Genomic DNA, 126838 nt, shown 5'->3' on the forward strand with positions numbered 1-126838 from the left:
CCGGATGTTTGTATGATCAAATAACATGTTTGTGTACCAATTTTCTCAAAATTTTTTGATTTGTTTATTTTTCTAATATGTTGTAGTTCACAGCTGATGAAGTTTATTGTACTGTAGGTCAAGATGTAGCTCTAAAAGACAAAAAAGTTACAGTCTTTTAAAATAAAGTTGAAATGTTTTTTTATTCAACTTTAAGAAAGTACACCAAAGTTTCAGTGAAAAAGTCTGTTTCAGTGTTAATGAGATTTGAGATTCACAACACATTTTGACTTCTTCTGTCGACTACGGATGTTTCTATGATCTAATAACATGTTTTTTTTTGTTAAATAATTTTTATATGTTCTAATACGATTTTGGAAAGTTGTCATAGATTTCTTTTTATTTCATAATACTTGTAATTTTATTTACTGTCATCAATGGTCGATACTTCTATTGCATCTCGAGGAACAGGAATCGATGAATGATACATTAATTTTTTTAAATTAATTAACGAAATGAGTGGAAAGAAAGTTCTCAAGCCAAGGGTATTTCTTTGTTCCTTGCATCAACTCTCAATGATGTGATAATTGTAAAATCTTCCTATCTCGACAATTTTTAACAGGTTTTCCTAAATATAACACGGTCCACAATTAAATGCTATTTTGTTGGCGATTAACGTTCAATTTAAAATGCTATAAAATGTAGAGCAAGACAAGGAATCAATATTATATATAAAGTAAGGTTCAAGATATTTTCACTATAATGCACTGTATGCAGTATACATTTGAACCTATGACGTCATTATTGATTATAGCACACTACAGAGTTCTCAGCAAAACAACGCATACCGTTCGTTTATTCATTGGCGTACTCTCAGCCACTAGTATTTGTTCAACAATTCGTTCTGTTTAACCCAGCCTCCTGCTATGACGTCATGAAACTGTGGCCAGCATCATTCTGCTTAAACCAAAACAATGAAAAAGAATGGCTAACAAAAAATTGGATATTACAAACTACTTGTTTATTCAGTACCCTTTACCGCACTTCCCCGCAAATTATCGATCAGAATATCATCACTACGATAAGAAAAATTAAGATTTTACTCGATTTGAAACGCCCGAATGTTTGTTTACCATACTCTGAGCGCTCTGATTGCCCACCAAATGCCCCAGATGTTGGCTACGATAGCACTTGCTGGAGTGTCCTATCATTGCCACCGGGCTGGTTTAACCTGATTGCTGATAGGAAGGAAAATATCGTTAAAGTGTGTGAGTCATATTTCACGAATACTATTTGAGGTTTTTGGTGCTGTCAAAACATTTGACAATTTGAGAACTTAAGTGGATTTTGATACTCTATCAGTAATATTTTCATCCTACACAAGTTTGACCTTAGATCGATTGCAGACAATTCAATCAAGTTAGAAATTGGCGTATAAACGTTCTATCGTTGTAATTGTTCCGGCAGAAGGTACAATAAGAGGTTTCGGAACAGAAAAGTGAATTCAGTTTTTTCTTCTGTTCGCTCGAGTTTATGTTCTAGCTAGTGTATCAGAATTAGTTGAATAGTAAACCGGAAACGGAGAATGGCTGCTGAAATTAAGCCAGCGCCGCGTAGTGCGAATGACCGCTTTAGTACCACTAAAAAACCGGAACTGCTGAACAAACTAGAAGGTTGTAATGATGACGTGAACGCAGCGTTGCTAATTCCCGGAGAGGAAGGTGTTATCAGTGTCTGTGATGACAAGTATGTTAATTGAATTTTAGCTCGTTTTTGTTTTATGTTTGTTTTTATTTTTGTGTGCTGTTTTCTACCGTCAGAAAAATTCTATAATCAAAATCGATTTAATCCCACAAATCTTTTGCGATGTAGATTCACGCAACACATCTAGTGTGTAGAGCGAATGATTCATCAATTATGCGTACATATTTTTATTTTGATTTTCTGCATACGTGTACTCTGTTTCAGAACGATTCGAGTATGGTTGAGACGTGACTCGGGTCAGTACTGGCCATCGATCTGTCAATACATGCCATCAGGATGTACCTCTTTGTTTTACACCCCGGAAACGAGGACGTTATTCATTGGTCAGGAAAATGGAACGATTTCGCAATTTACATTGTCTGACGATTGCAACAGATTGACACCAATTAGAGAGTACCTTGCGCACCAAGCCCGTATTACGAATGTCATTTTTGCTAAACATACGGGATGGATTATGTCTGCTGGCAGGGACAAATTTTTCGCTTATCACAGTACCGAAACCGGAGAGCGTATTGGATGCTTCACATTCGAGGCAATGTGTACTGCGATGCAGTATCCTTTTGTTAAACTATAGATTTGGTTCCTGAAAACCTTTAATGAATTCCGCAAAGCAATTTCCTTAACTTTTCTTTAGATACGATGCTCTTTCTAAGTACGTATTCGTAGGCGACTACAGTGGCCAAATTACGATGCTTAAGCTAAGTTCTACCGGTGCCACAGTAGTGACCACCATGAAAGGACACGCAGGGTCAGTGCGTGCGTTGTATTGGGCTGAAGGACCGCAGTTGTTGTTCAGTGGTTCATATGACCAAACTGTTATTGTATGGGATGTCGGTGGTAAACGAGGAACCACCTACGAGCTGCACGGTCACAAGTGAGTTTGATTGGGTACGTGTTTTTTACGTAATAAAACTTAACATTGTTACATTTCAGCAATAAAGTGTCCTCGTTGACGTATGCGTGTAACACACAGCAGTTGATTTCGGCTGGGGAAGATTCAGTGATCGTGTTCTGGGAGATGAATGCCATGCGGAAAGTTGCTCCAGAATGGGTCGAGTCTGACACATGCCAACTGTGCACCAGAGCTTTCTTCTGGAACCTGCGGGCGATGATCGATCAGAAGCAGATCGGTATCCGACAGCATCACTGTCGCTACTGCGGCAAAGCGGTGTGCGACAAGTGTTCGACCAATCGCATCAACATTCCTATCATGGGGTTCGAGTTTGATGTGCGTGTGTGCGAAGGATGTTTCCAGCGGTTGAAGAGCGAAGAGTGAGTTGGATTTTTTTATTGTCTCGGTCATACATATGCCGGTATAGATTCTGGTTTGAAGCTTCGAACAGACTTGTAATTAATTTCATTTCTTTAAAACGACCACACTTTATTGTGGACTCTGAAATCAAAACCGAAATCTGCCAACAAGTTCTAATACAAATGCTTCTCATGTGATTGATCGAAATTAAATTTTCACCTACTTCTATTTGTTTCAATTTTAGGAGACCATCGCTAGCAACCTTTCACGACTCCAAGCACAGCATCGTGGCCATGGATTTGGACGAGCCTCGTAAAAGATTACTGACGGTGGGCCAGGATCGTATTATTAAAATATGGGACTTATCTTCGATTTGGCCCTAAATCATAATTCGTTATCTTCCAGGCATGTGATGTGAGTTTTACAGAAAAATTTTTATCACTGTTCAATTTTTCTTAAAGACATAAATCACTGTACTATTTACACTCTTATCAGCCGTTCTCGAAACGCATGGTTGCGTTGTGCTATACTCGGTAAATAACAATAGTCGCATTTCGAGTAAGGCATACAAAGTTGTGTACGAATATTCGAGTGTAGCATAAACTAGTTACAAACTTTTTACAAACCGAGCCGGCGGGGATGATTTGATTGATGTTACGAATAACAAAATAACGTACCAGATTTACTACAACATATGGAAATAAATACAACAGCAAAAACTCTCATACTATGCGCGGTCGATGGGAGAAACTTCTTTGTTAAGTGTAAACATAAACAATAAACTCTGATGATAGTAAATGATAAGGCGCCGTAACTAGTGGATATTTATATGTTTAGCTTCTACAATCTTATTCTATTCGCGGACTTAACGCGGTTAAGTTTATTATTGGAATTGTATTCAACGTTATATTTTGAAAAATTTATAAGACATCAGGTATTTGCGTTTAAATTTCAAATTAATATATATCAAGGTCTTGCATCAAAACATTCGTAAACGAATCGAGCGGCAGTTTTTCGTTTCGTTATCGCGATTGTCAACAATCTTGACAAGTTTGGTGCTTTTGATGTTCATTACTAAAAGGAGATTATGGGAAACATCTTGAAATGAATACTTAGTGAAATATAAAATAAACGTGGAACGATTATAAAACAAACAAAATTATGATACAAACGGACCTAGAAAGGTGTATGGAAACTCCGTATCCATACACAGAAGACGCATGTATAATAACGAAATGTATGTATATTGATAGCTTAAAGAAAAATAAAAACAAAAATATATCATCATAATTTCGTTTTTTAAATAATTCTTATGGGTTTTTTCACATTCTGCAAACAATAAAAATTACAACAGCGGTTTGGTTTTTTAGTTTATTTTCGAAGTTGTATACATTCTTCATTGAAGATCAATACCATCTTCTGATATTTTTGACTTTTTCGAAATCTTAACAACTTTGGTCTTTCCATTCAGTAGTGATGCTTCTTCTGCAGCAAGGAACGATTTGATCTTGATCAGCTCTTCCTCCAGCAACAGAATAGCTCGCTCCATTCTTCCAATCTGTACTTCGCATTCACAATGGCTGCTCGGAATGATGTAAGACGGTGCTGGATCTGACTTGGGACTTGGTGCCAAAATATGGCTCAATACACCTTTAACGCCACTCAGAGGTCGGTCGCGAACTACATAGCCTAGCGATGGCAGATGTGGTTTGTGGACTTCCTGAACAATGACACTGCTGCCATAATTTTGTCCGTACGATGCTGAACTATCTGGGACAACGTAGCTACTACCGTAACTCTGCTCATATGCAACTGGTTTGTGATCTTCCTCCACAATGACGCTGCCACCGTAACTTTGCTCGTATGTTGCTGGAGCTATCGTGGGATGTCCTTTGATACTCGGGAAGCGAATAATTTTCTTCAGATCTAGCAAAGGATGTTGCTTTACCAAGTACGGTTTCTTTGTAATTTTCTCGTATTTCGGAGTTGTGGTAGTTGTCGTAGAGGTGGTTGTGGTCGTAGTTGATGGTTTGTGTTCGCATGGTGGTTTGTGGTGGTATGGTGGCTGGTAAGGTTCATATTGCTGTGGGTAGTGGCCATACTCGTACTCAGGCATCGGCAATGGTTCGTAGTAATCCGTAAACCGCTTCTGCTTGCTGTGGCCGTTCTTACTCTTAGTTCCGTGTTGATGCCCGTGGTCTTTCTCTTTGTTTTGTTTCTGCTCTTTAGCATGAATGTGGTCATCCTTGTGGTCGTGTTTTTCTTTAACTTGTGACCCTGAAAGAAAATAATGCTTATTAATTAAATGAATACAAAGAGTTTCTAGATTTAGACTATAACATTATTCATGGAAATGTTTAACAATTCCAAGGATAATTAATGAAAAACTGCTAATTTGTAAGTTTTTATCATTGGAATCTTATTTTCGATCTGATATTAACTTTCACTATCATCTAACTAAAGTTAATCAAACATGCATCTGTTTTCATCACGAAAATTTCTTTTTTGTTTCGTTAAAGACAATTAAGACAAAATATCAAAAAAATTATATTAACCTTTCTTAGCATTCATGCTTGCAGTACATAACACTAGAATGACACATGATATCACTATTAGCCTGTTACACATCCTGAATATCTGATTCCTTGAGCCGATCCTTGACAACCGTTCGTTTCAAACACTGTTCTGTAAGTGAGTAGCTGACCGATGGTTTCTCTTATGTAGTTTGAGCCAGGTAACACAGGAAAGTTTATCGTCTACCAATAGTAATTTAGACAAATGCACAGGTAGTTCAAAGTGGACTGTAATGTGAAAAATCTATAATTTTCACTACCTATCATGTACTTCTGGGGTCTACCGTTTGAGGCTGAACCACTACAACGGTCATTTATTTTATTTGTCTACCACTGTGTGTCTGCTTTGAGCAGGTAAGCTTTTAGTGTTCATGAATTAATTGTAAAAGGATTGTTTTCAGAGACAAACCACAAAGTTTAAAAAAAATTTTTTTTAAGACCAACGTTTGTCACCCCATTGATTCTGAAATTCCGGATTTAAATTATTTTCGACTACTATTTCCAGTACTTCCAAAATTAGAAACCGTGAAAACCGATACAGCCGAATTCGGCCCGTATGGCTTAACATAAACATGATTTACGAATTAGATTAGTTTTGGGCCCAATGTTGATTTTTGTTTTTCGTTTGTTGTCGTCAACACTCAAACGCTCGGGTTGAGAATTTCATGGATTTTTTTTTTTCAAAATTTTATAACTTCTGTAAACATTGTGTTGATATGGTCAAAAAATACCGAAGTTATTCCAGATTGCGTTAGGGTAAGTCGGTTTTATCATTTGGGATATTCGATCTAAAAAACTATAAATATATATGGGAACAGTTATGAAATAATCTGAAATGTGCAAAATTTACTAAATCACTTCAATATGAATAAAATAATCATTTGGCCAACCTCCCCCGAGAGTACTGGAATTGGTTACAAGACTCCCGAAAAGACATTTTTGAAAAGGTATAAAAATGTGTTCAGGAATAAAAAATTATATGTTGGGGAACGTCGTCAGGGTTGGGCCATTGCTTTTTCTTTTATATGAAACGTGCTGTCATCGGTGTTATATCATGGAAGTATTATTCTCAATGATATCAAACTTTTCAGCAGAGATTCAGATCTGCAGATTTGTCTGTAAATTTGCAGCTTTTGTGTGTAGTGCTGCAGACATTTTTTGTTGTGCAGACTTTTGCAGACTTTTGAAAATCGACAGTTTTGCAGACTTTGGGCAAAATTTTCAGACTTTTAAAATTTCCGCGACCTTTTTTTTGTTCGCCAAGTCAGTTTTGCGTAACTGCTGTCAGCAAGACAAACTTGCTGACTGAAGATTATTTTTCGGATTTACAGACTTTTTCCACCAAATCTGCAGATATTCGAAATTTTTACCTGGCATCTCTGCTTTTCAGTGCATTGTTTGCCACGAAGAATGTTTTGCTTTTCAGTGCATTGTTTGCCACGAAGAATGTTTTGTGAAAGTTTTGTGCATTTGTCTTGTTTTTGGCAGTCATAAAAGTTTAGGAATAACCGTGAAAAACAGCTCAAAGCTTGGACAAAAAAGATGACACCTCCAAAGTAAGTATATATTTCCTTTATGTGGTTAACCATTAACAAGTTTTTCAAGAGAAAATAATATGTTTTTTAACCTGTTCGCAAGTTGTGTTTCGCGATTCGGTTGGGTCACATAACTTTTTTTCGTTTAGTGCCTTGAGACCGTTTCCGTAATGCGCAGCAATTCACCCTAATTAGAAGTTTCTTATGGTGGACCAAACTTTTATATAAGACATCAATATTGTGAATATTCCAATATAAACAAAAGATTCAGGGCAAATTCAAAAAGTGGTCCAACCTAGACGACATTCCCCTAAGTATAAACAAAATACAATGTGAAACTGTATTGAGACCGCAGAACCACCCAAAATTGTTTACCGGTGAATCCGAATTCCCGATTAAAGTCTAACATCAAAATGAGAACAAATTAAAATCTGACTATGATAACAATCTCAGATTGAAATCCTAATATGATATCCACTCATCAAATTTTAAATTAATATCACATTATGTTATCATTTTGTTGTTTAAAGGCAAAAGTTTTGTGAAACTCAAAAAATGAAAATATTAAAATCAACAATTTAGTGAATCCATTGAAATTAAGCAAATTTCAAATGGCAACACAAAAATACAAAGTTAAGTTTCAATGGAAGAATTATTCCTTCAATCCTATGTTGCCTTTTACAAAAATGCTTTGACATCCTGCCAAGATCCTGCAGTTAACCGCAACCATAACCGAGAAGAAACGATTTTTTCAACATTTTTTCAACTTTTACGCAAATAATGCTCCTTTTTTTTAACCACAATTATATTGGTGTCAAACCACACCACGGTACCATCGGTACCACGTTCTCATTCCTAGTTATAAATGCTTAGAACTTCATATACTCACTAACGCTAGATACTATGAGAAGTATTTTATCAATCATATAATAGATCTTGGAACTTTAATACACTTTTCCAAAGAAACCGTCTACTTAATTCTTCATAATTTTGAGTCACAGGACTAATTCTGCATCAAATGGTCGTAAATTATAAGTCTACACAAGAACTAAAAATTTACTGAAGAGATTCTGGTTCTATCTGTGGTCAGAAGCGAGATAATCGTTCATTGTCCCAATTAAAGCTTGCTTCATTTAGAATTGGAACAAACTTTTGCTCATATTGTGGCGCTTCTGGTGGACGGATTTGGAAGTTCTTGGCACCCAAGTGTCGGGAATTTTGTCAGCTTCACGTATGATTTTTGACATTCCGCAAATCGACTGTACTTTGTAAACAATCAACATGGAAGTCGAAAGAAGGGAAAAAATTGTGCACAGTAATTCGGAAAATCCATTGTGGTCTGCGTCTAGGCTAGCTAAACAGCTGAAATTGCCCAGAAATACCGTATGGCGCGTTATCAAACGGTATAAGGAAACATTGACGACGATTCGGAAGCCTCAAGCCAATCGTCGGAGTGGAACTGTCGACCGGAAACTGCGTGGTAATATTTTGAAGACGATTAAGAGGAATCCCAATCTATCGGACCGTGATTTGGCCGAAAATTCGGTGCTGCCCATAGTACTGTGAGAAGAACTCGACTCCGAGAAGGAATCAAGTCGTATCGAGCTAGCAATCGGACCATAAAACAGAATAGTGTCGTCAAAATTCGTGCTCGGAAACTATATGACCAGGTGCTGACCAAGTTCTAGAGGTGTCTTCTGATGGACGATGAAACCTATGTCAAGGCTGACTTCGGGCAAATCCCAGATCAAAAATTTTACTTGGCAACAACTCGGGGGATGTTCCAGCCAAATTTAAATTAATTTTTGCCAACAAATTTGCAAGAAAATTTATGATTTGGTAGGGCATATGCAGTTGTGGCAAAAACGACAGTTTTCGTTACAAATAAGACAATGACATCGGAACTATACCAAAAAGAGTGTCTCCAAAAACGAACTTTGCCGTTCATTCGATCCCACGACCATCCCGTAATGTTTTGGCCAGATTTGGCAAGCTGTCATTACAGCAAAGTCGTTCAAGAATGGCAAGCAGCGAAAGGGGTCCAGTTTGTTCCGAAAAACCTTAACCCCAGTCCCGCCATATTGAGAAATACTGGGCAATCATGAAGAGGAGACTCAAGGCAAAGGGAAAGGTTGTCAAAGACATCAATCAGATGACGACCTGGTGGAATAAGATAGCTAAAACGATGGACGAAGAAGGTGTACGCCGCCTAATGAGCCGTGTTACAGGAAAAATTCGAGAATTCCTTGAAAACGGTGATGAAAAATTTTATCCGTATTTTTTCTTAAAAGTATGAAGAAAACGCTACATTTGTATAAAAAAATATCTTGAATTCAATAATAAATAACTGAAATACAGGCAACTGTCTTTGTTCCAATTCTATCTGAAGCAAGCTTTAGTCGAAAAAACAAATGATCTGGGATACCTTTTTGCCGGATTTCTAATTCACGTTCCCTGTGTTGTAGAAGACTTCACTGTAAAACGCTCGGTCTTCAGAGCCAATAAATTCATATATCAAAGTGATTACATGCACAGCAAAAAGGAATGAAATTTCCCGGTGACGTAAATCCGCATATGACACAAATCATAAGAACGTAATTCGGAAAATGACTGAATTTTACAAGAATGATTCACATATGTGTCGAACATACACTACTTCTACAGCAGACGAATAAATTTACGTGCTTCAACACTTAAAAGTATGTCAAAATGCATTAAATATGTGTCAGGTCCACTGTAAAAATGAGTAATTTCTGACGCTCGTATATGTCGGTCTTAGAAGACGCAAATTTACACGATATTTTCTAGGTGTGTGTGTGCGAGTTGTATGAGATCAAGTAGATAACCAAATTTAAAGTTTATAATGTTCGAATGCTACAGCTTTGGATATGAGAAGGACAAAGAGAACATTTTAATACTGTGCTCAAATAGCCACACTGCTATTTACGGTGGATGCGGGATGGAAGCGACGCAACGAGTGTGCATTGACATAACTACCTGCATACAACTTTGTGAAACAACACTGCTTGTCATATAACCGAACATTTTCCGTCTCCTTATAGCTAGCACATACAGTCCATAGCAATCGCAAAAAGTTCGCATTCCAATTCACCTAAGTTCGAAACCGGATTCTCTCTGCGGTAGTGTTGTGGAGATTGCATAAAATCTTTTTTCTTGCTTGCGAGTAATATCGCGTAAATGTATACTATCCCAGACCTTTTATGGCTGTTCTATTTTTAGCTTATGCTCGTCACGTGTCATTTCGAGAAAATCTACATCATATTAAATAAAAAGGAAAAATAAAGCAATGCCAACTAGATTACAGCCGCTATAAAATTTAAAAAATTACACCATAAACTATAACATTAGTTCGATACGATTAATTTAGCAACGCAATGAAAATACACCACCAGACCTACCTTTATGGACCGATAGGTCTGAGCCAAAAGAGTGAAAAAAAATGCATCATATTAAGTTTTCAATGTGCTTTCACTGAGAGCAAAACTAGTTTGCAGTTTGATGTCAAACAGCATTTTTTCTGCTTTCGATTTTGATCTTTTAACCGTTAAAACGACCAAAACGATAGGAAATTAGGTATTCGATATATACGAACAGCACAACATCGAATTGAGTTTTCTTTTTGATCTCACACTCTACTCGGGTTATGGTCCCGGATAACTGCACTTTAATTGTGAAAAAGCGTTGGAAGTTGGATCCGGAAAAAACTCAATTGCAGATTAAATTAATATAGGACAAGTAGACCTTTCATTTGAGCCTGAGTAGTTGAAAATTGGTCGAACCGTATATGAGAAAAGTGAGTAATTTTTACACAAGCATACAGACTCGATGAACTAAGCCGATTGGTATATGACATTTTTGGATGATTGAATTTTGACTAGTCCAACTTTCAAGTGGTTGCATTACTTTTCTATATGAGAAAGGCAAAAATCGGTAGTCTCACACCAAAGGGGCTTACTGCAAATGACAGTTTCTCTTTGTTTACCTTATCTTTCGCGATTTACAGGGTTGATTTTATATTTTACGCCTTACTCTTCGCAAAACTCGCCTTATTCTTCGCAAGATAAAACTCATTTGTAGTTGGGCTATTTTGACGTGGGACTATCGAAATATTCGGGATGCAATAAAAAAAAATTCCAACAACCCAGAAATCGCTCAGTTTCTGCTGTTAAGATTGTTTGATTTCGATAATATGAAATTGAATGATTTTTTTATGAAGCACTTTATGAAATTTATTATTGAAATATATACAATTCAATTGAAAACGATTGACTCAATTGAACAGTGATGCAAGAATATTTCAATGCGAAATTATAGAAAAGAAATCATCCCTCTGCTAAATTGATTAAGTGACTTTTTATTTTAAAATTTTGCGAACTTTCATGAAATCAAGAATAAAATTAAGAAAATATTTCCACAACTTTATAGTCGTCTTAAACTTGGTTTAATTTTTGCCTTTTAAATGTCTTGAGTTCAGAGTTCTAGTTCCGGAATTACAGGGTTAAACATTTTTCTCATTCAAAATGACAATGTAGAAAAACGTTAAATATCTGCGTTTCTGTTAGTTTGTGACCATAGAAACTTACCTGTTCCAAGCTTCATTATTGAACAAACCGGAAGAAGTGGTAAAAATTCTAAAAGGAACATGCTTCAATTTCGCACATCAACGAGCTTATTGTCGTTCAATTTTCGGAACCTTATCTGCACAAACTTTAAAACCATGTTATTATTTATTCAAACAACAATATTTTACACTAAACTTTACGATATTTGAGAACCTTATCAATATCCACCGGGTCTGCGTTTCTCCATCTCTTTAGACGGAAAACTTTTTTCACTGGCTTCTTTCATCGCTAACCAGATCTTCATTTGCGCTAACTCTTCTTCCAGCTGAGTTAATGCGTGTTTCAGATACACGTCATTACTTCCGGAAATGTCGGTTGCGTAGCTATAGCTTGGATGAGGGTTTTCCGGTTTATTCATAGCCTGATGCATCCTATCAAATGCACTCTTCACTGCGCTAGTGGACTTATCTTGATAGCTGTCTAATGTTTCGGAAATGTAGTGATACTTTTTCTGATGATCGTTCAGTAAGAGATGCCAATATTTATCAGTAGTAGTGTTGGGTGGTTGCGACGTTGTTGAGGTCGTGTCTAGTCCATACCCAGGCGAGGAGTAGTACTTGATAAATGATGGTATCTCTTCTTCGCTGCTATTTCCGCTGTCATACAGGTCTAGTTGATTGGTTGGCGCTTTGGGCTGATCCACGTGTGAATGATTTTTATTTTGAATACTTTCGAAATCTGAAATTCAAAACTATGTGGTTAGCAGAAGGAGTCATATACTATCTCTGTGGGAATATTAGTTTACCAGCTTTCGTTATTATTGGCACTGCGCATGCAGTAATCAACATACACGATGAAACGATAAGTAATTTGGTGATCATTGTAACTTGCACGTATTCAATCCTCTGGTTGAATAACACTGAAGCCGACAGTATGCTTCATTTTATATAGAAGAGTTTGGGTTTGTTTAATTTGGTTTTCCACTGTACCGGATATTCCTGACTGACAACTTTGTCGTATGAAAGCAACCCAAACATATATGCACCTTTCGATGACGTAAAAGTCGGAACCAGACTTAGCTAAATTACAAAAACCAGGCTAAATATTACAGAAAATCTAAAAACAAACGGGAGTATGGAATTCGAAGAGTAAAAACGTTAATGTAATATATTGAATATGTGCCAATCAAAGAACGTTAGGAAATTGAGGTTGGGGTTTTCAAACAGATTTCTGAATTGCTATAACTAGTGACTACCTCACAAAACAAAGTTATTACAGAAAAAAATAATCTTGATTGCTTGTGATAAAGTGATTTTTAAAGAATCAATTAATCATTTGAAATGATGGTTCAATATTTATTAAAGTCTTTATAAATAATACTATCTCTAAATAGTATCGAATGAGTATTCTAAATGAGTCTCTTTTTTAGAATGTAGTGTTATTCTAAAGAAAATAAATAGCTTCAGTAATTCACTATCATTTAGCGGTTTTTACGCTGCCTGATCAATCTACCATTCAATCATTTGACGTGAAAACCGTCATTACGTACACAAAACGAGTTTTGTCCGGCAGACAAATCCCATGGCAACGTTGGCACGGATGAGACTTTTAAGTTCCATGTGTCGCCCTTTACACCCATTCAGATGTATAAATGCAAGTAGAATAAATAAATAAACCTAGAAACTAGTCCTGGAACGCCCACCAAACATTCGTTGCTAATTGACGGTATTCGCATGCTGCCGCATTGGATCGGGTTCAGGTATGAAACTTCCAGGTAGTTAGTTCCATCAACTACACACGACCGTCGCATCGCAGTACTTTGGACACCGATACGTATCTCGGGAAACGCACAGTTCGCCATTGAAAACGTAATTGTTCGAGCATGACAAATTTGTCGGTTTGCCATCGATGCAGAAGAAATATTTCGAGCAGTTGCTATCATAATCAATTTTGAAGCCATTTTTCGAACATATCGGTTCACATGTGCGAGGTATACAGTTCAGCAGCGGATCAGCTGCAGCTTCTCCGTGTGGACATACATAGGAGTCCTGCGAAACACAGCTATTTCCGTTAAACATCTTGCTTCCCCGACAGGTAAGAGTTTGTAGCTTCTCACCACGCTGACAGTAGAAATAGTTTCGACAGAACGATTGAAGATCGTGGTAGTATCCATCCGATTTTCCAAAGCACACGAGATCTTCCGGACAGAATGTGTCTTCGAGACGATCAATGCACTGTCCGTGGCTGAAGATTTGTCCTGGATTACACAAATATGAGGTTTTGCTCCCCTCATAGCAGTAGAAATAGGAGCGACAACCGCTCGTTGAATCACGGTAATATCCATTTGGTTTATTTGCGCAAGAGTCGGAATTTGTACTAGGACAAGAGTATGTAGAGGAGCTCACACAATTTTCCCCATCAAAAACAAATCCAACAGGACAGCGAAACGTCGTTTTATTACCATTAAAGCAGTAGAAGTACTGGACGCAGTTTGAGGCATCGGAAAAATCCTGATAGAAACCGGCAGACCGCTGAACGCAATCACTTGAATAACCTGATTCATGACAATTACCGTCTTGGTAAAGTTCAATGCACAAGTTTTTCATTGGGTTGTACTGAAATCCTGCCGGACATGAATGCTGTTCGACCGTTTGCTGTTTTGAACAGCGGACAAAATAGGAGCAGCCTTTTCTTGGATCGATGTAGTAACCGTCTATCTTTTTCTCACAAATGTCACCCGTGAGAGCTAATCTAGGACAGTGGTACAGAAAATCAGGAACACACTGAAACCCATTGAATGTAGTAGATCCTGGACAGTCATGCCTAGAGACAATTTTTCCATCTAAACATTTGATGTAATTTTTACAGGTTCTAGACGTAGGATCCAAATGCATCCCATCTGGGAGCCAAGAACAAACATCATTCGTTTCCTCCATGTAATTACTCATGCAGCCCAAGATTTTGACATCATCGTTGAAGGTGCATCTTCGACTCATCTCATCATACGCATATCCTACGGGGCATTCCAGTATATCGACTACGTTGTTATCCTGACAAATCATAAACTTTCTGCACTGATCATCATCGATCACATGATAGCCGTTTTGTAATCCATAGCATCGATCATCTCCGTTAAATGAGATCATGACGGCCGAAATCGTTGGCCTTTCACAGGTGACCTCATGTTGCGGTACACATTTGCTACCATCAAACAGATGGCCCTGAGGACAGTTGTCCATCCTGATCAGCATACCACCCTTGCACTGGTATGATCTTCTGCAGGCCTGCGTAGTATCGGCGTAAATACCGTCGGATTTTCCCGTACAGATAGGCTCGTAACAAGTTCCTACAATGGAAAAATGGTGATAATTTATTGGTTCTAAAGAATTATCTCGGTAGGAAAGTACCCTGTGAGTGAACACATTTCTGCTGGTAGAAGTCAAAAAAAGATTTGTCATTGCATTTATATCGGACTGCTTGCCGTTGGAAGCAACGATAATATGATGAACAGCTGGTGCTCGGATGTGCGTAGAAGAACTCATCGTGATGAGTGCATTTAATGTCCACTGAAGCGATCTTTGAGAGTCCTGTAATAGTAAAGTATGGGGGTTTGAAAGAAAAACAATTATTTTAAAAATAATTTCAAAGTGCAAGGGAAAGGAAATATTACCGAATTCATGAGACATACACGGTTTTGTAGTAATTTGAACTTTAAGAAAGGGTTTTCTGCCAAGGTAGCTTAAACAAGATTCGAGTCAGTTAAAATCTTGCACGTTATTTTCACAGCTGATGACAAGTTTTCACGTTTAGTTATAATTGTTTGTAGGGGTAGTGCACATTTAAAACATTGTTTGTTACTTTTAGCAATACACTCACCAAACAAGATGGCTTCATTACGATAAAATCTGAATACTACACGGCCAGTTGCTTGAAGCTTACGCTCTGTAAAACGGGAACAAACTAATATTAATGTGTGAGCACGTTTGGTGCAGCAAAACCAATTCGAACTCAAGGTAACTCAACGGCTTACTGGAAAGGAAATTAATCTCACTTAATAGGCATATCTCACAATAATGCAAAATTAGTTAAGTTGTATGTTTAACAATCATAGCAATAAGGGGCCTGCGAGACATTCTTGATTATGTACGAATCTTGAAAAACTAACTAATACTGACACATTGACTATAGCCCTGCATACAGTTTGCTTTATTATTTATGGTAATATAACGTACTATTCATGTGAATTTGGAAGATTAGATAACAACTAAATCTTGACTAATTTGTAGCCATGCATACAATTTGCTTTATTATTATCAGTATGTTCATACAGCAGTCATGCAATTGTTCTGTATATTCATGAACCGGCTACGAAGTCGGTTTGTACTAAAGACCAAGATACGCATAGGAATTGACTTCGATTCCTGGTTAAAAGGTTACCATAACTATTCTGATCTAAGTTGCACAACGTGTGCAGGGTTGAATTCCTTAAATTTAATTCCACAACTGTAGATGCCTTCCTAATACGTCAACTTATTTGGACGGATCAATTCGAACCCACTTACATTCAAGATATTTTTGGACAAACACAAACAAGACACGCACGCACAATGTGCGCTAAGATATGAAAATTAGTGCTACAAACCTAAATATAAACGAAAAATTGACTAACTAAAACGGCTGCTATTGAAGTTTTACTGAACTAGACTTTCTGTTCTGGAGTCCTGAAATTATTAAAACGCGAAACAAAATATTGTATCTCTTCCAATGTTGGGTCATGCTGGATTCAAGCTGCAACTCTTAGATGGCGTTCAACAATTTAGAGTCTAAGCGAACAGAAGAAATTCGTGCGCCATTGGAGAATATTTGTAGTCTTTACCGTTAGTTAAATATGAATAACATAAGTAAGCATTTCTACATTTTCTACAATTTTCTACAATTTTTACACATTTTGCTATTTCACATCCTGAAACCACGAAACACGACGCTGGTTAGGAACATGGTGTTTGCGGTGATGACGTGATTAGAGAACGCCAGTGTCAAAGTTGGATAAGAAATTTCGTGTTGGCGACTGAAACGTAAAAAAAACTGACCATTTATAAAGCCAATTATAACAGACGATGTGAAATGGGATGTTTACAATACCGTTAAGAGAAAAAGACTAATGATCAAGAGAGATGAACAACCACAAACCATATCAAAGGCCCTTGTTTATCAAAGGAATGCAATGCTTATGTTAGTTGGAATTTCGATAGAACGGTTCGTTTTGATCTGCTAAGGAATCAAACCATCGACTCGGAAGTGCACTATCGCCACCTTAAAATTATTAAATTATCACCCTCATTCTTGTTTACGGCCGTATGCGATACGTTCGAAAGTATAGCAAATTCGTATTCCCGTTTACGTTCGAATCAATCACACTTTTAAACATCGTACATGCATAAAAAAACGCCCATCCAACTTTAAACTATCAGTTCTGGTACAGATTTGAGTTGTAAATAAAAATCTTTGATATCATTTGTTATTTGACTTGTTTTTTTCACTGATTTTGTATCATCATGTTTGCTTACGTCCGTATCGACCATACGACGAACACATGCTTTCGAACGAATGCGAACAAGCCATTCTTGTTTTCACTCGAACGTGTACGTACGCGATTCCTGTGCAAAAGAAGGATCGGTAGCGCAGGTAGTTTTTTAAGGAAGATTGCAAGCATCAAGGAAGTGACGAATGCTACATAATAAATAAATATCGTACTCAGGACCAATTTTGTTCAAGTCGGTAAATAAAATTTTCAAATTAAACTTCGTGCAAAGTAAAAAAAAGCATTTGAAATAGCAGTCCGATCAGTAGTATCTGCGAAAAATATGTTGAATTTTTCTTGCAATTTTGTCATGTTTTCGATAGCCTACATATTTATTTCATTGGTAAAATCATGCATTTAATATAAAATAAAGCATGTTTACCCATGGCGTATTTTCCATAAAGTACTTAATAGATGCAAAATTGATGCGTAAAAACTTTGAACCTCGCATATATTCAAAGGCTCCCCAGAAAAAAACAGTATTTTGCTATACTGCTTTGCTTTCTAAATGATTTATGCAAAACACAAATTTATGATTTGATTAAAAATCACATTTAGATTCGAAAATAATTTTGTTAGAGATCGGTTAAACTTTTTTCAATGTGTTCGAACGGTTGATTCGCAACATTAAACTGACGAATCGAAACCACGGCATTTCGTCTATTCGTCCGTAAACGGGAATGGGACATTTCGTTCGTACGAATGATGTTCGAATACACGTTTCGTTTGAAACTAAAATGGCATACATTCTAGCGTTTCGCATATGGTTAATCACATGAATTGGACTGATTACATCAAGGCTTAGCATTTATTTTAAGAAGTTTACTGATATTTGAATATTTTGTGGCAAACGAGTCGCGTTCGAATTCATTCGAGTGAAAACAAGAATGGCTTACTCGTATTCGTTCGAAAGTATCCATTCGTCGTATTGCGGATACGGACGTAAACAAGAATGAGGGTGTATATAAAAAATTGGTAGGACTGGCCACTGAATTTGCTAGTTATACCACGTCCACAGTATTGCCCTGATCATGCACTAGCAGGTTATCGTTTTTTCGTTTTTTCCAGAACTTGTTGAACTAAAACATTTGATTCAGATGAGATATTTTGGCCCGGCGTTCTTATTTTTGGTTGTAATAGAAATGAAGTAACTTTATTTAGTTTTTGGCTGATTAATAAGCAAAGTCTTGGCATTAAATTCCTTTTGTGGAATAAGGCCTTCTGTTTCGAGAGACTTCGCAGCAGATTCAGAGCGTACAAAATCATTGCATGGCTGGTACTACGATCCTACTGACATACCAAGAATCCTTCCAGGTCGGTCCAGGTAGCTATAATAATTAATGTTTATTATTAATGTCATTTATTTACACATTGCTTTAACCTTTTTGGTCGTTCACCGGGTGTTCCAAAAGCTTTTTGGGCGTGGAATTTCACAGCTTCCCGAAAGATCGAACAAAACGAATGTTTTATTGGGGGTGACAATCGATTAAGCATTCCATGAGATGTAGAAGTAAAGTCCTCTTTAAAGTATCTGTTACTATTTACAATACTTCCAGAAACGGTTATCAGAGACCAGTATAACGAACTATTTAGTCGTATGTGCACTACTAATGACGAATATATTGAAATAGTTTTGAGCCCAACTTTGAAAATTTTAGTATCATCGTCTTCTATGGCGGTTCAAATTTCAAAATTAGAATTCGGAATTGGATAAAACTCACCAATTTTGTATGGGACCATAAGTACATTTTAGTTTTAATTTTTGTTTATTAAATTTGTTTTGTTCTTCTTTTAGCTCCTCTATTTTCGATACTTTGAAACGGAGTTCGGAAATCGGTGTAGTAGAAGTCAGTTAAATTCGTCAAATTGATTGTGCGTTCAACATAAATTTTTTTGTACCTTCCGGGATTGAAAACCGAATACCGGTAAAACTGAAATAAGTTTATTTGTTCATCGCCTCTCAAAATCTGTGAACCCGATAAACCCGATAAACTTATGTACAATTTTTACACTAATCACTCTGTACCTCATGAGCCGGAAGTCGGATCTGAATAAAAAAAAGGTAAAACGAATAGTTTTTATGAGATCTTAAGGTCTTTTATTTGAATGTTAGAATGACGAAATCGGTTCAGCCATCTACGAGAAAAATGAGTGACATTATTTCAATTTCATTACACATATCATCCTGTAGTTCTGGAACCAGAAGTCGGATCCAAATGAAATTCAGGAACCTTATAGGACCTTTGTTCATATGAGTCAAAGTTTGTAGAAATCAGTTAAGCCATCTCCGAGAAAAATAATGAAATAATTTTTCACACATAAATTTGCTTAACTCGACGAACTTTTTCGAATGGTATACGTGGGTAAGAAGTTGTGTTCTTCCAGCAATTATTGTTGCAAGCAGTATAATTTAATATAAATATGAAATTGTTTTGAATTTGAAAATACATTTGTCATGTTCGAACGATTGTGTTGCCAAAAACGAACCGTGCAAAAATCGAAACGTCATTAAAAAGGATGCTGTTTATAGTCTTTTAAGTGCTGAGAAACAATTTCATAAAACAGTATTGAAAATCGTGATTCACTTGCTCCGAAGCATCGTTTTATCATCAAACGCATAAAACTCCTACAACTGGAATAAGGGAAAAGACGCTTACACACAAAATATCGATATCTCCGTTTAAAATGAATGGATTGTAACAATCTAAAGCTTGTTGGATAGCTATTACCGTGCGGTATCTAAGTCTAAAAACATATTCTGTTTTCAAGGTTTAATTGTGACAGATATTGTCAAAAAACAGAAAATTTTGCTATAAAACTTCGTATAACTTAAAAAGTAAACATTCGATCTCGAAAACATTTAATAGCGTTCCGGGCGACGGGGAGACATTTTATTCTACAGTTTGAGCAGACTCTGTACCTATTTTTTATATTTATAAAAAAGATAAAACAACTGTTCATTGAATAGACACAGGAATGTTAGTTCGGACGTAAACCTGAATAACCTACAAGAACATTCAAAAGTTGTAGAAATCGGTCAAAACATCTCTGAGAAAAGCGAGTGAGTACCATTTTGAACGGGAACCAGTATAACCGGAACTGTTTTTTTGGCCATCTACTGACAATGACTACCGAATAGTTTTAAGCCCAGTTAAGAAATTTTATTTTTTGCTTCGCCGCTTGATGTTACGGTCTAATTTAATATAACATTATTCACGTTTTATTTCTGAAGCCGTGGTGAACGGATCTGGATAAAGCTCAGGAAATCCGTATTTGATCCAAATTTTGTGCAAATCAGTTAGTTAGTTAGATTATTTCGGTATTTGACACTTGGCCCCCAGGGAAAAATTTTACTAGTTCAGTTTCAAAGCTATATATGAGAAAGGCAAAAATACTTTTATATTAACATTTTTAAATCAATCACCGTGTATCTCCGGAAGCGTATTCAAATGAAATTCAGACAATTTGTATGGAATCATAATACCTTTCATTTGAATCTAAGTTTGTGAAAATCGGTTCAACCATCTTTGAGAAAAATTATTTTAATGTTTTTGGTGCACCCTATAATTCCAGAACCGGAAATTGGATTCAGATGAAACTCAGGAGCTTTTTATCGGACCAAAAGATTTTATATTTGAATCTAAGTTTGTAAAAATTGACTCAGCCATCTCAGAGAAAATTGACTGACATTATTTGTCACAAACACGAACCCGACACAACGGGACTCAATTCAAAAGTCGGTTTTTACATTCGAAGCATAACCTTTCTTTATGATAAAGGCAACAAGAAGAAAATTCCGAATAAATGAATATCGAACTATCACACGGAAAAGCCGGAAATCGCAAAACAACTAAAATATTAGTTGTTTTTCTGTATTTGATTGGTTAAAATTTGGTACAACTAATCGAATGTTGTTTTAACTAAACTGTCATTTTTTATTTATCGTTCTGGAAATTTAGCAATGACACCTACTAAAGACATGCACCACAAACGAGTAATGAAACGTTACAGTTGAGCAATGACATACACCCTAAACGGAAAATGAAAAGTTTCAATGAGATCTCACTTGTGCAAAATGAGTAATGACACACTCCCAACAAAGTTACCTGTATGCATGAAAGCAAAAAATTTCTCAATTGTTTCAACCAGTTATTTAGTTATTTAAACTTAAGACGCCTATTACAATAAATACTTTTTTACCGTTAGTCTCGTCGGAGGGCTGCTAATCGTTCACCGCTTGAACAACGAAAATTAGCCTTAGTACCTGTTTAAAGCTTTACCACTAAACTCACAGATAATATAAAAATGCAATAAATATTGTAATTCACAAGAGGAAATTCACCAGCAAAATGTTCACAGGACATTGAGAAATTTTTCCTCCATTTGCAGAATGGTTCGATGGAAAAGCAGTTTTATTACCGTTTTCAAGAATATTGCTGAAAAGCTTAATGCTACAGATGCATTTTTTGATTTCAAGAAAATACAAATATTATCACTTCACGTTAGCAGCAATTTTTAAGCGGTAAGCGGTAATTACATTGACATGAATTGTTCGAAAATACATTACTAGCAGATGACAATAAAAAAAATTATATTGTAAGAATATATATTCTGTACATGGATAACTTCGTTTACAATTAACTCTTATATTCTCCTGCATACTTTCACTTACATAAAACGGCCACTACGTAACTGACATAAAGGAACGAAAACAGGCAACATCGCGAATCTATTCGTCTAATCAAGATCAGTTTCAATCACAGAATAAAAAACTTTTCTAATTTTAATCTTATTTATTACAATTGAACACTTGTTTGTGAAAACTAAATACCCGGAACCACTATGTAGTAGCTCTGCAACGAAATTCGGATCCAAATCTAAATATTAATCCGTGGTACTTAATTCCATGAGCAAATACAGACACATGTGAAAGAGGTTTTGGTTGTTACCTTTACTACCACATTATTGATTGAAAAAGTTGCACCTTATTACAATCAGAGATGCGTATAACCTCATTTATGAAATTATTTTTTTCAGTAAGCGTTTGGCCAAGTATGTAACCAATTAACTCCAATCAGTTGATCGCATTTTTTTGGTCCGTGTTGTTATCCTGTTTTTTTTCTAATTTAACTATTGATGAGTTGTTTACAAAAAATCAGTTAGTATATTATATAATATATAGGTCGATTCGGAATGATCACGACTTGTGAAAAATTAAAGTAGAATCACCGTACAGAAATAAGGTCTTATCCACGTCTAAAACTACTCACGGGCACTCACCTGTCGCAAGAACGGTGATAGCAGCGGTGACAAGGATGAATACACTACCGCCTAGCCGGACGGTTCCGGCTGCCATTGGGCGTGTTTGACTGAAATATGATCGCCTCCCAGACGGTATGTCTGTACTCTTTCGTGGTCGCCCTAGTTTTCCGATTGCATTGCGTTTCCGTTGTTCATTACTTTGAATGTTTGTTCCTGCCATGATCATTGAAGAATGCTATTTTTTGCTTCAATAAGCTAATCGCTTTATAATTAAAATTCTTACGGCTCTTCAAATTGTAAGCCTTTGCTTACATTTAGGACCGCAAATCATGCAAACCGATAAAAATTCAGAGATAATGAACCTTCGCACGTTGTTGTTTACAATTCAAAGTTTAATTATAGTATTTTTTCACTGTATTGAAACGAGACAGCTGTACTTGTTTGTACTTGCGTGAATTGATTTGTGTTTGTGTTCTGGCATGTGCGGGATTGTTGTTGTTGTTCAGGTAACCTGTAATTAAAACCCATGATGAGAACGCTTCGGATCTTATTAGTGAGGTCAGACTTTTTCGGCGCGTGCCACGATGAAGGAAAATGTATAGAAAATTCGCTAAATGTGATTATGTTTTAGCGATAGTTTCAACTTTTTTACCATATATTTAGCTAGTCATTATGAAATACTACATCGATTATGTCAAAACACTTCACGGAACTACTCATTTTAATGAGTCAAGGTCGTCGTCGTCGACTGCAAGGCACCTCGATTGATTGAAACAGTGTCTAATTGTTGCTGGGCTCAGACGATCAAAGAATTTATGTGGTAGAAAGACGGAGAGCGAAAATGTGTACCGTTAGCATTGTGACGTCACGTTGTACAGCGTTTATCGATATGGTTTTGTCAGCTGTTCTGTACATATCTGCCTACATGTGCGTGTGTTTAGACGTATTGAAGATCACGTGCGAAGATCATCAAAGCGCAACGGAACTGAGCGTCAGAAAAACGTTTTTTGTGGACCATTGGAATATTAAGCTTTTTATTGTTACAGAGTAACTTGGTTCAACATAAAGCATTAGGTCCATAGAAAAAGTTTTAGTAAACTGCCAAGGATGGCACCGAGTACATTTGAGACGTCACGATAAAAAACCCTAATACAAGATCTTGCTACACACGTCATTGGAAACGAGATCCTACAGAAGATTTAGTGTTCTTTCGTGTAGAACCGTGGATGGTTGTTTACGTCATTTAATTGATCAGATTGAATCTCAAAAACGTGCTTAATCTACCTACCAGTGAGATGATACCTTTTTTACCAATCCACATGTATTTTTTTGCGTGAATATTTTTGAGTGTTTCTAATTTTCATGAAATTATTTTAATTACCGTTGTTTGAAAATTCAATCACTCATTACCCTTTAATTTCAATCAATCAATCAATCAATAACAAAAATTGTATAAAACAATAAAATTATTCTTTTGAATCTAATCGTGTGACAATCGATTAAGCATTCTATGAGATGTCGAAGTCACTTCCACTTCAGAGTTTTTGGTAATTATTTAAGATAAAATTCCCTAAAATTCAAGAATCGGAAGTCGAAATAGGATAAAATTCACAATTTTTGTATGGAACCATGATACTTTTTATTTAAATTTTTGCTTATAAAATTCATTGTAGTCTTCTTTGAGAAAATGATTGAGCTCCTCTATTCCCAGTACTTTCGGAACCGGAATTCGGAAATCGGTGTAGCCGAATCTAAGGCATTGTGAACCATTTCATTTGATTCAAAAGTTTTGAAAATTGGTGTAGCCATCTTTGAGAAATCGTAGTGCGTAGTGACTTGTTGGATAGCTATTATCGTGTGAAATCTAAGTCTCAAGACATATTTCGATTCCAAGGACTATTATGAACTGAAAGTTTCAACACAAAACTTTGCATAGCTCGAAAAGTAAACATGCAAAGTCTTGGCATTACATTCCTCTTGTGGAATTTGACCGTTCTATTTCAACAGACTTCGCAGCCGATTCATAGCGTTCAGAATCATTGCATGGCTGGTACTACGATCCTATTGACACTAAACGAAAAGTAAACATCCTAGCTCAAAAGCTTCCAATAGCGTCCAGGCCACTGTAGATACATTTGCGACAGATTTGATCAAAATCGGTCCAGCCATCTCTGAGAACTCGACCTGTTTGTTAAGAGTTTACTTTAAAACATTGTTTGTCCATTTTACTCCTTTACTCCAGAACCGAAAGTCGAATCCGGATAAAATTGAATAGCAAGATATGGAACTTTCATTTGGTTAAGCGGTCTCTGAGGAAATTGAGAAGTATGATGCAGGTGAAATTTAATAGCAGACTATAGGACCAAGAGATCATTCAGTTGAACCAAAGTTTGTGAAAATTCATCCAACCAACACCGAGAAAAGGGACTACATAATTTTGTAACATACACACATTCACACACACACACACACATCTAAAAACTGACATGTGCTAGTCTCGTAGAACTGATTCGAATGGTGATTCAGTGATTGCATAATCTTTATATATAAGTAAGGTGTAAAGGTTTCATCTCACTGCACAAAATGTCATGAAGAAGGATGCTATACACAGTTTTCAAGCGCGTATTCAAAATCTTGTTTCACTTTGCTTCCAAACATCGCTATATCATGAAACGCTCAAACCCAGAGTTCCGGCAAAAGTCTGGCAACAATACAACAACCGTTTCTGGCAGAGAATTTCGCCTAGCGGTTATTAACGGTTCTGTTTCTGTCGGATTTTTGCCATACAAGATTCGCAGAACCGGTTTGAATCGGTTTTACATTATTAGCGTCTTGGTTTTATTTTTTCAATAAAAAGTACATATGAAAGGCAATAAGTTATTGCTTTTCATATATACTAATTATGGAAAATGTTAACATTACTTTCTCACTACCAAACATACATATTTTAATCTCATTTACCTCGTCTCAAGATTTGTTTTTTGTATGTACATGCGGGATTGTCGGATTTCAAATGAAGTCGAATAAAAAGAAAAAAAGGAAGAGAGAAATAAACAAGACATATACGGCGAGATAATGACGCAATTTCGCCTGGACAATTTTGAGAGCAGCCGGAATGCAGCCAGCCTTCTGACGGTTGCCAGAATTCCTCTCATGCGGAAAGCTCCTTTTACTGAGGTAGAGAGGAAAAATCACTTTCACAAAAATGTCATATTTAATTTTCGGAATTTATTTAGTTTTTAAGGTCAAATTAGGCAAATATTGTAGAAAGCTGAAAATTTCAACAAAAAACTAATCAAAAACCACAAATCGATTAATTTGAACTGTTGAGGTGTTGTTCCTAATTAATATAACTAGTTCGTTAACGAAGGAATTTTATTTTGTTACGGAATGTTGTATCTCTCTGCACGGAAAACTTAACTCTCACTACAATACAATATTTCGCATTTTTTTTTCGCAGTGTTAAACTATGCAAAAATATAGAAAAGTGTTGCCCTAATCTAAATTTTTTTTTAAATTTTTTTTCCGATGCGAAATACTACGACAAAAATTTAGCCAGATAACCATTGCAGTGGTTTTTTGATGATTATATTTTTTTATTGAAAATATTTCATATATCATACGAACATTTCATATCAAAGCATACGAAGACCCTGAACCGTTAGGATAAGGTTTGGCTAGCTAACAGAATAGCCAATATAGATATGTTAGTGGTACCACAGTACTTTTATCGAACATTTTAGAAGAAAAAGCATCCGAATTTCTTGCAATTTCGTTATAGAATGCTTTTATCATAGAGTGCTATTTTTTCAATCATGTATTTAATAATGCACACTGCGTTAGCTCTAAGATACCGAGGGCAGAAAAGTGCAATGTAGTTGCTATTTATCTTAGTTTTCCTGATTGACTAATACGAATGAGTAATTTTCCGTACAAAAATTTTTTGATAGGAACAATTCATTTGTAACCTAGGGTAACGATTCTAGTCTACTCTTCTTTCTTGTACATATAAGACTCCCAACAAATTATATATTTCAGTAAAGCTTGATAACTGCAAAACTTCAATTGCGTACCATTCACACAACTGGCGAAAAAATCTACAAGAAATGATATGATTTCGATCCCCAAGGTAGAAGCCCGCCATAAATCCGAAAAATCAAGAGTTCGTCTCTTAATTGTGCATTGATGTTCCTCATGGTCGAACTATTTAGCTATGTTCTAGTATTTCAAACACACAAGTTGTTTCATAACAGTACATGCTTATGTTAATTCCGAATTTGTTCAACATATATTGACAAAAAGAAATTGAACATTTTCAAAACTATAGATTAGGTAAAAGCGTTAACAGTATTTATTAAAAGAGTGTTAATTAGGTTTATATGAACACGAATAAATGTTTATATTGTTTTTAATATTAATTTAATGTTTTTAACACATTAGCCAATTTATTGTACTACACGAGAATCTAGTGATTGAATAAAAACACAAAAAACATAAAATCGAAATATGTTTAAATAAGCATTAAAATATTTTGATGATTTTAACTCACTGACGACTAACAATAATAAAAATTTCTTCACTTCTTATATACACTAAAAATAGAATATTCAGTATTTGTAGTGCTATCAAAATCGCAGTAAGTATTCAGTACGACCTGTTGGAATATAATGGACAAATTCGACAGAAGGAATGTCATGCCTTTGTTTATAAAATATTCAGATACATTACACTTTCACTGTTGAGACGGATAAAAGGCTCGAGAAAGATTTAACAACACTAGTTCTTCTGACGGCTTCTCAAAGAACAGGTGTTTATATTTTATTATTGTACTATTAATTGTACTTTAATAATATCAAAACGAATCTGAATAACGAGTAGGCAGCCGGAATTGCGTGATATGCGAGACCGCCTCTCAAGCAGCTAACCTGGGTTCGATTTCCAACACCGCCCTTTAAGAAGCCAAAGCTTTAAAAAAAAATCTACATTACATAATTAATACCAATGAATTTATCAGCTGATCGTTCTTGGTTTTCAAAGTTCGAATCGATGTACCGCTTAAAATTATTGTCTACCGTTTTGCATTTCCGTGGTCATAAACGATGGAAGCCAAAACAGTTCCCCCTATCGAACCAGCGTCTAGTGCATCGACTCGTCTCAGTCATTGCTCGTGAATCAAAACATTTTAATACGATTTCATTCTCTCCACTAGTGATGCAAAATACCGATAAAAACTGTTATTAATTGCTACATCCGCATTGACTAGCATTCTATTTTCTATGAGAAAACTTTGCACTTTTGTCTGCAATGCTGCATTCACCACATTCTACTCTCTGTCTATTTAGCATGCACTGCACGATTTTCAGAAGCTTCTTCTTTCAACCTCAATCGTCGGCAACAGTCTCTCGTGGGAGTGGAATATTGAACCAAACCGATTGCTATCGCCACAATAAACACTTATTTCCAATTCAGGCTGATGTTCGCGAACTATTATTGCAAAATCATCTTACACAGTTTAGCTGATCCGATCCGATCCGCTCATAGGTGAGTGATAAAAAAAAACTCTTCAAGCACGCTTAACACCAATTAGAAGCTAATGCACATTTGTTTTTGGGCTGCGTTAAATCTCACCACCATTGGCACTGACTGTTGATGAGAGAGACGGTTTAATCCTGTCGACCGACGTGATTCGAATGGAGCGGCACCTGCGAAAACGCTATCAATATATACTCTACAACAAAACGGGTGAATGATTGCGTGAGATGCTGCGGTTGCGGATGGGTCACCGATTCACCGAGAAACTCAGTCGGGTGTTCGAGCAGCAAATGTTGTTAATGGAGGCGCGTTGTGTTTCATTTTTGCGTAGAATAAAGGGTATGCCAGATTAAACTAAATTTGCTACTGCTACTGAATAAGCTTTTAAAAGGTTAGATGTGATACTTTTGTTTATGTATTGAAATGAAAGGTTTTTGACTGCACATAAATATTTCTTAAAAACAAAGTTGAAAAAAGTAAGAAATTTGGAATATTAAAAATTTCTTTAAACTTTGTTAAAACATATAGAAAACACCCTATTTTTTATGAAAGTACGTACAATTTCAAAAAAGTTTACTGCACTCTAGGTCAAGATGGAAAAATGATGGACCGAAAAATTTAGACTTTTAAAATTAGATGAATTTTTGAAAATTTTTGAAAGGATTTTTGTTACCCAATGTTTATGAAAGTACACATATGCTTAAATGAAAAATGTGTTAATCACAATTTTACTACGAAGCACGTCCAGAAAGTAAGTCTATTTAATTAGTGTAGGGCTCAAAATTATTAAAACCAAAACATACTTGGTTGCATTTGTACGTATGCAAGTTATATTTCGAAATATTCTCGATGCAATTGATGAGTCACGGAAACAATTTTTTTATGCCAGCCTGAAAGAAATCTCGGAACGGGTGTTGCGTGATGTGTAAGTCAATGCCTATCAAGCAGCCCACCTGGGATCGATTCCCAAATCCGCACCTATGATCAGAAAGTTTTCCTGGCCCGAAAAGGCGAGTGAAAAGGTTAAAAGGTTAAAATCTCTATAATCAACACAAAAAGAAAGAAATCTTCCGCCAACTCTTTAGCCCACTTCTTCACTTCCTCCTTCACCTCCTCGTCCCTTGGGAACTTGAACAATCCCATGTGGGAAAGAAATGGAAATCTGAAGGGGCTAGATCAGGTGAATATGGGGGGTGGCCCAAATCGACCTTTTCAATTTTTTTAGCATCTCACAGGAGCTTTTCCCTTTGCAACATGGTAGCGAATGACGGCACGAATTTCGCACACTAACTTTGGATTGGTCTCGCTTCGAAGGGGAGGTGGAAGTGTTGCCGTGTAGTATGTGGAAACTTTTAGATTGTTACACTATTTTGATGTACGCCAGTTTCTTCTGTATCGATTGCTTGCATTTGAAACGTTTGTCGAATAACACCAATGAAAACAATCGATAAACATGTGGATTTTACGGTTGATGGATTTTTTTTGCGAGAATTCATTCGCACCGAGCGCAACGTTTTTTTTTTTGGCGGAAAATCAATTGTTTCCTTCACCACCTCCAGAGATAAAGTCGATAAAACTTTAGAAATCTCAAGTTAAGAAAACTTTTTGCTAATTAAACAAACGATGGGAGCGGCGAAACGAGTTTTGCCTCGGGCGCAAATTTTCCTAGGTACGCCACTGGCCGTAAATTCTATTGTTTTCCACATACCACGATACAATTTGAATCAATAGCAGCAGCTCGGAGCATGTAAAATTATGTGCGAATGGAATATTGCGTCATTTTAAAAAATGAGTAGCTGTGAATTGTATCGTTTGTAGAATTCTGTCATCTGTAAAATTCATTATTTTATTCTGTGTACGTACCGCATTGAAAAATCGCATAACAAAACGTCTAACTTTGAAAATTTGTATAAGAAAAACCGCATAACTTCGAAAAATCGTATAACTTCGAAAATTCATACACGCACAGTACAATTTTGAAAATTTATAAAAAAAAACCTCATAGTTGATATTTTGCATAAAAAACGTAAAACTTTGAAAAATCCGTATAAGAAACAACGCATTGAACTTTGAAAATTTTTCAAAAAAATCGAATAACTTAAAAATTTGCACAAAAAATCAAATAAAACGAGAATTGAGTGCATACAATTTCTTGAGAATCGAACACAAACAACAGGAGAGAGGAGGCATCTATAAATGGTGGCTCGACAGCAGTAGCTGGTGGAGGCTCTGTAAAGCGCAATAATTGATAAGCAATCGGTATGATATTTTTACAGATGTTTATTGAAGAAACATTAAACCTTACAATTATGGAAGAACATTCTGGCGAAAATCAATAATTACAAGTTTCATCGCTTGTAGCTCTGTCATTTTTCATGTTTTTCTCACCATTCAGTCATTGGGTGATTACTATTTAAGGTACACAACAAACATTTTTCAAACTGTGATGATAGGATAGTAAAAAACCTTTCCACCTAGAGGTGTGATAATGCCTTTTTCTTGTCATTCAAACAGTACAATTAATAATTTTGAAAGGATTTGCAATCACTTGAAAAATCGACTAGTAAAAATTGTCCTGTACCATTTGACACTCGACGAGGTGAGCAATGTCTGTGTGTGAGTGTGTAAGCGAGTATGTGTCAAAATTATGTCACTTATTTTTCTCAGAGATGACTTGACCGTTTTTTCCGAACTAAGGCTCAAATAAAAAAATTTTTAGTCCCATAGGTTGCTACTGAATTTGGTCTGGATCCGACTTCCGGTTCCGGAGCTATAGGGTAAAGTGTGTCTAAAGCGACGATGCGAAAAAGAGAAGAATTCTTCTTAGTTTAACATAACTGTTTAAAAATTGAAAAGGTTATGTTATTTTATACACAAAGAAGCTTTCTAATTTTATATTAGTTTGAAACTAATTTCTTTACAGAATTTTCTAGTGCTGTTTAAAAAAAATATAAGTAATATGAGACAGGCATCATTATACCACTAATGATTTTTGATACGACTTTGGACTAATTTTCGACACATTCAGATTCAGATTTATTCAGATTGATTCGGATAGTTTACAAAAGCTTGTATTCGTGCTTACGTCATATATTCGGCAACATTCCAAGAATCGTCAGTATTAGCAATCACACATTTGAATATTTCATTGGCAATTTCTGGAAAAATTAGATTTTTCGATAACGTCACTTATACGATAATTTCTTCGAAACAGGCGTGTCAGCCATTTGATTCGAACTTGATTAATGACCGAACAGTAGCGACTCTAAGCTGGTTGAAACCGGTTCAGCCTTCTCCGTGAAAATTGTGCGATAAGAAAAATCTTTGAAAGGTGCACACACATACACATACACACATATATTCTCCGATGTCGTCGTGCTAAGTTGAATAGTATATAACACCAGAGGTAGTAATTGTACAGCCTTTCTATAGAGAAAGGTAAAAAGTGCGGTTTAGCAGTTACGTGTTTTGTGTGACCATATCTATGGAGTCGGAACTTGGCCCCCTCAACTTTTATTGTTATTTCTGAGAGTACATTGAAGATAGGTTTCATTCCTCAAGCTAACTCAAAATTGGCGAAAATCGTCTGGGACTGATATGCGAGTATGAGCAGTCTAAGACTGTTAGAATCGGTTCAGCCATCTCCGAGAGAATTGAGCTTGTAGAAAAAAGTGCGGTTTGTCGGTTACTCCGAGAAAATATATAAAACGTGAAAAGGAACACATACAATGACACACACACGCCGAAATACACACACAGATATTAACTGATCTCGTTGAGCTGAGTCGAATTGTATATAACACTAGGGGTCTCTGGAGCCCCGATCAAAAGTCGGTTTTCCAGCAATTCTATATCCTTTTTATAGAGAAAGGAAAAACACACTTATTTCATTATTTTTTTCCATAAATACGTTTATTTCACAGGCAACATACATAAGTTTTTCTTCGTCGTGGCATCCACAATCCATAGTACATTGAACCTAATACATTTCGAATATCGTATTAGTATGTTGATACTCATCCGTTAATCTAAACACTGATTTTATCAATCGGTATTATTTCACTATTGATTAAAATTAATTGAGTTTCCAAATTGTTCTTCTGAAGTAACATACTTGGACAAAAAACGTTGCTTCACATCGTGCAAACTGCCGGCCATGCCCGAATGCAGATAGTATGTATTCCAATAGTATTATTATGTGTTCATTGCTGAATGTACACACTTAAAAAAAACCTGTGATTTTACATCTTATTGGATGCACATAAATGGAGCGTCGCAGCTCACGCAAATTTACGTGGAAGAACATTTAATATTGTGTCTAAAACTCCATACATGAAATTCATTGAAATAAAAAAAAGAATACTGAGGAGCAACCGTCGCGACTTGAACCGAGAAACATTGGATCGCAAGTATGTCTGTTAATCGACCGAGCCACAGACGCATACATCTGCTTGACTGGTAAAAGGTGCATTTAAATTCATACAGTCGCACCTGCTAGCAGAACGCAAGTTACAGTCGAAGCCAGTAAAATTCAAGCTCATCTAACATTGAGTCATAACAAATGAGATTTTTCGTCATTTGACAAATTAGGTCTTTATGAATTACAACGTATGAGGGATTAAGTCATCTGCAAAATTCAAATTTTTTTGGAGTGTAGCTGGCTATCGAGAATACTTTAAAGTTATATCATGTTATATGTTAATGGGTACTTCTGGGTGAAAACTCGGTGCACGAAACGATTACGAAATTTGTAAAACTCGGGCCAGCCAGCTGTCACTTTGTCATATGTTTAAGGTGCTATGTCCGAGGTGGAACTGAATGTGGTATAATACTAGGTTGTCGGCATGTTTATATGCACAAGTAAAAATATTTTGTAAAGTTACATCTATTTTCATGCAAAAAATGTATGTAATCCAATTCAGTTTTATATCGATGATGGTTTTCAACCACGTTTTCGTTTCAATTAAAGTCTATTTCAAAGTATTACTGATTTGCATGTCGTGTAAATTTTATTATTTATTTTCAGTGTTAGATTGTTACATACTATATACAACTCATTTTGTATAATTTTTTTCTTCTTGACCTTGATCTCGTTATAACATAAAATCACAAGTTTTTATCACAATACGTAATGAGCCTATTATGCATTAAAACTAAAATGAACTCACTTGGGCTCCACAAGATGCAATACGAGAACATGATTTTTGAGTTCCAAGCAAGTATGCATTGCTCAATCTATTTTCAAACTCTATGCTATCGCCAAGCTGTCTCGAAAAGCAGTGACTCATAGCATCACAAGAAGAAAAGGATGAAAACAAAATAAACATTTATCCAGGTGAATTCGAAACCGTTGGCGGTATATGTGCAAACAGGAGTGGAGAATCCTCGCCATTATTTTAAAGTTGATTCAATCTCGCGTTCTATTTTATGGCCACACTTTCGATGGTCATCATTGATCTCCCCGCTTAGGATGAAACCGGGAGCAGGCGTGCGAAGAAATCAATCGAAAAATTTGTCAATTTGTTCGATAGCTTTGGCCGTATCGATTTCATCATTCATGCTCGAGAATTCGTTGGCTTCTGATGTAGTATTTGCGACCACGAATATATATTTAAATGGCAACTGTTAGAGCGCGCGACAAGCATAAAACGATCGTTACGTTTCGTAGATGCGGCACGGTAGCCCGCTGGGTGGTCATTCATTTCTATGATCCTACCGGTAGCAGTTCGATTCGATGTTTCATTGCTTTCGTATTAGCTAGATTTTCCCGGGCAGGTTTTTGGAGAACGATGTTCATCAACGATGACACCTGAAGACACCGTATCATTATTGAAGGTAAATAACTAGAATACCAACCTTTTCGGTGTAGTAATATCCGTTATGAAAAATGAAATTCGTTTTTAGATTTGATTAACGTTAACGAGGCCCATTGCAGAACATGACAAAACAAGTCGTGTTAGAAATTCGGAAGTTTTAACATGCATCGAATCCCAATAGAAATTCAAAGTTATCGTTGAGTAATGTGATACATCGAATGGAGATTTGATGTTAGCTACCTCCAGTAGTGCTGACTCACCAACAGACAATTCGAAGAGACTTGCTGGCTGCGTTTAACATTTTCACAAATTTACAGAAGGAAATTTATTACGTTTCAAATTGCTCAAAGAGATATACCGACAATGCTTTAAAAACCAAATAAAACAATCCCAGAGGTTTTTGAACTATCGGATGAACGAAAAAACAAGCCCATGATGGATGCGAATGTCAGTTTATACTGAATATTGCACTGAATGGATATTTTATTTACGGACTCTAACGCAAATGAATTCTAATTCGGTACAATTACATAAGTATAGTATACACAATAACAAAGAAAAACAGTAATAGTAGAAAAAACAAGTAAAATTTAACTATATGTCAAGCATACCCAACTAAGCAAGCTTGTGAACTTAAAAATGTGTAAGAATGTATCCAATATGTGTTAGATCAACTGTAAAAATCAATCATTTTTTACGCTCGAATATGACGTAAAATTAAAAGATTTTTTTTCTAGTCGTGTAGATTTACAAGTGACGCAAATCCACATATAGCACAATTCATAAGAACGTACATCGAGGAATGACTGAATTGTACAATGATGATTGAAATATGTGCCAAACACACCCCGCCTTACGTGCAGGTATGTGAACTTACATGTTTCAGCATTTTAAAATATGTCAGAATCTGTTGAGTACGTGTTCGATCAATTGTAAATTGTGTCATTTTTGACGTTCGAATATGTCGGTTTCAAAAGACTTAAATTCACTAGATTTTTTTTCTAGGTGTGTAAACATACGTTCACACTTAAGGTACGATTACATTAGCCAGTTTATATGCACAAACTTGTGCAGTTTGACTGTATCATAGTGTAATCGGTTTGCAGTTGTCTTCAAGCAGTAAAAATCGGCTTGACTGTCCATCTGTATGCAGTCAAAGTGTTCAGATTATCTGTAACAATGTAATCACAGTGTGATCACAGTCGACAGACAAACAGTTGATGACTGTACAGACAAATTTGACTGTTTCTGAAACTGTTGTGCAGAAGTAGTCTGCCACAGATTCTATGACAACCAAAAACTTGTTTATTTCATCCAAACACAAAGCAAAACATTCCAGCACCAATGTGAGAAGTGAGTACACGTGGTTTTCCCCAAGAGGGTTGATTTCGTGATAAATTATTTTCTAATGAGTAGAAACCAGATAGTAATAAAAAACCTGTTTTAATCCACCTAGTGGTGTATTGAAGGCTTTCTCGTATTACTCATATTCTCACATTCTCATATATGTGGTATTCTTCGAAATAATTTTTATTGCTTCTTGAAAGAAAAAAAAATCGATTAGCACAACCAACAACCAACAAAATTAAACAGTTTTGCTACTGCAGATACTTTTGCAACCAGTGTAAATGAAGTCGGTTCGAATGGTCATCTGTTAACATGACTTACAAACTGTATTGATTTTAGTAAATTTTATAAGATTTTATATGATTCGGCCATCGTTTAAAGTACGACGAAAAATTTTAAACACTTGCATCCGCGCAAAGTTCAGAAGCTCAGGAGTGTTGGCCTTTAATTTGAACCTAAATTTGTGAATATCGGTCAAGCGACCTCTACGAAATGTGAGTGAGTTCCATTTTTGAGTATATGACCACTATTTCAGGAACAGGAAGCCGGGAATAGCCCAAGGCTCTTTGTATATGATGCTGTGGCTCTTTTGTTTTATACACAAATATTGTTTATTTTACAAAAAAGTACTTAAAATCGATCGAAATCGATTAACGAGTATTGGACCCCAATTCTATCGCTTAACCATGTGTACTAACTTCTCACCGAACCGCGTTGTCAATGTCGTCATTTCCGGTCGAAATAATGAAGCTTATCGCATATTTCGTAGAATTCTTAATAGAAATTACTACTGAATTTTCCGAGCTCCTCCTTCACGATAAAGTGCAATTGATCTCCAGAAGCATAGTACTGGAACGTTTTGCTTTGTACTTGGATGAAATAATTATGAAAAATTAAATAATGAATTAATGAAAAAAGTATTAACTACTCCAAATTAAAAAATTCTGAACGGTAACAGAAAATGAACTTATTTGAAATTTTTTCTAGATTTTGTAAATATTTACCGAATTTCCAATAGCTTATCGTTCGTTCATTAGTTCGATAATTGAATTGATTACAAAGCGTTTGGTAATAAAATTGTGGATCTGTCAAAATCTGAACTCTTACCCAAAGCGAATTCATACCGTTATACCATATTTGAAAGAGCTTGGACTGGAGACAACCTTCCCAAAATTTCAACTCTTTAATTATCATATTTACGGAGGTAGGGTGATTTTATGGATTTTTATTGCTTGCATTTGAAGAAAAATACTGCAGAGTCAAATCAAAATCAGTTTCAAAGTTCAGGAAGGATACAATCAAAGCACTTGACTGGGAGCTTCTCCCTCACCGTCGTATTCATTTATTTCCGAATACTATTTGTATCAAATGACACTAAATTAGTGAACACCAAGATACAGATAGAAAATAAGAAACAGAACAACCAAAGTACTGTAACAAAGATGAAATATTTTGAAATGAAATATGAATTTAAAGGAAATGACTACCATTTGTTTTTATCGAATAGCCACGCATTGACTTTGCACCATTTCAATTCCTACGAAGAAGTCGAAAATGGGATGTCTGATTCTCAAGGTATCCACAATGACCGTAAAGTGAAGTTGATCGAGATAGCTGACACCCTAAAGATATCAAAGGAACGTGTTGGACATATTATTCACGAATATTTGGATATGAGAAAGCTTTGTGCAAAATGGGTGCCGCGTGAGCTCACAATCGATCAAAAACAACAACGAATTGATGATTCTGAGCAGTGTTTGGAGCTGTTATATCGAAATAAAACCGATTTTTTTCGTCTATATATAACAATGGACGAAACATGGCTCCATCACTTCACTCCGGAGTCCAATCGACAGTCAGCTGAGGGGACTGCACGCGATGAACCGAACCCAAAGTGTGGAAAGACTCAACAATCGGCCGGTAAGGTTATGGCGTCTGTATTTTGGGATTCGCATGGTATAATTTTCATCGACTACCTTGAAAAGAGAAAAACCATCAACAGTGACTATTATATAGCGTTATTAGAGCGTTTGAAGGACGAAATTTCAAAAAACGGCCTAATTTGAAGAAGAAAAAAGTTTTGTTTCATCAAGACAATGCACCGTGTCACAAGTCGATGTAAACCATGCTGAAATTGAACGAATTGGGCTTCGAATTGTTCCCTCATCCACCGTATTCTCCAGATTTGGCCCCCAGTGACTTTTTCCTGTTCTCAGACCTCAAGAGAATAATGCTCCCTGGTAAAAAATTTAGAAGCAATGAAGAGGTAATCGCTGAAACTGAGGCCTATTTTGAGGCAAAGGACAAATCGTACTACAAAAATAGTATCGAAAAGTTGGAAGATCGCTATAATCGCTGTATCGCCTCTGATGGCAATTATGTTGAATAATAAAAACGAATTTTGGCAAAAAAATGTGTGTTTCTATTAAACGATACGAACTTTTCAGCCGAACTGTTACAAGTCAGTTGTCGTATGTTCGAGCCCCGACCTGGAAGGATTCTTGATGTCAGTAGGATCCATAGTACTAGCCATGCAATGATTCTGTACACTAATAATCGGCAGCGAAGTCTTTCGAAACAGAAAGGCCAAATTCCACAAAAGGAATGTAATGCCAGGACTTTGCTTTTTTACCCTATGAATCCGGATCTGGATGAAATTTGGAAGTTTTGTATGGGACCATAAGACCTTTTATATGAAGTTAGGTTTGCTAAAATCGGTCGCGCTATCTCTGAGAAAGTTGAGGAAGTAATTTGAAATAGGAATTTTTACACGAATCACCCTGTAATTCTGGAACCGGAGGTCGGATCTAAATAAAATTCAGGAACTGTGTATGGGTTAATTATACCTAATGATGTTCATTTGAATATAAATTGTAAGAATCGGTTCAGCCGTCTCTGAGAAAAGTGAGTGAACTTATTTTCATTTTTTTGCCTATATCACCCTGTAATTCCGGAACCGGAAGTCGGATACGAATAAAAATCAGGAACTTTATATGGGACTATACGACCTTTCTTTTGAATCTAAGTTAATGAAAATCGGTTCAGCCATGTCGGTTTGATAGATTTCAATGATTATACATCTATTTGAAAGGATGATTCATGAAATTTACATATATACAAAATGTTTGGCTTTCGTGACGTTCCTTACATGAAACTTCTTTATTATTTCATTAAGTCCATTGGAGTTCCAATTTAAATTTCATTTCATGTTAGACTGTTTTCTCTTCCATGAGTTCAACCAATAGCCAGCTATCTTATATTAAATAAAAGTGATGAACTGATACAAACAAACCTGAAATAGTTATAAGATCATGTACAAAATAAATGTATTTCATTTAATGTAATTTATAATAGCAACTCGTTTGATAAAAACAGTGTTCAGATTAACTAATGAATACCAACATACTAATATGATATTCGAAATGTATTAGGTTTAAAGTACTATATATTGTGGATGCCACGGCAAAAAAAAACCTTTGTCTTGAGTGCAAGAGCTTTGGGTGAAAAAACTGAATAACGAGTTATCATGATTCAGGCAATCCATAACAAGAAAGCAAACCAATGCTTCATCTGCAGTGACAGTCGTCCATAAAACTTTGAATGCGAATACCGCATTTAAAGTTTTTTGTCCGGTTCTTGCACTAAATATGTTTTTAAACTTATTTTGCCCTGACAAATAGCAAATGTTTCGTATTTAGAGTACATTCCCGGGTTTGTCAAACTAAGTTGGTTGTATACAAATACTGAATTCAGCGGTTTAGTAACAATTCGGAAACACCGAATTGTTACTTTGTTTTATCCGAGACACCAGAGAAGATAAGAGTGTGGTTTATATTCAACTTGAATCGATCGATTAGGTTAGAATATTTTTCGGCATAAATTCGGAGTTATATTTTTCGTAACATTCGTTATTTGAAAATGCTAAAGAATAATTCAATGCACAGAGTTTCCCGTGTCCGTCACTAGGGGGGTAACTACGGATAGGTGTGCAACAGGTGCGCAAATCTTGTTAGACTTAGGAATGTGTTTACGAAAGCTTCCCTTGACCAACACAGCCATGAACAGTTGCGATGCCTGCTAAAACACCTGCACCAACTAACGAAAAAGTCGCTCTCGTCAGTCCAGTTAAACTTGTCGTGTGCGCAGGTACTTTTTGTTCGCCGGCCGCTGGTGGCATTTACCGTTTATTTTTCGTCTTATGTTCAAAGTCGTACAACGCAGAAATTATCGCTGAATCACCGAAAAGCATATATTAAAATCAATGAGTGAACCCCTTTCGATAGAACACATGCCCTTTCAGAAGCCGATTCTTACTAGGTGCATAATTGGACCGGATGTTAAATGACAATGATTTTCCAAGCGTGAAGCACGAAAATGCGAGAATAACTATTACTATCTGTTTGACGTTTGCATAAAGTATAGAAGAGTGAGCGGATAATGCGTTGAGTGTAGTAGTGAATAACACCTGTGCGGTTATCGGTGCTAGCCACAAGATCTACCTGTCCCGGCTTAGCAAGAGCGATGTATTTGTGGCATTGGATGTATCAGTAGTTTACAAAAGCTTATCGAAGGTTTATTTGTGCTGTACCGGCTATGTTGCTAGTTTCAAATATTAGTTGGGTCAAAATTTTTTTCGAGTTTGATAATTTTTAGGACTTTTTTATCGTTTGACTGTTGTTTTTTGCATGTCTCTAGATATAACGTGTATTAGTAAGCTCATATTCTCATTTCGTTAGGCGTCTGCCTGCTACATAAAGTAAAAATATGATTAATTTGTTGATCTTTCTATAACTACAATTTGAATTCCAACGATTTCCCTAGGATTAACTCTTAATAAAATCCAGAGATGTTGTGCAACTACTTTACGGACTTGTAAAATGTTGCATGGGTCGGTGTTTCGCTGTCAAGCCGACTTATCCGCTCAGAAAGCTTAAACTTCACAACACAACCACTACCAATCCGGAAAGCTTCGTCGGCCAATGATCGAGCCAGTGTTAGTTTCAACCTGCCTCCCCCAAAACAGCGATCCATTTCACGCGAGGCTGTGCTAGAGTTCAGTGTCTGCCAGTGCAACCAGTTCGAGTTTAACTTTCTTGCGTTGCGTACACGTAGGCCGGATCGATTGAGGTCGGCTCTTGGTGGTCGAGCTTTTGGTTTAGTTGTTTTTCTGCTACATATATGAGAGGAAGGTTTTCCTGCACGGTGCTGCTACTGTTGACTGTCTGCAATTCTTTATTGTTTGGTTTTCATCCATTTTCTTTTTCTGGTTGAGTGAAAAAGGGGCTTGAGTTTTTCATAACCGAACAAGTAGTGTTTTATACTGCGAATTTCATGTTGGAAATTGGGTGTTGCGACAAATTATCTGTGCCTCTGAAACGGGAAAGAGTTACGTGATAGTGTTGATTCGATCATAGCAAAAGAAGGAAGAAATTTTTATTCAAATTAGGAGAAAAATATTTCTACATGATTTTCATGTGTGAGTGAATGTGAAATTAACGGCATTTTATCTTCGGAAATAAAGTTCAACTGTGAAAAAGAGAGTTGGAATAAGAATACAGAATGTTGTAGTAAAGAAGGTCGCAGTATATGCGATAATAGCCATAGGAGGAAAGTACATCGAGAATCGAAAAGAATCTGTCAAAGTGGTGGAGTGAATGTGTCAATTACAGATTTACGCTGCCTTTGGATCTAAGTGATAAGTAACCATTCCATTAAAAGTTATACAGTGCAAGAAAAAGCTCCCCAGGAATTCAGTCTAAAATTAGACGGTGATCAACCGATCCTGACAACAAATTGCTGGAGCTTCAGTATTTAAGTGGAATATCGAAACCGTGCGCACTCAACTACACAATTGGTAAGTTTACGAAGCGAAAATTACTGACCGTCAGTAAATATGCTCCAACTTCTGTATGAATTAAATATATGAATTTTCATTTATTCTTGTGCACCTCGCTGCTTTTTCGCAGAGCAATTTCATCAGCCATTCGAGCAGTTCAGCTAGCGTTTCCTTTTTCATAGGCGCAGCCTTCGGTATGGATGATGGAACTTCTTCGCATACCAGATCGTCCCATCACCAGACCAGACACATACGTGGAACATTTTTCTATGCTGTATTATTCCTCGCTCATCACTCAGACTCGCGGGAAGAAAGAAGGCAGCTAGCTCATTATTGGCTTTATTACTATGGGTTGCTGGTTCGTGCCGACGAAGAATAGATCACCTGGGCTGGGTAGGGCGTTGATGCGTGGCTGCTGTGTCACTTGATGGCGGTAGCCTAAACGGGTCGTTGTATAACGAATTTGGTAAACTGTTGGGAGAAATTTTCGCCAGCGACCAATCCCAGTTCTGTGTTTGAAATTGATACCGAAATGTTGAAGCTTGTAAACTAGTTATCGCCGGATTCGCGGGATGTCGTGGCTTCATAATGTAATGCCTTCGGAATATTTTGGTTGCTTTGCTTTTAAATTTCTTCGTTTTTTGGTTTTCGAAAACAGTACATTTACTGAAATTAAATTTATGTGCTTGTTTAACATGACCACTAATATGTCGCAAGACTATCATCTGTTCCCACTTTTTTTTTAGATTGTTCTCTAAAGACCTTTATTGCCTTATGAATTCAGTTGTAGTAATTTTCGAAAAAATCGAAGCAATAAACGTAAATAAATATTTCATTTACTAGACCAAAGTTCTTATGAAAAAGCAAAGTCTTGGCACTACACTCCTTTTTGAGAAATGGGGCTTTCAGTTTCAACAGACTTCGCAGCCGATTCATAGCGCACAGAATCATTGCATGGCCAGATTGGCCATACACTGAGCGAAATAAAAATAGCACTACCCTGTTTCATCGCAAAACTTTGCTAGACTTAAACGTAGAAATAACAATTTATATATAGAATAGTCAAACAACTCTCTTGACATCTTGTATGTTTGTGATAATGTTTATTATATGGACTATTTGCATTTTATTCGACCAGTTCATGAAAAAATGTGCGAAATAAAAATAGCACCAGTTATTCATTTACCGGATTACGAGATTATTTTCCACAAAATAACCTAATTCTACATTGTAAAACAACTTAGTAATGTGTGTATGAACCATTATTTCGAATAACTTCAATTAAACTTGAATTCATTGACAATACCAGATTTTCAAGAATATCCTGTGTGATCTCCTTCCAACATTCGCGAACTCGATTTTTTAGCGTGTTTACGTTGTCAAACTGTTTCCCGTTTTCGTAAACGCGACGAGCGAGGATAGACCACAAGTTTTCGATAGGATTTAGATCCGGAGAATAAGCTGGCCACTCCATAACTTCTATGTTTTTGACATTAAACCACTCTTTAGTCAATTTTGAACTATGGATTGCAGCATTATCTTGTTGAAAAATGTAATCCGGATCCATCAAGGACTCACCGTGTTCAATCAAGCTCATCTCCAACATCTCTATGTAGTCCTCTGACTTCATTTTAGTAGAAATAAACGCCAACGGAAGGTTTCCACGAAATGAAAATGCTCCCCAAACCATTAGCGTACCGCCTCCATAATTTCGACTCATTTTAACAATAGGATCTTTGCGCAAATCTTGCCAATAGTATTGCCAGCCATCTGGTCTATCCAGGTTAAACTTCTTTTCATTAGAAAAGAGTACGTTTTTCCATTCATCCGTCCAGGTAATGTATTTCTTTGCAAAATTGAAACGGTGTAACTTATGCTTCTCTTTTAGGTTAGGTTTTACCAGTCTTTTACACCAATCCAGGTTTTCGTTGCTCGACAATTTTACCATTGATGGTGACAGTTCGACACGCAATTTGTTGTTTTCTTTTTTTTTTAAATGATCATCAATTTTCAATGTATTTTTCCCGACTTAAAGCTCCAGTCCTGTATTTTTCAGAGATCAGATTTGACATATACAGGGTGATTTTTTAAGAGCTTGAGAACTTTTTTAAACAATAAAACGCATAAAATTTGCAAAATCTCATCGGTTCTTTATTTTAAACGTTAGATTGGTACATGACATTTACTTTTTGAAGATAATTTCATTTAAATGTTGACCGCGGCTGCGTCTTAGGTGGTCCATTCGGAAAGTCCAATTTTGGGCAACTTTTTCGAGCATTTCGGCCGGAATAGCCCGAATTTCTTCGGAAATGTTGTCTTCCAAAGCTGGAATAGTTACTGGCTTATTTCTGTAGATTTTAGACTTGACGTAGCCCCACAAAAAATAGTCTAAAGGCGTCAAATCGCATGATCTTGGTGGCCAACTTACCGGTCCATTTCATGAGATGAATTGTTCTCCGAAGTTTTCCCTCAAAATGGCCATAGAATCGCGAGCTGTGTGGCATGTAGCGCCATCTTGTTGAAACCACATGTCAACCAAGTTCAGTTCTTCCATTTTTGGCAACAAAAAGTTTGTTAGCATCGAACGATAGCGATCGCCATTCACTGTAACGTTGCGTCCAACAGCATCTTTGAAAAAATACGGTCCAATGATTCCACCAGCGTACAAACCACACCAAACAGTGCATTTTTCGGGATGCATGGGCAGTTCTTGAACGGCTTCTGGTTGCTCTTCACTCCAAATGCGGCAATTTTGCTTATTTACGTAGCCATTCAACCAGAAATGAGCCTCATCGCTGAACAAAATTTGTCGATAAAAAAGCGGATTTTCCGAATGGACCACCTAAGACGCAGCCGCGGTCAACATTTAAATGAAATTATCTTCAAAAAGTAAATGTCATGTACCAATCTAACGTTTAAAATAAAGAACCGATGAGATTTTGCAAATTTTATGCGTTTTATTGTTTAAAAAAGTTCTCAAGCTCTTAAAAAATCACCCTGTATTTCATCAATCATCACAAAGCACAGATTGAATGTTTTTTTTGGGAAATGACTTGAATTACTTTTGAGCAACTATTTCGTAATGTGTTATTTGTTTGAAATTATATTTCAATGCTACTTTTACAAATTTGTTAGTTAATTTTAAGATTTATAACGGACACTATACACTGGGGTCTCTTTTTACGCTTTTTTTTAAACCGGTTTCTTTTTACGCGGATTTCCGAAGTTGCGCGGTTTTTTTACGCGGATTTCCGAAGTTAGGCGGTTTTTCTTTCGGCAAAAAAAAAACAAATTTTCGTTTTTGGAAATCTCAAAATTTTTCTACGTCCCAAAGTCGGTTTTCATAAAAAAACATTTTTTGAGATTACACCAGCTCTGGACGTTTCACGCATTTCTAAGATATTTGGCATCAAAAATTTTTTTTCTTTAGTTTGGAGGTTTTTTTTACGCGAATTTCCGAAGTTACGCGTTTTTTTTACGCAGATTTCCAAAGTTACGCGGTTTTTTTTGCGCGGTACGTATCCCCCACGTAAAAAGAGACCTCAGTGTACGTTGCTTCGATCTGATGAGTTTAGGTTTTTTTTGGCAAATATTCACATTTTTAGCAGATGTAGTTTCAATAACTGGCTCTAAATTTTTCAAATCTTCTTAATTAATTTCTCTCTTGTGATATTCGTATAGCTTAGCTATGTACCTGGACATTCTAATATTTGGACAGGTCAAGTGCATGGAACCAGTAAGGCATTCATTATTAAATTACTTTTTACACAATGTTGACCATTTTTAAATAAAATTTTTCGTTCTCAATTTCCATTGTTGTCAAAAATATGGCAGAACCAACTAACAATAAGAATTGTTGTTAGTTCAATAAGCTAAAATTCAAAAAAAAAGTTTTCCTCTTGATTGGTTTAAACTCAATGGTTGAGTAAATATAATTTATTATTTTTGAGTAGATATAAATTTCAGTATATTTTAGCATGCATAATGGAAACTATTTATAATCCGTTTACCAAAAATTATTGAATGGTATTGGATGGAACTCCGAATTGGATAAATTTTCTCGGAATGAGGCTGCTTGAAAAAAAAAATCACATGACACAACATTAACAAACAATATACAGGGTGTCCCACGAAAAACTTCGAATTTAAAAATGCAATAATAATACATTTATTTGAATGGTTGATTGCTTCTATGAAGTAATAATTAATTATTTGCTTGCTAAGAAAAAGTTAATTGATTTGAAGTACTCTCTTTATTAGTGTAGAATTTTCAATATCAACAGGCAAGGCCGCCGAAACATATTAATCCCAGTTGGGTAAAATTTCAATCTAAAGGGGAACAGCCCACTATTTCGAATTACTCCTCAATGTTATTTAAATACGATATAATAGTTTTTGATCGGTTTCATTTTTTATTCCGAGGTAAAAAAATAACTCTTATTTTTAATAATAATATTATTAGTGTTCCTTTCGTTCGAAATTTTAGCTGAGTAATTACCCACCTGTGGAATTTTCGGGTGGGTCGTACTACCCACTGTACCCATCTCTTTCACCGGCCCTGTCAACTGATGGTTTTAGAATTCGATTTGAGTGGAGATGTAATGAGCAGTGTCGCGAGACCGATTTTAAGTTGTAAAGGTTTGTCTATTTGACGATCGTCGAGAAGGTTAATGCAGAAATATTTAAAATACTACTGGCACTAAAAATCCACCAGATTAGGACTCGAATATTTTCCGCTTTTGCATAGAGATGAAAATTCATTAATCTTACCAATGAAAAGAAGTTTGCTTTTCACCATTTCTTTTGGGAAGGTCAAAGCACTGCTGAATTTGGTTTGAACAGCGAACCAATGGAATGACCCTTCTCGAGTAGGTTATGTAAATTATCACCATAGAGTGTTTCGTATTTTAACTTTTTAACCGTTTCAATATCTCGCTAGACACCGTACAATAGTGCACATTTTACGCCCGTACGTACGATGAGTTGAATGTCTGTTTTGTTGTTCATTTTTTTTCAATTCGGAAACGTCAGGGCTTTTCTTGCTTTCCTATTTACACTGCTGCTTTAAACATTTATTTGATTTTCGTTCGCTCTTGTGTATATATTCATGAAATTTCCTCTAGCGTGACGTTGGCGAGTGCGCTAGAAGCGAATCTGGACAACACTGTGTGTAGCATTGCTCGACTGTCCCAGGCACTGTTGGCTGGGTTGGTTGGTTGGTGGATCTGACTCATACTTGGTTACCAGCATACGAAAGGTGATAATTCGTATGTCACGATTTGATTTTTCGCGTGGCTCTAGGTGATCTCGTAGCAATAATTTGGTCTGATGGTTCTGGCGTTTTTCTTGGTTGAGAGATTGACGTACCTACCGCATGTCGTTTTTTGTTCAACCGTTAATTACACGGAATGCTTTCAAACTGTAATGCTGGAATTGAATCTTACATCCGTGTCTAAGTAGAAGGTTCGGCTGGTTGGTTTAAATACTCTGCTGATCTAACTTTATTAAGCTGTAAGTAATTTTAAGTTCTTTGGAAATAGCATGACATCATACCTCCGTAGCGATAGTTTTTTGCAACTCAGTTACTGAAAAGTAGCATTTCCAATATGTATTTGATTTTGAATAAGATTTTAGATTTGAAAACAGGTTGATGTGAACATTTAGGATCTGTTTAATTGTTTAATCTTATCAAGGATGAGATGCTCTCATTCTATTTACAGGCGCTAGATGCAATATTTTCACTAGAGTGACTATAACCAAAGTGGCGACAGCTGTTCGTTTGGAATAACAGCTTTGTTCATTTGCTGTTATGAACAAATGAACCAACATTTTTAATTAAATTTGTTTAATCTCATCACGGATGAGATGTCCTCACTCTATTTACAAACGCTTTAGAATTCCGATTTATTCTTGTCGTAATTCGATGTTTCACATTATGCAATATGTCTTCTCCGTTGCACATCCTACTCTCTTTTTCGTAACAATATCTTAGGATGAAGTCAGAGAGAAAGTGACACGCGAAGCGAAACTTGAGAGATCACAAAGAGTCGCGCGACAGAGCTCCGTTAATTTAATGTCGTTTTCGCTTGAAAAAACTAAAACTGACCCAGAGTAGTTTCATCAAACAAACATTTTTAACTAAACTGTTTTGGTTTCGCACTTAGCAACGGGGATCTGAGCAAATCTGATATAAAAACCAGGTTCGAAACTAACTCGATTTTCATTTCAACAATGTTGAAACTAGGTTCAAAATTAGCTTCAAACAAACGGTTTGACGGCAGTTAGGGTGGAAACTTGGTTAGGTTTGGCATCAAGCGAAAACGACATAAGTTCAGCAGAAAAATAACATAAATGTCATAGAGAACTCGATGCATTGCGAAGCGACCAGCGTCTGATCGCATCGCATTCACTCTGACATAGGGTGAAGCCATAGTGGGCACGACACGCGATGCGTAACGCGAGAGTTTTCCAATGAGATATAGTAGTGAGCGTCAAAGTCATAGTAATAACAAAAATATAATTTATTTATATTCATACTTATTGAAAAGAAAATTCCGATCAAAATCAAACGAAATCATCTTGACTGAATACATTTTTATTCAAACCATCTACATGCTGTAGTGTCAATTGCCGCAGCTCTAACCGAAGTTGTAGCTTTTTTGCAGAATGCAAATCTTTCATCTAAAGATTTATAGAAAATGTATAGACTTTTTTTATCGAGATAATTTGAAATATTCTCAAAACTCATTTAATGCACTTTCACTGACTGTACTTGCCAGTAATTTCTAATGTTTTCGAAATTTCTTCGAAACATTCCAACATTTCGCATTCCATTGAAAAACTGATCCGATTAGAGCTTCGATATCAATAACGCCATAACAAAAATGGATTAGAAAACCTTTGTACGCTCGTTAATCGCATGAAAAACTGTACATGTTCTGCTTTATTGTTTGTCGCACCGAAAATCGCTTGTCACTACGCAACGCCTCGTGTTTACACTGAAATACATATTAGTTTGTTGCTGTAAACAAATGAACGAAATACAGAACTTTAATGATCGTATCGCATCGCTTCGCGTCGCGTGTCGTGCCCACTCTGGCTTCACCCATACAATGTCATTTTTCTGCTGAACTTAAATGAACGGAGCTCTGTCGCGCGACTGCTTGCGATTTGTCAAATTTTGCAGCGCTTCGCGTGTCGCTTTTACTTGACATCACCCATAAGGTGCAGCCAGAATGAGCGAGGATACCGGAGCGAAGCAATGCAATTCAATCCGATGTGCTGTTAGAGCATTCGTATCCACTCTAACAGCGTTGATTTGATGAAATGTAACTAGTTCGCACGCTTTTTTTGACGTTTCGCGTAACACTGGCGCTCTGACTGCAATGTCACACGGAGACGAAAAAATACTCAATGGTAATCTTTTTCTATTTACGTTTAAGTTCTCTTTGCTTTCAACTTTAAAATCCCCAAATAAAACTCAACCACTGGCCTTTTGCAACTTACTAACTTTCTTTATACTTTGTAGGATATAGAATTACTGATGAACCTGACTTTTGATTGGATCCCGGAGACCCCTAGTATTATATACCGTTCGACTCAGTTAAACGAGATCAGACAATGTCTGTGTGTGAACCTCCCTACACTTTCATTTTCCGCTCAAGAAAACGTCAACATTTGGAATGAAGTTTGTTTAAGTGTTGCCAACAAAATTAGATGCCGTTACTCTATTTGCAGACACTATAGCATTCTGATTTTTCTTGTTGAAATTAGAAGGATACAACTTTTTCAAGCCGTCTCGGTTGCAAAGTAAAGTGGGACAAAACTTTGATTTCAGTTTCACCAATCTTTTCGTGTTCCTTTTACGAAGCCCTAAGTTTGTATGAGAATTAGTAGGAAAAAATTCACTATTCACAAAAAAATCTTCTGAAAAGACTCTAAAAATCAGTGTATGTGTTATTTTCGTTAGGAAATTTAACTAGAACGAGGAAGAAAACTGTGAAATGAGTTTTGGAACATGGTTTTTCACTTAGGAAAAATCTTCATACTATACTGAATAGCTAGCCCAAGTAATTGGATGCCTAAACCGTTGATTTTAGCCATGATAGCGATGCTCATGTGCTTCATTTAAAGCTATTTCACAGTATTTTTGATCTTCAATCGCTTTATTAATGGACGCTAATACTAATAAATTTTTTCCAGCGACAGTATTTCTTTCTAGTCTGTAGAATCTAGCCCAAATATGGAATGCTCGCGCACATTATCTCTCCGGTCATTTAGGACAATTTTAAGTTTTATTATTATTGTCGTTTATTTTGCCCCGGTTTTAATTTCCATTTTATGTAGTTTTGACACTGTTCGCTTCGATCAACAGCCCCATAATATTCATCCAATTTTTGTCTTTCTCATATAGAAAGGTTATGCAATCACTGGGAAAACCGACTTTAGAACCGAGTGTCATATACCATTCGACTTAGCTCGTCGAACACGCAAAATGTTTGTGTGTGTGTGTGAGTGTGTGTATGTGCGTATGTGTGTGTATATAACGTATTTTTGCACTATCTTTTCTCGGACATGGCTGAACCGACTTTCACAAACTTGGATTGAAATGAAAGGTCTAGTGGTCCCATACAAAATTTCTGAATATTATTTGGATACGACTTCCTGTTCCGGAATTGTGGGGTAAAATGAGCAAAAAAATGAAAATATGTGTTCCAACTTTTCCCATGGATGGCACGACCGATTTTTACAAACTTAGGTTCAAATGAAAGATCCTGTGGTCCCATACGTAATTACTGAATTTCATCCGGATCCGACTTCCTGATCTGGAAATATAGGGTAAAGTGTGTTAAAAAATTTATACCATTACTGAAAAGGGGGAAAACCCGTTAAAAAAATTCTAAATCGACCTCAAATCTTCTCCAATTTATAATTTTTATACGTAGACGATCAAACAAACCGATTTCGGTTATTATTTTAAGAATCGAATAAAATTATTTTGAAGAATACCACAGTATTATATATGATAGTATGATTGATATGAGAAGGACATCATTACACCACTAAGTGGATTGAAACAGTTTTTTTTCGATTCTGATTTCGGTAGGTCTCACTCAAACTAATGTTTTCGTATATGAGATTTCTACTGGAGCTGAGATAAACGTAGTATCGTTATCCCAGTCCTTATGGAACCCAAAAGGAACACGAAAAGTTTGGTGGAAATAAACCTTTTCATTTTCCCCCATACAACCTTGTCCCACCCTATCGCACAGCCTACTGTCTTTTTCGCCACAATACCTTACACGCTCTTTGAACATAACTGTTGGTTTGAGTTGCGATTACTCAAATTCATAAACTGGAACAATATGTCAAAATTTGAGTATGGATTTGAGTAAAATAAACTCGTTACCATGAGTTCTCTCGCATTTATTCTTACATTAGAGTAAGCGTTGCGTTTTTAAACATTTGAGTGAAAAACATACTTCCTGCAGTTCAGTGCGTTTTCATTCTCGGAATATTCTTATCGAAATAAACAATGCAAGAATACGTCGTTCTCTATTGCCGTTTCTAGATCCGGTTTTGAAAACATGAATCAACGTCAATCATTGATGTTTTGTGGTTTCAATTATGCTTGGTGAAAAGCGCAACATAAGGATATCAAAATAATTCAATTTTTACTCCAAACTGTTCAAAAGGAAACGGTTTTGAATCACTATTTTGTGCATTCAAAAGCAAGAAGAATAACTTTGTATATGAAAATTAACGAAGAAAAATTTCTTCATTTTGAGAGCAAGGAACTCAAATTTTTAGTTGAACTTACTCAAATTTTGAACAAAATATTTTTTTTTTATTTTGAGTAAAAATTACTCAAGTTTTGACAGTTTCGTTCCTTAACGCAAAAATAAGTAGATAGGTGGTAACTCAAGTTTAGAGTACGTGCACTTTTTATGAATTTGAGTGATGTGTCACTCAATTTTGAGTTATATTCAATGAGAGTGTAGGGTACGGATTTTTTTCGGATGTTGCCTATCATTCGCTCTTTCTATTGTTGATAAGAAATCATCAAAAAGCGAGAGTCAGTTCGTGCTGGCATCTCATCAGACACAGTCGACAATTGCTTACGGTCGAGACGATAGAAACAAAGACAATACAGTGTAGTGAACAATAGAGTGTACGAAATGGGCAAATACGATTTAACAAAGCCTGAAACTTGGCCTACAAGGCCAAATTCAATTTGTATTGATTTCAAGCGCTGCAAAGTTAGACCAGCAGCAACCGAAATTGAAATCTTGCTTAAGGAACGAATGCATCTAAACGTTACTGATGTAAGTGAGATTCAATTCAACAAGGCGTCTAACTGTGTGTACATTATGTTCAAACGTGAAAAAGATGCAATTGCATTTGCTTCGGTTAATAACGGGGTGCACAGTATTGATCATGACAATGTTAAATATAAAATCCCTGTGTACATGGTGGATAATGCCATAGAAGTACGCGTGCATGACCTTCCCCCGCAGACCAGCGAGGGGTATGTTCGGGAATGTATGTCGCAGTACGGTGAAGTTCTTTCCATCGAAAGGGAAGTATGGCGGAATTTTTTTCCGGGTATCCGGAATGGCGTGCGAGTAGTACGTATGCAACTACGTAAAGCAATTCCATCTTACATCATTTGTGATCAAGACGGGATACATCCGTGTAAAACGCTGATTACGTATGAAAATCAACTGGTTACATGTCAGTTTTGTGAACAACCTGCACACTACGGCAAACCTTGCACTGAAACTGCAAAAAGGACATCTTTAAACAAAAAAAAGGACAACCGCCCAACAACGGAAACTAGTGAGCGCAGTACTCCTGTTGTACCATCAAACCCACCAACAACTGCAATTAATGCACAACAAGGCGCGTCTACAGCAACTAACAACCAACCCAAGAATGCGAATTACAAGGAAAACGAAGAAAAAACGGAAACCAACAACGATACCACCGATGCGGCAATGGAGGACGAGACGAGCCACGAACAAAGTGCCCCTCACTCATCGCAAGATAAAAATGGAAGCTCCTCTCCCCCTAGAAAAAGGGTGACAACGAGATCCAACGGTAAAAAAATTATTTTATCTAATAAAAACATGGCTCATTCGGCCACGTAAAGCTTGTACGCAAATTGGCCTGAATAAAAAATTTTTTATAAAAAAAAAAGCGAGAGTTATATACAATTCGATTCAACAATCTTAGACTCGCTTGAAAGTTATTATTAGTCATTGAACAAGTTCAATCCGTTAATGTTCTCGGAGATATCAGAGACCAGTGATCAAATTTTGCTATGCTTAGATGCAACTGACAAGCAGCAATTTTTTTTCTTGAAGATGGCTTAACCAATTTCGACAAACTTGGGCTGGTTTGCAAGCTAAATAGTTTGAAGGGGTCAATGATAAACTTACAATGTATTATTACTAATATTTTCGGCTTTTGAAGTGTTACCGAATAAGCGACATGACCATTAAAGCACACTTTTGTGAATTACACGAATCAATTTGGAAAATGTTGAATATACATAGACTAGTTGAACGACTAAAGAAAGACATAATCGCCCCATTAGGTGTGTTATGAAACGATGGCATGAAGTTTGGTTAAAAATATACATTGTAACATATTTCATCAGTTTCATCGAATCAGTCGACCACTATGGTTGCAACTATAATCGTAGTTTTCACTCGGGATGTATAACATAATTTGAAAGAAAACGATTTCTGAATAGAAGGTAGTTATTTATGAAACTTTCAAAGTTATATTAGGCTATATACACATATACAACTACGAATGTGATGTGATATCTGGTGCTGACAGCGCTCTAGTAAAATTGACCAATTGATAATTTATATCAATACACGAATAAAAATCTATTACCGGTACCATGATTTTTTAATCATGAAATCACGAACCATGCCTTCTCATGAAATTTCATGAGCAAAATTATTGATATTTATTATTGAATTCAGGATATTTTTTTACACAAATGTAGCGTTTTATTCATATTTTTAAGAAAAAAAATACGGATAAAATTATTCGTTACGTTTCGAAGGAATTCACGAATTTTTCCTGTAACATGGCGCATTAGGCGGCGCACACCTCCTTTGTCCATCGTTTTAGCTATCTTATTCCACCAGGTCGTCATCTGATTGATGTCTTTGATAACCTTTCCCTTTACCTTGAGTCTCCTCTTCATGATTACCCAATATTTCTCAATAGGGCGGAATTGGGGGCAGTTTGGTGGGTTAAGGTTTTTCGGAACAAAATGGACCCCTTTCTCTGCATACCATTCTTGAACGACTTCGCTGTAATGACAGCTTGCCAAATCTGACCAAAACATTACGGGATGGTTGTGGGATCGAATGAACGGCAAAATTCGTTTTTTGAGACACTCTTTTTGGTATAGTTCCGATGTCATTGTCTTATTTGTAACGAAAACTTTCGTTTTTTTGCCACAGCTGCAAATGCCCGGCCAAATCGAAAATTTTCTTGCAAATTTGTCGTCAAAACCAAATTTAAATTTGGCTGGAACATCCCTTCTAGCCGTTGCCAAGTAAAATTTTTGGCCTGGGATTTGCCCGAAGTTAGCCTTGACATAGGTTTCATCGTCCATCAGAAGACACCCGTCGAGCTTGGTCAGCACCTGGTCATATAATTTCCGAGCACGAATTTTGACGACAATATTCTGTTTTATGGTCCGATTTGGCTGTTTGCTAGCTCGATACGACTAGATTTCTTCCTGGAGTCGAGTTCTCCTTACGGTACTATGGGCAGCACCGAATTTTCTGGCCAAATCACGGTCCGACAGATTAGGATTCCTCTTAATCGTCTTCAAAATCTTACCACGCAGTTTCCGGTCGACAGTTCCACTCCGACGATTGGCTTGAGGCATCCGAATCGTCGTCAATATTTCCTTTATACCGTTTGATAACGCGCCATACGGTATTTCTGGGCAATTTCAGCCGTTTAGCTAGCCTAGATGCAGACCACAATGGATTTTCCAAATAACTGTGCACAATTATTTCCCTTCTTTCGGCTTCCATGTTGATTGATTACAAAGTACAGTCGATTTGCGGAATGTCAAAAATCATACGTGAAGCTGACAAAATTCCGGACACGTGGGCGCCAAAAACTTCCAAATCCGTCCACCAGGAGCGCCACAATATGATCAAAAGTTTGTTCAATTCTAAATGAAGCAAGCTTTAGATTGGTCATCATGGGTAAAACTTGAGGAAAATATTAATTTTAACTCACTGAAATTATACCTTTCTATTGTGTAAAACGTACTTAATTTTCAAGTAGTTTTTAGCAGCTTATGTAATCATGTACGATCAAATATTAAACTGTTTCCTAATGCAATTCAATAAACAAAAGTCGTATTTAGATTTATAGACGATCAATTCAGATCAAACTTGGACATTGGACTTCATTCCATTGAAACCTGATATTCATTTTGTTACTGCCTTAGAACGAAAACAAATAAGTTCCTGCAGAAACAGTTACGGTTGATGTGGATTTGACAACAATTACGAAATTCTTCGGAGCAGCATTGCAGTAGCAGTACGTCGATTTTCAGTCCACGAACTAAAACTGTTCTCATCGCCCCGAAAGCAAATTGTCTTTTTTTTTTGCTGATGTCACAATCTCCCGCGGTGGACGAGAGCGTTGTGCAACGGCGACATCATCGTAGAATCAAGTGACTGGCTGGCTTTGTTGGCGATTTTGCTCTCGATTAGCTCATCTTCCCCACTGAAAGGTGAAATAATGCAACGTAACAGTTTTCAGCATCTCCTACAGTGAACAACCATCCAATCGATTCCAGACCGTGGAGCCCCAATATGTGTTCGGTTGGAGTCCACGCGAGGCAACGGTGATCATCTCGAGTCTCTTTTTACCTCTTTTATTTTGATTCCAGTTTTGAAGTAAACACTTCGGAATCCGGAAAACCGTTATCACAAGTGCCAATGGGATTTCATTTTTTTTCTTGGCTGGGAACAGACACGTTTCAAAGAAATTAGTACATGAAGGCCATCGACGGCCATCAAAGTTTTTTCGGAAATCATCAACCGCGGATGGCTTTGTGAAACACATCGAAGTTGTGGATAGTAAAATCGAGTATTGGTACTGCAATCGTGACTCTCTAGCTGGATGGAGGCAACACATTGTAGCTGATTTGCCAACAACCTAGTCTGCTTATGCGTCCTACGGGATGATATCTCTTTGCTTCAATCCGGGAGACAACCGGTTTTCGAAAGAAACCTGTTCCCGGACCGTAACTTGTTCCCAAAGTACTGCTATAAACTGCGTAAAGAAATGCACCTCATCGGTGTGACATGTTTCCCACTGTGACCTTATTCTGCAATGTAGAAGCTGTTGGGTCGAGACCTATTGGTGTTGTACACAATAAAACGTGTGAATTTATACCGATTAGTGCAATAGCAGCATTCACTGGGTGAAGGTCAGTGTAATTTTAACTGTATGATGCATGGTCTTCGTTAGCAGAAGCCGGTCCCTGTGGTTGTCGTTTGATGATTGGTTCAGTCGTAATTAGACGGAAATCTAAATTGAATAGTTTTCTACGGTACATCAATTTCCGGTAACTCGAAATAATTTTAATGTCACGTGCGTGAACGTGCGTTAAAATGGTGTATGAACATCGCAACCGGAATCGCATTCAACTAATTTTGAAGGTTCGTGACATGCAGTATCAGTGGAGGAAGTTTATGTGAATTTCGAAATCGTGCTTAAAGCCGTTTCACTTTCGAGTGATAAACGTTTTAGATAAAAATTATGTTCATTGAATAAGGAATTTGTTGTTCCCTTTGACACTAATCCATTTTCGAAGTGACGTAGCTTTGAAAACATTATATATGCAGGAAAATTTGATACTGTCTCGTAATTTTCTTCACACGATTCAACATCGTTGCTTCCGAGTAACTGACCCGCATCTGCAACTTAGGCTAGACATGCTAAGATAAAGTACTGGTAATTAAGCACTGATGACGCAACGACAGCAATAATCATTCCGGCCGCAGGTAGGAATAAGAGATTAGCGTTTATGACTGATGAGAATGATGATGAAGTGCCGTGAAGGTCTAATAACAATGGTGACATCGTTACTAGTTATGCTAATTTATGCCATTGTTTCGCATGTAATTCAAACCACAGCCCGGTTATCATGCAACAACCGGCAGTATATGCGACGGAAACTGTGTGCGTACAAGAGTGAGATGTTACCTTGTGATAGAGTTCTTATTTTCGGAGTGCTACATCGAGTACGAGTGACGTTATCTGTAATTTAGCAGTAATTACAGCCTGTTGACTGCAGTTGAAGTGATAGATAATGTTTGGCGGTAAAAAGTAACTGACAGCTACAATGTTAGAAATTATTATAATCGGCTCAGGTGTTAACCTGAGCTACATAGTGCTAAAATGAATAAACGCCAAAGAAATTTTGTGGCTTAAAAGTTCACTTTTTCGAAAATTTCATTTTCACCAGTTCAGTTATATATTTTTTTTCAGTCATTGCAAGACACTTCTATAAATAAATAGCTCCGGTTCCAGAAACCGATATTACGTCTTCAAGTTATCTTAACGTACAAGAAGTGACAAGGTGATCGTCAATATTGTTCACGTAAAACTTGTTGGGGAAGATGCCTAACTCTCGGAAGACCCATGTAGCATTACCTTTGCGATAACCGAACTAAGAATTTGATAACAAACCACATGCCTTAATCCAAGTGTCGATTCATAGAAAAAAAATTTCTTGGAAAGTTTCCAAATGATAAAACGCTATAAACCCATATGAGTTCTTAGTTATCAATTTCACCTGTTTCCAGTCATGCGGGATGAAATTTTACTCAAGAAACGCGTTGTTCAATAAGCATCTTTTTGCAAGATAAGACTGATTGTTCAAACGGATATACCACAACTACAAATAGTCAGTCAAATCATGCACTTTTTAAAGAATTTCGACAACTTTTGGCCTTTGATTGACTCTGCCACGATGTAAACTACATTAGCAGCTTGAAGTCTGCTTTGATATTTGTTTTATCGTTCATAACCGCACAGTCAGAATACGACTTTTTAAATTTTTAGTTGAATATTGGAAGAAAAAGTTCTGGTTTCGCATAATCGCATTACGTTGTCGTTTTGTTTGCTGGTCAGATCTTAGGTTCCGCGATTGAATCCTAATCATCCAATCCTGGAAGCGTTTCGAAACACTACTGTCAAAAGAGATACACCGAGTGATTTTCGTGAGAAAGTCGCAGAAGTTTTTCGAGTCCTTTTCCAAAACAATACTTTCATGTTAGTAAACCGTATGTCAGAACCGAGATAATTGTTATTACGCAAAGGAGGAATGGAAACCGTTTGCCAAAGAGTGCACTTTATGATTTCTTTAGATAGACCCTTGGGAAAGTGTCTCCAAAAGCTATTCATTTTGGCACGAAGTGTACATTTGTTCTCTAACGACAAATAATTGAGCTACTCTAAGAATTGAATCGGCTATTTTTGAACGCAAAATGTTCTTCCGATTTTCTTTCTCTAATAAAACATTATTCGATTGAGATGCGCCACGTCGAATTTGGATAAATATTACAAGACTAATGCTTCATCCGATTACACCGTAGAATATTAGTTTCAAGAGTGACGTGATGACCGAATCTCAACTGTTGACCAATCAAAAACAGAAGATTTGTGAGCTAGCACATAAGAAATTTCAGAAATAAGTGGCGATTTGAAGATTGTGCATTCAAAAAATGCATTCGCCTTTTATGTACCTTCAGTCGAATCGGTCTCACAATCCGTGTAAAAATAATGGTTTGCTACACTGAAGACGAGTACAACGTTTTGTGTAAATCGAAAAAATCGATCTTGATTTTTTTTGCTATTATTTTCTGGAGTTGCTTAGATGCCATAAGGATACTGAGTGCACATGACATAGGATTTGGGCAGAATCCGCACGATTTTCTACGGTTTTGTACGATTGTCATGGCATACTTTTCGCTGACTATCTAGGAAAGGGCAAAAACCCAAACAGTTAGCATTACGAAGGAGCGGATCGTTTTCCGAATGTTATTTAGCCGAAAGTCGTTTCGCCGTAAGGACCATTTCGCCGAAAGGGAAACATCGTAAACATCGAATACACATTGTTTGTTCAAAACCTCGAATTCTGGCCATTCATCAAAAATATTTATTTGTTTTATATCTCTCAGATAATTGATGTGGTGCAGTCACATAACCGAAGTCAAGGTGGCCTTCGCCGGCTTCGGAAGCTGCGTTCTTTCGCATACGAACCTGTAACGCGCTTCGTTTTCCCGGTCAGCTTAAAGTTAAGCTTCCTTGCTTTAGTTAGGTTCGAACGAGCGATAGCGAGGTCGGACAGCACATGAACGAAAACGATGTTGCGAAAGGGCATTAGATATTTTTTCATTTACAATCACGAAAAATACTGCAAACATTTGCCTGGTAACTACACCAAAGCAAAAGCTTCGATGCTTAGTAGCTAATAGAGTGAAGAAGTTTTCTTAGAAATTCAGTTCTGAGGATCATGGAACACTGTAAACAATTTAATCAATAAAGTAGTCTTCTTGAATCAAACGCAGGGAAATGAATTTATCCGTTATTATTTAATATGAGATATTTCAGAAGTACTATTGTACGCCGAAGAAACGGACGTTAACGATCATCATCTTTCATTTTTTTTGCTATTGGATCTCGTTGTCACCCTTTTTCTAGGGGGAGATGAGTTTCCATTTCCATCCAACGAGGATCGGGGGTCACTTCGTCCGCGGCTTATCTCATCATCCATTGCTTCATCGTCGGTGTTGTGTGTGATTTCCGTTTTCTTTTCGTTGTCCTTGTTGATCGTAGTCTTGGGCTCGTTGAGAGTTGCTGTTGTACATTGGTTGCAGTTGCTGGTTGGTTGGAGGGTAAGTTGTTAACTGCAGCTGGTGTACTTCGTTCTATAGGGGATACTGATGGTTTCGTTGAAGGGGATGCTTCATTGTTGTTGATGGCTGTCACAGGTGTACTGGGGTTGCTTGGGGTGGGTGTGAAGGAACCACCGTTGTCCTTTGGTGTAGTTGTCTCCTTGTCCAGTTTATCACATGGCTTACCGTAGTGAACAGCTTTTTGGCAATATTGACATGTGGCCATCTGATTGTCATAGGTAACAAGTGATTTGCACGGAATTCTTGTATCTTGACCGAAAATCACATAAGAAGGTATAGGCCTCTTCAAGTGTATGCGTAACGAACGTACGCCATCTAGAATACCAGGGAAAAAGTTCTTCCACTTTTCTTTTTCGATAGAGAGAATCCGTATTGGGACATAGTTTTGTGAATATAAGAATCGGTGACGCTTGAGGGAAGATCATGCACACGCACTTCTATAGCACTATCTTCCATATATACTGGAATGTTGTACTTAATGTTCTCGTGCTCCACATAGTGCACATTGTTATTGTCTTTTTCGAATTTAATTGCATCCAGCTCTTTATAAAACTGGATGTAAACAACATTATTCGTCTTATTGCATTGAAGTAAATGCACACGTTTAATGTCAAGATGCATTTGCTCCTTAAGCTAACCTTCCAGTTCTCGTATCGAAGGTCGAATTTTGCACTGCCTGAAGTCAACAACAATTGTATTCTTTCGTGTCGGCGGCAGCTTTTGTTCGTTTGGTTCACTCATTACGAGGTCGTTTTATTGTTCACTACACAATACTGTACTTGGATTCTTCCGTCCCGAACGTAAACGGTTTTGTTATATCGACTGACTTGGATGAAATGTGAAAGCGAACTGATCATCTTTCATTTGTCTTTATTTTAAATCAATTCCAATTACGATATTAGGACCAGTGTACGATTTGGTGGAATGATTCTTTCAGCGAAATGGCATTCTTCGAAATTGCGTTCGGCGAAATGACTTTTGACCTTTCTGCGAAATGACTTTTGGTGAAACGGCTTTCGGCGAAATGACCCTGACCCTATTACTGAGCTATATTGATGCGATTGAAGTACGAGATCGCTGCGAAATGTTCTTAAACAAAACAAAAAAATATTGTTGTTACAAGACAATGAGCATACCCGTTCAGGCCTGAAATCAACTATTTTGTTTTTTTTTTGTTTTCTTATCCACCATATAAGCCTGATTGGGTATCCTTAGACTATTATCTGATTAAAAACTTCAGAAAATGATCCATAATCAAAGCAATCAGTTCTCGCAATGAGATAATTGATTTCCGAAAGGAGCACTTTGCTGACTTTCCGGAAAGTTCGTTCCAAATAATTGTTGATTATAACATTTGTGCGAAAACAAATCATAAAATGTTACCACCGACTTATAATATACTTTACAATTCTAAATAAATAATGCAACTTAAATTAGCAAATGGAGTGTTCGAAACAAAAGAAAACTACAAACATTACTCTTCCAGAACCATCGTCATTCACGTAGTCTACCTGACATCGTTTCTCAACCACATGCATAAGGTCAAGTAGGTTTTCTAATGTTCCAAGGCGATGGACCATAAGGTTGGAGCTTCTATAATCTAAATTTAAGAAAAAATACCTGAACATTCCACTTGCTGACGAATTGTAACACGAAAAAATATTATTGTGGAAGCAGACAAATTGAGTTCACCACCACCTACAATAAATATATTTAACAATTTCATAGCTGTCGTGATTGTTTTTTTTTTCTGATACACAAATATGAACATTTTAAAAAGTTCCAATCAGATCCTGTTCAGTTCTATTTCTCAAACGTTTGTAATTCCTGAAACGATATGGGGTTGACTGCACCTAGGTGTAATAAATTCTTTCGTTTCATTCAAGAGACTAGCTCGATTTTTCCACGTGTATACACGACGGAATATAAAAGTGACCCCCGTTCGTCTGGTTAAACTATGGAGTGTGTCTCCAGACGGTTAAGCGCATTCCCTTTGCAGCTTATAAGTACTTTGTTCATCGCAATAAACATCTTTATATATGCACGAATTATAAACAGAAGCCCGACAATGATGACTTATCACGTATCGGCGGTGGACTCTTTCTAATTATGGTCTTTGATCCAGCTGTTGTATCAGCCATCTAATGACGTAAACACACAGGTTTTCAAGCTTCTCTAGAAGTCACGTTTCGTGTTGTGATTTGTTTGCACGCCGACGGAATTACAAAATCAGATTTAGAGCAGACCGCTTTAGAAATAAATTTTTAATCTCTTTATCAAATTAACAATGTGTGTACCGAAGCTATGGCATCTCCCACACTTAAGGTATTTTGTCCGTACGTTCGTTTGATAAAGATAGAGATAACATAGCCGCAAGTCCAAGTCTTGGTATCCAGCTGATAATATTGTTCGTTTGAATTCCTTAGCGTTGTTTTTTTTGCTTGTAATATTTCGATCGGACAATTTGTCGTGTAGTTGATTTTTGGACCCGATTTAAGTGTACCTAAATGGTTGGGGTAGCTCGTTAAAGTTCCTCGATCGATTTACTTCATTTGTTTTCGACACCCGATGCCAGTGAAAGTTTAAAGATTGATGAAGCACGACACGTTTGAATTGTCCCGTCGAGTAGCTATTTGGACGGAAATAATCAGCGGGTTCAGCGGCGAATGTCTGTTTCAGTTCAAGTGAAGCGCATCATGGCACCTGTCTGTGAATAGTAAAAAGAAATTCGCTAAATTCAAATTCCGCTTCGATCCACGTATAGCACTGTTTTGGAAGCACCTGATTGACACTTTCAACATTCAAATTCAGTTTCGAAAGTTTCGGTTAGAGATTTACTTCCATCGCTTAAAACTAATGTTGATTTAGAAGTCAGTAGCTGATACCGTGATAAGCCTTGCTGCTGTTCGAAAACTCCGCCCCACTTATGCTGTAATATTTGAATCATAAAACTTACGCAATGAAACAAATTATGTTGCACTCTTGGTTTCGGATTTTTATTTGTTGCATTTTGATTAACGTTCAAAAGAATTTGACGTGAGCGAGTGGACAATTGTAGAATTCCCATAAAAAAACAAAGCTATTTTTGACTCAGCTGTATTTTTGCTTCTTCTACTTCTTCCTTTTCTTCTTACTTGCTTCCACAATCCACGCCACTATGCGACGCACTGAAAAATAAGTGATTGTGAAATGAAAGTGAAAATGAGGCTTATCTCTGAACATCAAACGGAAAATTAATCAATGGTAATAAAAACTATGAAACCCTAAGTATAGGGACCTTCATTCGTGTGAACCGACAACTTATCACACATTCCTCTATCATGATACCGCATGGGTTTCCGCTTTTGCATTAAAATCTAAATAACGGCTTATTTAGGCACGAAGACGCGCGCCGCTGATAGCACTTAATCAGATATGGCTTGTCTAATCGAAGAAAAAAAAATTTCTGTAGAATTGTTAAAACTTACACCTGCAGTGTATTGACTCTCGTTTGGTGATACAGAACTAATCGTGGTCATTAGTCTCAATAAACGATAGAATAATCCGAAGTAGTGCAAGCAGCTGGAAACGCACTTCAAGTGACTAACCAATCTAATTTTTTGTTTCATTTTGTTGAATGTTTCGGTGATTTTTATATTTGATGTAAAACTACCCGGTAGTTTAAATTTACTTTTTAATAGATACCTAGCGAGAGACTGCAAAAAATGAGAAGTTTCGTTCAGAGAGCAGGGCTAGGACTTGCAAACCTGATCCAACCCATGAAGCTTATTTGTCATTGAGCTTCCTTGGAAATTCGTGTAAATGGACGGCGAAGCTCAAATTTAATTGTACCTTTTATGTGACCTAGCTTAGCAAATGCCACTCACAATCATACAGCCATTGATCTATCTCTACGTTATATAGAAGCAAAGCCTTGGTATTACATTTCTTGTGTGGAATTTGACCATCTGTTTCAACAGACTTCGCAGCCGATTTATAGTGTACCATTGCATGGCTGGTGCTACGATCCTACTGACACTAAGGATCCTTCCAGGTCGGAGCTTGAACATACGACAAATGGCTTGTAAGACCAGCACGCCCTATGCATTGAACCAGCAACAAGTATCATTCGAGATTGATTTTGACTTCGATTGTACTGGATCTTATCAATATTTTATTCTTAAGAAAAAAAAAGTTTTCTGTACCATCTAGTAACCAGAAGAGTTATCACCACCATAAACCAGAAGAGTAATCAAGAAAACTTCGCTTTGCCCTATGTATGTATGCGAGTGTTTCTCATTTTCTCAGATTCCTTAAGAGTCGTCTTGCCTCATAGGCTATACACTCTTACCATCCGCTACCTAATTTTGGGTCAAAACCTATCCTAAATCAACTAAAGTGCATCTCCCCAATTTTAGGTAACGAGTGATGACCTCAAAAATTTAGGTAAATGTAAGTTTATCCAAAGTATTATGCCATAACAAAGCCCGCTACCCATTTTTTACGATCGAGTCAAAGTTTGAGTGGATAATAACCTAATTTTGGGTAGCTTATAAAAGAGCTCGACAATGGGTGATTTCTCCTCAAAAAATAGATATAAATGATTTTCAATGTACACCATCGGAATCCTCCCGGGTTCAGAATTTGAATGCAATACGACGCAAAAATGCAAAATCTAAACAACAAATGGTTTTTGAGTCTTTGCTGTAACGGGTGGCAGCTAAAATTTTGGAATTTTTTCGAGGCCTGTATGCTTAACAACAAACGAGTTCAGAGAAAAATAAGAGGGTGTATGTGTTAGCTCTCTCTCTCTCTCTCTCTCTCTCTCTCTCTCTCTCTCTCTCTCTCTCTCTCTCTCTCTCTCTCTCTCTCTCTCTCTCTTCTCTCTCTCTCCTCTTTCTGCTAATATTTTCTATTTTGTTTATGCTTGTTCAGTTTTGCTCAAAATGCCGTCGAAACAAGAAGTATTTCGCGAGCGCATTGTACAGTTCTACGAACTACACAGAAATCTCGTCAAAAAGTATACGGTACAACATTTTAAAAGCGAAAATGTTGCGGCTTCGACGCTTTACCATATCCTAAGATCCCCAACACCCGGGCCCCTCCCGAAATCAAAAACAGATATGTAATTATTTAGAAGGTCTAAGGCATGTGTTGCAGAAATTACAAGACAGTAAACGTAAATAAATAACAGATCCAGTGGAAATATTTAAAGTGTCTGTTAAAAACACCCGTAAGAGGCACACCGAGAATTAGGTACATAAGCAGTCTTCAGTAACATTATTTTTTTTATCTTGGGCCCCTCCCGAAACAAAATCCTTGATACGGGCCTGAATCCGCTGTTTGATTAAAAATTATTCCGGAAAAAAGTTTTGTTTTGGACGACGAAAGTTATTTCCCCTCTTTCGAAGACGCAGATTCCCGGAAACGATCGATACTATTCAACGGATAGTTCTATTGCACCTCCGAACATAAAATATAAATTTGAACATAAGTTTGAACAGAAAGTGATGCTACACATTGCTATTTCCGAGAAAGGTATTTCTAAGCCACGGTTCAAGCCCTCTGGTTTGGCAATCAATCAAGATGTGTACCAGAACGAATGTTTGAAGAAACTGTTAATCCCGTTTGTTCAAAAACATCATGCTAGACAATACGTGTTTTGGCCGTATAAAGCGTCATCGCATTACACCAAAAAAACACAATCGTTCCTTAATACCCATTCGATCCCATTCGCACCCAAAAACCACAACCCGACAAATCTGCCTCAGTGTCACCCAATCGAAGATTTCTTCGCGGTTTTGAGCTCCTTGGTGTACTACAAAAATAACTGGAGAGCCACGAATTGCTACAGTTGATAGGTATAATCAAGAGATGCATTCGCAAAGTTGACATGAAGGCCGTACAACGCTCCTGTTTCGACATCAAACGGAAGCTGCGCCGAACATCCGATTACGGATCGTTTTCAAATGTTCACTATTTTTTTTCAACAATGGACAATGTATCTTTAATTTCAATAAGTCAGATCTTCTTCAAGTATATTATTCTTTTTTTACAGCTAGAGAAAGAAATTCCAAAATTTTAGTTGCCACCCGTTAGATGCTCCAACAAACGCCCTGTTGCCATATTGGTATTTTTGATTCCGTTAACTAGTTACTCTAGAATAGTTAAACCGATTTGTGTTCGATTCCCAACCGTGCACTCTGGGTTAAAAGCCCAAGTAGCAATTAAAACTTGTTTAGCATGTTTCACAATTGCTTTATATCGGTTATTTTTGTTAGATATGTTAGACAATTGATTCAACACGTTTTTGTAAGAGATTGTTCATATTACTGCTTGTGAAACCAACTCAAACACCTGAAAGGGTGAAGTTCCACATCAGGGTTTTCAACTGACTGTACGACAAGATCATTTGAGCTGTTTCAATTCCGGTTTCCACTTAGCAATTATTACTGTTGTGAAACATATGAACATGTGAACGTTGTTGCACATTGTAAACGAAAAGTGCGCTTTTCTAATCGCATAATCGTTGAGAGGTCACAAGGATAAAACCTCTTCAAAAAAATTCTAATAGAATCCGAATACTTGTCTTAAGACGATGTATGAAGAAATAGGTTTTTATATACTAGTAATGCTCCCGTCATACTTTCAAGATTTTGTTGTTGTTGTTACAATACGTGTTCGAATATTCCAAGTGTGATATTCTGTCTTGTTTGAAATTATACTCTCTCTCTCTATCTCTCTCTCTCTCTCTCTCTCTCTCTCTCTCTCTCTCTCTCTCTCTCTCTCTCTCTCTCTCTCTCTCTCTCTCTCTCTCTCTCGCTCTGTGTGTGTGTGTGTGTGTGTGTGTGTGTGTGTGTACGTAAAAAATTTCTAAACTGGTCTCAAAACAACACAAATCGATAGTCATTATCAGTAGGTAACTTAACAAACCGATTCCGGCTATCCTGGTTCCCGATATCCGGTTCCGGAAGTACCGGAAATAGTGGTCATATATACCAAAATGGATCTCACTCACTTTTCTCAGCGATGGTTTGACCGATTTCCACAAATTCAAATGAAAGGTCTCCGGTCCCATGCGGAATTCCTGAATTTCATCCGGATCCGACTTCCGGTTCCGGAGTTATAGGATAAAGTGTGTTCAATATTGTACACCGTCACTTAAACCGGCGAAACAAAAAACGTACAAAAAAATTCTAAACTGGACTCTAAACCGTTATTCCCAATCTTAGGGTTAATTGAAAGGTCTTATGGTCCTACCAAAAATTACTGCATATTTTCCGATGCAACAAACATTTTAATCGCAATTTAGAGTGCGTAGTAGTAGAGTTTGTACGTCATGTTAGTTGGTAGCCGTACGAACCGACTTCGATTATACCGGTTTTTGGGTTCCGGTGCCGGAAGTGCATATAATAGTGAACCCACTTCGTTTTCTTAAGGATGACCGACGCGATTAAAGCACTGTTTTATTCTGTATGTTATACTAGTGAATGCACAAACAATCCTTGGTTTCTTTCAAAAATCGAAGAAAAAATTTTTGAATAGAATACCACAATATTATACATGAGAAAGGCATCATGGCACTAGGTGGATTAAAACAGGTTTTTTGTGTGGATTCGTATTAACTTCGGACCGGTTCATATCGCATTGAACTTTATTTGTTTTAATTAAACTAATTTCAGTCCACTAATAATATTGGCGATCCTTGAATGTGACTGATGATCCGAACAGGTTTTTTTTCAAAGTTATATTTATTAAGGCATAATCCATTAAGGTTTACGATGCCAAAGGCTTGTCTATGTGGGTCCTCTTGAGTCTTCGATCCGGCGGGTTGCCCTCATCGATGGTAGTGGTTCTTCGTGGCGGTGGTGTTGAAATATGACGTGGAAACTTTTCAAAAGTTGCCGCATCCTTCTGTGGGTCCGCGAGAAACACCCCCAGGCTACGAAGGCCCGGCGGGTGGCCCGCATGTTGGTCATCGAATGGAGCGGCTCTTCGTTGGTGATGATGGTGGTGTTGCCAAGGAGAATAAAAAAAACACAGAGAAGTAAATGTTGTGGAAAACGGAGTGAAAAAGGGGGTATGGAAACGAAAAGATTAAGAACGACAGAGATCTAATTAGTTGACATCGAGATGGTGAAGAGACATGGGAAGGGGAAGCGAAAAATTAGTGACAGCAGAAAGATCTTGTTAGTTTCGATGAAGATGGTGGACAGTCGGGGGATGGGGAAAACCGGGCGGATGTTAGTAACGAACCTGTAGGTGAAGTTCATTCTTAGCCTCAGTTGAAGTAGCGTCAAGGAAATGGAGCAAATTAATGAGTAATATAACAGATTACACTTGTACGTTAATGTGTTTAAGGTACTTATAAATGAGGAGCATATAAAGACTATCCCGACTCGCCAATACATCTCGGATCGGAACCTCAGGTGGTCTACCTCGGGCCCTAAGGGATTTCTTAAGCTCAGACCTGGCGTCACGATACTCTACGCACGACCACACGACATGCTCGATGTCCTGATAATCCTCGCCACAGGTGCAGAGACCGTTCTCCGTGAGCCCAATACACCGGAGATGTACGTTGAACGTTAATTTAGTTAAACAATGTTTGGCTTTGGAACAAACGTGTGCAAAGCTTTTTTAATATTCAGTTCCGGTGTTTATGTGAATGGGATAATAAATAACAAATAAATCACGCGTTTTTTTTTTAAACGGCCTCTAAGCCATCCATCAACATTCACTTTGAAGAGTAATTTCGAATGGCTCGGCACTCGCTGAGAGTAAGTCATAATAGTAAACGATAGAGAAAAGTTTTCTCTTTCGTCTATTTAATACTCTATCTTTCATAGCTCGCTTGCAATTTCTTTCGAAAGTGGAAGTTGACAGATGGCTTATTGGCCGTTCTCAAAAAAAAAACGCGTGAAATATACACTACATAAATTAAAATAGACTGCAATTGTGTTTCTCAAAGTAGTTTTACTTTTTGACTATGCTGGAATGATCGGTTGCTCTGTGTAATATTACCAGAACCCGAATATAATAAATACACGGAAAGACTAGAATCAGCATTTGGCGAAAAAATTAGTTGATTTTCTGATTTTAGTTAGTTATTTTTTGAGATAACTATAAAAATCTTACTTTTGCTAATTTAGATTTTTTATTGCTCATTCCCTTATTAATCACTAACATTATTACACACAATTGCATCAAATGCGCACAAATTCTAAATAAATAAAGTTTTATTTTTGTTTTCTTTGTGCTGTCATTCAGCAGTGATGGTGACAGGTAGATAGAGTCAAATTTTCTGATTTTAATGACAAAATTAGTTTTAGAAAATTTGAAAAGAATATCGGTAGACTTCAACTCTAACATGGAATATCCACTTAAATCAAAATTAAAACCCTTTGGCTTGGATTTAGTGTTCAGTAGTACTAACTACCAGTTGAAAACTTTACTAGGATCTACTAAAGATCCTACTGACAAATTGAAAACATCTGGGGTATACAAAATTTCATGTTCTCATTGTGATAAATTATGCATTGGACAAACAAAGAGATCATTAGATACCCGTTTCAAGGAACACATAACGAAAATAGGGAAAGCATCCAGGGATTTGGAACGGGAATTATCACACCATTTCAAGTCGAAAGTAGCTGAGCATGCCTTTTCCGAAAACCATGATTTCACTACAAATGACATAAAAATCTTAAGACAAATTTACAACCCATGGAAATTGGATTCGGCGAAAAGTCTAGAAATTTTCAAACATAATTGCACTTCTTTACTAAACAGAGACCAAGGAAATAGGTCTTCCTGGCTTTTTAAGTTACTACCTACACACAGGGGACAGACAAACATAGAAAACACCTAACCTCTTCCTACCCTAAACAAATTAGATTTTTTTTTCTTTCGAGGTATTTATACCTGTTGTAGGAATCTACCTACTTCCGTTTCATATAAAAGGAACAACATTGCAGCATTCTTTCAATAATTAAAAAAACCTAATACACTGAAGATGAATATAAATTGTATTCGAAATACGTATATGTGATGTGACGTTCATTATACATGATATATAGTGTTGTGAGATACATAGTGAATTTGTATAGTGACGTGATATACTTATAACAGAATTACATGGTAATGTTAAAAAAATTATTCTTGCAAAATTAGTTGCCAATGGAAATTTCGTGTTTGATTGAAATTTTGCTGGTTTGTGTCCAAGATATTCGCCATCTAAAAACAAGAGGTTTTTTCAGCAAAGTAAATTCTGAATTTCAACTAATTTAATAGTTGTTTTGGAAATTTTGTTGTTAAAATCAACTAACTAAAAAACAGTAATACGAATTAGGCGCAGAGTCAATTTCGGTCTTTCGTTGCTCTCGGCAGTCGATTGTCTAGAGGTTGTGTCTTTATTATTTAATTATTCGTTCCTTTTGCACGGATAGAGAGGCCAATTTGACTCAAGACTAGCGTATAATTTTTTGAAGTGTTCAATCGAATTCCTAGAGCTTCTTCATCGACGTTTTTTGTGTAATTAACAGTTTCCGAACTACTGGGATATGAAAAAAAGTTCATGCATTATATACAACAAATATTCAACGATATGCATATTAGGATGGAACAAAATTTTGATTTCAGTTCCACTTTTCGTGTTTCTTTTGGGCCCCATACGAACTATGCAAAATTTCAACTTGATTGAGGAAACTATATTTTCGTGCCCGAGGTTTAAGGTTTGTAGGAGATTTAGTATGGAAAAACTGACTATTTACAAAAACAATCGTCCAAGGATCACGTTATAGATTCTAAAAATCAGTGCATATCTTATGTTCGTAGAAAATAACGAGGAAAAAAACCTTTGAATACCGCGAAACAATCCGGTATTTGCAGAAAAAGTTATTAAAAGAAAACCGGCACAAGGTCCGAACAATGCACAGTTATGCCAAGGTGGCAGAAATCCAAAAAATAGATTTATTTTTTTCCAGCACTGTATTAATTTTTTTTAATTCTCAGATAAGTGAAGGATTACAGCTTGAAGTATAAAAATTTTTGAATAAGAAATAATCTCTCTTTATATCCTTTCAACGACAGGGTATTGTAAACTTTCTTTTCATCCTTCCATACAAAATATATAGCGCAATGATGATGTTTTGCGATTAGAGTTCTACATAGGTAGGAAAGGCCGCCACTGTTAAAAAGTATTTGATTTTATAGCATTTTTTCTCAACTTTTCAAAAACCACTATGCGATCCAGCACATCTCTGCACCTTAAAGGTTATTTTGAATTGTTTGCGGGGTCGACAATAAAAATCACAAAGACAAGGGCTATACTTTTGTAAATGAAGTCGGTGCGAGTAAATTTAAATAAACGGCTATATGATAAGTAAAATCATAATATTTATAACATACAAAACATAAAACACCTATCTAAATGTCGTTATATAAATCTATTTATAATATATCAGGCTTTGATAAAGCAGGGTTTTTTCTGTTAAATTTCATGTTTTTTAGTGAGAGTATCATTGCAGTATAGGTTTTCGAAGTATAGTCAATCGTTATGTACCACTTTCTGTCATCTTTCTGGTAAGACTCGGATACCACGTTTGAAAAATTCCTTTTCCTCAGATTCGACGAATGAATCGATCTAATTTTTGGTGGTGTCGTAGTTTTTTTTAACTGACCTGACAAGTTATGCGCCATGGATTGGAGCAAATGGCAACTGTATGGAACAATATCTGATAAATCATGTCATGAATCAAAATTACTATACCATGAAGATCTTCATATTGCGTCAGCTTTTCATGCAATGCTCTATCGAAACGCAGCAAGTGTAATATGTATATGGAACCAGTGATGGTATCACCTAATTTGAGTAGCTCAATAAATAGCGCCCAACTGATCCCACCACATGCACTTTTTCTATTGTTCGGAACTTTCTTGTAGTCCATATAAAAAATACCCAATTTTTAACCACGAAAACCCCTTTATGCATGTTCGCTCAGTGTCATTTTTTTCATCATTTTTCATTTTACATAGTTTAATAAGATACTTTAACATAATAAAAACTTGTATTTTGTACTTGTGTTTGTGTTCTTTCATAAGTCGAATAACTTAAAAAATACAAAATTCAAAGCATTTTCCAAATATTAGAAATTTTTTGTGAAAAACAGAAATAAAACTTTTTTGATTGTTACTCTCCCATCTTTACCCATAGTGCAATAAACTTCATCAGTTGTAGGTCGCAGCCGATTCATTTCGCCGAAAGCCGTTTCACCGAAAGCCATTTCGCCGAAAGGGTTATTTCACCGAAAGCCATTTCGCCGAAAGGGTTATTTCGCCGAATGACATTTCGCCGAATGGGCCACTTCGCCGAATGTCATTTCGCCGAATGCCATTACATTGAATGCCATTTCGCCGAATCCTGAAATCGTCTTAAATTCGTAAATAGAATTGATTTAAAATAAAGACAAATGAAAGATGATAGCGTTAACGCCGGTTTTGTTGACCTACAATTGTACTTCTTGAATAAAGATTGATTCATGAACCTCAGAACGGAGTTCCCAAGGAAACTTCATGACTATTAGCTACTAAGCATTAAAGCAATTGCATTGGTGTATCTGCCAGGTAAATGTATGTGGTATTTTCCGTTTATTAAGTTATGACCTACTCGACGAAACTAATTTCGGCGAAATGGCATTCGGCGAAACGACTTTCGGCGAAATGGCTTTCGGCGAAATGACCCGCTCCCCTACGATCGCGTACTGACACTAAGAACCCTTCCAGGTCGAGGTTCGAACATACGACAACTGGCTTGTGAAACCAGTGTCCTATGCATTGAACCGCCAGCCCGGGCTATAGTTATTCCGCACTTCTTAACAGATTTAGGCTCCACTGAATTTGTATTTGTTACCATGCCTTTTCGAAATCGTTTAAAATAGTCATCTACCATAGGTGTAACGAAAATCCGACGGAATTCTATTAATATGATTATTGACGGTGGGCTTGAACTTTTAAATTGTGCTTCAGATTTACTTCCGTTTTCGTAAATATATTCATTTTATTTTTGTTCTATGCGTGTCGCCATCATCCACCACCATAATTTCAAACCAAAAAGTGGAATGCCCTGTCATTTGGCTTGATTACCGCAGATGTCTAATAATAACTGCTAGAGATATAATTTTGTACCGCATGAAATGCATGCTTACTTATTATCATAGAAAGATTTCGATAGAAACCGGTCTGACAATAGAGGAGGTTCCGCTATGTCGATGAAGGCATCTTTCTACAGACATTTTTAATTTATTAACAAAGTCATTTTGAAAACCATCCGGCATCAATCGCTCATTCACACGTTCCCAGCATTGAGTTCCGTAGTGCAAGCGGCATGGATCGAGCTTATCGGAGAGGCATTATTCCATACAGCGAAAATCCGATTAGACTATGTGGAAACAGTGTAAGGGTTCTCCCTTTACATAGCTTCAGAAATACGAAACAAAGTAAAAGAGCATACACCAACGGTAACCGACGACTAGCCGAGTTCGTATTAATATGTGTATTCACGCATTGAAGTGCTCCTCTGATTCATATAGCAAAGCCGGTAGTATCGACAGTATTTCATTTGCAATTTCTTTTCTCGAGTTTTTTTTGTTGTTGCTTTCTTTCGCTTCTTCCTATTACATGGCTAAGTCGATGCGAACAATTCATCGCATAATAAGTAGAGGATTCATATTTTATTACACTTCGCCGTGTTACATACGTACTGTTTACACGCGAAGGTACATTAATTTTCCTTATAGCTGCCATTGATCTTGAGCTCATAGCACAGCTGAATTCTCGGTATTGTAGAAGTTTTGTGAAACAATCGGCATCAGCAGTCGTATGCTGGGTGCTGGAACGATTCAGTTCTCCATTCTCAAAACAATTGAAATCCAACTGACACGTAACGTAACAGCGTTGTTACAATCACTGGACGATGAAAACGAAGAAAAACGATTCAAAAGAAGGTAGCCTTCCACATAAATCGACAAAATAATGAGGCTTAGTTTTTTTACGTCGTCTACTGGTTGGTCACAACTTGCATAATTTTTCAACGGAAATTAAAGTTTCAGTAGTTTAATTTTTTTGTACTCTCCTTTACTCGGTTAATAAAGTGCTGTCGATTCATCGGATCAGCGAACGGCTTTGTTCCATGCCGTTTCAAGTGTTAGTAAAAGTGTTGACGAAATTCTGGGTTGGGTTTTTAGTACCTCCTTAAGTAGCTTGAGTGGCTGGTTGTATGCTCGAATCTCTTTTTTCTGCATAGCAATACGAGTTCATATAGTAAATTTGTTATGTTTCAAAAATATTTAGTTGCTTGCATTCTCTAATAACTAGTATTTATTGAAACTAGGTCTCATTTTGGTGTGCTTCAACCGAAGAAATTCTGTTGATAAATTATGTATGAAAAGTGCTTTGAAATTCACACTTGAATTACAGAATTGAAAACACAGTCAAAGTGTATTTTCAGTGAAGTTCCAAACGTTTCAAATTTGTCCCATTCCAGTCTCAACGATGACTACTCAGCATCGTTGAGGCTGGAATGGGACAAATTCAGCTTTCTCTAGCATGAACGTCAGCCAATAATGGGGACATGAGGAAAGGAAGTGAATTCCGTAATTTGATAAGCCAAAAGATGTTAAAACACGATGTCTTCAGGTCTATCGCCGTGGAGTAAAAACGAAACATGTTTTCTCATCTTTACGACATCAGTTCCACGCCTTGGATCAGTTTTGCTCTCTGTTCCAAATTCATTTTTTCGACGACCACCGGTTCCGATCGTGTCGGCCAACGTCACCAAACCTCAACGAATGTCGGCAGCCGGTCAGCACATCATTGATACATGTAATATGCGGTACGTGCTCGCGAAGCTTTCTTCTTTGGGTTCGCAAACGGACACGATCACCAGTACCGGCGTTCTTGTATCCATGCGAAGTACGATTTTAATCACCATCATTCCTACACCAATATATATTCTCTAAAAGTTTTCAACGAGCTTTTGTGGTAAATAGTAACGAGCCACAGCACCGTATGTATTGGTTGGATGCACGTAAATGTTAGGAATAAATCCCACTCTTGTGTTACACTTGTACAGATGATGAAACAAAATCTGTACATCACCACAGCCATACATGAAGGAAGGAAATACAAAGTGAAGAGACCATTGAACATAGCGGTACTTGGTTTATCATTTTGCATTTTATGTTTTTACTTTGGTTTTCTTCGAACGGTGCGATCACCTTACATGTTTATCTTCCATTCAAGAGGTTTATTTTGTATGTTTGTAGCTTGAGAGTTGAATGTTTCTCAGACTTTGGTCCAAAAAAGTTTTATGTCTTTGTTCTTGGACATTTTAAATCGAATAGATTGCATTTTGTACCATATTTCAAGGTTTCTCGAAATATTATTAAACATTGCGAAAGTTGATCATCTTCAAACTTCGTTTGTGTTTTTCAATATGAAATATTCAATGATATCAGATTTTTACTGTTTTCATGTTTTCATGATTTCATGTTTTCGTGTTTTCATGTTTTCATGTTCTCATGTTTTCATGTTTTCATGTTTTCATGTTTTCATGTTTTCATGTTTTCATGTTTTCATGTTTTCATGTTTTCATGTTTTCATGTTTTCATGTTTTCATGTTTTCATGTTTTCATGTTTTCATGTTTTCATGTTTTCATGTTTTCATGTTTTCATGTTTTCATGTTTTCATGTTTTCATGTTTTCATGTTTTCATGTTTTCATGTTTTCATGTTTTCATGTTTTCATGTTTTCATGTTTTCATGTTTTCATGTTTTCATGTTTTCATGTTTTCATGTTTTCATGTTTTCATGTTTTCATGTTTTCATGTTTTCATGTTTTCATGTCTTCATGTTTTCATGTTTTCATGTTTTCATGTTTTCATGTTTTCATGTTTTCATGTTTTCATGTTTTCATGTTTTCATGTTTTCATGTTTTCATGTTTTCATGTTTTCATGTTTTCATGTTTTCATGTTTTCATGTTTTCATGTTTTCATGTTTTCATGTTTTCATGTTTTCATGTTTTCATGTTTTCATGTTTTCATGTTCGAATTAGACTCGTATTCGATTAAAAATAAAAAAGAATTGCCTGTATCCAGCCCGAACACAAATATTTTTTTCTACCTGTCAGGTTTGTTTTCGGGACAGGTTTCGGGTTCAAATACATGAAGCTCAACCAAAAACTTTACCAATATTCGATTCGAACCAGTTTTTTCCAAAATTTTTCATACCGTTCGCACTGAGGAAACAGCAACGGAATGAATCTCTCAATTTCCCACCATTTATCGTTACCCCATATTGTCTTAAAGACGGAGAGAGTAATAGATTCTTACTCGATTACCGGTTTCTGAGTGCTCGATCAATCCAGTTGACAGTGACATTATAATTGTCACTTATGAACATTATAAGGAGTGTATCAAAAATAAGCTATCCACATACATTTGTGTTGTACGCATGTATTTGTGATGGTTTTTTATGCTCAGATCGCAGCATGCTGTGCGTTTGGCTGTCAGCTTTCGATTCTTTACTTGTTTGTGCGGTTGAAATTCTGCGTTTTCAAAATGTCGCGTATTGAAAAGGAAGTCGAAATTAAAGTTCTGGACACATGGCTAAGTGAGAAGGGAAAATTAGCGAAGCGGTTTGGAATTCATCATGCCAGTATTTAAAACATAATTAATAAAATTGGGGAACATTATTCTTAGGATGAGCTACCAGGAAGAGGCAGAAAACCCGGTTCTTCCAACCCGAAACTGGACCAAAAAGTTATATCTCTAATCATGAAGAACAAATCAATGTCAATACGTGATTTGGCCAAAAAAGCAGGAACGAGTGTCGGAATGAGCCTGCGTATCAAGAGGCGAAATCACCAAAAGACAAGAAGCAGAAAATCTCGAAACAAAGTGTAGAACAGAAGAAGCGAACAGTAACAAGGGCCCGGGAATTGTATTCGCGTCTTTTGCAGTGTCTGGATGCATGCTTTTTGATGGACGATGAGACTTATGTAAAAGAGGACTCAAAAACCCTTCCAGGTCCACAATACTTTACTGTCGTCGTTGGGGAGGATGTGAGCGATGCGGACAGGTCGATTCAAGTGGAGAAACTCGGTCGAAAGGTACTGACATGGCAAGCAATATGTTCCTGTAGTTTGAAGTTAAACATTTTTTACACTACCGGAACTATAAATGCAAAAATCTATCGATCTGAGTGTTTCCAGAAGAGATTGCTGCCTTTATATAAGAAGCATAGTACACCTCCATTGTTTTGGCTGGATTTGGTGTCGGCTCACTATGCCAAAACCACTCTCAATTGGCTTGCGGAAAAGGGTATACATTTCGTTGAGAAAAATATCAATCCACCAAATTGGCCTCAGCTTTGAACGTTACCGGGCAATCGTGAAGAGGGTCTTCAAGAAGACTGGTTAGGCAGCTGGGAATATGCAGGAGTTCATAAAAATTTGGGCTCAAGCGTCCAAAAAATGCGATGCAACACTTTTTTTCATAAATACGTTTATTTCTTAAGGCAGTTTACATAAGTTTTTCTTCGCCGTAGCATCACTTTTACATAATATTCTTATCCTAATGTAATTCTAACATAGTCACAACGTTTTGCATTTATTAAAACATATTCTCTTATTACTTAAATATCATCTTAGGTAACTCGTCATTAATTATGAAATCTACTCGGAAATATTATTTGAACCAAACGATTAACTTCTATAAATTATAAAATAAGCTGTTATTTTCAGACATTTTGTTAATAATTTCATAAACTGTTTCGAGTTTGTTTGTATCATTACATTATTTTTATTCTAATTTAGCTATTGGTTGAACTCATGGACGCAGCTGGGATCAGAACTAAGTCTTGAAAGGGGCCTTTATTAAATTGAAACTCCAGTTTTCTTTATGAAATGATAAATAAGTTTCATGTATGAAAGGTCACGACAAGCAAGAATGTCTCGAACTGGGATATTGGATAGTCTACCTTGGGTACGCAAAGAATTTATTAGTTGAGATCTGACATCACGATACTCCACGCATGTCCAAACGACATGATCAATATCTCGATAACCTTCGCCACAAGCACAATGATTAGTCTCGGAGAGCCCAATTCGAAGGAGATGTGCATCTAACGTGTAGTGATTGGACATGAGTGTGGACATCACACGAATGAAATCTCTACTCACATCCAGTCCCCTGAACCATGCCTTTGTCGATATTTTCGGAATAATTGAGTGCATCCACCGACCCAGATCATCTTTATCCCAAGAAGCTTGCCAGCTGGCAAGTGTTCTTTGGCGAGACGAGCTATAGAATTCGTTGAAAGCAATTGGTCTCTCATAAATTTCACCCTCAATAGCACCACGTTTGGCTAAAATATCGGCTCTTTCATTGCCAGGAATGGAGCAATGAGCCGGGACCCAGACTATAGTGATTAGATAATTATTGTTCAATAAGTCGTTCAGGCACTGTTTTATTTTGCCCAGGAAAAACGGTTCAGTCTTGCCAGTCATGTTTGAGCGAATGGCTTCAATTGCACTCAGACTATCTGTGAAGAGGAAATAATGGTTTGGAATTAATGTGACGATTACACTCAAACTATAATGAACTGCTGCTAGCTCTGCTATATAAACAGATGCAGGTTCTTGAAGCCTAAATGAGGCCGAAACATTATTGTTGAACATACCAAACCCTGTCGCTTCTTCAATTCGCGATCCGTCCGTGTAAAACATTTTCTCAGAGTCAATATGCCTGAACTTACTTGAAAATATTTTTGGGATTTCCGTCGAACGTAGATGATCCGGGATTCCACGCACTTCGCGCTGCATGGATGTATCGAAAAATAAAGTTGAGTCAGGGACATTTAGGAGGCTGACACGGATAGGAATATATCTTGAAGGGTTGATTTCCTGTGACATATGGTTAAAATATACTGTCATGAATTTTGTTTGAGATCGAAGCTCGACTAGTCGTTCGAAATTATTAATTACCATGGGATTCAGCACCTCACATCTTATTAGCAGGCGTGATGAAAGCTCCCAAAATCGATCTTTTAATGGAAGAACTCCCGCCAGAACTTCAAGACTCATTGTATGTGTCGAATGCATGCACCCTAAAGCAATTCGCAAACAACGATACTGAATTCGCTCCAGTTTGATAATATGAGAGTTTGCAGCGGAACGAAAGCAAACGCATCCATATTCCATCACTGAAAGTATCGTTGTCTGATACAATTTTATTAGATCTTCCGGATGAGCACCCCACCAAGATCCTGTTATTGTTCGAAGAAAATTTACTCTTTGTTGGCATTTTGTTATCAGAAACCTAATGTGTCCTCCCCACGTGCATTTGGAATCGAACCACACCCCGAGGTATTTAAAAGTTAAAACCTGTTGGATCATTCTTCCCATCATATGGAGCTGAAGCTGCGCGGGATCATGCTTTCTTGAAAAGACGGCTAACTCTGTTTTCTCCGCAGAGAATTCGATACCAAGATGAACAGCCCAATCGGACAAGTTATCTAAGGTATCTTGCAATGGTTTATGCAGATCAATAGCTTTGGGTTCAGTAACTGAAACCACGCCATCATCTGCCAATTGTCTTAGTGTACATGGGGTTACTAGACAGCTGTCAATGTCATTTACGTAAAAATTATAGAGGAGCGGACTGAGGCATGAGCCTTGCGGGAGACCCATGTAACTATTTCTGAGTGTTGCCAAATCGCCATGTGAAAAATGCATGTGTTTCTCTGACAAAAGGTTGTGCAAATAATTATTTATAACCGCTGGGAGTCCATTTTGGTGAAGCTTGTCTGAAAGAACATCAATGGAAACTGAATCAAATGCTCCTTTAATGTCTAAAAATACAGATGCCATTTGTTGCTTTTGAGCGAAGGCAATTTGGATGTCAGACGAAAGTAATGCAAGGCAATCATTCGTCCCTTTATTTCTACGGAAGCCAAACTGAGTATCTGACAACAAACCGTTCGACTCGACCCAAGTGTCGAGACGTCGTAGAATAATTTTTTCGAACAATTTTCTGATGCAGGACAACATCGCAATGGGTCTATATGAGTTGTGATTGGAAGCTGGTTTCCCCGGTTTTTGAATGGCGATAACTTTCACTTGTCTCCAGTCAGGTGGAACAATATTTTGCTCAAGAAACTTGTTGAACAATTCCAACAAACGTCTTTTTGCGAGGTTGGGCAGATTCTTCACCAAGTTGAATTTAATTCTGTCCAACCCTGGAGCGTTATTGTTACAAGACAAGAGTGCTATAGAAAATTCCATCATTGAAAATGGGTTATTAATAAAACCATTATTTGGAGGAGATTCCCGTATAATGCTCTGCGTAGGAACAGAATCTGGGCAAACTTTCCTAGCAAAGTCAAATATCCATCGGTTCGAGTATTCATCACTCTCATTGCCCACGTTACGATTCCTCATTCGTCTGGCCGTGTTCCAAAGAGTGCTCATTGAGGTATCTCTTGACAAACCTTCGACAAAATGTCTCCAATAGCTACATTTTTTGGCTCGAAGTATGCTCTTGTACTTGGTTTCTAAAACCATAAGTTTTTCAAAATTCTGAGGAGTTCCTCCTCCCCGTTTTAGAAACGTCTTGCAAGCATTTTGTTTTGCGAGTTTAGCCTCTGAGCACTCTTTGTCCCACCAGGGGTTGGGAGGCCTTCTGTTAGTCGTTGGCTCAGGAAAGCGTTTAGTTTGGGATTGTTCTGCTGCCTCCAGAATCGAACAAATGAGGAAGTCATATTCTTCAAGTGGAGGGAGCTCTTCCATTGAATTCAAAATACTAGAGATACTACTTTGGTATTTAATCCAGTCGATATTTTTTGTCAAATCATATGGAATACTAGCGGAAGTAGCAATGCAATTGCTACTGCTAATTGAGATGTTGATTGGTAAATGATCGCTACCGTGTAAATCAGGCAGTATTTTCCAGGTGCAATCTAGTCGAATTGATGTTGAGCAAAGAGATAGATCTAATGCACTTGGGCGTGCCGGAGGTCTTGGGATCCGTGTCATGCTACCCATATTTAATACCGTCATGCTAAAATTGTCACAAATGTTTTGTATTAAAGATGATCTGCTATCATTGTAAACGGAACCCCACATAATACCGTGCGAATTTAAATCCCCCAGAATCAATCGTGGTGCAGGAAGGGCTTCAACCATTTCATTAAGCTGTTGCTGTCCAACTTGTGCTTTTGGAGGAATATAAACCGAAGCTATGCAAATATCTTTGCCTTTAATGTTTATTTGGCAAGCAACAACTTCTATACTAGAAGTTGAAGGGATGTTTAATCTATAAAAGGAATAGCATTTCTTAATTCCCAAAAGCACTCCACCATACGGAGAGTCTCTATCGAGACGTATAATGTTAAAATCATTAAAATTTAAAGCTATGTTTGAAGTAAGCCATGTTTCGCATAAAGCAAATACATCACATTTTTGACTATGCAATAATATTTTAAATGAATCAAGTTTTGGCATGATGCTTCGACAATTCCACTGCAGGACAGTGATTGTATCATTTGCGGCGGGTGATAAATTATCCATCAAAAGATACAAAACCTGAGACAATTGGCCATTGAGCTGATAACTGCTTCAAAAAGGTTCTAGCTATTGGAAGGAATGCCATTATGAGGGTCTTTAAGGGTTCAGATATATTGAATGCTGAGAAAATCCATTCAACAATTTCCGAAAACTTCAGTAATCCTGTTGGTGGCTGTGAAATGGAGCCCACTGGATTATTATCTTTTTCTGTACTAGATCCTGGATTGGTTTGTGAATTTGACAAACCAGGAGGCACAGTCTTTGGTTTTGACTTTTTTTGTTTAACACGGGGATCTTTTTTTGAAGATGAAATTTTAGGTGTCTTTTTTGGTAATTTGGAGGAAGACTTCTTTCTCTTAACTGACCCTTGGGTAGTGATAAACGAATTACCTTCACTATTTTCGTCAGAGTCAGAGTCCTCTGGTTCCTCTAGATTTGAAAACCCGTTTTCGGTTTCCAATGGGGGGACATCAATGACCGTTTTAAGCATTTCTGCATATGTGCGCTTAGACCGTGCTTTTAAAGAAAGCTTAATTTTGTCTTTGTGCACTTTAAATGCAGTGCATACTGAAATATCATCATGAGGACTATTCCCACAATAAATACATTTTTCAATTTCCTTGTTGCAATCATTATCTTTATGAGGCCCTTCACACTTAATACATTTTGGTTTATTACTACAGTAAGTAGCTGTGTGGCCGAATTTTTTGCAGTTCGTACAATTCATTACATTTGGAACAAAAAGCCGAACAGGGAGGCGAATTTTATCGACATAGACATGGGACGGCAACGCAGACCCGGCAAATGTCACTCGAAACGAGTCTGATGGGCGATAAACTTTTTTTTCCTCTTCATGAACTACTGAGTACAGTTTTTTGCACTCCAGTATTTTCACACCCTCAAAGGTTCTTGAAACGACCAACACCATGCTTGAGTAAATCATCTACCGAAAGACTCGCTTCGGTAACAACACCGTCAATTTCGACATCTTTGGAGGGTATGTAAACTTTATACTCTTTATTGAAATGTTCCGAAGAGACAATATCATTCGCGTGTTTCAAATTATTTACCACAACACGAATTTTATCGTTATTTACTTTTATGATCTCTTTGATTGAAGAGTATCGTGATGTCAAACCTTTATTAATTTGAAAAATGTTTAATGGCTTTGATATACGTCTAAAAAAGACTATCCAAGGCCCAGAAGAGCTCTCCTGATATTTTTTCGTTCGTGGGGGTATCGGATTCATGCTAGGATTTACGTCCATGGATTCATCCATTACATTAAAATTTTTAACTAAACTTTAAAATAAAATTTGAAACCAACACTACACAGTACTCAATCAAAAGGAAAAGAAAAAACTTCTACCTTGAAATTGTTGTCTATCTCCGTTGCACTGCCGTGTAGATCCTCGTTGCTCTAGATGTTCTTGTTGGATGTATCTGGACGTTGATACAATGCTGAAGCTCACTGTAGCGATAGAATATGATGTGATGCTACTGCTACCTGACATCCAGCACCACTCGAATTCCGATTTGCTTTCGTCTTCGCCAGCTGTAACCAGCGCAGGTCACCGGTGTATACCTGCGTGTTGTATGGCAGTGGAAAGACCGAGTTGTCTTGTCTCCTTCTTCCTTGTGCTCCGCACCGATATGCTTCTGCACCGAAGTGCCTTCGCACCGGTGTGCCTTTGCACTCTCCTGCTTCTGTGTGCCTTTGCACTCTTCTTCTTCAATGTGCCTTTGCACTCTCCTGCTCAGCACTTGTGGCTGTATATTGCGGCCTGGGTAGAGTTTGGGAAACGCCCTTTGTTGTTTCCTTCACCAGCTTGGCCCAGCACTAGGGCTCTCTTATGCAGCACGACTATACGTTTTAACGGCTGCTGCCAACAGGTCTCTACCTGTAGTTCAACCGTTGTCGTATTTAACGCGTGTAAACCAACCAGCGTTATTAAACTGTACGCTTCTATACACAACCTTCTCGGTTGTGATGCAACACTTGTCCGGAACTTGATGAAGAGCGTTCGATCAAAAGTTCGAAAACTCGTGAAGGAATAACTTAAATTTCATCCGGTTTTCTTTATGCTCAGGTTTAACCTCTTACAATAAAGGATCAATTTTTAGTTTGAATAATCGTTTTTTAACATAATTTGAAAGAAAAATGTGTGGATAGCTTATTTTCGATACACTCCTTAATAGTCACTCCATGAACGTGTTAGTGTAAAAGTAATGTGACTTACGCCTTTTTACACTAAAGAAATGGACGATGCTGTCTAAGATCGGCCTTTTTTGTTTGTTCCCAACAAATTTCAACAATTTATTCTATATGAAGGACCAGTAATTTACTAGTTCTATACATCCGAACATAAAGATATATTTTTTGTATATTTGGTTGTTTCGAAGGGGGCGGCCCGTTTGGCATAAAATCATTTTGGCATAACGCCGTTTGGCATAGTGGTTATTTGGCATAATGATCATTTGGCATAATGCCATTTGTCATAATAATAATTGGACTCGTAATATTTTAATCTAATGTGAAATTTCGTTTGTGTTTCGATCAAGTGAAAGGAAAACTCGAACGAAATATGTGAAAGTTTTATTCGGTCCATATATTTCAATGAAATTAGGTGGAATAGCATTATTTTTTATTTTAAAATTACAGTACAGTAAATAGAACACTATCATTTTATATAAGGAACTCACTTAGTGCTAGCACAATTTTCTGTTCGTCATAGATGATCCAGGACGAAACTGCCGAAGGCTGCGAGTGCACCGGTGACCCACCGGCCACTGTGGAGGGGCAGCGCCCCCGCAGAAATCACCTCTGTCTAGTTGCGGGCGTTTGTCCGGATTATCCAAAGCTAGGAGCTATTCCTCAGTTATGTCGCAGCGGCGAGCGGCAGCGAGGTCGGACTGCAGATCATTAAAAACGAAAAGGCATAGCCGCATTAGACCTTTCGAAATCGCAGTAAATTATAACAAATTCTATGAGGCAGCATGTTTATCTATTATGCCAAATGACTATTGTGCCAAAGCTCCGTTTCGAAAATAATAATGACAGTTTAGCAAACTTAACAATCGATTAGTTGTAGCAAATTGTAACTAATCCAATCCAGAAATACCAGTGACATTCTAGTGGTTGCGATCTTGAGTGGTTCCGTGTGCGACATATAAATTACCGTTCTTTTCTGATGATAGCTAAGAATCGTCCAACCCGGTGGGCAGATGTTGTAGAATATTAAATGAAACTAGACATATTTTTTGATTTTCATTTCACGAAATCTAGTTTTATGTTAGCAATAAGATCAATTTTAATCAGTTTTACAATATATTTTCACACTAAGACCGGTGATTGACATAAATGAAACTTTGATTTTCTTACCACAACAGTAAATGACTTGCTATACTAAAAATTTTTTGAAATTTTTTCTTCAAATCGTCGGTAACCTCATCACTTCATCATTACCGATATGGCAATGGAAAAACTTAAATCTTGTAAACATGGAAACTTTTACGATGTACGCAGTTCGTTTTTACTTTTTAAGTCCTCAATACCTGTTTGTGCTTTGATGATTGCCCATTTTTCGAGCTTAGATTTGGAATAGTTTCAAATATAAGCTTCACATTCCCTCTTGTAGAACATTGGAATTGATTTAAAGTTTTCAAATTCTGGCTTACTTATGATTATACAATGAATCTAGAATTACTTTGGAGCATCATGAACCCAAGTACCCTCTGAGTATCGATGCTAATTGCAAACTGCCTGATTGATAAGATATCGCGTCTGGATGCAACACTTAAGTTCATGGACTGGCTATGCTCTTACTTAAGTGGTGGAGGCTTACGAGTCAAGTTAGATTCTTGTGTGTCATCTTCGTTCACGAAAATATCAGGTGTACCTCAAGGCAGCAACATGGGTCCACTTCTGTTCTCACTGTTTTTTAATGACGCTACCTTGTTACTTAGTGGAGGCTGCAAATTAGTCTACACCGACGATTTGAAACTATACTTTGAGGTACGCTCTATAGACGACTGCGTCCGACTTCAAAAGCTTCTGGATGAATTCGTCAGCATTGCAAAATGTCAGGTCATAACATTCCACCGAAGATTGAATCCATTACATTTCAACTATAAAATTGACGGACAAACGCTTCGAAGAGTCGATCGTGTTAATGATCTTGGTGTTTTGTAGGATTCCAAACTTACTTTTAATCTGCATCGTTCTGTACTAATTAAAAAAGCGACTCGACAATTAGATTTTATTGCTAAAATCGGACGTGATTTTAAAGATCCTCTATGTTTGAAGACGTTATATTGCTCGCTAGTTCGGCCTATACTTGAAAACGTTAGCATAGTTTGGAGCTGATACAGCTTGAACTTTACGAATTGAGCGCGTGCAGAAAAGATTTGTTCGACTTGCTCCAAGAAACCTTCCCTGGCAAAATTCGCAAGATCTTCCACCTATCCTATCCTGATCACTGTCGTTTGATTGGTCTGGACTCACTGGAACGGCGAAGAAAAATTCAGCAAGCAATTTTTGTTGCGGAAATACTCAACGGCGATATTGATTCTCCGAAGCTCTTTCATTTGGCACTGTTGAACATCTCTTCGATTTCGGTGAACCTACACATAAATTTGCGCAGAAAGTGTTACGAGCCACATTTTTATAACTTGACTACATCATATTCATTAAGATCTTTTATTGTCGAATAAATTAAAAATAAACAAATAAATAAATAAGTGTGGATTTTTGTTTCGATTGCACACAATCGGTTTTCGATCAAATGAACTTTTAGAATAATAAAGACTGTCCCAGAAAGCAGAGATGGCATTTCACCAGAGTTATATACGCTAGAGTCAGATTTTTGCCACACCGAGGATGAAAAAAACGAAGCACCGCACAAAGAGGAAAGCGCACTTCTTCTCAGTGTCGAATAGACAGCATTTGAGTGTGTGCTTGTGGTTAAAGCAGCTGGTGCGAGTGAAACACATTCTCTTCGCATGAATCGCTCACACGCGCTCTCGTCTAAATACACCCAAGTGACCACTGGCGCGTGATGGCGAGCGAACACTTCTGTGAACTTCAATTAATAGAGAGTAGATCTGGCCTTGCTATGAAAAATTTGCAAAGAAAACCGAAAATTTTACGATAAATTGTTTTATTTGGCTGATTTTGCGTGTCCACGCTTCATCTACGAAAACCATACAGCAGAGTGCTCACCGGCGTGTACACCTCTGTGAAAGTATCCACCTCAGAGAATTTATTAGCTAATGCTCTAGCACTTTGGTGCGATTCAGTGGAAGAGGTAAAAGGAAATAAACAAACGCACTCATGATGCGTGCACACTTACACAACAGTGGTGTATAAATGTGAAAGAGAAGAGCTCTCGTTGAAGTTGTCAGTGCGAGGGGAGAAATTTTGCTTGCTCTTCGTCACACAGAGGAGATAGACATCTCTGCCAGAAAGTATGGACGCAACCAAAAACCACTGCCATTTCGCAATGGTTCAGAAGCAGTCAATTTTTATGGCTGCGTCCTGCTGTTTACACTCTTCTCTGATCACTTGTGCAGTTGTTTATTCATTTTCATTAGTTTGTTTCGAAATGCGTGGACTTTCAGCAGAACAACGTCGAAAAATTTTGTACAAATGGTGCACAGAAAGCGGACTGTCACTGAGAAAGATAGCAAAAATGGAAGGAGTAAGTGAAAAAGCCGTGCGAAATGCAATCAGGAAGTTCGGTGAGGATAACACCTTTGAGGATAAACCGAAAACGGGTCGAAAAAAGGTCCTGCTAACCCTCAGTTGGATAAACGTATACTGAAGGCGATCGAGCAAAAGAAGGAGGTTTCAGTTCGGGATGTGGCCAAAAAAGTGGGCACTTCGAAGTCAAATGTTCTTCGTGCTAAAGAACGTTGGAATCTTCGAACCTATAAGAAGCAGAAACAACCAAAACGTAGTCCGAAACAAGAAGCATCGATCAGGCCGAGGGTTCGAAAGCTGTACAATACGATTCTTGCTGGAAATTTGAACTGCATGATCATGGACGACGAAACCTACGTGAAACTCGATTACAAATCCTTGCCGGGACCACAATATTATACGGTGCGAGAAAGGCAAGTGTTAAACCAGTCCGAGACATCGATTGAAGTCGAAAAATTTGGTAAGAAAGCTATGGTCTGGCGAGCAATTTGTAGCTACGGTAAGATTTCGAAACCCTTCATCATCACTGCTTCAATGAACAGCGAAATATACATCAAGGAATGTTTACAAAAACGACTTCTACTCATGATTCGAAGCCACCAGAATCCTGTTGGTAGAATGGTATACTACCAAAAATGTCACTTTCGTCCCAAAAGACATGAATCCACCAAATTGCCCACAACTTCGACCAATTGAGGAATTTTGGGCCTTAACGAAGGCACATCTTAGGAAACATGTCTCGGCAGCCGAAACCATTCAAGAGTTCGAAAAAGATTGGAAACCAAATGTCAAAACTTGTCGCCAAGAAGTCTGTACCGAATTTAATGAGGAACGTTCGCAAGAAGGTGCGCCAGCTAGTCTACAATGGCTAAGTAGAAAATGTTGAGAATAATATTCTGTTGTTGTAGTCTAATATTATCAGTATATCGAATAAAATTTGATTATCTAACACTTGTGAATCATTTACAGTGAAATCCAAGTGCGTCCATACTTTCGGGGACAGTCTTTATATCCTAAATCTTTCACATCGCTTAGAGTACAAAACTGCGATCATTTCGTTACACTACGAATCAATCCCTCTGACTTCAATTGGTGCCAGTTCAATCTACCAAATGATTGCGAAGGGCACCACCCTGAGAGAGTTAACTAACCGTCTATTCGTTGGGATCATTGTGCAATTGTTTGGTTTTCCCATTTCGAAAACACCAGTACCACCTGTACTTGCTTCCACTTCATTTTCTGTCGTGTGAAATTATGTTCTTACTGTACCTTTTGTTTCGTTTACATTGTACATCGTATCAATTTTCCTTTCTCCGATGCATTCGAACAAAAACATTTGTCAGAGTTTGTTTATTCGATGGGAAGTAATCATTTCCAAAGTGTCTGGTTCTCAAGTACGGATAATTTAATAATGTTTATTTTATTTGTTTTGTTTCAGAATAAATCTAAAGTCAATGTGGCGCAAAGATGGTTATAGTTACTCGGGTAAGTATTTGTTCTTTCTTGCAGTTTATAAAATTTACATTAACGAAAAAGTAGTACTACAAGTGAAACCAACTTATAAACCTTCAGTTCCACGAATAGGCAAATTTTGTTCAGTAAAATGTCAAAATACTCCCCGAACAACTGGACAAAATCAAAACAAAACATTTCATAACTAGGTTGCATTGCTTCACAAACGACTAGCGTTCAGGCTAGCTTCCTCGTTAGGCGCGTTTTGACTTATATACATAAAATACACGGTATGCCGGGCGTAGGCTCAGGACGCATAAGTTTTTATGTACTTTAACTCATGTGGTGGCACACTAACGTGATTATGATTTTAGCACGTAATCACTGTAGGCTCACCTACGTAGCCAAACCGATGCGCTCTGTGGTGTATGGGAGGTGTACTTATAATCACGTGCCCAGTACCCATGAATTATGTTGGCACGCATCTTTCTGCTTCCTTGAATGTACAAAGAAAATTTTTAATAATCGCATAATGACAATTGAAAATGTGCCTTTTTATGTTTCCATGCTTGCCTGTCTATTGTCTGTTAAGAAATATAACAGTAGAGTTCTTGTGTTTTCTACTGTTGCTTTCTAGTGAACTTAGTTCACAAAATGTCAAATGAAAGTGATCATATAATGTCTGTCTTTACTTTGAACTTTAGAAATGACAGAGAAGTTGTTGAGAGAGAAAACGCAATGCAAAATCCATTAAGTCCCAAGAACTTCCGGTTCAGTTGGCAGCCAATCCATATCTATGAACAGACAGACAGACAGACTGCATAGAGTACATTCCACATAATCAAGTGCCATACCATTTAGCCCCTTATCCAATGTACGTACAGTAATCATTGCATAACGCTTGCAAAAATGCTTTCATCAGTTTGAAGATCAATTTTATGCCCAAACGGTCGACAGCAATAAGCGATGATAATTTTGATTGCAACCGGTCGCCGAAGAAATGAGTCAGTGTTGCATTGTACTCTGCTCGTACAATTTCAAATTGATCGGCTCTGGTTGCATCAATCGGCCATTTAAGAGCCACTCGGCGTTCAACCACGGTAAAATGGATCGTTAAATTTCGGCATTTCACGTGTATTATTGGTTGCCTCGTCCAGCGTTTGATTGGTCTCTGATTGGGCTCTTGCTCTAAAGATGACACAGCGATGATTTTCTCACCGGTCTGGATATAATCGAAACACCGGACAACGGTGTTGTTATTTAACCGATTTGTTGATCATTTTCAGGCACACTACGGTCTTTGCTTGAAAATTAATTAATTAGAGTTAATAACTATAATTTCATAAATACATTTTTTCATTGATATGGACATTTTAAACTCTGCGAGAAAGGTAAACATTGGGATGAAATTGTTCTCATTGGCAAAACTTCCGCAAATACCAGTCGGAAGAGTCTCTTCACCGAAGCTACATTTGCCCAGTCTTACTCGTCTTTCCCGGTTCAATCAAAGCTAGATTTGTGACTTCACTTGATTATCTCTTTATTATTATTATTTTAGATAAAAAGGGATCCTAATAAGGTACAACTATTTTTCTAACAAAAGAGGTAGAGTGTTCCATCAGGACAAAGTCTGATCTCATACACGTATAGTGACTCGTCAGAGACTCGGGAGCACAGATGGGATATTTTGATGCATCCACCATATAGTCCGAGTTTGAATGCATCCGCCATTTAGTATAGGAGAAGATTGTCATTTACGAGTTTTTTCTTCGCCAAAAGGAACCAAGACTTTCATAAAATAGGCATTATTAAGCTACCCAACAAATTATGAAACAAAACAGTGCATATTTGCCTAAATCGGATCTTTCGAAACATGTAAAATAAAGTCTCGAAACTCACGTGAAAATAATGGATTCTTTTTCCTCAACCTGGCATTAGATAAATTATTGTTGAATCAACCATCGTAACTCGAAATAAATTAAAAATATAGTTTAAATAGTATCGTTTTTAGAGGGTAAGTTCTTCCCTCCTATTGGGACATTTCCGTATGTGATGGTATGAGGTACAAGTAATTCTGAAGAATTGTGCATTCGATGAGCGGAATCATCATTTTTCTTAAGCTAGGATCTACACAAGTGCTCACTTGTTGGTCCACTCCTTTGTGAGAGCTCATTCAATGACAATCTAAATCAATTTAGTTACGTGTCTAGTCACGCTATTTCTGCAATGAGAGGTAGAAACATATACATATCAAAACATATTTCCGGTGCTTTCGGAATCAAAAATCGGAGTTCGGTATGGCCAAAGTTAGTTTGTTTGATCTTTAACAAACAAGATCCCAAAACTGGACGAGTTCTAACAGATTCTCAAAACTTTTCATCCAGTAATTTCGGAACCGGAAAATAGATCTAGATTTCAAACATTGCACAGTGTTCCCAATTGTCCTTAACCTCCTCGTATTTTGCATCAACAAATTGCTCACATCTATATTGGTTACTCTATTCTAAGAATAGTTCAACTGCATCGATCGAAGATTCAAATCTGGACAATAAGGCGGACGAGGAATAATTGTATGTATGTATGTATGTTTGAAGCCACCATCAGTTCAAGGCATTACCAGTGTATGCGGGTAGACTTACAGTAGATCCGAATTTGATTATCAGATAGCTTTCATATAATTACTGTTAAGAAGGCCAAAATGGGTTTTGAGGACCCGGCGCCTTTCAGCAAGAACATCCGGACATATAGTAAAGAATTTCGCTGTACCAGCTTAAACCCGCCTGATGGTTTGTTTGTTAGAAGGGTGCGTCTTACTCATTTCAGAGTTTCAGGGAAAAACACAAAGCTTCCCCACGTGACTCAGGCTGACAATCCACTCCATTATCCAGTCATTCACTTGTAAGATACCCTGATGCACTCCCTGCCCCTCCCCGTTGTCGATATACTTGAGCATAATATAATATAATATAATATAATATAAATTTATATAAAAAATATAATATAATACAGTACAATATAATATATCACATCCTAATGCAATACAAAACAATATAATATGACATAATTCATTAAACATAACACAATATATCATAATATAATATAATATAACATAATTTAATGCAATACAGTATACTACCAAGCTAGTACAAACTTTTTTAAAAAGCTGTATAAAGCATAAAAGTGAAAATCCGTTAAAAATCACCGTTGCACACGACTTTGCACGTATGAATGCCTGTTGGGTATCTGTGCTCTGTGATGTAACATGATATATTGTAATGTAATGTAATATAATATAACATAATATAACACAGTATAATATAATATGATATAATAAAGCACAATATAGTATAACATTACACAATATATTCTAACAATATACTATAACATAATACAATATAACACAATACATATACTTATAATATAATATAATACAATATAATATGATATAATGCAATGCAGTATAATACCATACAACATAATATAACCTAACAGAAGATACTATGTGAAATAATATGCTATGATACAATGTATAACAGTTGATGTCGCTGTGTAACACATGGATCAATAAGTCCCGAGACTAAAGCAGAGATGGCGCTCGTAGTAAACCAGTAACCACGTCTTTCTAGAGTACTAACCTTTGCTTGAAACGGGTCAAAATTTTAAGTCGATCCGACCAGAAACAGCTGAGTTATCGAGGTTGTAGTAAAGTCGTTTTGTAGTTTGTTTAAAAAATGGAAAAAACGAGTTTCGTGTTTTGATAAAACATTTTTTTTAATGGGTAAAAACACCGTGCAAGCGAAACAATGGATTGAAAAATGTTATCCGGACTCTTGTCCATCAAAAGCAACGATTTGTCGGTGGTTCGCCGAGTTTAAACGTGGTCGTACCGACACAAATGACGCGGAACGCTCGGGTATACCTGTGGAAGCCGTTACACCGGAAAATGTGAGTGAAGTGACAAAAATTATAATGAAAGATCGTAAAGTGAAGCTCCGTGAGATTGCTGAGATGACACAGATATCATATGGAAGTGTATTTACTATCCTTCATGAAAAATTGAGCATAAAAAAGGTTTTTTCCAAGTGAGTGCCGCGATTGCTTTCGATGGAACAAAAACAGCAACGAATCGATGATTCAGAAAGCAGTTTATCCAGATTTCTTGCGTCGTTACGTGACCATGGACGGAACATGGATACATCACTACACTCCAGAGTCGAAGCGGCAGTTATCTGAGTGGCGCTGGCGAAAGCCGTCCGAAGCGTCCGAAAACGCAGCAGTCAGCTGGCAAAGTCATGGCGTCAGTTTTTTGGGATACGCATGGCGTGATTTTCATTGACTACCTCGAAAAAGGTAAATCGATCAACAGTGATTATTATATTGACTTACTGGTGCGTTTGAAGGAGGAAATCGCAAAAAAACGACCGCATATGCAGAGAAAAAAATCCTTTTTCATCAAGACAATGCACCCTGCCACAAGTCGATGAAAACAATGGCGAAATCAAACGAATTGGGCTTTGATCTGCTTCCCCACCTCCCATACTCACCAGATTTAGCCCCCAGTGACTACTGGCTCTTGGCTGATCTTAAAAAAATGCTCCAAGGAAAAAGATTCGGCTCAAATGAGGAGGTCATCGCTGAAACTGGAGCTTATTTTGAAGCGGAAGATATTTTTTTTTTATAAACATGGTATTGAAAAATTGGAAAAACGTTGGAACCATTGTATCACCCTAAAAGGTGATTATGTTGATGAATAAAAAAAAATTTTGCAAAAAAATGTTGTTTCCATTGTTAGTCTCGGGACTTATTGATCCATGTGTTAAGTTATGCTCTTCGTTCGTCGCAGTACTGCAGGAAATATAATATTTCTTTGTTAATCATAATAATAATTATAATAATAGTAATAATAATAATAATAATAATAATAATAATAATAATAATAATAATAATAATAATAATAATAATAATAATAATAATAATAATAATAATAATAATAATAATAATAATAATAATAATAATAATAATAATAATAATAATAATAATGATACTAATAATAATAATAATAATAATAATAATAATAATAATAATAATAATAATAATAGCAACAATATATAATACAATGTAATATAATTCAATTCAATATATAACAAATAATGCAACAAACAACAGAACCACATGTGGTAATATACTATATAGGCGATAGCACCCAGTCGTTTTTTTTCTGTTTTTTCAGCAAAGTAGTTTCTGAATTTCAACTAATTTAGTAGTTATTTTGTAATTTTTGTTGTTAAAATCAACTAATTCGAAAACAGTCATACGAATTAGGCGCAGAGATAATTTCGGTCGTTCCATGCATTACATAGTAACATTCGCATGTTATTTTTCAATCTGTTTTCCTTGTTAAATACCAATTAAATTTACAATGACCAGTAATCTCTTCGCACTAAATCGTATTCGTAGTTTTTGGCACACTCTCATATTTAAATAATATTTTTTAGATATGCAGACTTTATCACAAAAAGTCATTTCGCGTACGTTGTTGATTGAATTGAAAACAATCTTTTGAAAAGGGGCATTTTTTACTGATTTAATTCAAATGGGTATAATCGGAAAATAGCAATTCCTATTAAAAAGTGCCGTACGAAAGCTTTTCACAAAATTAGTTCAATAAAACCAATAATGTTTACATGTCCGGAAAGTTTCATCGAAATTTCAGGTGCCGCCAGCATTTGTCCGAGTTGATGCCACTTATTTTGGACATACACACTTAACTTCGTTCGGTAATTTTTGCTACCGAACATTCTCATTCTACTGATATATCAGCACAAATTAACATTTGTTGATAACTGTACTTCAGGGTACCGCTGTGATGAAACGTTATTTTTACCAAAAAATTCACCTACCGAAATTTGAACAGCTGAGGTCGGTAATCTAATTTAAGTGTGTATACCATTGATATCTTTTGGCTTCAAATCTAAAGGCACCCAATTTCCAACCTTTGGCCTCACAAAGATCCTAATTCTTTATCTTCAATTAACCTTAGCATTCCACAACGCTTCTTGATTTCAATGTCGAAATTCTTATTTATGAATTATTCAAATTGATCCTCATTATATTTAGCCGGGGATTTTTGAATTTCTTTTTCGGTATGAATCTGTCTATTGATTACATGTACTTTCGTACATAAGGCTCCGACGCAAAATCATGTAATTGCAACAGCTTCAGTAGTATAGTTTTATACGTTAACTTGGATTCTGTGAATTAAGATAGCATATTTGACACTGCGTTCATCATTATTTTTAACCACTTTTCTTGATAATCTACTATAAGTTTTCAGTTTGACTTTGAATATGATAAGATTATACAAAGTGATTATAACGAAATCGATACCAACACCTTAAAATGCCACCTTGAGCCTGAATTTTGACTCACTTGACTATGGATCCTGAGCTGCTATGGAACATTACTTAACAACGGAAATCACTTCCTTACATATAAGGCAACGTAGAGATTATGTTATATTTGATAATAAAGCTATGTAGCAAAAGGGGTGCAATTATTCCAATTGCCGATAGGCATAAGAACAAACATTTCGCAAACTAAATTACCGTCTGTTCCGAATATGCTCATAATGCACTCAAGTGTAATTGCTTGTGATCTGTTAACCAGGTGCATCGTCACAATGGTATCTCATGAAACTGAAAACAGTTTCGAGTGAATGCACAGCATGTATTCATTGGGGGTTATGAGTTTTGTAATTATTCCTTCACTATTTAAGTCATTTTAGATTCTTCTCGTTCGTATGTTGTAGTGTTGTTTTTTTTCATTTCTTACTTCGTTATTTATCCACTTCCAGGGTGACTACATATGGATCGAGCCCGTGTCTGGACGCGAATTCGATGTGGCCATCGGAGCCCGGGTTATCTCGGCCGAGGGCCGACGTATCCAGGTCCGCGATGATGACGGGAACGAACTATGGCTCACGCCGGAGCGACGCATCAAGGCCATGCACGCCTCGTCCGTGCAGGGCGTCGAAGACATGATTTCACTAGGCGACTTGCACGAAGCCGGAATCCTTCGGAATCTTCTCATCCGATACAATGATAATTTGATCTATGTGAGTCCTGGAACAATTTCTTAATTGTAGAAACATGTCTAATTGATTTTTTTTATTTGTAGACATATACCGGCTCTATTCTGGTAGCCGTAAACCCCTACCAGATCCTACCAATCTATACTGCCGATCAAATTAAGTTGTACAAGGAACGGAAAATCGGAGAGCTCCCACCACACATTTTTGCCATTGGAGACAATTCCTACGCCCATATGCGAAGATATGGACAGGATCAGTGCATTGTCATCTCGGGCGAATCGGGAGCCGGTAAAACGGAGAGTACAAAACTGATTCTCCAGTACTTGGCAGCCATCAGTGGAAAACACTCGTGGATCGAGCAACAAATTCTCGAAGCAAATCCAATTCTCGAAGCTTTTGGTAATGCCAAAACCGTGCGGAACGATAATTCGTCTCGCTTCGGAAAGTATATTGATATTCACTTCAACAATGGTGGAGTGATCGAAGGTGCTAAAATAGAGCAGTATCTGCTGGAAAAGTCTCGAATAGTATCGCAGAACGCGGAAGAAAGAAACTATCACATTTTTTACTGTCTGCTAGCCGGATTGACTCATGAGGAGAAGCGGAAGCTTAGCTTGGGACATGCTTCCGATTATCGATATCTCACTGGTGGAGGTTGTATAAAATGTGATGGAAGAAACGACGCTGCCGAATTCGCTGACATTCGTTCAGCTATGAAGGTGCTTTGTTTTTCTGATCATGAGATTTGGGAGATTCTGAAGTTGTTGGCGGCACTTTTGCATACCGGAAACATCAAATACCGTGCTACGGTAATCGATAATCTCGACGCCACCGAGATTCCAGAGCATATTAATGTGGAGAGAGTGGCTAGCCTTTTGGAAGTTCCGTTACAACCATTTATAGACGCATTGACTCGAAAGACCTTGTTTGCTCACGGAGAAACTGTAGTGTCCACTCTTTCGCGAGACCAATCCATGGACGTCCGAGACGCTTTCGTGAAAGGAATCTACGGAAGATTGTTCATTCTCATTGTGAAAAAGATCAACCAAGCTATTTATAAGCCGAAATCATCTACTAGAAGTGCCATCGGAGTACTGGATATATTCGGTTTCGAGAATTTCGATCACAATAGCTTTGAGCAGTTCTGCATAAACTTTGCGAACGAAAATTTGCAACAGTTCTTTGTTCAGCACATTTTTAAACTAGAACAGGAGGAATACAATCATGAGAGTATAAACTGGCAACACATCGAATTCGTCGATAATCAGGATGCGTTGGATCTGATTGCTATTAAACAACTGAACATAATGGCACTAATCGACGAGGAATCCAAGTTTCCGAAGGGAACCGATCAAACCATGTTAGCCAAGTTGCATAAAACTCACGGGACTCATCGAAATTATTTGAAACCTAAGTCGGACATCAACACTAGCTTTGGATTGAACCATTTCGCTGGAGTTGTGTTCTACGATACACGGGGTTTCTTGGAGAAAAATCGTGATACATTCAGTGCTGACCTGCTTCAACTGATTTCTAGTTCATCCAACAGATTCCTGCAGGCGGTGTTTGCCGAAGATATTGGTATGGGGGCAGAGACTCGCAAACGAACACCTACGCTTTCAACTCAATTCAAAAAGAGTTTGGATTCTCTGATGAAAACCCTTAGTCAGTGTCAGCCATTTTTCATTCGTTGCATCAAGCCGAACGAGTTGAAGAAACCCATGATGTTCGATCGATCTTTGTGCTGTCGTCAGTTGCGTTATTCTGGTATGATGGAGACAATCCGTATCCGTCGAGCCGGTTACCCTATTAGGCATAACTTCCGGGACTTTGTAGAACGATATCGATTCCTGATCAATGGAGTTCCCCCAGCTCACCGAACTGATTGCCGAATGGCTACTTCCAAGATTTGTGCAACCGTGTTGGGTCGATCCGATTATCAGTTGGGTCATACAAAAGTTTTTCTCAAAGACGCCCATGATTTGTTTTTGGAACAGGAACGTGATCGTGTTTTAACGCGTAAAATTTTGATACTGCAGCGTTCGATTCGCGGATGGGTTTATCGAAGGCGGTTCCTTCGAATGCGACAAGCAGCCATTACGATCCAAAAGTACTGGAAGGGTTACGCACAGCGACAACGATACAGGAAGATGAAGATCGGTTACATGCGATTGCAGGCGTTGATTCGTTCGCGAGTGTTGAGTCATCGATTTCGGCATCTTCGTGGACACATTGTTCGTCTGCAGGCTCGAATACGAGGATATTTGGTTCGCCGTGAGTACGGAAACAAAATGTGGGCAGTGATTAAGATTCAATCGCACGTCAGACGGATGATTGCCATGAACCGGTATCAAAAGCTGAAGTTGGAATATCGACGCCATCACGAAGCATTGCGACTACGGCGAATGGAGGAGGAAGAGTTGAAGCATCAAGGTAACAAGCGAGCCAAGGAGATAGCCGAGCAACATTATCGAGATCGATTGAATGAAATAGAACGAAAAGATATGGAGCAAGAAATGGAAGAACGTCGTCAAGTAGAGGTCAAGAAAAATATCATAAATGATGCTGCCAGGAAAGCTGATGAACCAGTAGATGATAGTAAATTGGTTGAGGCGATGTTTGATTTTCTGCCAGATTCGAGCAGTGAAGCTCCAACACCGCACGGAGGTCGTGAAACCTCCGTATTCAACGACTTACCCGTAAACCAAGATAACCACGAAGATATTATTGGGCCCATTCACACTATCTCTGAAGATGAAGAAGACCTTTCAGAGTTCAAATTCCAGAAATTCGCAGCAACTTATTTCCAAGGCAACATTACTCATTACTACTCAAGAAAACCTCTGAAACATCCTCTTCTGCCGTTACACACTCAAGGTGATCAACTGGCAGCACAAGCTCTGTGGATTACGATTCTAAGGTTCACTGGAGATCTTCCAGAGCCACGGTATCATACAATGGATCGCGACAATACTTCCGTGATGTCCAAAGTTACCGCAACTTTGGGTCGCAACTTTATACGAAGTAAAGAATTCCAGGAAGCACAGATGATGGGATTGGATCCAGAAGCGTTCCTCAAACAGAAACCTCGTTCCATTAGGCACAAATTAGTATCGCTTACCCTGAAGCGTAAAAATAAACTAGGTGAAGACGTACGACGCCGTCTACAGGACGAAGAATACACTGCCGATAGCTACCAATCGTGGCTAGAATCTCGACCAACTTCTAACCTCGAAAAGCTCCATTTCATTATAGGCCATGGTATATTAAGAGCCGAACTGCGTGACGAAATATACTGTCAAATTTGTAAACAACTCACCAACAATCCCTCGAAATCATCTCACGCCAGAGGTTGGATTCTTTTGTCACTTTGCGTAGGATGTTTCGCACCGTCGGAAAAATTTGTTAATTATCTTCGATCATTCATAAGAGAAGGTCCTCCGGGATACGCTCCGTACTGCGAGGAACGACTGAAGCGAACTTTTAACAATGGAACTCGAAACCAGCCGCCATCTTGGTTAGAGCTTCAGGCGACTAAGTCCAAAAAGCCAATAATGCTTCCCATTACGTTTATGGACGGAAATACCAAGACTCTTCTAGCCGATTCCGCTACTACAGCTAGAGAATTGTGCAATCAACTATCGGACAAAATCGCTCTGAAAGACCAATTCGGATTTTCGCTGTACATTGCCTTATTCGACAAAGTATCCTCTCTGGGAAGTGGCGGTGATCACGTCATGGACGCAATATCTCAGTGCGAACAGTACGCCAAGGAACAGGGCGCTCAAGAACGAAACGCACCATGGCGATTGTTCTTCCGAAAAGAAATCTTCGCTCCCTGGCATAACCCGGTTGAGGATCAGGTTGCTACTAATCTAATATATCAGCAAGTGGTTCGTGGAGTGAAGTTTGGCGAGTATCGCTGCGATAAGGAGGAAGATCTGGCGATGATTGCTGCCCAGCAATACTACATCGAGTACAATACGGACATGTCGATGGATCGGTTGTACACTTTGTTGCCGAACTTTATACCTGATTATTGTCTAACGGGAATTGAAAAAGCAATTGATCGTTGGGCTGCTTTAGTGCTGCAGGCTTACAAAAAGAGTTACTATCTGAAGGATAAAGCGTTGCCGTTGAAGGTCAAAGAAGATGTTGTGGGCTATGCAAAATACAAATGGCCACTACTGTTTTCGAGGTTCTATGAGGCGTATAGGTATGAGTTTTTTTGTACTAACTTTAAACGACACATGCTGATGTCAAATTCCCTAATTTTCAGAAACTCGGGACCGAACTTGCCTAAGAACGATGTTATCATCGCCGTCAACTGGACCGGTGTTTATGTGGTTGATGATCAAGAGCAAGTCCTGCTTGAATTGTCCTTCCCTGAAATAACTGCTGTATCGAGCCAGAAAACGAACAAAGTTTTCACCCAAACATTTTCGTTGTCCACAGTGCGGAATGAAGAATTTACCTTCCAAAGCCCAAATGCGGAAGATATCAGAGATCTAGTGGTTTACTTTTTGGAGGGCTTAAAGAAACGGTAAGGGTCATGTCCATCCGACAGCGAGATGCGATACCTAATTATGCTTTCTACTTTTAGCTCAAAATATGTGATAGCTCTACAAGATTATAAAGCTCCGGGCGAAGGAACAAGTTTTCTTTCATTTTTGAAGGGTGATTTGATAATTCTGGAGGACGAAAGTACTGGAGAATCAGTTTTGAATTCTGGTTGGTGCATAGGTAGGTTGAACTACTGTAATGAGCTTCGCGAGCATATATCATCATTTCATTTTCTAGGATGTTGTGAACGAACTCAGGAGCGAGGAGATTTCCCAGCCGAAATTGTGTATGTGCTTCCTACGCTTACGAAACCTCCTCCGGACATCCTAGCACTTTTCAGTGTAGAAGACGCGCATCACGGCAAACGATTGAACTCAATTCATTCGAATGGCGGAACGGAAACTCGCGAACGACCACATACTCTTGCCGATTATTCGTTAGATCATTTTAGACCTCCTCCGAAACGTACCATGTCAAAGGCTCTATCCACTCTTAGCTCGAAACGCGGAGGTGACGAATTGTGGCGTTACTCCAGGGAACCACTGAAACAACCGCTGTTGAAAAAACTACTGGCGAAAGAAGAACTTTCGGAAGAAGCTTGTCTCGCATTCATCGCCATTATGAAATATATGGGTGACCTGCCATCTAAACGACCACGTATTGGTAATGAAGTTACCGATCACATTTACGATGGACCCCTCAAGCATGAAATTTTGAGAGATGAAATTTACTGTCAGTTGATGAAGCAACTCACCGATAACCGAAATCGCCTGTCCGAGGAGCGTGGCTGGGAATTGATGTGGCTTTCCACCGGTTTATTTGCTTGTAGCCAACAGTTGATAAAAGAATTGACACTCTTCCTACGAACACGACGCCATCCGATATCGCAGGATTCGCTACATCGCCTTCAGAAGACCATTCGGAACGGTCAACGGAAATACCCGCCCCATCAGGTCGAAGTGGAGGCAATTCAACATAAAACGACACAAATCTTCCACAAAGTGTACTTCCCGGATGACACGGACGAAGCATTTGAGGTGGACTCGTCCACCCGAGCGAAAGATTTCTGCCAGAACATTTCACAGCGACTGAATTTGCGGTCTAGTGAAGGTTTTAGTTTGTTTGTAAAAATAGCCGACAAGGTGATATCAGTGCCAGAAGGAGATTTCTTCTTCGACTTTGTGCGCCATCTGACCGACTGGATCAAGAAGGCGCGGCCGACGCGGGACGGTTCGAATCCGCAGTTCACGTATCAAGTGTTTTTCATGAAGAAACTGTGGACCAACACAGTGCCGGGGAAGGATAAGAATGCGGATCTGATATTCCATTACCACCAGGAACTGCCGAAGCTGTTACGTGGCTATCACAAGTGCTCGAAGGAAGAAGCCGTCAAACTGGCCGCTCTGGTGTACCGGGTGCGATTCGGCGAGAGCAAACAGGAACTGCAAGCGATTCCGTAAGTGTTAAAATTTTAAACTAAAAAAGAATCGAAGATTTCAATGTCAATTTATCGAAGAACTTTCCTCGAATCATCAAGTCTTAGTTGATCAAGTGTTTTGTGTTAATTGCACAATAAAACCGGTAGCATAATAGCCGGTACAGAAATGTTCTGATGTTTGACTGTAGAAAGATTATAGTTTTCTTTTGTATATTTTGCTTGACAAAACGCAAATCGATTCATTGAATGTATTCAATTAAAGTAGATAAGCATTGCATGATTTATTCTATTCCATATTTAACACGAGTAATTCCAGAAATGGGTAACAAGTCATCAGATCTCACCTCGATATTCCGATCTAGACGAAACTTTGCATACGTCTTCAGTCAACAAAACATTGGTTTTGCATGGATGAAGGGCCAAATTAGATTGAAGACTTATTTTCTTTAAATTGGGTGGATATATTTTTTCGTACACTTTCTTAAGATCGTTGCAACTCAAAATCTATTGAATGTACATAAAGTATCTGATAAGGAGTTGTAGAAAATCAACTGATTGTTCTAAAAATGTATAGGGGAGACCGGAGCTAATTGGTCAAGTTTTACAATCGGAATTTCTGTACACATTCTGGTTAGACATTTTGATGAACGGGCTGCGCTGTCATGAAGATACAACCCTTGAACAGATGTATGATTTTTTTAAAGATCAAAGTTAGAGTAGAAGTTATTTTCCTATTTCTGCTTGTTAATTGTTTTATTTTTGTTTATTACTCATTTCGCATGAATTTTGTTTTACAATCGTCAGTATTGGCATAATATGCAATTTCGTTAAAAAAGGTTCATATTGCGATACGCTAAATTTAGATCTCCGACAATCAACCTCAGTTTTTGTGAGAAATCACGATTTACAACATCAGTAGTAAGGTTACACTAGTAACCGTTATACCATTTTGTAAAGGTTTAAATATCCATTAAAGCGGTAACAGGTTTTTGGAAATCACATGTAAATTCGCGTTATACAGGGTGGGCCATTTAAAGTGGAATTTTTGTTTCTGAACAAAATATATATAAAAAAAACATTTTTATTTATTTTCATTTCGATTATAGTTTATTTTTTTAAGGAGATGTATTACAGCTATTTTTTGAAAATAATACCGCGTAAATGGTCACTTTTGGCCTTGAGTACAAAATATGTCCTTTTTCGGCGTTTTCCATCGTTTTGGCCAATGTATCGGTCATATCGATCAGCGATTTATCGTCGTATGTTGTCTTTGAGTTGAGCTATGGTTCTTGGCTTATCATTACCTTGGCTTATAACCGAAAGAAACGCACGTTTGGTTTTCACAATTGAGAAGTTATTTTGAATGTGAAGCTGAACAATTTCACTGTTTCTTGGTGAAATTGTTTTGGAATGACGCTGCCAACGCGGTATGTCAATAGTTAATCTGACATTTCTGTCAAAAGTTATTGGATTGCCCGATTCTTGAAATCCCCCTGTACCTATTGCTTCACAAAAACATATTTTTTGCACCAGCGACGGAAAAAGGACTATCGTGCTCATATACAAACGAAACAAATGAACATCTAAACCTTATACCTCACAAAAATCTCTATAGATATCGTCACTATGCATAATAGTCTTTTCATAAAAGACACTTGAACAACCTACTCCTTCGACCAACCAACCACTGTCTCCCCTACACTGAAGTAGGCAGTTGACCGATTTTCCTAACCAAAGAAAAAACAAAGCATATTCATTTCTTTTGGCAATATTTTTGTTTTAAATTTTGAACATTTAGATGGAAAATTAAGAAATTGTTAGAAGACATTTGAAACACTTTAAATTCTTGATGAAAGATAGTCGTTTAAACATAACACTAATACACAATACAGCGAATAATTGATTTCAAATATTTGAAGTCGATTTTCAAAAATATATCATTTTAGATTTTAATTAAACTTTGTGTCAAGATAGGTAATTATGTCCCTTTCATACCGTCCAAGATTTTGATTCCGATGTTTTCTTATCGAGAACTAAACTCAGATCATAACCATTTCAGAATTCAACGAAATTCAATTTGTGAGAATATTTTGATTTATTCACTAACTTTTACCACACGCAGAGAAAAGAATTGTAAATATAAGTTTTTTTGGTTAAAATAGTGACAAAAGAAAATCTGATTTGATATAGAAAATATTGCTGCTTGAAACTACAAAACATGGTAATCAGTTTTACTCAGTGTGTTAGTTTGTTTCAAACGACATTTTGATAAAAGCAACAAATATTTCACTTGTGCGTTCCTGTCAATTTCTTAACAAACAATTTCACAGTGAATTCAATTTGAAAAATTTGTTATGAATGAACGAACTTTAGATAAAAATTAAGAATTGTTGCGCTTTAAATTCACAAACTTTTTAGTTAAAATAAATTACCTTTAATTTAGCTATTTCAACTAACGCTTTTGTTTGTTGACATAATACATTTTTGTTTGTTTTTTAATATAAAATGATTCCTTTCAAACTAATTAACAAGGTTATATTTTATACTACTTTTATTTCGATTTATATTGGATTAAAAAATTTCTGGAAACAATTATTTTTAATTTTGCAACATTTGATCGTTTCGTCATTCCCTTCGCTACACGATCGAATTATTCAAATACCGCTGTAGAGGCCTGTTTTTTAAATTTTTATAGCATACACACGATTCGGTGCTCCATCAGTCCGAACAAAACAGAGAATCTGTATCAAATATTTTTTGTAAAGAAAATTTGTTATGTATGTTATGCAAATTTTTGAAATATACTTAATCATCAATACATACACTTGAATTGTTGGAAACCCCCTAGGAAATGAAAGAAGCAGATCAAATTTTACTTATGAAACACGTACAAACTTCTTCCGCGGGATACAAAAATGCTGTGGTTAATACGCGCGAGAAAAAATTGTTCTGGTTTATATGAAATAATACTAACGCGGTTCATTTAAACAGTGAACTTAGTTGTATAATTACACAAATAATGTCATAGATAAATTGTACCATGTTTTTTCTTGATATGAAGGTATAGCAGGATTGAATCAACGAGGACATTGCCGATAGCATTAACTCAACTTTGGTTGATATGTAAAAAATAGTCAGTTTATTTCAACAATAAACTCAGCCGGAACAAATATATTTTTGGTTTGGTTAGACCAAAATTTTTATTCAAATCAAACAGAGATCATTGTTTTTGTTGAAGGGAGAAATTGGTTTGTAACAATCATATTCTAACTTGGAATGAATATAAATTAAATTTAAAAAACTACTAACTGTTTTGTTATTTTAAACATGCTCAATTTCTCTGCGTGTACGTAGGCCACTACTTATGTTTCGGAAACTGGCCACACTAATGATCAATAACTAAAATCTGGCAACCCCAAAATGACATTTTTTAACATAAACATACTCAGAACGTTTTGATGTACAAGCGATCAAGAGAAGACGAATCATCCTCCATCGTGACAATGTTAGCTCTGACACATCAGCTCAAACCAGCGCCTTTTTGACCAGCCCAAAACGTTGAATTGATGGGTCATCCACTATACCGTATTCCCGCATACCAAGAAAAATTGCGTGGTCTACGATTTTCGACGCCAGATGCTGTTGAAGTATTCAAAAACCATGTTTTTGAGGTACCACCTTTACAGTAGCAAAAATGCTTTTCTAATTGGTTCGAACGCATAAAAAAGTGTATCGATCATTATGGCAAATACTTTGAAAAACAATAAAGCCATTTTTACTTAAAAATGTTTGTACTTATTCGCTATTACCGAAATAAAAGTAGTGGCCCTCGTATTAGTATACTTTTACTATGCGAGAATTTCAGTATCAATTTGGCCCTTGTCAATATTTTTATTCGAAAATTTGACTAATTTTGTACATGTCACCTATACAACATTTCGTTGTATAATTTGGCATTTTTGATCCATCCATTTCATCCATTCGAATAAAGTCTGTAAAAAAGCTTGACCCTTTTCCCAGTTTGCATCTTTTCATGATAAAGTTTACCTGCCTAAAAAGTTTCATTGAACTCTAAGAAAAATTCTGCCTACATTTGATCGAAAATAGGTTCTATTTCATCTATTCTATCAAATCCTGAGTTATGAAATGTTGCGTGTGGCTTCTAGAGGGGATCGTATCAATATTGGAAATATTATCACATCTCTAGGAGGAGAACAATAATTTTCTATTGTTTCGTTTTACCGCTTCGATTCTATTGCAAGACTACGGTGGAAAATTTAGTAATATTTAAAATAAACAAATTACAAATTCCGTTAGTATACTGACAATACCAGGTGTCATATTCTAAATTCAGAGTTATCCTCTGGTCGCACAACAGAGATTCGTGATTAATATAAGAATGACCTATGACCCAAAAGCAACTATTCCATAGACCCGATTTTATGACGGCGTCTGTATTTTTTTTTAATTATACTTGTTCTAGGTAAAAATTAGGAATGGTCTCTATCTTCCCAGTAGGCAAAACATTACATAACACAAGTATGTGACAAGCCGACTATTTCACAAGTCTCACCTACGATGAGACTTCTCTCGCCGTGCAATTTCCAGACATACAAAGTAGTGTTACTCAAATGTACTAGAGTTACTTAAATATATGTTACTACCCAGATTACGCTAAGATCTCACTTAAACATATTTTCTTAAAATGAGTAATGTTTCACGATACATCTGTACAATTTTCAGTCAAATGCTTCGCGAATTGGTTCCATCGGATCTTATGAAATTGCAAACGACGAACGACTGGAAACGATCAATTGTAGCAGCTTACAACCAGGACGCCGGTATGTCGCCAGAGGATGCTAAAATAACTTTCCTCAAAATCGTTTACAGGTAATGGATTCCTAGACAAAAAAAAAAAATAAAATTGCATCGTTGATAAAACTCTCCTTTAAACCGCTTTCTCGTTTCAGATGGCCAACGTTCGGCTCGGCATTTTTCGAGGTGAAACAAACCACAGAACCAAACTATCCGGAAATGCTTCTGATAGCCATAAACAAGCATGGCGTTAGCTTGATACATCCTAGCTCGAAAGTAAATTCACAGCTCATCAGTGAACGACACTAGATAGTAAATTTTTATATTTTTTCATTTCAGGATATTCTTGTCACCCACCCATTCACACGCATTTCCAACTGGTCCTCCGGGAATACATATTTCCATATGACGATCGGGAATCTGGTCCGTGGCTCGAAACTACTCTGTGAAACCTCCCTCGGGTACAAGATGGACGACCTACTGACCTCTTATATTTCACTCATGCTGACCAATATGAACAAACAGCGAACAATTAGGATTAAATGAGCGAGCCTTGCTCTACAATAGACTAGCGATCAGCAGTAAGCACACATCATAGCACAGCTTTAGGGCAAGATTTGGTTTTGTTTTCATAACTAACCAATCATTCGTTGATTGCTTTCGAGTATTTATTTTGTTTGAGCTTTGCTTCTTTTGTTTTAGCTTTGTTAAAAGTATCAATAACATATACATAGAGATGTTAGAACAAATTTTCGGTCACGCTGTTTCGGGCAAGCGTATCTTAACAGATCATCAAACATCTCCGCGGAGTATTACGTATACACAGTAAAACACGCATTCTTCACTCTCTAGTAGTATTGATTGAATCAAATTTAAGTTTTTCTTTTTAAAAAATGAAAACACAATTGTAGGTTTGAGATAACAAACTCATTTAAAATGTTGTATAACGCTTTCAATTTTATTTCCAAAAGCAATCCTTTAAGGCCATTTTATCCTATGTTACTAGTTTTATTGATAACTTACAACTCCTCCCAATTCTAAAATGCTTTAATTTATTCAACACCTTTTCTTCCCTTTTTCGTTGATCACAGTCGTGTTAAATGTATAGTAACTGTTTATTCTAAAATGAGTTTAGCAGTTTAGGTAGTTTTAAACGGATTCAAGGCAAATTCGAATGACGGAACAAGAATGTTTAGCATTTCAAATATTGCAAACGGATGAAGACATGATGTAGCTCAAATTTTGAATGATTACAGCGTACAAGGGAGTATGTGTGGCGTTGAATGATTTGTTTTATGAATGATGGCAATTGCCACTGATATTGAAGGAATGTGCAACATTATGTTCGGAATGGTCAGTCTGTGTTTTGCAGATACAAGTTTTTTTTTGTAGTTTTAATAATATTACTTTGTTATACATACCTTTATTGCTACATACTACAGCTGGTCGATTATACAATAAAGTCTACATAGAGAAATATATATTGAAATGTGTTTTGTTTTCATTCAATTGAACCGTTCCGGCAAAAAATAATTTATTTGAGACAGTAGGAGTTATAATCTGATCCCTTTTATGAGTGTTCGGAATATTCAAAATTGATTCTGATAGTCACATACATATTATTATTGCATGGCCTAGTTCAACGGATGTTAACCTTTTTCGTATCGCGGATTCTTTTGATACTATCTTCGATGACCACTGATTCCTCCATCTCAATTTTTTTTATTCATTGAATTTTTATTCACGATCATGTGGCCTTCATATTTTTAGTAATTATAAAAGGATTAAACTCACTTTGTTACTGGATCTCGGCGTGACTCTTTTCCATTATGGAGAGGAGATCTCATTCTTATCAGACGAATTTAGGGGGACAATAGTTCGCTTTCGTTCTTTGATTCGGCGTCGCTGGAAATATCGTAGAGGAATTTTTCGGCCTTATTACCGTCTTTGTTATATTTCCAAGCGTTTGGTTCGTTATTAGCTGAAGCAAACGTACATTATCTACCAATATTGCAATCGATGGTTACATCGATGTCAGTGATTTATCGTTGTTAGGTTCTGTCTCCGAAGTACTGGGGTTGCTTGAGACCGATGTAGACGAAGCACTTAGTAGTTCACAGTGAATCTCAGCGATTTACACGGAATCTTTGTGTTCCAATCGAAAGTCACATAACAAGATATAACCATCCTTAAGCGTACCAAACGTACGTCTTTCAGAATACCGGGGAATGGTTCTTCCACACTTTCTTTTCGATGTAAAGAATTTCTCCATATGATGACTAGGGCCATCGAGAGAACATCTAGGCCCTGGGGAACTGTAATATGCAGATAGTTTAGTTTTGCATATATTTATGTGATGATGATGTGAGTCGCAGCTCCAACAGTTTTCAGGAACTTCAAACAAATCTCCAAATATCAAGGGGAACGCGCCGTTTTTCGAGAACGGTAGTTCTCTGTAAAAAGAAAGCTGCAACGAAATCTCGGTTTTGATTCGGGGGGCCTTTTTTTGCTCGCTTAACCTAACAAAACTAGGTTCTCGTTTAGTCTTTGAACAAATAAACCAACAATGAAAAGAACCAACGAACGGCTCTGGAGAACTAGTTCTTTCAATAGAACTCTGCATCGCTGAACATTTCTTTGGTATGAACTGGTTTTCCTATCTGTAATTTAAACCTTTTCAATATGTGTATTATTTATTGGAATATTGGTTTCAAGCTGAGTGTTCAGCTACAAGTGATTCACTATTCTGTAATTTTTTACGGCGAGGCATGGTAATTATTCATCAAAAAAAACTTTTTTATTTATTTGTGTTTTTACCGCATTTACCCAAAGTCAAAGAATAGAGATTTCTGACAATCAGCGGGTAGATTGAGGAGCTTCGGTAAAATAATTTAATTCTCATTTCTATGAGACATCATTGGGGTGCTATAGAGTCGCTGTGGACTTCAAGCAATGCGAAATTCGATCGTTTACTTGAAATTCAATGATCAAATGTATTCTGATCTAAAACAAGGGAATTTGCTTCAATTGAACAAAACTAAGTATGTTGTATATATTCAATTGTATAAGGAGTTAAATTCGCTAACAACAATAACAATAATATGCACTATTAAAAATTCGAGAGCCAGGAACCATGTCGCAGTACTGAGAAATTCTTTTTATTTGCAAAGGAAGTGTGGAAGATGTTTTACCTGCTATCCTGAGTAGCGTATCTTAGTAGTATATCTTCTTTAATGACTTTCGTTCAGGACACAAGGCTCCCAAGTAAATCTATGGTCACCTACTCAACTGGCTTCTTGTGAATATTGTCAGAGAGCTGTTCTCTTTAAAAAAAAGACCTCTGAGAAACACTCGAAAAAGACATCTAAAGCCAAGGACAATCAAGCTACTACTTTAATAACAACTATTAAACAACTTCTGAGTTCGAACTTAGCAAAAGTAAATACAAAGAACCCAACAATGGACAAATAAAAGCTATACAGCAGAAAGACCCCATGCCGATGTTTCCGCCAACAACAGCAATGCCAAACTTATGGATAAAGGCGTGATTGGTGAATCACAACCCCCATTTTCTTTACTGTATGATAAGTTTTTTTTTAATTTTTAAAACATAGAATGTATAACGTCAAGCTGGCTCTTTTTGGTACCCTTAAGCAAAGGGTCAAATATATTATAAAATTAAAATTAGGCTACGTTGGCCTTGCAATATAGTTGTAGTTTGAATAGATCTTAAGAAGCATTGATTGTCCAGGTAACCATAGGAAAGATTAATTTAGTGGTAGTCTGGAAAAAGACTGGTCAGTTCGAAATATAATTAGTTAGCTATAAAAAACACTGTTTGGCAGATAACCAAATTCTTTGGATAAATAGCAATGATGCTCGAATATCAAAAATGCAACGAACGCCAATGATCATCGTTCGCTTCCCTTCGCCTTTGTTCGATAATCGCTCTGATATTCGGACTTGTCCGTATATTCGGGTGCGAACGAAGCCCCGACGCTACTTCGTTGCTCGCATAAAGATCTGTTCCTTGCAGTTGTTATTCGCATTGAACATACCCCCGAATAACTTAACGCGAATATGGAACGAATATTCATGGCAGCAATCATCGTAAAAAACCTAATTCGCGATGATCGTTCGTGCTGTCTTTGAAACAAGCAAATTAAGACTTTTTCTTCTATATTAGTACAATAGTCATGTGTGTGTGTGTGTGTGTGTGTGTGTGTGTGTGTGTGTGTGTGTGTGTGTGTGTGTGTGTGTGTGTGTGTGTGTGTGTGTGTGTGTGTGTGTGTGTGTGTGTGTGTGTGTGTGTGTGTGTGTGTGTGTGTGTGTGTGTGTGTGTGTGTGTGTGTGTGTGTGTGTGTGCGTGTGTGTGCGTGTGTGCGCGTGCGTGTGTGTGCGCTGAACTATATCCCAGTGCTTCCCATTGCTGCTATCTCATGAGATATGATGAATTTATTTGATGAAGAATATGTGCTACATTGATAAATAGCAAACTGGTTTTTAGTACCCTCGAAAGAGACGATCGAAACTCAATGCAGCCCTAAAAAACAACGAGGGAAGAGCTATTCTTGTGCGGAGTGAACGACATCGATTTAAACACGTATTCAATTATAGATTATTCATAAAGAACAACTGGCAGATTATTTATTTTTTCTGCGTTTTGTCTTCGACTCGTTAGTGCGAATCAGTTCATATTGAACTGTTATGCCACCTAGCAGTTCAACATAAACCGCCAAGCAAATATTAGGCTCAAACTGTACTTGAGTTGAACGTTTAGGAGTTGATAGGTTTATGCAAAAAGCACATATTTTGTTTTGATTCCTTCGCGTTTCGCCTTCGGCTCATCAGTGCTTAAAGCAGTCCAAATTGAACTGCCATATCCGCCTAGCAGTTCAATTTAAACCACTAAGCAGGTGTAAAGTTCACACTATTTATGCAACGCATTAATAATATTGCACAGGTGCGTAAACGAGTGACGACTTAATACGAAGAAAGAACGTGAAGAAATCGGAACAAAATATGTGCTTTTTGCACAACCCAAAAAACCCTTAAGTGTTCACATTCTGCGACGGGAAAAATCTACATGAGTGGCAACTTTTTCAAAACGTGGAACTGCTAGATACCATAACAGTTCAACATAAACTGTTATGCCCTGAGGACCCGAAGGCGAAAGTTGAAGTAAATAAATTTGGTAATGTGTCCTCAGCACCAAATTAGGTAAGCCCCTGAGACTGAATTGGACAGTAAGTCGAAACTTGTTCACGTTCGGCACATCAGTAAGGACAATACATTTCGGTGTATTTTGAAAAGTAAAGTTTTGGCTTCATCTCTTATTTTGGAGAAAATTAAACCACCGTACGAAATTGACCATCTACAAAACGCTTATTAGATCCTTAGTGTTTTCGAAAGAAAGATGACAGAGTGAGTGTAGTAGACGGAACGTGAAAACGGTTTATGAATCACGAATTGCAGCTGCAAGCTCTAAGACGAAAAGTAAATAAAATAAATTTGGTAATGGTAAATCCGATAGAAACTTAAGAAGTGTTGTTGTCTACAGTGATTGACGAGAATTATTTTGAGACATTTGCTTGATACAGCAAAGAACACAACGAGCAGAGATTGATAGATAAGGAAAGTATCTAGATCAATTGAAATTAACACCAAACACTCAAACATTCAGGACTACGATGAAAACAGATGTCAATATTTTAATAAATAAATACAGGAACTGAACCTAGCTAAGTTACGTTTACATAACTAAGATTTTATTTGTTTTCGCAGAAAAAGACGCTGATCTCACAAACCCTTTGCGATATGTTTGCACCTTGATATGAATGGTATTTTTTTTTTCAAAGAACAAGGTTCATTGTCATAAGAACATCTTAGCATTGGAGAGAAGAAACTTAGGAGAAAAGTTGCAATATTATTTAATGTATCTAAGAAAATATTCTCGGCATACTATCCACCAACGCGTAGTTAATGGCTTCTCCGCAAAGTGCCATTTAAATCAACGCATGAGCTACCACAAAAATTTGCTCCTCCCTCTTTCTGTTACGGGGTTGTGATTTTCCCACTTGTTTACTTTTTGTGCCTTCACTCACCTCGAACGATCCTCTGGAAAAGATATGTCTTAATAGCTGCTACTCTGCCAACAGTGGAGTTGAAAGAAGAAAAACCCAGAAGCGAAACAATTGAATACGACTGCAAGATTTTCCCACATTGATAAGCACTAGGAAGATCGAACGTATGCGGCGTGGCGGTGGCGAATAATGATTGAATAACCTCTAAATCAGCGCTAATAACAACGCACTTTACGAGGTGTTGCAAGCAGAATTTTCATGTAATACCTATGCACAAAGATGTTAATTTATAAGATATCGTCCGATTTGTTATCGTTTTCGATGTTATCAATCGAAGCAGAGAATTTAAATCTTTCAAAACCAAAGTTTAATTGATGTTAGGTACAATATTTGGGATAATGTTTTCCAATCTTAAATTTAAACTTTAGCATTCAACTGAGTGAATTTACAAAGCTTAATTTTCAGGCCAGCTAAAGAAATTTCTCGGAAAATAAAATACATGCTAATTGGATCCTACCGGTGATTATCCTTTTAAAATTTTATTAATAAGTATTCCTCGAACGATTTAAAATAAAACGTTTCATCAAATAGAAGCCTTATATTACGTTCACATTTTGCCATCAGAGCGTGTTTTGAAGCTATCTTGGTGACATTTTCCTGATCGATAATTATTATAACAAATCTAGACGTCAGGTCTCAGCTAGTGGCCCTCTTCACAAACCCAACGTTCATGTTCGACACATTTTGGCTTGTCGTGACCTCCCATATATGAATATCATATATCAATTCCTAAAGACGACACACGCTCCGATTTGAATATGAATAATTTACCTATCAAACATTTAGATTCCTGAACAGTCTCTTTCTTCATTGAGTGCAGTTCTAAGCTAAACTAGACGAGTATTGAAAAACATGTAAAATGAAAATAAAGTAATCAAATTGAATTTCTAGATAATCAAAGTGTGAAATGTGAATAATATTTTCTGTGCATAATATTATTATGTCGTTTTCGCTTGATGACAAACCTAACCCAGTTTCCACCCTAACTGCTGTCAAACCGTTTGTTTGAAACTAATTTTGAACCTAGTTTCAACATTGTTGAACTGAAAATCGAGTCAGTTCCTTACCTGGTTTTTATATCAGGTTTGCTCAAACCCCCGTTGCTAAGTGCAAACCCAACGCAGTTTCGTAAAAAGTATTTGTTTGATGAAGCTTGCTCAGTTTTCTCAAGCGAAAACGACATTAGTCTTAACAACTTTTCCAATGTTAGACGTAACGAAAAAAATCCACGGCGAAAAAATCATGTAAATAATAATAATAGTAAACCAGGGCCGCTTTTACGTAGGGGCAGTGGGGGCAAGTGCCCCGGACAGGACCGACCGAGAAAAAAAAAGACATTCAGTTAGCTAGGGGCCCATTAATCCGTAAAACCGGCGCTGTAATAAAAATTATTTTTTTTGTAAAAAAAATCATGACATGCTTTAATTTTGTGGTATGAACATGAAATTGTTCATACTACAAGGTCAAACTTGTTATAATAACTATTAACAAGGGAAATGTCATCAAGATAGTCTTATGTCGTTTTCGTTTTTAAATTGCACTACACTGTTGTAGCGAAAGCTGCATTGAAACCGTTCGTTTTTACCAATTGCACTACACCAGTGCTACACTTTTTCTGCACTGATACCACTGGTGTAGCACTCATCAAAAGTTTGGTGTAGCTATGTGCAATGGAATCGTTTATTGTAGTCAATGGTTACTGTTTATGTTTGCGTCATTTTTGTTCGTTTATTCATGTCTCCGTGTAGCACTGCACCGGTGTAGTGCAAATTAAAAACGAAAACGCCATTAAACACGTTTAAACTCTGTAGTGTGAACGTAGTAACAATTCAATTGATTATCTGTTTTCATCATATGTATAGTGTAAAACTCATTAAAAAAAATAACAATGTGACAACAGTAGACGTTGTGCAGTGTCCAGTTGTCCAGACCAATATTTAAACTCTTTATAAACAAATATAAATATCAAATTGAATTTGTAAGGTTGCTACCAGAGTACAAGTGCCACGCGAAACATCAAGTCGTACGTTCACTGAAAATCGAGTTTAATCATTTTTTGAGAAAAAATTTGCTAGCCAAAATTAGGTCGTTATCTACACAAACTTTGACTTGATCGTAAAAAATAGGTAGCGAACATTTCCAACGTTCCAACACTTTAAGCAATCTTATGTTTACCTAAATATTGAGGTCATCACATGTTACCTAAAAACTTCTCATTCAACACATTCTCAGTCCAATACGGGCATACCAACTCCAGAAACTCTAAATATCGAACGAGTTCAATGATGTAAAATACTCGTTGGTGCGGATAAAAGCCACCACAGATTCATCAACTTTTTTTAACTTGATATATTTACAGTGCCTACACCTGAGCACTATTAGAATTCAATTTAGATGAAATAGGAAATTTAATGGTTTTTACTAGGATTTTACTTCGGGTTCCAGAAAAAATGCTTTTAGTTTTCTCCTAAAAAGCTGAATTATTCTAGCGAACTTAGATTCATAGTCTCATAGCAAATATTTGAATTTTAACAGTATCTGGAACTAAAGAAACAACTACCAAACAAACCCACTTCGGTTATACTGGACCTAAGATTCCGCTTTCGGAAGCACAGTAAGTAGCGGTCAAAACCATCAAAATGGAACTTTTCATTGATTTCGCTAAGATAGTTAAACCGAATTTTATGAATTTAGTTTCAAATGAAGGGATTCATGTTCGTATGGGTTTCTGCTGAGTTTTATCCGGAAATACAAGGCGATGAATATTGAAATAGACAAACCGTCATATAAGTGGCAACTCAAAAACCATCAGAAATCTTCAATACTATTCTGTCAACTACATAAATTTTTAAGCCTTGTCGTTTCATGCCAAAACTAATTTTCTTGTTTACATTGCATTCTGAGCATTTTTCCACTTTTCCATAGAATTTATTAGACTTCAATCGAACCAAAGACATCAAAGATATCCAGCTCTCACACTTCCCGAACAAATCATTGAAAACATCCTTTTTTTGCGAGCAGGGCCCCCTCAGGCGAGTCCGCATCGAATCTCAGTTCCCGGTTCCGGAAGTATCGCAAATAATGGTGAAAAACATCCGTTATTCAGGTTATTTAAGGCAAGAATAGGGAAAAATTATTCCAAGTTTGGCTCGAAACTAACCAAATAATTCGTAGGTTATGTTGATAGCCCAATGTCCAGTTCCCGGTTCCAAAATTAAAAACTTCAAAGTCGAACTGATTCCATCTTCTCGGATATGGCAAAGCCGATTTTCAATTACTCAGGATCAAATGAAAAGTATTATGATCCCATAGGTTGCTACATAATTTAATCCGCATCCAACATCTGATTACAGAATTATAAAGTAAAGCGTTTTGAAAATTCAAAACCGTCATTTCGAGCGACTAAGAAGAAGATGTAAAAATTCGTTACCGGTTCCGGAATTATCAAAGGTATTACTATCCTGTAGTGGAATTTGATCTCCTGTCTCAACAGACTTCGCAGCCGATTCAGAGTGTACGGAACCATTGCATGGCTGGTGCTACGTTTCTACTGACACTTCGAATCCTTCCAGGTCGGGGCTCGAACATACGACAACTGGTTTGTAAGACCAGTGTCCTATGCGTTGAACCGCCATCCCGGGACATTTTTTTCCTCCGGAAGTACTGGAAATAGTAATTAAAAACTCCAGAACGGAACACAATTTCATCCGTGATCATTAGTGCGATTTTTACAAACTTAGGTTCTAGTGAAAGTTTTTATGATCCCATAGGCTGCTGTAGAATTTGATCCGGATCCGAATTTTGGAACTACAGTGTTCAGTGTGTTTGAAATTTCAAACCATCACGAGGACGAGGTAAAAAATCCGTCGCGAGCTACGAGGTAAAAAACGGAAAAAAACAAATCTTCTAAATTTTACTCAAATCTGTTTCAATTTGTAGGTTGTTATCTTTTTTAACTCGTTGCTTTGTCAGATGCCGCCAATCAAGCTTTGCTTAAATTTTCCTTTATTCGTATTAAAAATGGAACGTCTTATTGTCTTCATTTTGAGAGGTTAATTGTTGTTCATGTTAAATGACTTATGAAATGACTTGTCTATTTTATATAGATAGGTTGTTTAATTACTTGACAGTTCGACTCGTCAAAAATAGCTGCCATATACCATTCGATTCAGTATGGAGACAGTTGCAGTGGAGGTTATTTGTGACAATTATGAGAATGTTCCAGATTTTCAACTAATTCATATCTCAAATGAATAACAAGCACTCGGGTTTGTGGATCTAAATATAGTTTTGTCTTCATGCGGCCAATAAATTCAAGTATGTCTCATTTTGTTTAAATGTTTCATTGTCTTTTTTTGCCGAAAGTGTCGAACCGGATACCAGTATTTTCCATCGAAAATTAACATAATGAGACATAAATTTATATTTGAAATTTAATTAATACGAAAAAAACTTCAACCATGAGTTGTTTCTTGTGAAGCTCACTGATGCGTGAAGAATTTGTTTTAGGTTTGTCCGACTCACAGATTTTTTGTGTAGAACACGATTCTTTGTAGCTTGCTGTGTAATTACTCTAAACTTTATATAGTTTTGTTAAGATGAGGAATTTCAACACCACTACCGCACACAACAGCAATCTTGATGCCGTATGGACGCATTCCAATCAAACTGAAAGTTTAGTGTTAAGCATTTTAATAGTTGGCTATATCATTGCAATGCCTATCGTTCAATGAAATTCCTTCATTAATCATTAAATAAACGGTTCTACTAGTTTACAGTTGCATATGATAGCTACATGTTTTACGTTTTATGAATACCCGGCGAAAAACAGATCCAAAATATAAGGCTAAAATATTAGAGTTAAAAATTGACTAATATTATTCTTAACATCCAGTATACGGACCAAAATCTTCCATAATCCGTGGAACAGCTCTATCATTGAGCTGCACTGAAAATATGAAAATATCGCATCCGAGAAAAAGGAACATGATGAAGTAGTGTGAAACATATCTTTTAGGTGCGGTGCCGCTGGAGATCTAATTTTATTATTCCCTGATGGCTGACGTCACATATGCATATCGCACTATGTCTATACACTATTAGCTATTAGAAATATTGCTGCACAATTGTTTTTCAAAAAATTTAAAAACACTTCGTTAACATAAATGGGAAGCAAAGGCAATTTTGCATCTACTCAGTTTCGATAAAATGTTTTTTCTTTGGTCTAACATCTTATAGGCATTGAGAAACTGAATTGATAAAATGAAGTGAAGGATGCAACGAAATTTTGACAGTAAATTCATGTTTGATATTTAACTATGGTCTTATTTTTTTTAAACCTGTTGGATTGTTCTGAATATTCTGATATTCACAGCAAATAAAAGCAAGTTTTCACAAGCGAAGCGTAAGAACTCGTGTTGTTGAAGATAATTTAAATATTTAATTTTAAAATGCGTCTGAATATAGTAACGATTTCAATATCAATGTTGTATTTTGTACCACTCGCATTGACAATTTGATGATAACAGATTAACCTCAACAGAGTTCAATATCTTCTCATTTTCAATCATGCACAGGCGTTCTTTTTATGTTCATACAGAAACATGACGAATTTGTGGAAATTCTTTTATAATGATCATATCATCATGCTTGTAAATTTCTAACCACAGGAAATACCGATGATGATTGCCACCACAGCCAGACCTAATCAAAGATTTCATGATGATTCACAACACAATTCAGGAACTCTCCAATTAGCTCTAGCCGTCAGGCAAACTCAAATCACAATTGAATCACTAGTGTCACCAGACTAGATATCTTTGAACTTTTTACCAGAAAAAAAAACTTCAATCACAAAAACACAGATGATCTAATTACTTCAGGTGCTCAATAGCGACCGGGAGGACCGGTGAAGCCATTAGAGGGCAATTTCCGTCGCACTGGACTCGGAACTAGAACTTACCTCGATCCGATCCAGCGATCTACTGTCATCTAGTCAGCCACTGCGGTCGGAAGTAACTTCTCGGGCCCCCGCACCAATACCGAACTCTTTCTCCTTGGTACCCATAAAAAACTACTGAGGAAGAAATGGAAAAAAGGAAATAGTTGAACGAATAAATAGGAAGCAAGGGAAAAACTACAAGAACAATAAAAAAATGTAAAGCAAGAATTATCATGAAACAGTGATTTACATAACGCAAATATTTTTTTCAAAAAAAGAAAAAAATACAAGACACCCTGGGAAAACCAACGTGCGGGACATTGAGGGAAAAGTGTAAGATTGCTGAATGAATGGAAACAAAATGAGATCAGTTCCCACGTGTAATAAAAAATAATTTAATCTAGAGTGCGTTCCTTAGGTTGTCTTTTCCTGACAAGCGATCGTTCCGAATCAGTTCGCCGGTTCTCCACCCTATCCTCACTAGCTTTTGTTTTTCAATTCATTATGATTATCACTTACCTCTCCGTAAAGCCGCTTCTTCTATACGCTTTGTTGGCTGCACTCTATCCTCTACCTGCCGTATAATCGGAAAGGGGGGAGGGAAAATTCCCTCGAAAATCAGAGCAGCGTGAATGAGACATGAAAAATTGCACCTATCAACACCGCCAGCCTCGTCTTAGCGGTCGACCTAACTGCCTGATGCTTCTTTTCACTAGCTCAATGTGATTGTGACTTTTTGGTTCCCATAGAGGTTGCAATGCGTGATCTTAATCCATATTACTTGTATCCATCTGTGCGAGAGGGAGCAGTAGTGGTGCTGACTTGATTTGGAAAGATTGACTTGAGGAATGTGAATTAATTTTTATCTATGACTTACACCAGGTTCTTATCCTTGTGAACTAAAACATTTTAGAAATAGACAACAATCGAAAATATTTTTAAATTGATTATTTAAATCTGAAGGATGACAAAGGATGATCGCAATATCCATTGCTTTTTCAATCTGAATTTCTTATTGCTATAAAAACCTTTCTTAGAGTTTCATAACCACAGATATTTCATGTAGATTTTCTATCATCTTTTCCTGAGACTGAAACCCTCATCCTGTGGAATACCAGACGATTTCAAAGAAGTTCAGCGTGTGTAAATTTCGATAAATATAATCAATCTACAGTGTTGCAAAAAATGTCGACTTGTCTTTCATAACCATCTACTATATTGGTAACTAAGCAGTTGATGATTTAGGCCGTGATCGGCGCCAATGTCTTTGGTTCGGATCAATTTCACCAATCGTAAATGGGAATCTCCGTGGCGAGGCATCGGATCTCAATCCAACCAACGGAGGCTAGGATGAAAATGAGTACATTTACTCTAAGAAGTAGTTTCCAAAACGATGGTTACACCAAAGATAAATAATAAAGACATGTATGTGCCTACAATAATTTAAAAAAACCTGGTTCGTACCCGGTACTTTCTAAAATGACCGCACTCACCGCTTGGTGGAGCGCGAGGTTAATTGCATTGTTATTATTTCGATTAAAGTGTGCCATGAGTAGAGCAGCATCAAATGTCAACATTGTCACTCATTTCGAAACCATAATATTAAAAGACAATTGTTAACAATAACCAACAAGATAAGCAAAACAAATAGCAAAACTAAAAAACGGAAAAGCACGAAAATTGATTTTTTAACATTTATGCAATCTACTCTGAAATCTATCGGAAATCTGCTGTGTTAGCACTTGGAATTCCGAGACTTTCGAGCTACCTTTACTTCCAACGCGAAAAGTATACAATGTAACTCCCATTTAACTGCTATGATTCATATCTGCAGTAAACTGTCCTCTCGCTATTAATTTAAATACACGAGAGATCATGGTGTTAGCTGTTAGATCAAAACAAACAAAATATAAAGTGTACCATAAAATCTCAATATAAACAAATGAGCTAACGAATCGAAAGGTTCTCACGGTTTGACATTTGTGTTATAAATGTGATGATGGGAACTCAACAGTGCAACCATTTTATCACCATTGTTGCCAGTTTCATGGAGGACCGTAGATGTGCGCCAAAAAAAGATCGTGACTGTCATGTCTGGAAATTCGTTTGTGGTTACACTTTAAACTACTGGCGTTTTCGTTTTTAATTTGCACTACACCGGTGCAGTGCTACACTAAGGCATGAATAAACGAACAAAAATTACGAAAACATAAACAGTAACCATTGACTACAATGAACGATTCCATTGCACAGAGCTACACCAAACTTCTGATGAGTGCTACACCAGTGGTATCGGTGCAGAAAAAGTGTAGCACTGGTGTAGTGCAATTGGCAAAAACGAACGGTTTCAGTGCAGCTTTCGCTACACCGGTGTAGTGCAATTTAAAAACGAAAACGACATACGTGAACTCTGTGTTTCGTGAAAAAAACAATTGTTTTCTAAAGGCCGATCAGTCGTAGTAGGCATTTTCTAATTCTATCGCATAATACCAGCAGACTGAATTACATTCATCATGCTCCATAGAAAGGAAATCATTTTCTATCCACGGTTCTCAATGGAAAAAAGTGTGCCCTCTAGACTTTGGAATGTTCCGGAACCGTTCGAATTCATTTGCAGTTTTACTACTGTCTGTTATTCTTGATGGATGACTGACTGCACTTCCCCCTTTTTTCAATGGGTGGGAAATCCATCCCGTGCTCAGCATTCTTATTCTTTCTATTGAATTTTCTCACCGATTATTGTTGGCTGCTTGATTGTTTTCAAAATATATAAATTATGCTTTTTTGCCTTCTTTTACCCATTTGCTAATAATAAAAGGTGCATATTTACATATAATTCAAAAGATTTTTTCTTCTAATTATCATCGCTTCTTTCCACTAAAGAATTCCTTTGGGTGTTCGTTTTTTTTGCTCTTTTCGCACGAGTAAGAATAGTTTATGAGTGTTCTCCGCTTCAGTGAACGGAGCACGGTGCCCATGTTGCAGATAGTTAATCTGTAATACTAATTAGATAAGTCTAGATTTTGCTTTTCCCACGAATCAGTGAGTGTAATTAAATTCAAAATGTATGAGTATGTTCAAGCTACAGTTTCAAGTTTACTGTTATACTTTGAAAGTTCAAGTAAACTATCTTCGACCGATTGTCAGGATGGTTGTTTTTGTTATCACAATCTAGTATTTAGGTAAAATAAGGGATTTATGAATATCAGTATTTAAAAGTCAGGAATTTACAGAAATAGTACGAAAATAATTTGCCTTAAGGTTTGCAATTGTAGAAGAGTAATAAGAACCACAAACGCATGGACATTCTGTGTTATAAACCATACTTGTTGGCTAGAGGTAAAAATTGTCATAGAAATTCTGGTAATTCTTCGCATTTAAGGAAAATGCTCTTAACTTAACGTTTCTTTTCAGAGCATTCAAAAATTCCCAAAGAACGATTTTCGAATGTATATTTCGCATAGATATCAATAAGTATATGAGGATCAGTTCCGAGTTGACGGTTCAATGCATAGGACGCTGGTCTTACAAGCCATTTGTCGTATGTTCGAGCCCCGACTTGGAAGGATTCTTAGTGTCAGTAGGATCCACAGTACTAGCCATGCAATGATTCTGTCCACTAAATCGGCTGCGAAGTCTGTTGAAACAGAAAAGCCAAATTCCACAAAAGAAATGTAATGCCAAGACTTTGACTTGAGAATCAGTTCGCTTTCACATCTCATCCATGTCAATCGATAAAACAAAACCGCTTATGTTCGGAACGGAAGAAACCAGTACAGTAACGTGCCAATTGAGCCAATTAGTTCTGATTCCTGACAGTATTGTGTAGGAAACAATAAAACTATATAGAAATTAGTGAACCAAACGAACGTAAGCTACCGCCTCCACTGCGAAAGATTACAATTATTGTTGATTTCAGGCAGTGCAAAATTCGATCTTCGATACGAGAACTTGAAGGTTTGCTTAAGGAGCAAATGCATCTTGATCTCAAACAAGTGCATTTGCTGCAATGCAACAAGACAAATCCTATTGTTTCCAATTTTGTAAAGAGTGGGAAGCAAAACAATTCGCTAAAAACAATAACAATCTACATTACGTGGAGCATGAAAACATCAAGTACAACATGAAGCCTATACCTACTTATGTGATTATCGGTCAGGATACAAGGATTTCGTGTAAATCACTTATTACCTATGACAATCAGATAGTTACATGACAATATTGCCAAAAAGCTGTTCACTACGGTAAGCCATGTGATAAACTGGATAAGACAACGGTGCTTTCTTCATACCAACCACAAACAACCCCAGTACATCTGTGACAGCCATCAACAACAATGGCACATCCTCAACGAAACCAACTGTACAACAAGGTACGCCAGATACAGCTAACAACGCACTCAATGCCTGGACAAACATAAGCAATAACGATGGTTCCTCCAACAGTGACACCGAACCAATGGACGGAAGCGTGAATAGCGAACCACTGCTCCCCCTTCATCTGCAGGATACCAATGAAAATGCTTCTCCTAACAACGAAATGAAAATGACAACGAGAACCCGCATTAAAAAAAATTATTGTTAACGGTCACGTTCAACCAAAGAACAATTGACTCAAATAAAAACGTTTTTGAAAAAAAAGTACATGAGGAACACAAAAAAAATCCAGGAACCTAAATAACCGAAACAAAAATCAACAGGAATTTTGACCGTAGTTGTGAATTCCTACGTCAACAATTTGAATAATAGTTTTTTTATGGCAGACTCCAGCATTCAATTCACCAGCATCAGTGTAAACGCTCCATTATGCCTAGATTTTTAAATGGTAAAAGCAAATTGACGGAACATTCAACAGTTCATTGGAGCAGTCTTCTATTGGAGGTTGCCCAGGCGTGTTTATACTCGGGGATGCCCAATCGGAAAATTCATCAGAATTTATTACGTTACTTTAATCGTGGTCCAAGCTTTTTCTGCTCATGCCACAGGGGTTTCAACGGTTTTTTTCACTCAACATTGGCTTCTTAAGATAAACCCATTTGCATCGTATCGCGCCGTATTCTGAATCGGAATCTTTTGCTTTGAATTTCACAGTACCTTTACGTGAAGTCAAAGTTGGATTCTTTGGAACCTCTGCAAAAAAAAATCACGTCTATTCTGTCACTTAACTTGCACTCCCTCATCACAAAAATCACCGATATTTGTATAGTTTTTCTCACAAAATGTTTCAATTTTCTCACCGGTTCAGTAGTAACTATATGTGCTTAATTGGGTCCATTCTATGCAAACGTAAACAATCGTTCATAGACCATTATGTACCATTAAGAAAACGACCGAAATCGAATTACAACTGGTTTCTTTCAAAAAAACATGAAATATTATCATGTAGCAGTATCCCCGCTTTTATATAACATTTTTCGTCGGCTCCGGATGAACTAATGAAATGTAACCTTTTGTCAGTATATTATGAAAACAGACTGAAAACCCTTTCTTAAACCACCTAGTGGTGTAATGATGCCTTTCTCATATTTCTTATACTTTCAAAAATATCACTAGAAGATTCGGTGAATTATTTTTTTCCAATCTTGAATCAAATAAGAAACTTTCTTTGGGTTTAAACTAACATTAACCTTTCAATTTGTGCTAAATTTTCAATTTGTAAACTGTTATCTCAAATTAATAAGAATTTTTCTTTAGTTTGCATCGTCGCACTAAATGATTAAACACACTTTTCCCTACAGTTCTGGAACCAGAAGTCGGACCCGGATGGAAATAAATAGCATCATATGAAACTATAGGAACTTTTATTTGAGCCTGTTTATGGAAAACGATCAAATCATCTTTGAGAAAATTGAGTGAGTCTCGTTTTAAACTTTTTGACCACTATTTCCGGTGCTTCTGGAACCGGGAACTTAGAACCAGTATAGCCGAAGTCTCACACACATACACGCACAGACACATACATTTCTCAGCTCGATGAACTGTGTCGAATGATATAGAACATTTACCCCTGTGGGCCAATTTTCACTAGTCATTTTTTCAAGTGATTGCATAAACATTACATTGCATTTCAAGTGATTGCATAAACTATATGAGAAAGGCAATAAGTGTACTTTCATAGAAAAGCATCGTTATCATGATCTTGTAATAACACTAACAAGTAGGTACAAATTGAATAAAAGATTCACAAAATTCACGTACGTACCGACGCGTATCAGTTTTGCATCCTCATTTTGAATGGCGATTCGAATGTTTTGGTACTCATCGCCCTATAATTTCGGAAGTCGGATCTGGATGAAATTGCACAGTATATTTATAGGCAATGAAAGTTTCAATTTGAATCATGATTCGTGAAAATCGTCTTAACCGTTGCTGAGAAATCGAAGTGAGTTCCGTTTTTGGAACTTTTCTTCATGAATTTAGCAGTAAGTTTTATAAAAATGTGCACCTCGACCAACTTTTCGGGGACTTTTTAAAGAATTTTAAGACATTTTATTTGCTTCTTAGTTTGTGAAAATCGGTTGAGAAATTTCCGAGAAAATTGAATGCGCATTTTTTAATAAATTTGCACTTATTTCCTTGTACTTCCGAAACCGATAGTCGGATCCAAATGAAATTCAAGAAAATTGTATGAGGTCATAAGACCTTTCAGTTGAATCTAAATTTGTTAAAATCGGTTCAGTCATTTCTGAGAAACGTGTGTGACCATTTTTTTCCTTTATTTGGTGCTAATCACCCCATAATTCCGGAACCGGAAGTCGGATCCAAATGACTCAGGAACTTTGTATGGGACCATTAGACCTTTAATTTGAATCTAAGTTTGTGAAAATCGGTTCAGTCATCTCTGAGAAATATGAGTGACATTATTTGTCCCTTACACAGTCAAGTCGAATGGTATATGACACTCGGCCCTTCGGTTGTAAAGTCGGTTTTTACAGCGATTGCATAGCCTTTATATACGAGAAAGGCAAAAAGGCTAATGAAAGGAATAACAGGCATTAAATTTTGCGAAAAAAATCATTTCGAAACGAGACTAGAAAGTTCCACTTCAATATGGTAGAGATGGGCAAACAGTTCATTTCAAAGAACCGTTCAGTGATGCAGAGTTCTATTAAAAGAACTAGTTTTCGAGAGTCGTTGGTTCGTTCTTTTCATTTGCCTGTTGAATCACTAACCGAGATCTCAATTTCGTAGATTCAAAAAGGATTGCGCGAGCAAAAAAAAGGTCCACGACTTTGAACTGAAGATCTACCGTTCTCAAAAAAAGAACTATTGATCATTCATTCTTTCAAAAGAACTAGTTCTTTTGAACCGTTTGCGAACGAATTGCCCATCTCTACAATATGAGGAAGTTGTTTTACCAATTGAACTGCTCTGCAAATAATGAAACACAACTCAAACAGTATCCCGTGTAGAACTCTTTACATGTTTAGAGTTTGCGCGGTCGGTGAATGGTACAATTTCCAGTTTTGCCCCTATGGCATCATTCCACAAGAGAAGGCATTACTTCTAATTCAGTGGCTTGTTCATGAAAATCATTCGCTGATTCCCAAAACGTACTTCATAGACCCTCTAGCGGTCGGCGGTCTACTGATTGGGTAGAGCTGATCTAATTTACTAAATTCTAATAATCAATAGCCAAGAAAATCGGTAGAACTGTACTACTGTTTTACGCATAACTGTCCCATGGGACAATGATGTTTAAAATGGCAGTGTACCACGCGGGATTTACTGCCACCTGTGCCACTCTGAATCACATATCTATGATTGAAGGTCGCTTCAGAAGTGTCATGAATGCACCGTACCTTCAAATCTTCCATTCATAAACTATTATTAATACTGTAATAACCATGTCGAGCAAGGTACACGATCTCACGAAATTGACCATCTACCATACGCTTATTAGACCGGTTGTTCACTATGTTGACTTTTTGATCAACGGCGCTGTTATTGGAATATAATGAACCTTCAATGATGTTTTCTGCGGGCGATATCCACATTCCAAGGATGGCCTTTATCGTATCAAAGAACGCTCACTGGCAACTCTTCTCACGATTGAATCAGTGCCATCAAAGCGAGACGGATATCATCGCAACAACAAAAAGCCGACATGGCTCATTTAACATAGAATCGACACCAGTGCGAGAGCGCTGCTGTGGGGATCATCTCTGAAGCAACAAACGGTCGCTTATTCTCGTTTCGCGATCCGATTCTATACAGGCAGTTGATAATTGCGATAGAATCATTTTACTATTGCCACTTATTCTAACTATGTGCATATAACCTTTGTATAAGTTGTGTCTATGAAAATGTCTGTGAATGCTCCACACAAGGGTTTTGAAATATTACAACCTAGTATGAGAATCATCAAGTTGAATCATCGATTCGATTTTCTGCGATAATTGTCAACTTGCGATTCTCTCTTGGGAAATTCCACACAGCAACTATCATAATCAGACTGTAATTTTTTTAAGGGCGTGAAATACTCAGAGTATGAAGTGGAGCGATGAAATGTAGCAAAATTCTCTCAAGGTTCATGCATTGAGAGACTCGAGTTCTTGTAGCATCTTCTACCGGATTGAAAATGTTGTATACAATATAGATAGCAATATAGCAGCTTCTGTCAAATTTTTGGCAATCACCAACACTGCCACATTCTACGTATTGATTATTAATACATCAGAAATAAGTAGATATAGGGAATAACTTCACCTGACTGATAGGTAAGGTAAGTAAGAATGAGAACGAAAAATACAGTTCTCTGAATACAACCGAGTATCATAGGCCGAAGGCAGTTTTTTTTATCAATTCTGTAACGTGTGATCAAGCATTGTTGTGATGAAAAACGACGGACGTGTGCCCCGCTTCAGAATTTTATTCATACTAAAAAATTGAAGCAGCACTTCTCGCAAATGACGCTCAACTGTCCTAGAGCGTTCCGTGAGATAAACTGGAACAATTACGCGACACCGAGAGAAATGCGCAAAAATAATGATTAAATGTTGTTTACAACTTTACTAATAAAAACATATTACCAACATCACTTTCAAGAAT

General features: G+C 37.0%; 3 protein-coding genes across 7 annotated transcripts; 2 read left to right on the plus strand and 1 right to left on the minus strand.

Annotated features, from left to right (window-relative positions):
* Positions 1–1273: 1273 nt before the first annotated feature.
* On the plus strand, positions 1274–4285 carry LOC131431152 (WD repeat and FYVE domain-containing protein 2). Of its 3 annotated transcripts, XM_058596691.1 has the most exons (6): positions 1274–1725; positions 1948–2295; positions 2378–2617; positions 2677–3015; positions 3240–3409; positions 3491–4285. In XM_058596691.1, the coding sequence occupies exons 1-5, from the start codon at positions 1565–1567 to the stop codon at positions 3376–3378; spliced, it is 1227 nt and encodes a 408-aa protein (XP_058452674.1). In that variant the 5' UTR covers positions 1274–1564; the 3' UTR covers positions 3379–3409; positions 3491–4285. The 3 variants fall into 3 exon arrangements, with proteins under 3 accessions (XP_058452674.1, XP_058452673.1, XP_058452675.1); XM_058596690.1 differs by having other exon boundaries at positions 1275–1725; positions 3240–4285; XM_058596692.1 differs by having other exon boundaries at positions 1276–1449; positions 3240–4285.
* An 8756-nt stretch (positions 4286–13041) lies between these two features.
* Positions 13042–28205, minus strand: LOC131431154 (uncharacterized). 2 transcript variants are annotated; one of them, XM_058596697.1, is made up of 5 exons: positions 28037–28205; positions 22548–23040; positions 15563–15628; positions 15094–15273; positions 13042–15032 (listed from the first exon to the last, which is right to left on the minus strand). In XM_058596697.1, the coding sequence occupies exons 2-5, from the start codon at positions 22753–22755 to the stop codon at positions 13474–13476; spliced, it is 2013 nt and encodes a 670-aa protein (XP_058452680.1). In that variant the 5' UTR covers positions 22756–23040; positions 28037–28205; the 3' UTR covers positions 13042–13473. The 2 variants fall into 2 exon arrangements, with proteins under 2 accessions (XP_058452680.1, XP_058452681.1); XM_058596698.1 differs by lacking the exon at positions 15563–15628.
* Positions 28206–39348: 11143 nt separating this feature from the next.
* LOC131431155 (myosin-VIIa) lies at positions 39349–107193 on the plus strand. 2 transcript variants are annotated; one of them, XM_058596700.1, is made up of 11 exons: positions 39349–39370; positions 40671–41078; positions 87785–87831; positions 94652–94912; positions 94975–99104; positions 99168–99431; positions 99492–99631; positions 99689–100907; positions 105633–105779; positions 105860–105980; positions 106044–107193. In XM_058596700.1, the coding sequence occupies exons 3-11, from the start codon at positions 87814–87816 to the stop codon at positions 106248–106250; spliced, it is 6507 nt and encodes a 2168-aa protein (XP_058452683.1). In that variant the 5' UTR covers positions 39349–39370; positions 40671–41078; positions 87785–87813; the 3' UTR covers positions 106251–107193. The 2 variants fall into 2 exon arrangements, with proteins under 2 accessions (XP_058452683.1, XP_058452684.1); XM_058596701.1 differs by lacking the exons at positions 39349–39370; positions 40671–41078 and adding an exon at positions 55565–55780.
* The last annotated feature ends 19645 nt before the right edge of the window (positions 107194–126838 follow it).

The sequence above is a fragment of the Malaya genurostris genome, chromosome 2, assembly GCF_030247185.1.
Source record: "Malaya genurostris strain Urasoe2022 chromosome 2, Malgen_1.1, whole genome shotgun sequence".
Taxonomy (NCBI): Eukaryota; Metazoa; Arthropoda; class Insecta; order Diptera; family Culicidae; genus Malaya; species Malaya genurostris.

Coding starts and splice junctions, on each gene's coding strand:
- LOC131431154 (XM_058596697.1), bottom strand. CDS start 22,755: ATGATCATGGCAGGAACAAACATTCAAAGTAATGAACAACGGAAACGC. Junction 15,629..22,547: donor TATCACCGTTCTTGCGACAG/GTGAGTGCCCGT, acceptor CCCGTTTTACAG/AGCGTAAGCTTCAAGCAACT. Junction 15,274..15,562: donor TAATGAAGCCATCTTGTTTG/GTGAGTGTATTG, acceptor TTACTATTACAG/GACTCTCAAAGATCGCTTCA.
- LOC131431152 (XM_058596691.1), top strand. CDS start 1,565: ATGGCTGCTGAAATTAAGCCAGCGCCGCGTAGTGCGAATGACCGCTTT. Junction 1,726..1,947: donor ATCAGTGTCTGTGATGACAA/GTATGTTAATTG, acceptor ACTCTGTTTCAG/AACGATTCGAGTATGGTTGA. Junction 3,016..3,239: donor CAGCGGTTGAAGAGCGAAGA/GTGAGTTGGATT, acceptor TTTCAATTTTAG/GAGACCATCGCTAGCAACCT.
- LOC131431155 (XM_058596700.1), top strand. Junction 99,632..99,688: donor GAATTCTGGTTGGTGCATAG/GTAGGTTGAACT, acceptor TTCATTTTCTAG/GATGTTGTGAACGAACTCAG. Junction 100,908..105,632: donor CAGGAACTGCAAGCGATTCC/GTAAGTGTTAAA, acceptor TACAATTTTCAG/TCAAATGCTTCGCGAATTGG.